The sequence below is a fragment of the Rousettus aegyptiacus genome, unplaced genomic scaffold (assembly GCF_014176215.1).
Source record: "Rousettus aegyptiacus isolate mRouAeg1 unplaced genomic scaffold, mRouAeg1.p scaffold_m13_p_6, whole genome shotgun sequence".
Lineage (NCBI taxonomy): Eukaryota > Metazoa > Chordata > Mammalia > Chiroptera > Pteropodidae > Rousettus > Rousettus aegyptiacus.
The window spans coordinates 49,158,676-49,280,822 of NW_023416309.1; the positions used below are offsets into that span (position 1 = coordinate 49,158,676).

The 122,147-nt window shown below is 37.6% G+C and overlaps 2 protein-coding genes and 2 pseudogenes across 11 annotated transcripts; 1 reads left to right on the forward strand and 3 right to left on the reverse strand.

The window, feature by feature from the left end:
• Window positions 1–33,912: 33,912 nt before the first annotated feature.
• Window positions 33,913–75,916, reverse strand: CCDC186 (coiled-coil domain containing 186). The gene is made up of 16 exons (XM_036222633.1): window positions 75,711–75,916; window positions 65,821–66,513; window positions 61,471–61,597; window positions 55,960–56,088; window positions 52,854–53,066; window positions 51,836–51,955; window positions 48,127–48,231; window positions 47,572–47,670; window positions 47,309–47,395; window positions 46,291–46,433; window positions 43,377–43,632; window positions 42,557–42,746; window positions 41,298–41,378; window positions 39,567–39,777; window positions 38,309–38,528; window positions 33,913–37,653 (listed from the first exon to the last, which is right to left on the reverse strand). The coding sequence occupies exons 2-16, from the start codon at window positions 66,477–66,479 to the stop codon at window positions 37,570–37,572; spliced, it is 2,724 nt and encodes a 907-aa protein (XP_036078526.1). The 5' UTR covers window positions 66,480–66,513; window positions 75,711–75,916; the 3' UTR covers window positions 33,913–37,569.
• LOC118604803 lies at window positions 68,689–68,809 on the reverse strand (annotated as a pseudogene).
• Window positions 75,917–80,049: 4,133 nt separating the features above from the next.
• On the forward strand, window positions 80,050–121,633 carry TDRD1 (tudor domain containing 1). Of its 10 annotated transcripts, none has more exons than XM_036223468.1 (26): window positions 80,050–80,073; window positions 84,362–84,692; window positions 86,668–86,726; window positions 92,652–92,796; window positions 93,472–93,507; window positions 94,304–94,409; window positions 95,518–95,581; window positions 96,422–96,526; window positions 96,752–96,931; window positions 97,439–97,582; window positions 98,112–98,283; window positions 99,359–99,445; window positions 101,283–101,450; window positions 101,573–101,680; window positions 102,382–102,552; window positions 103,121–103,363; window positions 103,752–103,889; window positions 106,573–106,683; window positions 107,426–107,596; window positions 109,259–109,534; window positions 110,091–110,210; window positions 111,893–112,009; window positions 116,275–116,442; window positions 117,107–117,334; window positions 117,924–117,970; window positions 118,050–121,633. In XM_036223468.1, the coding sequence occupies exons 2-26, from the start codon at window positions 84,368–84,370 to the stop codon at window positions 118,140–118,142; spliced, it is 3,582 nt and encodes a 1,193-aa protein (XP_036079361.1). In that variant the 5' UTR covers window positions 80,050–80,073; window positions 84,362–84,367; the 3' UTR covers window positions 118,143–121,633. The 10 variants fall into 10 exon arrangements, with proteins under 10 accessions (XP_036079361.1, XP_036079357.1, XP_036079356.1 ...); XM_036223464.1 differs by having other exon boundaries at window positions 80,070–80,158; XM_036223463.1 differs by lacking the exon at window positions 80,050–80,073 and adding an exon at window positions 80,082–80,191.
• On the reverse strand, window positions 86,973–87,094 carry LOC118604678 (annotated as a pseudogene).
• Window positions 121,634–122,147: the final 514 nt, after the last annotated feature.

Sequence of the window (122,147 nt, forward strand, 5' to 3'; positions counted from 1 at the left end):
GGCCTCAACACCGTCATCTACCCCAAAATGCCAGTAGCGCCAAGGCTGAGAAACTCTGCACTAGGGGATTGTCAGAAGGTCTCAAACATAGGCCATCCTGAAGATTATGGGGGCTCTTTATGTTATATTACATTTATACTAAATAAAAATGGACCTAGCGAACAATTTTTGGTTAGTCTTGAACCTTTTTTTCAACTGCCAGCGTGCCCTAGGGCTCATAGATTCCTGGCCCTCAGCTTGTTAGTTCCCATGGTAAGCTACCCCTCAGGTTTAGACGCACGCTCTTGCTAACTTATGTACTTGGCCTTCCTATGACCTGAATAAATGTCAAATCACTGAGGTTTTCCTTTGCAACCGAGTACATTTTAGTGGTGAGAGTTTGTATTATCAAACTTGGGCCCAAAGTAAGTTATGTTTGCATCATAAATCCTTGACAATGATTACAGTTTATGACCAAAAAGGCAAGTCACTTACTCTTGCTCTGCATCTCAGTTGCTCTACTGTGAAATAAAAAAAAAATCCGGGAGAAGCTCATTGCTGAGGCCCCTTCTACTTCTCCAGGGCTTTGATTCCTACCGGGACTATTGGTTGCTACCGCAATCCAGCAGTACAATGAAATCAGTCATGCACCATTTGTTGGCACCACAGGTATACATTGACTTGAGAACTCTTGCCTCCAATCACCCAAAAGGAAATTTTTAAAAGATAAGTAACAGATAAGCGAGACCACGTGAGCTGTCTAGCAAGAGTTTGACTTCCTCTAAATACTCCTTCTAGACGCCACTCATTTTTAGGTTTGGAGTTTTATTTCAGTTCAGAAGCAGAGCCATTTCCAGCCCATGTTTGTATCCCAGAAATTTATCTTCAGGTGGGTAGAGAAAGGGCAGGAGCATAGAAAGGCAAGAGCCCACCGACTTGCTGTACCAAACACTGCTGTGAAAACCTCATCTCGTGTTTTTTTTACCACTAATACAAACTAATAATTTTATTCAACAAGTACTTAATGTGAGTCAACTCCATTCTCAGCACCGTGCCAGAAACTTAGGTAGACACCAAAAAAGATTGAGATATGGCACCTTTCTTTTCAGAATCTGCCTTGACTGGAGAAAGACCCAGGCATCACCCCCAAATCATCAGTTAGCCATACAAAGCACAAACCGTCAGCATCTTGGAGGCTTGTTTTTCCGGAGCTGACGCCTGCATCTAATAGGCCCTTTGGAAACTTTTCGCTGATGAAGTGATGGAGCACCAAGCAGTGCTTCTCAAACTACCTGTGGCGAAGAACCACATTTTTTAAGTTTTCAGTGCACTAGAGACCAATGCATTGGTAAAACGCAAGAAAAATGTGCTTGCTGTCATAACAATGCCAAGTCGTCACACAAGTTTTTAAAGGCTTTATCTTAATTTCTGTGGCTATCTCGTTGTAGAGCGTTAAGCTAGCAAACACAAAACAAAAACAAAAACACGCCACAGACCAGCACAGACCGCACTTTGACAATAAGAGAAAAAGAAAAAAGAGGCTCCATCGTGCCTAATGTGATCTAAGGTGTGTGAAGCCACAATTCGCAGTGATGTCACCCACTAAGTCCTGGCTTGATGCAAGTAAGAAATTGACACAATCAGAATGACTGCTCATCCTCAAACCCAAGTTTTGGGTTGTTTGTTTGTTTGTTTGTTTGTGTTTCCTTAAATCCTCTTTCACGCGAATGTGTTTTCTGTTCAGGCAATGAATGACAGAAGAACCAAAGGGCAGAAAAGAAAGAAAGGCAGAGGTGGGCTTCTGGGGTGACTGATATCCACGCAGAAAGAAATGACAAAGAGGCATTCCCGCCCAGGCTCTCCCACACCTCAATTCATTTGGGCCACCTTGAAGTCACTCAGTTTATGAACTCAGTGTAACCACGCCACTGTGAGCTGAGATTTGTGCACTGTAGCTTCTCACGCCTCCCCGATTAGTCACTGGGCAGTACCCATCATATAACATCACGGTCAGGCCACTCTCCGAAGACATTCCAGCCACTGACCTACAACCTAATAGTTCTCTAATTAGTGTTTCTAGCTCACTGAAGCGTCCGCTTACAGTGATCAAAGACTCCTCTGCTCCCCTTCCATCTCACCCATGGCCTCTGCCAGCTGCAGTCACCATAAGATGGTCATGACTTTTCTTCCCTCTCAGTCTGGCCAACCGCAAACCAGTGACCTAAGGAGGACTCGCCGCCTCCCATCATCAGCCTGGGGGCATTCAGCTCTCTGCGGAAAGCATTTTATTTTAAGAACCAGAGCAAACTGTCATTGTAATAACTCTTCTAGAGCTCAGGATGAAACTTATCACGAAACAAAGAGCCTGCTGAAAAAGAACAGGTATAAGAAGTCAGTCTTCTTAACTTTATGGCCGGCCAGGTTTGGATTAGGCCATCTCTGGCCAACTGCTGAGGAAAAATGACTTGGGAAACGCCTCTGTCTCAGTACTTTTGTGGATGGTGCTGAATACTTTGCAGGACATGGTAACAGAAAAAACACTCCACAGAGGGAGCCATCATTGAAACCGTTCTCGTGCAAGGCTGCAAAAAAGAAATATTCGTCAGACTTAGGTCACTGGATGCAGTGTTTAGAGTGATCATGTCAGCATTGCATTTTTTTAATTACTCAAGAAGACAGGAAATTAATTTGACGCAGAAACAAAGTTATCCTACAAGGGACTAAACTTCGTGCTTCGTGACACTTTGGCATAAAACCCTGAGTAAACAATATTAAAGTTGAATGACATTATTTTGAGAAACCGTCACTGGAGTTGCTTCTCAGCTGCTCTTCCCACCTTCGCTCTCTTCCAACTTCAGTCTACCCTGCGTACGAAATCAATCTTCCTAAAATACTTCTCTCATATCCCTGTTTTGCTCATGAATCTATCGTGGCAGCCAATAATTTATCTCAAAGAGTCAGTGCCTTGTAGAGGAAAGGAATCCCAACCATTTCATCTCGTCTCCTTATTTGCAAAGTGGTGAAGTAAAGGTCCAGAAAAGGTGATTGACTCATGGTCACTCAGCTAGTGATAGTGATTGGCAGAAAGAAGAACTAGAGCTTCGAATGCAGGACATAGTTGTACTTTTTTTTTTTTTTTTTTTTTTTTTGCCTTAATTCCTCTGATAAACTTTCAAAGCACAATTCGACCCCACATTCCTGTAGAGCATTGTTTCTCAGCCCGAGTTCCCAGCTCCACTTCTCTGCTGTGCACAAACCTCCCCCTTTGCTTAGGCTGGACCTTCCGCCAGAAGGTCCCATCCCTCCCTCCCCATGCTCATCCCACAGCAATTGCCCGTGAAGCCCAGCCCAAGGACTCTTCGGCTGCTTTCCCAGCTCCTCTCATAATCGGCCATACTTCATGGTTTAGCACTCGGTCACATGCTGTTTTGTTCATTAAGTGTTTCTTGGGTCTTTTATTCTTGATTAGCATCATACAGTCATAAGAAATTCGTGGTGGAATGTATCTAGAAATCATTCACTTTGACTCCATACCTGTATTACATTTTTGACCAGCTCTTCCAAAACACCACCAAGAAAAAGAAAATTAGTATTTGTCTCTAAATCGCCTATTCCAAGTTAGACGACTCTTATTTGTCAGAAAGACCTTCCTTACACTGAGACGAAAATCTCCCTCCCACCAGTCTCTGTCAAAATTCATCCTATGTCTATTCTCCAGTGTGACACAAAATAAATTGAATCCTTCTTCTACGTAGCATCGTTTCAGATATTTAAAGACAATGTTTATGCATCCTCCCCTCTCTTGGCTCCTTCCCTTCCCCAGGAGTCTCACTTCCAGTCCAAATAATCCTGTTTATTCCATTCTGCTCACGATGCATGCTGCCCACCATGCTTTTAAATTATGGCCAAAAATATTTCAACACAACACCAGAAAATCATGCATCAGAAAATAGTCTGCTGAAGGCCAAATAGAGTGGCCCGATCGCCTCCCTTGTTCTAAGTACCATACCTCTATTAATGTGTCCTATAACTTCAATAGCTTTCTGAAGGGCATATCACACAATAAATCCACAATGAATTTGTTAAAACCAAGGTTTATAATCAGGGCACATCTTCCCTCTTTATTATATGTGCAAGTTAGATTTTAAGAATTTTGCAGAATGTTGCATTTATTCTTGTTAAAATAATCCCTTCCTTCTTTCATTGAACAAGTCATATTGAATATCTTAGCACCCTGTGAGAAACAAAGAAGAATCAGACATTAGTCTTTCATCGAAAAGTGCTATAGTAAGAAAGGCAAGACAGCCACATATAACTTAAGATAAACATTAATGTGATTTTAATGAATTTCAGTTATGAAACCATGGAAGTTCGGAGAAGTAGAAATTGCTTTCACCCAGAGAGAGAATAGAAATCTTTGTGAAGAAAAGGTAGGGTCTGAATATACTGAGGTAATGGGGAAGGAAATTGTGACTGAAACAGGTTAGACAATGATACAGAGAAAAGCGATTAAAAAAAAAAAAAAAAAAAAGCTCAGAGGTTAGGAGTAGAAACCATGTTTCATTAATACCTCTGATTCCAGACCAATGTCTTAAGGTTCTTCCTGGCTTTCCTCCATTCCACATTTACGCATCTCTCCCTCCACAGTGGGGATGCTGGCTCCCAAAATATTGACACATTTACTCATTCGTTTGGTTCTACAAGACGCATTACCACACCCATGTCATTACACAAACTTACTAAAAAGAGTTCAAGATTTGTTAGCAGTTCTTTTTCATTTTCTCCTGGACCGAGAGTATGTAGTCAAAGAGCTGTGTTTAAAAATTTCCGGAATTAGATCTCCCCTTCCCCCACCCCTATTCAGCATGGTGGTGTTTATTACTTTAAATACAGTCAGGTTCATTTGCTTCTATTTACATTCAGTTTCAGTTTTTTTCCTCTTATCTTTCTTGATTTGACTTTATTTTTCTAATATGTTAGTTAACATGTAGAACACTTGTGTGCTTGACCAGAGACACTTTATTTTATACTTCTTTAGTGCCTTATTACACCTCGCCAACTGGATCATTCATAATAGGCAGCTGCTGTTTGACTGACACATTGCTAAAGAAATAGATAGAGAGATAATAAGTTGTTTATGACAATCAGAGATACTCATTATTGATGGGGGTCTTACATTGGACCTCCAGAGATCCTGTAAATCAAGCCTTTGATGTCCAATAGTGGCAAAGTCTGATGTGTCCAAAAAGTCTCAAGTTCACCAAGGGCATATGCTCAGATGGCAGCCCTGGGGTGCCCCCAAAGAAGTACTCCGTGTGGAATGCCATTCGGTGGTACCCTGCTGAAACCTGTCCTGGGTGTTGTCTTTGATGCGGTAGTAGCTGTTGGAAGATTTTTATAAGCAGCACCTGCATAATAAACTACCTCAGATGATCGCTGCTTCTTCTGCTGTGGGCAAGGTTAGAGGAAAGAAGAAAAAGTTAACTTTCCTTGGAAGTTAAGACAGATCTGTGCATGCACTGCATTTCTTAGGTGCAAATAGGGCACCCATTTTTCAGAAACCTAGCAACTGAAATGCAGCCCCGTTGACCTCTCCATGGAGAAGAGATAAGAAAGTGATGAGTCATTAAATAAATCATTCTGAGCAAAGGGGTCTGGTTAACGTAGGGTCTGTTTGTTTCATTTTAAAATGATACTTATCAATCATTATAAAAGTAATCATTAAGAAATTATTCAAATAAATGACTAGAACATGCAAACACAGGGCCGTAAGACAAACAACTTGCTTGAGAGTTACCTAAGACTGCACTTAAAATTACAAAGCTCGTTTTACTCCCATGAAATTCAGCTGTAGTTCCATCCATTAAGTATGATTTTCCTCCTATCTTCTTCATAAGAAGGGAGGGAAATATGTACAAGTTCGTTGGTGGCATCTAGGAATATGCTTTGCCAAGCGCCTTATACCAGCACTGCCCCACGAGTTCCCAGGGGCGGACCAGTCCCGTAGCCTGGGGGCTCCTGTGACATGAACTCTCTGATAGTTCAGCTGGCACCCTGGCTTCTCCCTAAAGCCCTCAAACCACCTAATTGAAGAGGAAAGTGCAAGGAGGAAACTGGGTCGACTTCTCTCCTTCGAATGCCGAAAACACATTTCTGACCTCCTGGCGCAATAAGAGAGAAAACAGAACTCATCAACATCACCCAGTTTTGCCTAAACCTGATGCTATAAGACACGATATCCAATCTAGAGATACACTTGAGTCACAAGGAGATTAAATGCCTAACCCTAACTATTCCACGTTCTATTTCATTCTCTTATTCTGTATCTCCTTAAATAAAAGCCTTTGGAATATTCATTTATGTACAGAGCAAGATGCTAGATATAAATGTAATGAGACATTTGACATGTGTATCAGTTATAGATTGCCACATTATAAATCACCCGAAATTTAGTGGCTCGAGACAACCACCATTTTATTTGCTCAGGATTCTATTGGGGTGGGCTTCGCTAGTGGTTCTTCTGCGGGTCTTGTCTAGAATCACTCGTGCCACTGAAGCCACCTATCTGACAGGTCAACTGGAGCTGGGTGATCCATCATGGCCTCGCGTGCGTGCATGGAAGGTGGTGTCGGCTGTCAGCTGAGCCTCGTGTCTCTAACAAGCGAGCCTGCATTTCTCCATATGGAGCCAACATTCTGAAAGGGGAAGCGTTAATGCACATATATTTTTCAAGCTTCTTATGCCATGTTTGCTGATAAGTCATTGGCCAAAGCAAGTCACATGGCCAAACCCAGAGTCGCTGTAGGAGGGGACTCCTAGTGTTCATGAAGCACATTGCTATGGGGTCCTACCACACATGGTCTTGTAAGGAGCGAGGTTAGACCCATTACAATCAAAACCACAGTACAAGGCTTACTTGGGCTTCTCGAGGCTTCATGCCGGAACCCTTTCTCCACCCCATTCTCTCTGTTCTCACCAGTCTGGCTCCTTCTTCCCAATGAATGTACCATTCACATAAGGCTCTGACAGACCCAGGAGTCTAACAAAGTGACCTAGTCTCCTAGCCTCTGAGCCTAACACCTCATTCGTTCCTGGCCAGCAATCCCTTACTGTTTATTTGTTTTGTTTTTATTTTGTTTTAACTAGCTTAAAATATAAAAACTTAAAACATGTACCTGTTTAAAAAAATCTAAATACTTCATAAGAATATAATGGTTCTTCAACTTCAAAAAAAAAAAAAAAGGAATTTCTTCAACCCTATCTATAGAATCTTCTAGATTTTTCTTCTGAAGACATTCCTGCATTATCTGACCTCCCAAGTCCTTTTCATTTCTTACTCAAAACTTCAAAGCTACAGGAATTCTCTGGGTCTGCAAAAGCAGGCGAGGATCAAATGGGCGGCCGAGAGGGTGTTTTAAGGTGTTACGTGGGGAGAGTCCAGGTCTCTGCCACCTGGGGAAACACTTTCATCTCAAATTCCACTTAGGGATTTATTTTCCCCACCAAATAACGCAGAGTTAGCTCACTGCACTGGCACAAGATACGCACTCTATGAAGAGCTCAAACACTGCACCCAGAGCAGGCAGGCACAGGACAGAATGCCAAGAGCACACACACAGGCAGAGGCCGAGGGGACAGGCAGGCGGGCAGACAGGGCACCTACTTGGCGAGGAGACCGTACTTAAGAACAACTGTTAACATGGTCATTGATGGAAACTCAGACTAGTCATGACAGCCCTGGCTGTCAGACCAGCATAGGACCTGCAGAGACATGCAGCCGTGCCTGGACACAGGCCGAAGAGTCACCCGGACCAGAGCAAAACATGTACCGTTTTCTCGGCCATGCTAACCCGAGGGTTTTCCCCACCTTCCCTGTGCTCAGGAAATATTACTATAATTATCATCTACATCGGAAGGGCAGGTTATATATATAAACAGGAAGTGCATAAGCACTAATAAGTTATTCTTCAATTAATTGTAGTAATTTTCATCCGATCTTTTTTATTGTCCTCCTAAAGCCCCCAGATTAGAAAACTCGTGCAAGTATTGTTAAGAGGAAAACGTATGGGCTGTGCAGACACTTTCCAGCTATTGCTGTGAGCCAGAGCCGGCCGGGCCCTGGGGAACCTCACCCTTTGCTGAATTCTGCTTTCGTAGGCTTATTTCCGCCTTTTCTTGGGACACGGCGTACTTCCTCGTGAGGTCTCCACTCATCCTTTCTAGGAAGATCCCATTTCTCCTGAACTACAGAAGTTCAGAGTACCTTTCCCCCACCCCTTTTTGCTTCCATTCCACCTTCTCCTGTTCCCCAATCTCTTTTTGAAATAATGTTTATCATCATTCAGTTTGCCCCATAATCTCTTTTTTATTTTTCCTCTGGGTTCTGGGAGAATTTCTCAATCTCGTCCCCTCCTTCCCCGATTGCCATTTCTGTGGTACCCGAAGCCTCCGCTGGGGCCTCCCCTGCTCTCAGATGCCTGCTTCCTCCAGCTCGTTTTCACTGTTTCCCCAGCTCAGTGTTCTCTGGGGTCTTACTGAGAACACAAATCGGAACTTTTTTCGCACTGGGTTTGCTTCGCAGTCGATTCTGGATTCTGCGTATTGGCTGGAGGCCTCGGATGATGGGCTCCCTCCGGTAGACCTGTGAAGTCCTCCGTGTCTCGTGCGTTCTGTCTGAGCCGAGTTTCTCATAAACTCTCGGGAGCTGAGGTGCGATCTGCCAAAATGATGCGGCCACCTGTTTGAATTTTTCACACGAGGAAATTCCCTCTAGTTTCCCTTTGCTGGGTCAGAGGTCCTGCAGGTTTGGCGGAGAGCATGGTGGGGGGTGGGGCGAAAAGGAGGGGCAAGGCAGTGCCGCAGGGCTTCCTCTCCTGCCATTGTCTTCGGAGCAAGCAAACCCGGGTTCCCTAACTCTGCCTGGCACTGCTGTCCGCCCCACCGCCCCCCGCCCCCCCCCCCCCGCCCCCCGCCCCCATGCACGGCACTGGACAAAGCTGCTGCTCAGAGATTCTGGAGAATCTCAGCGTTTCTCTCCTTCCCTTGCCTGTCCGCACGGCCCCGCGTGCTGCGCACGCGCCTCTCTGGTCCTGACCCTCAGACTCAGTGGATACTGGTGAGGGTCTGAGCCCCTTTCATTTCCCAGACAAGCAGTTCCTTTATATATACGTGCAGTATGATGGGGGAAGTCATATCTACCAGAATTTCACTTAGAGAGAGAGAGAGCTGTGCTCGGGAGAAATAGTTTGACAAGCTGCTTCACAGAGCGGATGAGACTCCAAAAGCATAATCCTTTGCTAAAGGCAATTGTTTAACTGTGGACCATGAGACAGAGAGAGGAATTTGTTAGAAATGAGAGAGAGAGAGAGAGAGAGAGAGAGAGAGAGAGAGAGAGAGAGACAGAGAAGAAGGGGAAGTCATAGAGATGGCAAAAATCCATGCATGGTGCCGTATCACCAGCTTAGTGACCTTTACCTTTTCAGTTAAGGCAGAGTTTCTCAATGCCAACATTAGTGACATTTGGGACCAAATAACTCTGTCCTGGGGAGCTGCCCTACGTACTATGTCGTCCCAGGCCTCTACTGACTAGATGCCACTAGCAATTCTTATTCAGTTGTTCTAACCAAAAATGCCTCCGGATGCTGCCAAATGTCCCCTGGGAGGCAAAATTGCCCCGGTAGAGAACCACCGAGTTAAGACAACTGAACTCATGAAGCGATCGGTCTGAGTGAATTGTTTTGTGCAAAGCATTGACAGGTTTAAGTTTCTGTCCAGGCCGATAGGGGCCAAGCAGGGGCAGCATGAGGGACAGCGAACCCAGAGGCAGAAAGGATCGTGAGAATATAAGCCTCAGGAATGTGCAGATATGGTGAGTCTGGCTTTGATGTTTTACAGGCTGTGGTCTCTGGGGACAGGGAGTTTGCCTGAGTCTGCATCGTCGTCAGTCCTGGATCAGGTCCTGCCTTCCTTAAATCTGCTCCGGTCTGAGCCGTAGACACAGAAATTCCTCCGTGTTCCTGGCACGTGGCCGTCGGTCTCCCTTCGTTTCCAGCTCTAACTCAGGCTGCTCCCATTTCCTTACTGAGAATCTGGGAGAGAACTAGATGTCATCCCGCCCAGAAAGTTGTGCTGTTAACCAAGCCTCCGCACCAGTTTTGCGTCTCCTCCTGCCATTTATGTTGACACAAATGTCTGGCTCAGTGAGACGGGCATCACTGACAGCCATACTGTAGGACCTCGGGACAGTTTTTTCAGCTTCAAGTGAAGCGATGTCTTTTTGGTGGCTTCCTTCAAGATCGATTGTGTCCTGAAAACTCGTGTGGCCTACTGCTTGCCTTTTATGTGCGTGCGTGCATGTGCACGCGCGATCACACCCGCGTCTAAGGTGATCGATGCTTAACTCCTAGGGATGCAGGGCCTCTGTCTATGTCCTACCAGCCTCCGTGATATTCTCCCACGGGAGCATTCGAACTGGTTTGCTCTGAAGGGTGCCTCTGGCTTTTCTTCAGCAAGCGCCCCACTCAGAATTTTCTGAAATCACTTCCTTCTCTCCTCTTCTGCTGGATTTTTATTCTCTACCAGTTTCCTAAATCATAATGGTGGGTAACCTGTTAATTCAAATCAAATCAGCAAACACATGTCGAGGGGTTGGAATAGAATGATGAGGACATGAAAACCGTGGCTCCACCATTCATTGAGCAAATATACGTGCTCTCCAATAAATACTTTAGGGAGTTAATCAAACAGTAGAAGCCCACATTAAAGATTAAAAAACTGAGGTTCAGAGAGGTTAAGTAACTTGCCTATTGTCACAATGTCAGCGACTAATCTGACTGCAACCTTTTCTCTTTATAATATAAAATGACATAAAAGAGAAGAATATCAGTTATAATTTTGTGGTTTTTGGTCACGGCATACATTTATGAAAAACGAGTTTGCTTTAAAAAATAGGGTTGTTATTTTCAAAATTCTAGCCTTCAGCTAGATTCTTAAAGGTGGAATTTGGGGTCAAAGGTAATGAACATATTTTCAAGGTTCATGGTACATATTGCCAAGTCCTTTCTTTTAAAATCTGCCCTTTTGACAGGCGAAAATATGCTATCTTTTCATTTTATTGAACATTCTTTCTTTATCTCTAAGGTTAAACATTCTTTTGCATTTATTGGTAGGTTTCTGCACTTTTATTTGTGTCTTTTATCTATTTTTCTAGTGCACTTTAAAAAATATTTTATAAGTTTTGCTTGTAAAATAAGGATATTAACTATCGCAGTGTTAAAGTATTTTTGATAGTTTATCATTTGCCTTTTTTTGTTTAGTGTTTCTTTAAATACATAAGAATTTCTTTTATTTCATTTAAAAATCTCATTCTTTTTCATAATAATTTATTCTGATGTGGTACTTAGGAAGTGCTCAATTTTTAATTTTCTTCTGCTTTTACGACATTTTGTGTTTTACTTCTATGCTAATCCACCAGTAATATGTTTTAATATGTCAGGTGAGATTGTATTTTCGGTCTTCTACAAATAATCAATGAATGTTTCTGACACTTTTTGAATAATCCAGTTCTGCCCCCATTGGTTCCTTTATGATCTATTAAGTACTTAAATTAGTCTGCAGTCTCTCTAGGTTAACTGTTCAGTTCTGTCTATCCATTTACCAATTTTTATGCCCAGAGCATACTGTTTTAAAGTAGCTTTCTGATCTCTTTTAGTATTTAAGGCTCTTTCCTCTCCCCATTACCCCTTCCCAAAACCTTCTTAGCGCTGTTACATGTTTATTTTTCCAAATGAAGTTTAATCGTTATGTCATTTTTTAAAGAGAAGCAAACTCTCATTGTAATATCGATGACATTGGTTGGGTTAGTTACTTGTCATTCTCCCAGTCTGTTTCTGGGCCGTTTAGCTCCCTTTGTCTTTGCCTAGAATTCCCTCCCCTCCCCGCCTCACCTCATCTCCTGTGTAACTCTGGCACTGGATCAATCGCTCAGTTGTTCATCTGTCTGTCCCATGTCACCCTCTCCCCGCTGCCACCCTATTTAAACTGTGAATCGTATTCTGATCATCTGCCCAGCAGTCTTCCATCTAGCAAAAGGTGTTGAATGAAAGAAAAGGTAGAAATAGAGCCAGGTAGAGGTGAATGTAAAAAATGAGCTTCAGCCTTGATCTTGAAGAGGCCTCAGGAGACTTAGCTGGGCCTTCCTAGACTCTGAACATAATCTCCACAGTCTCTTCAAAAAGACTTTATCAAATTCATGCCTTGCTCTGACCTTCTGCGGAACTGCTGCAGCACAACCCACATGGAAGGGGTATTATGAGATAATTTCTGTTAAGGACCCAAGTCAAAGACTTATGGAACTGAATTTTAATTGTAGCAGCACAAAGTGTGAATAAACATTACCATGCTTTAATGCTCTAAATCTGTTAAATTCTTTGCTTCTCTACGAGTCAGAAGCCCAATAAACAACTCATACAGTGATCCAGTAACAACTTTGACTGACATTCCAGATACTCTGTATGAGTCATAGCCTATCTACAGAGTCCAACCACAGAAGTACTTTCTGACTAAAGCCTTAAACCTGAAAATGCAAAACTCTCAGGGTCGTGGAAAGCAGTTTGGAAAATAAGGATGTTTGTGGAGACATCTGGAGATGTCCGCAGGCAGCATCTTTCTATTCGGTGGGCATGAACACTGAGGTGGAGGCTCTATACTTGTTTTCATGTCTATCCTTATGCAGCTTCTAATTTTAAAGGTGTAGGGAAGGTCTTGCTCTTGATATAGAGTGACTTTCTCATTGGGAACGCTTTGGACTTGAAATGTAAAGGGAGCCATATTCCTCTCTAATTACACTCTCAACCAAAGATGCTTAATTTGTCGTGGGTAAACAATCACCACCCCTTCTAAATCTGCGCTCACACCCTGCATTACAAAATAAGTGGTAGGATGGTCCCTTGTACGTGTGTAGGCGTGTTAAATTTTCAAATCTGTACCAAGATTTTGTGAGCAGGCTACCCCATGCTCTGGCCCTATATATAGGCAGATGAGCAGGCCACTGCCTGAGTGGTAGGATTGAGAACGCAGTTTACATTTATCGCCTAAGCCCACACGCCCACATCCAACTGTCACAGAGCCTGAAATTCCTACCATTAGAGTTGCTACTTTTGGTCGAGGCAGAGGGCTTCAAGAAAACCCTTGCTCAAATATAAATATAATAGGCAAGAATTGTTCCATGACATTCAGTCGCAAGCAGGATCACATTTCGTTATTTTTCTATGGCGAATAAAAACGGGTCGGGTGGCTTATAAAGAATGGAACAGGGGAACGGAAATAGCAGCCTTACGGTGGTGGAACCTGGCAGACCTCACTCCCACCTGGGGACGAGGGCTGACACGGTCAGCGATGTCCTGCGGCTGTCATGTGCCCTGGCGTGATACGATGAGGAGGGCACTTCACCCTTATGGAAGTCTCCCCCAGATCCCATATCCCTGGCCTAATCATGAGGAGAAACACCTGTCGAACCTCTAAAAGACCGTCGAGGTCATGAGAACTGGGGAAGACTGAGAAACCATCATACACCAGAGGAGACTGGGGGGACGCGATGATTAAATGCAACGTGGTACCCTGGGCTGGATCCTGGGACAGAGAGAGGACATTTGTGGAAAAACGGGTGACAGTCAAATAAAGTCTGAAGTTTAGTTAATATAATGGACCAATGATGGTTTCTGAATTTTGACAAATGAACCATAGAAATATAACATGCTCACAACAGGGTAAATCAGGTGAGAGGTGGACATGAATTCTCTGATTTATCTAAAATTAGTCCACAATAAAGTTTTTTAGGGGTCAGGAAGAAGTCCAATATCCATTTTATTCTTCGGGGCTCCCACCCGCACTGTTGGGCTGCACAGGACCTGGGAACTTAGAAGTGTCCTAAACAAGTCTCTAAGTCTGGAGTCGATGCTCAGCTGGTTTGTCTTACGTCATCTTATGTACTATGGGTGCAGTTCGCCACCATCTGTCCCGTGCTGTGGTTCCGTCTGAAGTGAGCCTCACTTGCTCCATGAGCCCAGGCCAGCCTGGTCCAGGTGCTGACAAGTAGTTAATGCTGAGCACCACTCCCTGCATGTCAGGCTCAGTGCCAGCGGACATTTGCCTTGGGTATTAGGGACCTGCACATTGGTACTTGACCCTTCAATGGCCTCCAAGTGACCAGCCCTCATCCAAGGTGTTGCCTTTCATGAGGTAATGCGTGCAAGCTGGGGTGGGTCTGAACCATTTCAGAACCTCATCTCCTTCCATCTGGCCAGCCTTGGGGCTCCACACCCTTCAATTTCCCCTTCGACCGCAGAGCCCTTGTCATTCCAAGGGGTTGAGTCCTGACTCCTGCAGTAACCTAGACTGTTGGGGGGTGGGGGAGCATCGATTCTCTCCTGAGACAAGAGAAGTCCAGATATCCAGGACGCAGAACCTGGTTCTTCTCTTTGGAGTAGAAGGAAAAAAAAAATGTCTCTCATATTTTTCTGATGAGATTTCAGCTGAGAAAAAAAAATGGGCACAGAATTCTCGAGCTGGTTCTTTCATCGTGTTAAATGTTCAATATACGGCTTTGCACCACTAACACACTAAGGGTGACACAGTACATGGTAAAAGCAAGTATTGGCACCAGTCCCTGTACTGCCCTCTGCTCCCAAGAGGGAGACGGGAGAAGAATGAAAGGATGGAAGAATCCTTTCCAGAAATGGTCAGCCAGGAAACCTCGCTGGGGGTGTCAACGGGAATAGCCAATAGAGGCTAGTGCAAGTCCTTTACTATCTTGGGGGACTCCGAGGTGACCAGACTGCTTTGAGTCACATATATAGCCTTGTCGCGTATGTGAGAATTTTTTCTTGATATGAGTCTAGACTCTACCGCCCCTTGAAGTTTAATATTTGTCCCTTGGAGATATGCATGAGCTTGCTCTAACAGGTCAAGTCGTCAGAGAATCAGGAGGGCCTGTCATACCAATAGCAGAACTGGGGACAAGGAGACCCAGCCTAGAGGATTCAGTTACCATGGGTGTGGACCATCTCTTCGAACACCACTGACCATCGAGCTGAAGCCCCACGTGCTACTCCAGACAGAATGACTCTAACCCACAGTGCTGGGGAGCATAAGGCCCTTTCATTGGATATGGTCAGGTTTCCCAGGAGAGGTGGGGGAGATTCGCATGCAGATCTCTGGAAAAGGAGAAACATCCTGAGGATCAGAGGAGCCTGGTTAGGATTTGGAGGCATGCCGTCTAGGGTGGTGGCCATTACAGCAAACTTAGAGAGGACCTAGAATTTCATCCAGTATGAGAAACGGTCACAGGGCAAGCTACATTCTCTTTGCTCAGAGAGAAGGCAGTGGAGCATCACCCAAAACAGCTCTAGAACTGATTTCATGGATTGTTGCTGGCTGCATAGCCTCCTAGCTTCATTTTCCAGCCCTCCTGGAATTCTAGAAGTCATCTAATACACTTGGTAAATTCCTTTCTACTTTAAGGGAAAGACTTGGTTTCTGTTATTTACCATTAAGAAGCCTGATTGACACAGGTCAACTGCTTTTGTCCTAAATTTTCGTAGATAAATGTCACATGGAAATGATTCCCTTGAGCCTGGAAACAGTAAATTAAATGGATGTAATGGAATCAGGCTGCCATTTAGCAAAAGGGACTGAAAATGTGTTTTTGTTTCCTCCTTCCGTAACGCATACTAAATAGCCCCATCTTACATTACTTCTGCGCCTCAGAGACTCGAAAACCACCAGTAAGCACATGAGCCTTGTGAGTTAAATGTAACAGCCTTTGCTGGGTTTGGCCTGTGGTTTTCCTCTTATAATGAAATGCTAAGAACGGAGGAGGTGATGAGCCCTGCGGTGTGTTGCTGCTAATGTTTTCAACCAAGGCTGATGCTGTTTGATGTTTTTGGCTTCATCATTCCCGTCTCCAGTCCCATTTTGGAAATAAAGCAAGATCGAAGTCCAAAGAGAAGATCCTGAGCTACAAAATAGTCTCTTTGATCCAAGGTAAAAAGTTAAATTCCTAAGGTCTCTCTTCTTGCCATCTGAGTTTGCTTTTTTTTTCACGTGGCAATTCGTACGTCCCTGATGCTCTTCCTCAACTTCCCCCCACCCCACCGCCCACCCCCGTCCTGCCTTGGTACCGCAGGCTAGTTTCTGCCCCAGTTTATCTTGGTATTTGTTTTGTGGCTGTGGACGTCTTACCTCTTCTTGGCATGCCCCTGTGCAATGAAACTTCAGACTCAGGACTGAGCACTAGAAAGAAATCAAGGTGTCACCACTTTGCTCCTGGATACCCAAGGAGGGTGTGGCCCTATTACCCATCTTGCCCACAGGATGTAGAACCCAACAGAGAAGGGAAGTCCCAGAGCTGAGCTAGGAGACGTAATGTTATAGTCCTCATTCAGCTTTGAAGTCTCTGAATTCGAAACAGAGGTCAAGGGCGCACGAGGGTGTTATTTTACCCTCTGTAAACTAAGAGCATTCTTTAGCACAGGTTCAGAATCCCTAACAGCGAAAAATACCAACACTGCCTTCTTTGTGCAAGGAAATGTGTGGATTTTTCTGGTCTCTGTGTACTCTTGTGTGTGTGTGTGTGTGTGCGCGCGCGCGTGCAGGCACCTGTGTTTGTGTGTGGGTATGTTTGTGTAACTGGCCCTCATTTTTCAGAGAACCCAGGTTTGCCTCACGCTATCAGATATTCTGTCTTTAAGAATGAGAGAATCTGAATTTCCTTTTCAGTCTGAGTTGAGCACATGTGGCTAACCCAGTCTCAAACCCAACCCAGGGTGACCTCCAAGCTCTCCTGAAACTCCGGACCCTGAGCAGCCTTCTGTGATTGAGGAAGGAAGAGTCAGGGGGAAGTTGTTGAAGGCAGGAGATATTTTTGGTGAAGCTCCCTATAAGCTGTGTAGGAAGACAAATTAGCAGTCTTCTCCTGCTTAATGAAATTTTCTGTTGCATTCATCCAGCCAACTTGCCATTTTGCATCATTCGTAGATAATGGATCACACTGAATCAGCATCCAGCAGGGTAGGTGTGAAATCAGCGATGGTAGATAAATAAAATGAACATATGATTTGCAATATCGCTCTCGGCTCAAATTCCTAAGGAGGCATGATGTTTAGTAGCACCTTTGCAACTGCATCTTTTCATGGGGAACTTGGCCTCCACATCTTGAGTGTTATACAGAAAATGTGATATTCACACAGGCCCATGAGACACACTGTCCTAAGCTGCATATCCCGCCCCTGTAAGATAACGACTCACCTTTGTATAGCGTTTATACCCACAAAAGTCTCTTTTCTTACTTCATCTCAAGTCTAAAATTAAGAAAGAAAGGCAAGTTTTATTCCAGCTTAACCAATAACCAATATGGGCTGAGTCGTGTTCCCCAAAATTCATGTGTTGAAGCCCTAACTCCCATGACCTCCAAATATGACTGCATTTGGAGAGAGGGTCTTCAAAGAAGTAATTAGTTAAAACGAGGCCATCAGGATGATCCCAATTCAATATGACTGATGTCCTTATAAGAAGAGGATAATTAGGACAGTGAGGGGAAGAGAGACGGAGACGGAGATCCAGAGACTTCGGGGAGGAGCGTGCACAGAGAGTCGACCATGCGAGGACACCGCGAGAAGGCGGCCATATGCAGCCCGAAGAGCGAGACCTCAGAAAAAAAAAAATAAATAACAATCCAACCTGCCAACACCTTGACCTCAGACTTCTAGGCTCCCGAACCACCTGAGAAAATAAATTTCTGTTGTTTAAGCCACCCAGTCTGTGGTGTTTTGTTATGGCCGCTCTAGAAAACTAACACAGGCTCAAAGAGATTCACGCTCAGTAAGGGGTAGAGTGAACGTTAAATTGGGGCATTCTGCCCGAAAATTCTTTATCCAAAAAAAAAAAAAAAAAAATGTCCTTAGAGGAGAAAACCCCTGCCTCACAGCTGTTAATGCGTAATGGGTCTTCGATTCACTTACTACTTCATGGCTGTTTAGTTGCCCCAAGGGGTTATACACACAAGGACACAAATTATAATGTTCCTTTCATTTCAGGTGACTTTGGGTCCAATTAGTATTTACAGCAAAAGGGTCCTTTGATCCTAGGCAACAGTGGAAAATACTTCCGGGGAAAAGCTAAAATATCCCTCATTCTCTATCCTTATTTTTCCAATATTCACCTTTCCTCTTTGAGCCACAAGCAGAGAACGTTAATTTTCAAGAAAAATTAGACTTTTTCAGGTAGACCCAATTCCAATGAAAACAGCCGTTTGACACAGACTCGTTTCCTTTGGGGACAACTGAAGTGCGCTGCTCCCCCTCCTCCATCCAGGCCAGAAAGGACTGTTCACTCAGAGGTGGCCAGCTTTGTACTTTTATTGTTAATGTTGTCCCTGCCTCCCACGTCTCTCTGAGAGGCTTTGCATTCTACGACGGAACTGAAACTTCGGTGTGAGCAGTGTTTTTGCATTACGAGCCCATTTCCCCTTTTTCTTCCCTGCCTCGGGAGGGGACGCTCGCACAGTCCCAACTAGATCTGACCTCTGGTGAAACTTCTCAAAGCAGAGGGAACAAGAGCCCCTCAGTCATGAAGCCGGTTCTGGAACTGGCAGCCCAGAAGCCAAGTTCTATTCTGGGCAGAACACTCCCCCTGGTGAAAGGGCTAGAAAAGCATTTGTCACTGCTGAGGAGTGAGGGGGACAGGAGGAAGGGTGCTCCCGACTTTCCCTGCAGGCAGAGATCAGACACGACCTGGCTAAAATAGTAACTGCTGAAAGTGACAATGACATAATCCATGCGTGCCGCCACCACGGAGTGGTCACATTCCGGTTCTCCTTCCCTGTGCTGGCTAAGGACCGCCCCGAATGATGCTTTTGCTCCCTGTTCAGCTCCGAGACCAAAACCTAAGTGTTCTTCAGAATTTAGATTCCTGTTCATTTGCTTGAGTGCTATTTATTAACTGGATTCATTAAAAACATGCCTTCGCGTCTTCCTTATTACCATTATTGTAGTTTTCGGGATGATCATGAGATCCTTATCAATGCATGCACAGCTGGCAAACATTCCAAGCATGCCAAAAGAGGCCAGCCTCAACCCTGTGATCTTCAAGTCGAGTGGAGAAGTTGGCATCCCACCCGGACAGACGGTGACCTAGGGGCTTGGGAGAAATATGTGAATCTTAGCTGTGTGGGGCTGTCTGTAATGCGGCTCTTCCCTCCTCTTCTGGTGACCTTTGAAATAAAGGCATATTTAAGTCTGCTGATTCCCAGGCATCCTAAGTGAGGTATGGGGCCCCCGGGGTGGTGGGTGAGTCTGTCTACTTGTTCCCAATGCAGCACAATGGAGTCCTTTTCAGAAACAGAAAAGCATCCTTCGCTCAACCCTTGCAAGAAAGTTTGCAAACTCCTAGATGCGCCCCAGTATGATTACCAGAAGCATACCAAGTTACACAAGCGGATATTATCCTGCAGCACATGGAAAGGGCTCCTCGAGAAAAACTTTCCAAATATCAAATCAGAAACCATCTATAACAGGAGAGAAAGACCTGAGTGTGGTTTTCCTTTCTAGAGAGAAAACCCGTTGAGAAGAGCCGAGGTTTCCAGGGCAGGAAGCAGCGCTCAGCACCCGGGGATCGCGGGGGGGGGGGGGGGGTGGGGAGCCGGGGCTAGAGGCCGAAACAGGGGGTGGCGGGGGCACTGACGCGGGTGAAGCTGGGCTCTCGAAGCAGAAGGAAGGGGCCGAAGCTGCGAGGGGGCGGGGGGCTGTTCCCCGCTCGCTCTCCACCTCTACAGCACCTTGCGAAGCCCTGCCGAGACGCTTGGTCGAAGAGATGAGACGGCTCAGAAGGGAGGGCGCAGCTCCTCCCCTGCCGTTTAGTTCTCCGCAGCCTTGGCTCTCCGCCTCCGCGCCGCCCCTGGCCGTGGGCAGGCTCCGCTTGCGGCTTCCTTGATTCACAGATGGCTGCGGTGCCAATAACCCTTTATAGAAGGCAGGAGGAACTCGGCGCCCAGCTCCTGGCTTGCAGGGGCGTAGGGTTTCTTTAAAGAAGGAAATGATTGTATTGACTTAATTTGGAAGCCCCTGAATTTCATTTGCCCTTAATTTGAAAGCTGGGTTTTCTCTCCAACTTTCTTTCCAAAGCCAAGAAACAGATATCCTTTGCTGGAGAGCTCCACTCACAGAAGGAGCATATGGCCACTGTGGCAATCACTTGCAGACGGGCTGGATGGATAGAAGATGCTTTGCCAACATCCCAGCTAACTAACACCCAAGGCTAGTGGCTCATCAGTTAGGCAACATGCCCACATCAGAGATGGAGACACTGAGCAGATCTGGGACACGCAGAGGACTATTAACTGGCAGTGATAGTGACTTGGGCACAGGAAGGAGGGAAGGGTCCCACACTCTCTGCTGCCACCTCCAAACCCAGCTCTCTGTCATGGCAGTAAGATGCCTTTTCGGACTGTAAGGTCTTTGTTATATCTCTTGACATGGATCCTTTTCAGGCCACGCGCCCTGCTATCATCTCCGCTGACCCTGCCCCAATCTTCCGTCACCCAGCATCTGCCACCTGGGATCAGAAGGGGAGAAATGGATTCTTAAACCAAGGACCTCAGTTAGCTACCTTGATTTGTCTCCAGAAATTGGAACAATTAAGTAAATGGCTATAAATCATAGAGGAAAAATTTCGTTGCTGTTAGCAACTTATGTTAAATACAATAAACTTCTAAATCATAAAGCTTCATTTGGTGGTGACGTGACCTTGAAGCAACTGTTTCCAGGTGGGCATTTTCTGTCTGCTGACGTGCCTGCTTGATCAATCTCATCCTGAACTCTCTCCAGATACAGATGAGCCAGAGTTTAGAAATAAAAAGAGCGCCTTCCAGCTCAGACTCAGAACCTTACCGTTTCAAAAATGAAAAAATGAGACCCATCGAGTAAATCACTCAGGTTTCCTTCAAACGAGCCTCCCTGATTTTTAAGTGTTAAGAACTATGTTCAATAGCCAAAAAGAATGATCTCTGAGATGAAGAAGTTAAAGACCTTGATGACAGCAGAGTCGTGTGTCCCTCCTTAGAGCTAGTGGGGCGAGGGGGGGGGGGGGGGAAGTGGATCTGCCTTCTGTAAGGAAGAAAGATGGCATCACAATGCCTTAGGCTCATCCTCTCCAACAAGTGCCCTCAAGGCATCTGCAAGGACATTGCTTTTTCTTCCAAATGTCCAGCTCTAGGAGACTTGAAAATAAAATTTTCAAGGTCGGAAAGCTTCTGATATTTTCTCTTTAGGAGTTTGGGTGACAATGGACTCACACTCATGATATGCTAGCATATGCTAGAGCCTGCCATCCAGGGTCATGTAGTCGTCCTGGGGGCTGAGTATATGGAAAGACAAGGACTAAAACCCTAAATTACAGGAAAGGTCTCTTAGGATCCTGCAGATAGGGCACCCAGTGATGAGAAGGAAAAAAAATTGTACCCCTGTTCGCCTGTGAGAAATGGCTGGTTTTATAACATTCCTCTGCCACCTAGTGGCATTTAGAGCTAAACATAAGTCCTACATAACTTTCTAGGGGTTCCTATGTCAGGGAGGACTATCTGCAAGACTTTTATGAATCGTCTTTATTTTTTACTCAAACACATTTCAAAAAATTCCTTGAGTCTCATCAGAGAGAAGATCAAGGAGAAGCGACATTCAGTCTGCACTGGTCCACTTTACCATGGACATTGCCTGATCGTTTTTGGCAGGTGACAGCTTGTAGCATCACCCACAGCACAGAAACTACACACACACATCCTTGCTATCTTTACCACTGGTGACAAGGAGTTCCACAATAACTTCACGACTGTGCGTTTACCATTTGTCCTGCTTTGGGAATTCTTTTATCAAGATAAGGGCAAGTCTTAATTACATCCTGCCGTTCATGCGACTGCAGTCTTTTGCCTAGTGCCTATGACCTTGCACTGTTCTCAAGCCTGGAAGAGCCACGTTCAGTGGCGGTGTTCTGAAACTCTACCAGGACAATAGCTAACACAAATTCAGTGCTCACACCATGTGACAGGGTGCATAAGGAGCTCTTGACTCATCATCTCATTTGCATCTCACGACCATACTACAAGGAAAGCACCTACTCTCACCACCATTTTGCATATGAGGAACCCGAGCCATAAAAAGGACCAGTGATCAAACCCAGGCGGCCGATTCCACAGTGCACACTCTGACCATTTTGCCACCATTTCCACCAACTTTCTATCCCCGCTGTCGGACTCCTGGATGGTACAAAACTGTTACCCAATTTTTCAGGCCAACCAAATTGCTTGATTAATAATTTAAGCTCATCACCACACTTGAATAAAAGGTCTCTCGGCATAAAATAAAATTAAAAAAAAAAAAAAAACAGCCTTACTCTAGGAGGTGGTTATCATATTTGCATTGCAAACCATGTTATGTCAAGGGTTTCTTAGCACAAAAGCAGAGAGACCTGGAAGTGAATTCTACACGTGGAAAGGTCTGCAGCACATTCCAGGTGAGCAAACTTTTGTTAGGATTTCCCAGAAACATTCCGAGGGAAGAGCGTGTCAGTGGTCGCGTGTCAGAAGTAAAAGGAACCCAGATCCAAAATTAGACACTGTAATCAAATGAATTAGAAAACTTTCTTAATTGCTAAACATCTTTTATTTGACAAAACCGAACGAAATAAGTAAACACTGAAACTTAAAATTTTCAGCAAAAAATGACAGCATAAAAATAATAGTTCAATTTACGAATTCTCAAATGAGCATGGGATGATTTTTTAATGATTCGACATGAACAAAATCATTTAGTTTTGTGCCTTTCAGCTCTTAAAGCCACTTGGGGTTTTAAGGCTAAGTGTTGCATCCTCCGTTAGATGCTCTTGTTATCCCAAGTGCTTCTTAGGTCATTTTAAATTAGTTTTCATTTAGAGAAAACTGCATTCTGCTGAGGATGGAGTAAAGAGAATGGTCAAAATTAATAATAATCAGGGGAACATATACCAGAAAAACCTGTACTCATGTCAGTTGAGGTTGTATATATTTTTTTCAATTTTCCTTTTTAATTACTATGTGCAAAGCAGTAATTGGTGTCACCCATATGACTAATTCTGTAGACCCTACTTGACTATTTCTTCATATCTTCTATGCATCTTTCACAATATCAATTGGATTAGAATTAAAATGTCAATAAGTCAGAAACTGTACTTGGCCTTGAAATTCTTGAGTCTCTCTGGGTAACACTATTTTTTTTTTTTTTTTTTACAATATGTAATGGAATTTAAAATGATAAATTATACTCTTTTACCACCCCATGAATGTCGAAGCTCACAGAGCTTTCTCATTGGCTATTGGTAAGTCAATCAACAAAGTAGTTAATGCAAACGTCTTTTATATATCATTAGATCTTTAGCGAAATTTCTGCCAACAGAGCTTTTCAGTTCAAGATACCAAAATTTTTAAATACAAAAATGTATTTATAAGTAGAGATATATTTTAAAATAGAAGTTGAATCAGTCCCAAGACGAGGTTGTTTTCTGCTATAAATTGAAATGGGATGACAAAGTTCTGCTTACTTTCAGTGAAAATGTGGCCAAATATCAAAGGACAGCCCATAGCCAGGCCAGTTCGTGTTCCCTGAAGCCAATGTCTGCTCTCATGTTCTCCTAGTCAATAAATTGGCAAAGACCAAAAAGCTTTCTTAGACTCTGACACACTGGGAAGCAATGCATGCCACTTTTGTGTATTATAATAATCCAGGCATAGTATATTCTTGTTCACTGGCCTGCAGAGTAAATTGTATCTTGCGCTGCCCAAATTAATTCGAATTACCCAGGGGAAATGTGACCAGTACAGAGGTCTATTGTGATGTTGTTTATATGCTTGTGTTTCTTTCTCTTTGGCACTGTGGGATATGGTCTTGCAACTGCTTAGACAAATAGTTGTTAAGAGAATACTGAATAATTTATAACTCATTTCATTTATTCGATAAGTGGTGATTGTGCAATTTCCTCGTGCCTGGACCATGTTAGGGCAGAGAATCCTGGTGACTAGGAATCTGGTGTTCTGGTTAAGAGCATAAACTCTAACGTCAGATGGCCTGGATGTAAATTCTGACTCTGCCACTTAATAGCTAGGTGACCTCAAGCATGTGGTTTAGCCTTACTAGTTTGTTCATCTCTGAAATAGTTTTGTTGTTGTTGTTTGCAAGAATCAAATGAGTTAACATAAGTCATCTCGAACAGTACCTGATTTATAGTAAGCATCTGCCATCTTCATTAATACGGCTATAGATTAGCACCACTGGAGAAGAGGCATTGCCTTGGCCCTGGCTGAGTTATCAGAAGAGATAGATAATGGCAAAATTGTTCCTCGTTCACTGTTAGGGAGGCATTTGTTTTGCTAGTGTTGTCATATTCACTGATTTCATGAAAATTTACCTGTTCAAGGCCACGGTGAACACTACAGAAACTGTAATCTCACATGAGTCTCTTCGAGTCGCCCATGTGCCCGAGTGTAACATATCCATCGAACTGGCCGCAGCTTACTCAGCCTGATGATGGTAGACGTCTTCTCAAAATGACTTGTTCTATCTTACTCCACTCTGTACCATTTCTTTGAGACACAGTGCATGTGAACCACCTGAATTTCTCACAACAGGTCTCCATTTAACTCATTCACTCTCTGGAATTACCTGAATGCTCACCATTTCCTATAACGGTCCTTGAAAAAACTATGAGGTGAAAGGGTGCTCTGAGGCAGATCGTCAGAAGAGTTTAGATTTGCTAATCAGTCCTGGCTGAGTCTCTCACTGCACTCTAGGTCCTTGTGGCCCGGGCCCCAACCACTTCCTTGTCATCTTGTTTGTTGCCTTATTTACATCTTGTCTTCATTTTTCCTCATTCTCATGCCCAAGTACGTGCCACCTAAATTGTGGGAAAACACTGAGTGTTTAGAGCTTACGATTTCTCTGTACGCCCATTAGTGACTACAGGCAACTCAAGGAAGCACTACGCTTGGCGTAGGATGACGATTTGTTTGCCAACTAAATGAAAAAAAACAAATTCCTCTCTTTAAGAGAAAACATTTCAAAACAATTTCTCAAATTTCTGACGTTACTTGCTTTACGCCAACATTTTAATCTTTATTAAATGTGTTCGCTACTGATGTTCCCAACACCTAGAACAATGCCAAATGCATGCTCAGTAAATATTTGTTGAATAAATTGGAGAACAGTAGGCATGATCATAAACACAAGGTTGTTTGGAGAAGAGATGGGAAATTATATCAAGAGTCTCATTAAACTATATCCAGAGTAGAATGTATTTGTTCATTTACTTATATTTATTCATTTAATAGACACACTTAATGCTTAATATTTGCTAAGCACTATTATAAGTGATTTATACAGAGTAACTAATTTAGCTCATATTTCCCCTCTATAGGACTGACTAATCAGATGTTAGAAATTGAAATGAAGTTGGAAAAATAATAGGCGTGTAGATTTCTATGGGTATCAGAAATTTATAACTGATTATTTCATAGTAATCACAATATATCTCAGGCTGACACATTCTAGCAGGCCCCATGCTACATGCTTTATATAATAAACCCCTTTTATTCTCACAACAAACATATGTTGTAGATACAAAAACTGAGATTCAGAGAGGGTTGATATAGGTCCCATGTCCAAAGTCAAAATGTTAAGAATTCGAACGCAAATATATGTGATTTCAACGCTTTTGCATACTTGTTCCCTTATTTACTATCTGGCTCTTTTTTCCTCACTCCCCTCCCGATTGTGAGCTCTACCCATTGGCAGAGAAAGCCTGCTCTTTCGCTGGAGTATATCTGCATCTAGATCAATGTCAGGCCTCTGCTAAGCACTTGAGAAATATTTGTTCCATGAGCAAATAAATAAACGGGCTCCAGAGTCTTCGTGGTGGTACTGCGCTGCCTCGCTGGTACCAACAGTTCCTGCCAAAATAAGTTAGAACAATCTCCAGACTTACTTTCTTTCCTAATTTAACTATTTGTTAGCTAAAGCATATATCTGATGCTAGACACCTCCTTTAGACTTCAGGAACCAGTCATGTTGAAAGAACATGGGCTTTGAGAAGATGTACGAATGGCCAACGGGTATATGAACAAGTGCTCGACATCGACATCACTAATCACCGGTGAAATGAGAATCAAAACCAAGAGGAGCTACAGTCTCACCCCTGTTCGAATGGCTGTTAGTGAAAGGACAGAAAATAACAAGTGTTGGCAAGAATGTGAATGAAAGAGAAACTGTGCACTGTTGACGGGGATGTAAATTGGTACAGCCACTATGGAAAACAGTATGGAAGTTCCTCAGAATATTAAAAATAGAACTGTCGTAGATGGTACCTTGTGAACTGTGGCCTTTGGTTGAGGCAACTTCCATGGCAAACTCAGTATTCAAGTGTATTCCGTGTGATGTTCAAGGCCGTTCATAGCCAGACTGCTACTAGAGAACTTGCTACGAGTCTTACCATTGAGCCTTACCATGGGTTGCTGAACATGATAAAGGTTGGCAATGGCAAAAGAGACTCCATGCTTTTGTGCCAAGAATATCATCCAGATCAAATTCTAGCCAAATAGAATGACCAGTTGTTTCTTCTACACGTTTCTTGCTACGACCTCGGTGACACCTCTACACGAAGGCCCCTCTCAAATGCTGTGGTCTCTTCCAGCCAAATCTTGGCCTCTCCCACGCCCATCAGTGCTAACTGAGGATGCTGGTCTCTTCCCACCTTGTTACAGTACAGTACTTGTTTTATCTCCCGCAGTGCCTTCCATATAAACAGACAATCATGAGTTTGTCAAATAATAGAATGAGAAGAAATTTGAAAAAAAAATTTTTTAAACATCGAGTTCTTGAGGATCAAAGAGCAACCTCTGATCTTTGTGCCTTTTCGGAAGTTCGTATGACGTACTTCACTCTTGCCTTTGGTAGCAGTCTGGGTCCAGTCAGGAGACAGAAATAACGCAGGTTAAATTATTAACGGTGATAAAGGAGTATAAGAAATAGGGAATTTCCACACAGTACCTAAGGGCTGAGGGAGAACACCCAAGGATGCACAGACTCGGAAGGGGTTCAGACCTTGTAGGAGGAGTCGTGGGTCAGCCCACCGGGTAGCGGAGATGTTAGCTGCTTCAGCCAGGGCAGAGCTGTTTTGGATTTGTTGGGCAAGCAAACCAGCTACCCTCTGGAGTGCCTTCAGGCAATCAGCAACCAGTGGTGCGGATGTGTAGTGGCTATTTTGTGTGTGACTCTTTGGACCACAAGCAGCTGTGTGTATCCATGTGATGGCTTTGGTTTCCACGTCAAGAGGGTCATGGAAAGGTGATCACCAAATGGAGCCTGCAAGGTTACGGAGGGACGGCTGGGACAGGCTCCCCTGGATGTCCTCGCAAGCACAAGGCTGACATGTAGTCCCGGCTAGAAATTTCCAGAAGCCTCTTCCTTCTGTAACGTGCCTCTGTTGCCCTCTACTGAGGAAGCTTACTACCATGCTCACTTTAAAGGAGAAATGGTTAAAGAAATGCTCTTGTTTATCATGCAGCAGATATTAGAGAATGAATTGGGAGCCGAGAAGCAATAAATCAATAACCTACACACCTTCTGTCTTCAGAACTTCCTTAATTCACTTGGTCCCAAGGAACGGTAAGAGTGTTGGTATTAACTGTGTTTCGAGTACTGGCAGAGTCATCAGTGCCTGTGCGGCAGGGAAAGAGCTGATTAGGTGTGACCGCAAGAAATCGCTTCCTGTCACGGGCCTTTTTCCTCATCCTATAATGAGGGGTTGCAGTGGATCAGTGGTTTTCAAATACCAGGCCACAGCAAGGTGAGAAAAACAAATAGAGTGTTTCATAGAGCTAAACTCATTCTATTTACAAGTTGAACCCTTCGACCTTTTTTGTTTTTGTGTTAAAACGTCCTGTCTTTTATGAAATTATGGTGATAAATGATAATTCTTTTTGATCCTGTCTTAGCCAAATAAAAGTCAGCAAGCTCAGAATTTTATTTTGGAAATGTCACCTGAATGTCGGGTTCACTCTGGGGCGCCACATTCTCGCTCAAAGTGCTCTTTCTTCTCTGAGCTCCGCGCCTCGAAAGGGCCTGTTGGTCTTTGCTTCTCTTCATCCAACCCGAAAGCAGCCAAAAGAAAATCTAAACAAGGTGCCGGCTTCAGCCGCACAGGGAGCAAACTTGGATCCATCACAGATTAGCGTGGCTCCTGCACAACTCACAGATACACGAAGCAGCTCATGTTTTTAAGATATTTCACAAACTCTAGGACAACCCCTGAAACATTTTATAAAAAGGCATCACTCGTAAGCCAATAATGGAGATATACTCGAGTCATTCAAAATACTCCATCCAAAAGCGGGCAGAAAATTTAGAAAAGGATGGGAAAATTATCTTACATGCGTGTCTTGGTTAGCACAGTGGCGAGTCTTAGTGGCGGCAAGCAGAGCTTGAGTTGTATCAAGACACAAGTTATTTTAGTGAGGGACAGCGCTTCAGTTATCTATATTGCTTTGAAAGCATTGTAGACACTAAAACTTAAGAGAATGAGAACCAGCCATGCGACAGGGGCGACTCGTGCTCAGGTAGCAGCTAACCTGCCTGCCTTCCTTATCTTTTCGGCACACCACTGCTCGTGTACTAAACAAAGCGTGGCTGAAAACGCAGCACCGTTTGGACCTCCTCACCCAGGGCAGTTAGTATGCAATTCACGTCAACACCTCCCTTTTGCTTGTTAGTCAGATTCCAATCCCTCTCGTGCTTTTTCTCCCTTGCTTCTTCATCCCTACAAAGGGGTAAGCCACCCACAGGGTACTATCACCACAGAACCAGCCCCTCAGGACAGAAGCTGTGGGAGAATGTCAGACAAATATTAGTTTAAAAGCTCCAGCCATCTACACACGCCCCTTGCTGACACTTTGGCAGCTGCGCACAAGAGGGTGAGGCTGGGTTGAACAGGAGTGGTAAGTGCACAAGTCTCTTTTGTTCTTCCAGTGTATTTCTCCTCATAACACAGCTGCTGTACCCGCCAGTCCACCTTCAGAAACGGGGTTAGGATGCAGGTGTCTTCCAGGTAGCTGTCTGAAAGCAAACAAAGGTCAGAAACTAGAACTGAAGGATAGATCTTCTCAGGGGATGATGCTCAAACAAAGGTTGCTCCTTCTGAGCAAAACACATCGCCTTCTGCCTCTTTCCAAACTCAGCCTCTTTCAAGAGAATGAGAACATTGAACAATAGGATCTTTTCCAATAATGAATCCGTATATATACATACTATCTATCTCCACACAAACACCCCCTCCTTTTCATCCTGAATCTAATAATGTGAGGTCAGACATGTGATAGGATTCTTAGACTACAATTTAAAAAGTTAAATGTAGCAAAAACAGTACATACTTGTTGAAAAAAATTTTCAGAAACAGAATATAAAGTACACCACTCGTCAGGGAAAACTGTTGAGTCTGATATGTATCCCATTCACAACCTTTTCTTACATATACACATAGATGTACATGTAACAGTATTTCTGTCGTTTGTTGTAAAGGTTATTCTGCTAAAGCGACAATTTTTACAATACTCATATAAAGGCATTCTTCAACATTTTTGATAATAGTATGTTTAAATAGAAACTACCCCTTTATTTTTTAAAATTTTAGCTTATGTGTCCACATAACTCAGAGCTTTGCACCTTACAAAGTTCTTTTGCATGCATTATCCTATTTAGACCTCAGAACTGGCTCTGCAAGATAGATTTTATCATCCTCATTTTACAGATAAGAAAATCGAAACTCAAAGAGGTGAACTGATGCGTCCATAGTTTCAGAGTCGTTATTCTCTGACTGCCTTAGATGGCCATGGGCAAGAAGGGGGAGGCTCTCTTACAGTCACCTACAGGACAGCACAGAAAGGTATACCCACCCGCAGGTAATTCCAAAGTTTAAGGAACACTTACTCATTGCCCAGACTGTCAAGAAAATTATAATATCTTCTATCAACTAACCATGAGTCCCCTGCCAAATCTTTACTGAGATAAAGGATAAAAAATGACTGGTTTTATTTCTATTCTTCCCCGATTGCAGTTAGGAAGAGCTTTGTCAAATGACAATCAGAAAGAGAAAGAAAAGAGGAGCACTAAGTCTCCAGCTAAGGGGTTGTTAAATCACTCATATTCACAAACATCTTTTTTTTTCTTCTCACACATATTTTCTTTACCAGATTGTTGGTCTTTTTGTTTAAGGAATATTAGTGCAAAGAAAAAGACTTGTAAGTATGACTTGAACTCACTCGCTGAGGTAGTAGAACCTGTGACTTCAGGGAGGCAGCAGAAAGCATCCCCACACTTGGTTCAAATGCCATCCTGACAAACCCCTAGCAGGAAGGTTCTGGAAATGACTGTGCCTGATTCCTATCTCACGGGGTTGTCTGAGCCTCACTCAAAGCAGTTAATTCATATTTGCTCCCTGTCCCTGCGTTGATATGTTTACATTTTAAATTTGTGTCCCTACATTCCAAAAGGAAAACAAACAGTCTTAAACTACAAAAGCAATACAGTACACAGTGTCTGATTTCGACCAAAGAGGCTTCCTAAATGCTGCTTTGCTTTTTAAGTATATAAAACATTGGGTAAACTCCTAAAACACATAGTACCTCACAGGACAAACTGTGTCCGTATATGTAGCTACTTTTCTTATGCTGGAGAACAAGTGTCCAGAACACGCAAAGCGCCTTTTAACTTCACTGAGGGACGGATCGAGTACAGAGGAAGAGAGAAGCCTGGCCCTGGAACTACAATATCCATTACCGCAGACTTCACCTTTCCTTGAACTTGGTCCTTTCCCCTGCTCCTCCTCAACAAAACTGATAAAGTATCTGCTTCTCAGTTCCACAGCCTACAATTTTCTATGCCATGCATTTTATCTGTTAATGAGCATTTAAAACAAAGGTCAACCTAAAAAAAAAAAAAAATTCGGTATAATAAGTAAATATTTCCTATGACGAACTGGATTAAAAAAAAATCTTTTATTGTAAATTGAACTTTAAATTACAAAATACATGAATATACCCTTAGAAACTGGAACAGCCCTTTAACCACCTCACGAAACTCCCCGCACCCCCCTCACCCCATCCCCAACAACACACATTTACCGGAGGTTAACTTCATTCACCAGGAGTTGAGTGTTTAATTCTCCAAAACCCCATCCTTTAAAAAAACCACATACACACACACGTGTTAAACTGGTACATCTCTAGTTTGACTTAAAATTCCAAAAAGATACACAGTGACATCAGGAACCACCTCTTTAACAGCCTCGTTAACACCAGGCCTGCTTCCCCTGGCACCCGGCCCACAGCACAGGTGAGCCCACCTGAGATGCGGCACTCCCACCATCGAAATCCCAATTGGACAAATGTTGACAAGGAATCTTGCTGAACTTAGTCTCTTTTCCCTTTTGTCTCTTCCTCACTCGAATGACCCGGTAATAAAAGCCCATCTAAGCAGGATAATGAATTGAAGGTTGGTAACCCAGAGGTAACCAGACCAGCTCTGGGCAAGTGAAACGTCCTGATTGTTGTTTTGGGTGTGGGTCTATTGTGTGTTTCAGGGTAGGGGCATGGAAGGGTGGCCAGAGACAGAAGGAAAGATTGTCTTCTGCTCTATACCGAATTGCTGCAGAAATGGGTATGGCATCCGACAGGCAGGTAGAAGGTCGTCTTTGAAACCATCAGCAGCCTCTGTGCTCTACAGCTTGGGCTTTGACATTCAAGCTACTCACACTGACTACCTCAGCTGCAGAACACCACTGTGGGATGGCGAGATGGGATCACCTAATTTCTCATAAGGCACCTGGGACTCGAGCGTGTGGCACATTCCACCGCAAGGCTGGGCCTCCTGGCCTCTGCTGCAATGTTTTTGAAAGTTGGTGCCTTGGAGCCTGGAAAGCATTTAACCACATAAAAGTAAAGAAAAAAGGTGGAAATTCTTTCAGGAAAGCACACAAAGCCTCCCCCGCCCCGCCCCCACCCATGAACTTTGACTAGAGACTTAAGGACCCACTTAAGTTTGTGAAGAAGTGAGTTCTGAATTCTAATTAGGATACCAGGGACAGACTTCCCAGCCTGCTGGTCCAGCAGGGTCTCCCTCCAATCCCTCCACCCTCGCTCCAAACTAACACAGAAACCAAACACGAAATCCAGGAAGGGTAGTTCAGAGCCCAAAGCAGCACTCTCATTTAGCATAGACTCCTGCAGACCTGGTTTTTTGGAGAAATGGGACCTATGGGGGTGTGAGCAGAAAAGATGCTGAAAAGCGCTTCTCTTATGCAGTGGCAGAAACGCAGCTCCAGACCTACAGCAAGGGAAGCACGGTGCTGGGCATCGGGGACTCTCCCGCCAGAAGTGCCCGCCTGAGAAACAGGAGAGAGGAGGGCGGGTTTAGCGGGTATTTCTTGGAACAAGCAGAGTGGGGGGGTGTTGACATCACGTGCACGCGCACCACTTCCTGCCCTTGGGCCTTTAATTGGTTACTGAAAACAAAAACTACATAGCGAAATGGATGACGGGGAAAGCCATTTACATAGTTAATATATTTCCTAAGTTAATGTCACCGAAAGTTGACCATCAACAAGTTAATTTCAGTGGCTTCTAAACTTTCAACAGAACTATTTTTGCACTGGGTTAAGAGGTAGGGATTCCTCTCTTTAATATATCTTATGCCTGTTTTAGAGTATAGTTAGGGCAGACAGTCTGCCTGGCAAAAAAAAACAAAGCCTTTAGGCAATCGAAAAAAAAAAAAAAAGCTGAAAATTCCTCAGAATACTTCTTAAACGTGTTTGTCTTTTAAAACATGAGAATCGAGTCTCTTAACTGTAACTCAGGGATCAGCAGTACATCACGACAAGGGAAGAAACCTTTAGTCTTGTCACACTGTTCTCGGAGAATCAGCAAAACAGCATCAGCATTTGGTTAAATGGAGGCAGCTTTTCCAAGTTGCTGGTCCTGAGAAGTGTGTGCTCACTCTACACTCACTGACTGAAGCAGACTTTAAGAAAAAGAACAAACTGGGATTTAAGTTCTTTGGATACAACGGTCTTTCCAATCTTAAGACTGTAAGTCATATCAACCAGTTAAGAACCACAAGCCAACATCCCTTTCCCAAACTCACCCTCTTCCTGAATATATTTATTCCTTTCTCTTGCAAACAAATCCATAGGCTACCAAAAATGGACTGTTAAGAATGTTGGGAAATGCTTCCTCTAGTCTAGTAATTTTATCTTTATCCCAAGGTCCTGATTTCAGGGGAATCTTTCCAATAGTGAACTGGTTAAAATATGTGGCATAATTTAAGTGTACCAGAACTGTTACAGAAAAGGAAAACAACACGATGTGATTTGAAATATCCAGCACGCACATTCACTTCATTAAATTAATGCTATTTCAATATTTATTGAACACAGATCTTTATTAAAGCCAGATAATTTGGCCAAGTAAGTTCCATAGTTTTGTGAGAAATCTGAATAGTACTGGATCATCAAGTTCAATGAGAAATTTTCACATATCTATGTGAAAATCTGCCTTTTGTAAAAGGCTAAATTTTGCCATCAATAATTTAAACAAAAATTAAAAATACAGCCGAGCATTCAATTTAACCTGCTTACTACTGTTCATTGATTTCTAATTAAGGATAAGATAAAGATAAACATGAAAAGCAAAAATTTCTAGTCTGGTTTAAAAAAGAAATCCAAGCAGTATGAATCAGTCTTGCCAACAGTCTGGAGAATCAGTTTGTTTAGTAAGCGGGGTATGTAAATAAATAATCAAAGATGACATTAAAATACGACTTGGTAAACAGGCATTACCTATTTAATAAGTACAATATATACATAGGATTCTCTTGAAAAGCTTCATTTTATACAGAAACATATTTACAAAATGAACAGTGTAATCAAATTAAAGATTATATGTACAATGCACACACACACATATATATATATCTGTCTACATATATGAAGTTTGGAAGAGAAACAAGTTTCATCATTGTACTCAAAATGGACAGCCATATTGCATTTTAAAAAAGAATTCCATTCCAGAAGAAAAATACATCTTTAATATACAATTATATTTTTCATTTATTTTCCCGAAAATTCTTGGTGTATAAATACTTTTTCAATTATTTTCTCTTGTTCAGCTGTGAAAAATTTTCAGGTTTCTGGTGCCACCAACTGGTGTTAAAAATTAACAATCTTACTGTCAAAAAATAACTGTTCTGTTTTAAAATAAAAATATTATTGAAAAATAGGCTACTGGAGTCAACATTCATAAGGCAAATTAACCATATTGAATAACAACATGATTGATAAAAATATTTTTACAAGGGTAGCACACATAACATTGACAATATTAATGGTTTCTAATGCCTTTTTTTTTTCTTCTAAATTTTGGTCTAAATTGTTATGTAAAAATCTTTAGAAAATAATAAACTGCAAACCAAAGTTCAGAAATACACATTAGATTCATCTTTATGAACATCAAGTAAGCATTAATAATTTACTAAAATGGCAAAATTGAATGCCATTTTATGGTCTTTGGGTTTTTTTTTTCCTTTTTAAGGAATATTTAATCACCAAACTATAACACAAGGATGGAAATGTGCATAACTATCAAGAAAACAGCAATCTGCTCTCAGCACACCTCAGTAAGGACTCACTTCTCGAAACTTCATACCAGAGTGAGACCTCGAGGTTATCTGCTTTTACCAGTGGATTAACCCTCTTCCCACAAGGGGCTGGATGAGAGCTACAGAGGCCCAAAGAGATCCCCCTACTTCCCCCCATATGTTTTCACTAGACCACAGGCTCCATGGGAACAGAAACTGCTGTCTGACCTGTTCACCAATATAATCACCCAGAAAGGGCCTGGCAATGGTTGGTTTTCAACAAATGTGATTATTAAAAGAATAAATAACATACTGGTAGCCTGATAAAATTTAATTTCAAGATAAACTGCTTTAAATGATTATAAAGATAGAAAGTTAAAAAGAAAATACCAAAGTTCAAATTCATTATTCTGCCCAAACCCCCTATTTTCAGTTAAAACTTAACAGACTAAAGTGGTATGGGAAAAAAGGGAGTCACAGTAGGTATTCACTTTAAAATTGAAATCCTGTGAAGTGTGTACATGTATACACACACAAAATAATTTCCTGCTCAAAGAAACCAAAATAGTGCTAATTAACCAAAACAGCCTTTGATTTGTATAATTCATAATAAAAGAAATTTTTCCCAAATCTCAGGTTTATCCAGACCATTGTCCTTTTCCTGACACCCCATTCTTCTTTCAAGACCCTCTAAATCCTTCCAACAGGAGCTGTTTGTGAATCAGTATAGAGATAAGAGATCTGATACATGTATGTTTTTTATACATTATTTTGTTCAGATTTGATCCATATAAAAAAGGATGTAGTAGAAACTAAAGAACAAAATGAAAATAGAGCATTTTCTTCCAAAGTTTTCCATAGTTTCTTACATTTGGGGGGGGGGAAGTAATAAGTTGAAATATGGTTTATAGTAGCTTCTAAAAACTGTTTCAAAATTAAGTTTCTCCAAATGACTGGTGGCACAAATGTCAACATTGGAATGTTTCAATTTTGGATGTAATAAAAGTATATATTTTTTAAAAGTATATAGACATAGGACACTATGGAACTGATCACTATTTGTCTCCACTAACATGTTTGTGTTTTAAAAGAAAAAAAAATACTGTAGTGTATGAATCTATATCACAAAAGCAGCCATAAAAATTTAGGTATGTTGGCTATTCTAGTTTTTAGCAGTATCGAGAGTATGACTAAGAACAAATGGAAAAATAATTCAGATTGATTGCACTTACTCTCTTGTGTTTCTTTATTTTGATAAATTACTATTGGTAAAAAAAACAAGACACCTTATGGTAAGACTAGGACTTTCTATAGCTATTTTAAAAATAAAATGTTTTTAAACATATGTTTCCATTTTGAAGTAAAAAAATTTTGGTTTGGGATGACAATATATAACTCAATATACAGAAGAAATAAGATACTACATTGAATCATCTAATCCTTAGTAAATGATCTTTTTAAACGATGATTAAAAAAATGTTAAAACACATTAAAGGCGTATTGCCACCATGAGCCCAACTTTGAGAGCCACACGATTCTTTAAAGGCTTTTAACTCATTATCCTAAAGCTTAAGGGAAGAAAAAAGAACTCAAAAATCCAAAACAAAAATGAGGCTTGCTGCAATATCTATCTGCGTATGAGCCAAGGTATCCTATCCTAGAAATGACCTAAAAAAAAAATAAAATTTGAAAACCACACACAGAAATTTAAACAGGTGGGAAATTATAAGTGAGAAAAAATTCAATGACAAAGAAATACTGACATTATAGCAACATTTAAGTACACATTTTAAATATTGGAAAAAACCAATAGGATACATAAATTTGGCTCTAAAATTCCTTTGGTTACAGATTTAAAATTTTTGTTTTAAATAAATATACTGAAACACATCATATTCGAGGACTGTAAGTTCACCCCACTATAACATATATCAACAGTAACAAATGGGCGCTCAAATGAAATGGTTAATAGTGCCATATACCACATTCTCTTGGGAACTGGTTCTTCATAAATATCTTAAACATTTATCTTCACATTTGATGTTAATAAAACTTAAGTGTTTCAGTGTCAAAGAATTCATTATTCATCTGTTGTAATAACTACCCTATTTCACATTTTAAAATATAACTGAAGTCCACAGAAATTTTCTAAATGAGCATGTTATTTAGAATCATATTTTATGTAACTGAAGATTTAAAAACTCAACTATAAAGTCAAATATTTTGAATCTGAAAAAAATGTACCTAACACACTTAAAAAAATCTCATAGGAGCATACAATGCCTGATCAATGGTAGTTACCATAAGCTATCTTTCCTATCAGTCTCAATAAAATTAAAAGATTTAAGAATCATTGTCATCCCCTTAACACACAACCAAATGCTATACTGGAGTGTCAAAACAAAAACTTTTATTACATCTTTAGTTTTAAGTTGGAAAAACAGCGTATTACTGAATGAATACCTGGTCCTTTCACACATAATTTTTAAAAGACAGAATCAATTTTGATATGTATTTTAAAGGGAAGAAATATGGAGAAGGAGTGTTCAAAAGCCCTTGTAATGTTAAGCACTTCATATGACTATCAGCGAATTAAATCAGGTTGTTTTGGTTCAATGACAGGCTGTTACTATACAAAAACAAATTTCATTAAGTTTATACTCAAAGTATACATAGCAATGCACTCCTAATGTAAAAGGATATTTTTTATACCAATGAAACAAAACAAATTTTTTACTGGCTCACACATAAAGCAAAGAAACACTTCCGAAAATACTGGGCAGTGGCACCTGCTCCTTGTGTGGTTTTCGTCTCTCTGCTGATCAACAGTTTCGTGCTAGGTTTTCTTCGTCCTCTGTTCTAGTTCGTGCTGGTGTTTAATAAGACGTTCTATTTCTGTGCCAAGTGTTTGTAGATTTTCCTTGAACCATTGGAGAAGGATCAAAAAGAAAACAGAACTACTAAGTATAATAAGTAAAAAGATTCAGTTTGAACTACTTAATGGAAATTTTGAAGCTGAAAGAGTAATGATTAGTCTTAAATGCTATGGGAGATAAACAAGGCAGTCAGCTGTTTCAGTGGTCTGACACATTTCAGAGACATACTTAATCTTTTCCCTGAAGCTACAGCAAATTCTATTGCATAAAATTATTACTTGATTTAAAAAATATATTTTTAAAATCCATTACCATCAAGGTCCAAAAATAGCACAAATAGAATAGTTGGGTCAGACAACAGCTGCAAAAAATAAAATAAAGCTAGAAAATACTTTAGGAAGTAAATGCCTCAATCTTAAAAAAAGTCTCAGTAATCAATTTTAACAAATTATAATTTTAACAAATTGAATTTAAAAATTACAGTTTTTAACAAATTATCCAATAGCTAACCTGATTTTTTGTTATTTCTTTCTTTCATTGCTAGTTTCAAAAATTATACTTTTCTAAAAGAGAGAAACACAAAAAATTTATCTCTGGCTATCTTACATTTAGAAACAATCTATGTGCTAGATCAAACTATGACAGAGGCATCATTTTGCCATGTTTACTGGCCGGTAAGTGAATGAGAACAACAAATACCTTCAAAGTAATATTTTTTAGTAATGTATCCTCCAAAACGGCCTGTAATTTTCGGTTGATCTCCAAAGAGAGTTCCAATGTTAATCCACTATCAGCTGGATGGGATGTATATAGAGATGCCATGATGCCACCCCGTCTACTTAAATGGACTTTATTAAAATCAGATGCCTCTGAAGAAAGTGTGCCTGATTCTTCCCGTAAAATGTAACTCTGAATTATTCTGCAAAATAAAACAACACTATCAATTATGTACCTGCAGAATTAAAAACGTTAGAATTTACAAGTCAACTAATCATAAGCATAAAGATGATCAGCATGAATACCTATTAGGTTAATAACAGAACTTGCTATACTAAAAAATAAATGAAGTTTCCTCATTCAGATGTCTTCTTTAATGATCTCATTTTTGTTCTAACATGGATTTTAGATTAAAGATAAACACTGCTTTTCTATTTCTTTTCTTACTACTTTAGACTTAGAACTGTATTTTACTCTTTTTCTTTCAAAAGTCATGGGCAAGCTTTTTCCTAAGTCTAAAATTATTTCAAAATAAAAAAGTCATGAGTAAAGACCTGTGTGTGTGTGTGCGTGCGTGCGTGCGTGTGTGTACCTCTTAAATGAATACAGTATTTTTGAGGAATGTGGCACAAAGGCTCTGGAGCCTCAGAGCTGGGTTTGGATCTCTATCTCTCAGTCTGTCACTTACAGGATGAGTGGTGATTTTGGAACATTTAGTGATTTGACCTGAGTCCCAGTAACTTATCTGCCAAATTACAGAATTCATCCTCTCCCTGAACAGATGTAAGAAATCAATGAGATATTGTTAAGTCACAGGCATGCTGCCCTGTACTTAGCAGGTGCCCAATAAAATAACCCACAATGTCCTACTCAACAGGAAAGATAATCCACAACCTTATATATCTTTTAGAATCACAGTCATGAAAATAAAAAGAGAAGTTGAGCACTATCTTTTTAAGTCCAAAATTATTTTGGTATCTTAAAAAAATTAATGTCTACTGAACTCTATTTATCACCTCAAAGGAAAGATCTGCATTTTCTTTCATCTCTGTATTTCCAAACCTATAACTAATAATTGATCGTTAAAAGATTAAGAACTCAATTACTATAAGAATTATTTTTTGAAAGATGAGATCTTGATGTGGTTAACTTGAAAACAGTAACTTTTCCAGCTGAATAATGGTATTTCAAACACAGATAATGTTATAATAATAATAATAATAATAATAATAAAAAATACTTTGTTTTTTTCCTAATTTCTTCCACCAATTGTTTGATGTGATCCTCCATAAATTCTATCTTTTCATTTTTCCGGGCATGTGCTTTCTGCAGCCTCACTATTCTCTCAATCAACATGGCCTTGTCTACTTCTGGAAAGTTATCCACGGCTCCTGACGACCCAGTATTTTCTGGAGATCGATCTTCTGCACTGCTTCGAGCATTGATGGACCCTAACGACAAAATAAGGTTTAGACATTATACTAACTCTAGTGTCATCTCTAATCTCATATTATTTCTTCCGTTTTCATTTTCAAATATTCAGTCTAACAGAGTTGGGTACAGAACACATGCCACACAGGCCAAAGTTCTTATTTCTGAATATACTAGTAACCAGAAGTACAAATCTACTATGTCTTTCGGGAACAGGATGAGGAAGTACCAACAAGAAGAAACTTAAGAAAAAATCAGAAATAACAAGTCTGAAGTAAGACCAAAATTAAACCAAGAGAAAGACACATATAGAGAAGACAGAATATAGCCAGTTTGGTTAAGCGCAGGAGCTGGTTTTCCTAAGTTCAAATCCCACTCTTCCATATTCTAGCTGTGTGACTTTGGACAAGTTATTTAACTCTCTGTACCCTGGTTACTTCATCTCAAAATGGGAATAATGACATCGCTTACCTCAAAGGTATATTATCCTCATTTAAATGAGTTAATATATGTGAAGTGTTTAGAACAATGCATATACAGTAAGCACTAAGTAAATATTAGCTACTATTTTTATTAACAGCTGAAAACAACCTTTGATTCTCTTTAGCCTACAAAGATGTGGTTTTTTCCCCCCACTTTGTAGATTTAAGACGAGTAATATATCGAATCAAAAGTTATATACTAATAAATGGCAGAGCTGGAATTTAAATACCTACATGTAATTTCAAACCCATGTTTTTTTCTACTACGCAGTTTTCCCACTATTGTAACAGTTGAACATATTTTCTTGCTGAATATGCAACTCCTGGAAGGGAATGCAGCGCAGTGGCATGCAAGGACCCTAGAATCTAAGAGTTTAGTTGCTGTGGACTTGGGGCAAGTTATGGAAACACTCTGAATCTTAGTTTCCCCATCTGTAAAATGGACATTATCACACCTCACGTGACTGCTGCAGAGTAAATGATATGTTTCAAGCATTTAGTATAATTCCTAGCATTCTAAAAATGATAAATACATTGATAATTTGTTAATTATAATTTTCATGTTACCAATCATAATTTCATAGACGCTATTCATTTCTGCTTTAGACCATAGACATATTTACGAGAAAAACTAATAGATTAATAAATACATAAGTGTATATATATATATATATATATATATATCTGATATATAATGTAGCCATTTCATTAGTTCTCAGATGTTAAAAGTAAAAGAGGGATCATACTATATATAACACATCTCTCTATGTGGATGAATAGAAATCTGAATTTAAAAATCGAAGGGGAACTTATTGCACAGAATAAAGAAGAAGCAGGTAAGAAAAAAGGAGGCAGAGAAACAGACAACATGACAAACTTGTAACCCTGGGTAATAATCAGAACTTAAACATTTAACTGGAAATATTTTTTACAATATATTTATGTACAACTATCACTTTTTAAAATTCAAATGAAAGAAAAGCATATTAATATATTTTACAATAAAAAATGCTATTTCTCTTCATAGTCAATCATTAACTAACACTAGTCATTTTTACCTGATGAACTAGAACGACTTCCCATGCTGCTGACTTCTTTATCGTAGCTTCCGTTCTCAACCTGATCTAATTTTCTTCGTGCTACAGGGAAAAAAGTGAGTACCTGTGACAATTATCATGACCATTTGCCTCCACTACCTCTGATTTTAATTGCTAAAATCACTTAGGCCAAAATGGCAGAGAGAGCAAGGGGAATTTCATGAAGACATGCTTTAGACAGGAGGGCTGTAGGTATCATTTATAAAAAATGACAACTAGAAATGTGCAGGTCAAATACAAAATATGTAGAAACGACATTATGATAATTGATACTGGTAATCACTAAGGTGCACTGAGCATAACTTTTGGAGCCTTGTAGAAGAGTACCAGAAATTCACCCTCACCCCCAAATTCTCTTTAATTATATCTATAAAAACAAACTGAATTCTTATGGCAAATATCTGAATACATTTCTATAAAGAAAACGCTAAGTCTCCTTTACTATTATATTCGTCCTATTTTGACACAAATAAAGCAGAGGGGAATAGCAGAGAATAAGAAGTCAGAATGCAAATCTCATTCATCTTTGTGTCTAAGCACAGAGCACAGACTCCCAATAACTGTATGGATTTTTAAATCAAAGAGATCTGGGTTCCTGATCTGGTTGTTAATCATTATGTCTGGTTAATCTACAACTTTCTTGAGTCTCAGTTTCCTATAAAATAAAGAGTTAGGTCTCAACACTCTCTAAGTTAGAAGTCTACAAGTTGGGGTGCAGGTACCCTAGATGCTGCCATAGACACTGCACAAAACAATTCATAGATATGCGTAGGCAGAAAATATCAGAACTTCTAATTTATACTTATAAATCTGATCTTTTAAAATTTATATTTTCTTTTTTCTAATACACATAAAAGAGTAATACATGTTTAAAATTTATAAATAAATATAAGTTGGAGAACAAATACTTATGTACCTTTTACTAATAGAAGTATGTGATAGAAAACGTTTAGACGCTACTGCCCTGAAGTACTTTTCCAATTCTTACATTTTGTGGTTCTGTGAATGCTAAATGTCCTTTAGCATAAAAAATGCTACACACTATTCATGTAACTGCAAGAAGTTTAGCAATTTGGTTTGTGAATATTAATACACTAAAAAGAACATAAGGCTCTAATCAATGTGGTAGAACCTGATGTAAAATATATATCTCTCTATAAATTCTAATAATTAAAAGAAACAAAAAATATTCAAGGCCTGAGCATGGCAGAATTTCATACCTTGCTGAAGTTGCTTGGTAAGATCCTTGACACTAGAGGCATGCTTACGTCTTTGAGTTACTAAGTCATCTTTCAATTCTTCGACCTGGGTACTCAGTGCTTTAACTTCTGTTTGCTTATAGGTGAGCTCAGCTTGCAGAGCCTGGACTTCCTCTTTTCGCAATTCTTCCTCTTTCAACAATCTACTTTCCTGAATATTAAGCGAAATTTAAAAAAACATTAATTTTAATAGGTGACTGTATGTTTCCATTATTTCTCATGGTTTAAAGCATTCAAAATACAAGGTCCTGACAGAAGATCCTTCTATCACCACTCCTTACTAGGTTTTGTTTACTGAGCTCCTCAAATTCTTCCTGTAGTAATGCAGGGGGATACATTAAATACATCTGCCGTTCTCTACATGCAAAACAATATGTGACACAGGTCTCTGTATTTTTAGACCAAAGCCCCAAATTATTTTTATAAGTAGCTTGAAGTTGCTCTCATAACTTGTAAAATATTAAACAATTTTTAAACTAAAAAAATACAAAAATTTCAAGTATTTTTAAAATATATATAGTATTTCCAACTAAGAATGACAAAACTCTGGTTTTCTTATTTTCAAATGTGAAATACTTCTTCATAACTAGTTTAGGGAAAATTCTATTATAAATTACGTAAGTTGAAAGAAAAAATGAACAGTTCTCACAGCATTTGAAATGATAATAGTGCCAATAAAAAAGAGTTTAGATCAACTACCACTAGGTTAACGATATTAGGGAAATTTAATCTGTGCTTCTTGCTACGTTGCTTTAAATGTTAACTGCACATTTATACTTACCAAATTAATATTTGTCTGTTTCATTTGCTCACATTGGCTTTGTAACTGACTTTCACTACAGGAAAGTTTATCAAATTGTGACTGTAAAGAATTGGATTCAGACTGAAGTTGTGCATTCTTACTAGTGAGCTTTTCTGTAAATAGCAGTAGCTCAGATTCTCTTTTCCTACTGCCTTCGATGTCTTTTTGTAGATCATTAATCAAAGAATTAAGACTTTCCACATCTTCTTTCAAATTTTCAATTTCTTGTTTACCTCTAAAAAACAAAGTTTATATTTAAGAAAAAATTAAACCATTAAAAGACATTAAGTTAATGGTTTGGGAATTTTCATAGAATGAAATGCTCTATAAAGGTACTTTTATTCATTCATCTAAATATTTATGAATGACTAATACATACTGGGAACTAAGAGCTGAGAATATAAGTGAGCAGGACCAACAGTCAGAGCTTTTAGTCAAGTAGGAAAATTATATGAGGGTAATAAAACATTTTTGATGATAAAAGCACAGAGCGAGTCACCTAACCTAGTATGATGCTTGAACTAACAGTTAAAATAAAGGTGAGCAAACTTTTCGGGTGAAAGGCTCAGATAGTAAACAATTTAGGCCTCAGGGGGATATGGCCTTTTTCGTTTACCTCTGCCACTGCAGCGTGAAAGCAGCAACAGACTACACATAAAGGAAAGAGAGTGGCTATGTTTTCTGTGTTCCACAAAAAAAGGCAGTGGGCTGGATTTGGCTTGTAGGGCATAGTTTGCTAATTCTGACCAAAAGGAAAAGTAGGAGTGAACAAGAAAACAAAATATGTTCCAGATGGAGGAAATAATATGTGCTCAAGTTGAGAAGGGAACAAGAAAATGGCTTCTTGTTGGTCTTCACAAATAGGTGTCCAATATTGATGAAGATAAGGATAAGCACTCTATCCCTACCATTGAATACAGGGCGTGACATTTATAAGATGATCACTCAACATTAGTTAATCAACTACTGCTGGAACACAAGAGTGAAAAAGTAGAAGGCATAGAGAGAGAAGCAAGGGATGGGTCACTAATGACCTCCTCAGCTATGTTAAGGCTTCTGAACTCACCAAGCAATCTTGAAGGCAATGAGAAATCATTGAAAGGTTTTGAGATTGCCTTTTTAAAAAGCCTATGGTGCTAACCACAGCGTGGGAAACAGATTAAAAGTAAGCACAAACAAACAAAAACACCAGTTTAGAAGCTGTGGCAGTTTTCCAGACTAGAGTTAAAAATGGCTTGGATAATGGTAGCAGCAGCAGGAATATAAAAAGTGAGTGGACTTGAAAGACATGAAAAGTTAGCAGTAATAACACTTTGTGACTGGTTAGATGTATGAATATAAGGAGAGAAGAGCCAAGGTGGCCCCCAGGCTCCTGGTTGGAAAACCATGTGGATACTACACTCATCGCTCATCTCAGGAACATCAGAGACGCAGATTTGTGGGTGGGATAGATGAATCTGCTTTGGACTTATTAAAGTTTGATACCTGTTGTCTGAAGCTCAGCAAAAAGAGCTGAAGGTAATGACTTGAAGGTCCTGTGGCATACTGTAAGAACAGATAGCATCACCCAGGGTTATAATAAAATAAGAAAAGAGAGTTTTATGACAGAATGAGAAGGCTGCCAAGGAGACTGAGAAAAAAGAGTGGCCGGCAAGTGGGGGAGAACATCAGGAGAGCATGATGAAACGAAGCCAAAGGCATGTCAAGAAAGATAACAGGCTCAGTGGTATTAATGCTGAAAATTTAAGCAAGGCTTAGCCTGGAGAAGTGTCTACTAGAATAAGAAGGCATTAGCAGTTTTTAATGGAATGTTGGGGTAGAAACCAGAAAGAAGTGGAGAGAAATAGAACAAAGAAGTGAAAAAATGAGGGACAAGTATGGATGATTCTATAAAGATGTTTGGTTGTGAAGAAAAGGAGAAAGGTGGGAGAAGGTCATAGGAGTTTTGATGGTTTTAAGATATAATAATATTTAAATGTAGAAAGAAAAAAAGCCAGTAGAAAAAGAAGGGTAAGAGATAAAGCATAAAGAAGGAATAATTAACGAAGATCCTGAGAAGGCGGGAGAGCACTTCTTCCCGAATAATAGAAGAAAAAGAAAGAATGGTTGCAAATGCAGGCCAAGTTCACGGGACTTACAGCAAGAAGTTAAGAGAACTGTCAATTCATAGCTACGATTTTTTTTGCAAAGTAAGAGATAATTGCCTGCCAAGAGTAAATGGGGTGAGAAGAACAGAAGTGTGAAGAAAGCAGTAAGATTTGGAATAGATGCTAAGCAGATGGGAGAGAAGGCTCTGACTAAGGACATGTGGTAGGATTAGAGGTATACTCTTATTCCCATTTGAGGTTGCTAACCATGAATTGATAGCAGCATCGCTCTGGATGATGGTGAGGATTTCTTTAGTCTGAGTATCAGTGGGGTATGAAAAGTATTTGGATTCAACCTGAATCCATGCTCTTCTAAGTAATGTCATGAGCAGAATTTAGCTAAATGGTTTTATGAGAAGCCAAGAAATAATTTCAGCTCCTGACCTCAAGCAACATACATGCAAAGATATAATACATATCTACCTTTTAGAAGAAAAAGTAAGTACTGTGCAAAAATTAACAGAATTTGAAAGCCAAGGAATGGATAAGGAAACTAAAATCCATTCTGTCTTATAAACTTTTACTGCCAATGTTTAGGGAATATAAACTTTGATTTTTAGAAGCCATAATGGGAACTTTAAAGAAAATCCAAACAAGTTGTAATGAAGACAAGAAATTTAAATTTTTTAGCTAGTAACACTATAAAATTATTCCGTTTAATGAAATAATTGCATTTAAAAATAGAACCCTGAGTTAGAATTTAAAAACCTGTTGATTAGCATAAATAGAAGTTGCTCATTTTATACCTTTGATGCTGCTCCTGCATCTGATCCACGATTTTCACTTTGTCCAATAAATTCTGAATTTCAGCTTTTTGACGATTAATAATTTCCTTATATTTTGATAATTCATCTTCTGTTCTTAATCGTTCATCTTCTAGACATTTCACCTATTACATCATCATAACCAAGTTAAACTACAAACAATATGTACTTGTTCCTTAATAACTATTTCAGATAGTGGTTATATGCTAAGAATCTAAGCTTAATTCTGAAGCAGTCAGTATTAATGTGAAGAAAACATAATGAGAAGTTAACAGTTCTGGGTTTCAGTCTCTGATTTCTACCCATTTAGGCATGGAAATTTTAGTACGTCACTTAATTTTTGCTGAATCTCCATTTCCTCACCTGAAAAGAGAATATACCTTCCTATCTACCTCAAAGAACTGTCATGGAGAACAAATAGAAGGACACGTGAAAAAAACTTTAAAAATTATTAAGTGATTGCAAATTCAAGATGGTTACATAAAAGCCTGTTTCTAAATAAATGAATGATATTCGATAAGATGTTTTACAATCATATTAAGGGAAATACTATTCTTACAATAAAAGCAATAAACACTGGTAAGAATAGAAATTAAAACTGTATCCGAGACTATTAAATATACTCAGAAGAAATATAAAGTCTTTCTGTTATTTTCTTATACTCGCAGTTCTAAAATTAAACTAATCTTCCCAATTAATTTAACAATAAGTGACTTTGGATCAGTGGCCCAAGGATAAGTTATAGAATACAGCAAATGTGTAATAAAACGGGATTGTTTGGCAAATACTTCAAAGGGACTGGAGTGGGAGACATTTCATTTCAACAATAGTTAATTTTATTGCTAATAAACTGATATTATACTCATGAGTTCTTTTACTTTGGAAAGCAAATAGTAAATAATAAATAAATATCCTTTCCCCAACATTTCAAAAATCAGAATGAGTCCAAAATTAAAAATATTTATCTTTCCTCTTGAGTCATGATTAAAAATTTAATTACCTTTGTTCTCAGGGTCCGCAGCTCATCCATGCCCTCCTTAAATGTCCTCTTCAGATCTTCCAGTTCCTTTATTTTGGCATGATGCATCTTTTAAAAAGTTTAAAAGAAACCACAAATCGTTATGTACTAAACTATATCTCAAATTTACTGCCAGCTCCTCTCAAAAAGTCTTAAAAGTAGATGACAACAGATACTTGGCATTTCTTTCCTTTTGTATTTATGACACAATACATATTATCTAGGGTATACATAAAACTACTCACTTCTAGCTGGTCAGATTTTTCTTGCATTTGTTTTTCAAGTTCTCCTTTAGTGACTCTAAGCTTGGCATCAAGCTCATTTGATTTAATTTCTTCTGACTCCTAATAGAAAGGAAATGAAAAAGATATGAATTAATTCTTAAAGTTTTATACTTTGAAAAGTGATGAAGGCTTTGGCAATTAAGCTTATTAATTGAGAAATACAAAGCTTATTTATTTAAAAATGATGACTGCACCGAAATATTTAAAATGTCAATTTTGCATGAACAAGAATAGCATACTTAAGATACATAACACAATAGTGGTTTTCTTTTTAAGTTATACATTTCCTTGTACTCTTCATTCTTCTGACATTTGCTAGTGTTTTTATTTATTTGGTTAAAAACTTTCTAATAACTTCTCTACTTAACATAGGGAATAGCCTGTATTTTATTTAATTGTCCCACGAAATACATTACATACTTGAAATGTTACAGATAAAAAAAGGTAACAACAAAAAAAAAGAGTACTGATATTTGGCATAATTTGCTACCAATCTACTTGAAAAGTTAGGCATACCTGGTATGTTTTTATCATATCCTGACAATTTTTTCGTATCTGATCTGCTTCTTCCTTTGCTTGAGTTAACCTTGTTGTTGTCTCTTTGAGTTTATCTTTGGTTTCCTGCATTGACAAAAAGAAAGTGACACACTGGGGCACAATGATGTGATGAATGGTAAGAGCAGTGAGCAGAGGACAGAAAGTTCTTGTCTCAGCACTGCCACTGAGGGGCTGAATAAGTGAAACCCATTAAATAAAGTTAAGTTTGATAGGGTTTTTCAGCAAATCATGTGCATTTACTAACTAATCTGATATGACAAGAGCAAATACTAAACAGTTGTTTGCACACACACATAAGACAATTCTTTGGTTCATGGCCATGATATCTAGTCAAAAACTGCTTTTATAGATTCATACTGCAATTTGGTTTCTGTTCCTAACCACTCTAAAACAGCAATTCTTAAGGTTTACAGGGATTACTCTCTCAGCAAATTCAGTGACTTTCATTTTCTCATTCCTTATTCTTGACTTTGCTCCAGTTCTGACCTCTCCTAACCCTGAATACCCTTCCTGTTTCCATTACAAGACAGTATACTCCTGTTTTGTCCCTCTTTGTTGTTGCTTTGTCTCCTTGACTGGATTTCTACTTTCTGTGGTGATTTTCCAAGATACAGCCCTGTCCTATAGCTCTTTCTCCAAATTCCTTCAGTGTATCATCCAGTCCCATGGTTTTGGCTAATATGTGGATTTCAAATGAGAATCATCTCCTCCAAGTAGCTTCCCTTCAGAAAGGGGTAAATGCTGCTATCCTGCCTTCCCATCGATAGAATCCATGGCATCCCTAGATTATAACAACTGACACACTGGACTGTACGTGTTCTCTCTGACTGAGGATACAGCTACTCGGCAGCACCTAACTCAGTACTGAGCACATATTAATGCTTCAAATTGTATCTGCTGAATTAATAAAGGAATACGTAATATAAACCTTCTGCTCTAGTTAGTGAAATACTCATTTCACTTTTTTCTTGTTGTTCTTCCACTTGGAATGCCTTTCCCTTCATCCCTGAACCATTTAAACTCCTTCTATCCTTCACACACTGCTTCTTGTATGCCATTGTTATTGTATAAATATACCATTCAATTAAGCTCTGAATTATGTACTTTCAGCTGCTGGACTTTTAATAATAATTTGACTTATATTAAAACTCAGTATCACTTTTAAAATATAAACATTTGGAGACTTTTTCAAATAGTTTATTTTTTTAAATTAAATTTAGAATATTACTTCTACAAGAAGACAGAGGAACTTTGTTTTTTGTTTTTTTCCCCTCAAATTTTATATCATCAACTGAATCTGACACATAGTAGCTACTCACTTAATTCACTCAAAAATTAGCAACTGAGAGATTCCAAGATGCCAAAAATATTTATTAAATAATTGAATAAAAGAAAAGTAAGAATCACATTAAATGTGTTTTGGTCAAAGTATTAACTGTTTCATTCATTCAGTATTCACTGAGCACCTATTATGCACCAGGCATATAAGTAAAAATATGTTATATTGGATAGTGACAAGTACTAAGGAGCGAAAATAAAGACATGAGAAAGTTTACAGGGGTTGATGAAAATTCAGAAAGAGCAGCCTGGGAAAGTCCCATTGAGCAGGTGATAGATGGGTAAAGACTCTAAAGGACTGAGCAAGATTTGCTAAGAGACTGGATATGGCGACTAAGAAAACTCAAGAATAAATCTAAAGGTTTTGGCCTGAGCAACTAAGAGGATGGACTGCCTTTTGTTGAGATGGGAAAGCAAGGTGGGGAAGGGGCATGTTAGCCACTCACTTTTAAACTTGTTAAGTTTAAGATGCCAATGAGCCATCCAAGATGTCAGATGTCAAGTAGCCACTTTAATATATAAACGTGGAATTCTGAGTAAAAGTTACAAATCTAGGAGTCACTAGCATACAGTTTTCTACTGCTATGTTTTCATGTTTTTCAAGTTCACTAGTCTTGTCTTCTGGAGTGTCTGTTCATTCGATCAGTGTATTTTTTTGCCTCAGATGTTATATCGATTTGGCCTTTTTAAATATCTCCCATGTTTCTCCTTAACAATACTTATTACACTTTTATCTGTCTTCCCAAATATATGGCATGCAAATATATATACATACATATATATTAACTTTTTAATATCCTTATCCACTAATTCATCCATGTGATTTCGAGAAGAATTATAGAAAAGAACACAGAATATAGTTTTACTAAGTGAGATAATAGCAAAGCTAATTAAAAGTGAGCCCGGGTTTCTAATTAGTGAACCTTATGAGTAAATAACCATTTAAGAATGAGGCTATTGTTGACAAATGATAATCTGGGGGAAGAGCATAGTGAAGTAAGTGGTGGAGTCTTGCCAAAGGATTGAATCATAAAATATACCATCCCCTAGTCTCACATTAGATCTGCAGCATATTCCAGTCTAGTACTTCCTGCTGCACTAGACTGTGTCTTGACACCCAAGACTCCACTCTGAGGCAAAAATGTCTGGCAAGTACACAGCAAAGTCAAACCAAGTTCTATAAAGATCTGCCACCTCCACCAGCCATACCTATGCTCCAGTGAGATGATCTCATCCTACAGTTTTCTCAGATAATTTTTCTATACAAATATCCAAAGATTAACAATTCTACTGACTTTATAATTTTTTTCTCCCCTCTTTAATCCCCCCCAACTCCCACTTCTGCCCCTGACCGATGGATGTTGCTGTTTCCCTTTAAGAACTGGATCTCTGAAGGTCGGGTGTCTCCTCCCACAATCCCACGGCATGCACCCGGGGCCTGGCCCCCCAGAGCCTGGCATGCCCGGCATACTCGAGAGGCCTGGCACACCCAGGGGGCCTGGCGTACCGGGGTATGGTCCATGGCTCCACCTGGGGCGCAAACCCACAACCTTCTGTGTGTAAAGCAGACGTGGTAACCACTACACTATGGAGCCACCCAGTTCTATCGACTTCAGAATTATTTAGTGAGATAACTCATGATTATGGTTTCAAACAATATCATTAAGCCTATTTTTGAAAACTTGGAAATTACTGCCATAACTGTGCTCTTTTATCTGTCATATTTTAGAGCTGTTCTTTTATTTCACATTCTGTCATCTTCAGATTTTTATTACCTGTAATACAAGTTCAGTTAGTGCTTAAAATTATAGCATCAGGAATCAGCCTTTATCATCATTCTTCATTACAGTAAGTTTTTGGTAAAATGATATTCTTAAGTAGGCACAATACCAATGGATCATATTCATAATAAAAATTTAACTTATTCTTAAAATATTTATATTACCTTTGTACTTAAATAAGAATTTATATTTCTTGATCAGAAGACTCCTAGCATCAGTGGTATTTTAAAAATTTCCCAGAGTATACTTACCATTTTTATAACCTACAGATTCTCCTCTTCCTCTCAAATTTCTGACAATGTTTAATATGAAGTATAAGATACCAAAAAATGCTTAAAGAACAAAGTCAGTTTGGGTGATAAAATTTAACATTCTACTCAATTTAATATGTAAATCATATAAGAAAATATCTTTTCATAATCGCCAAATATTCAGGCCCATTCTATCATATAGGAGTCACTAAATTAAGTTTTATGGCTCATTAACTACTACTGCATTTGCTCTTAAAACCAATTCTAATAATTTTCCCATTGCATTATCGTACTCACCTTGTGTGAATCCATTTCTGCTTTTAATTTGTTTTGTGCCCATTTTACTTTAATGATGTGAGAGCTGATATCTTCCTTTAATTTGTCTATTTCTTTGATGAGTCTAGAAGTTTCACCTTCCTAAAATAATATCACGAGGTCACATTTTTCATTTAACAATCAACCAAATATTTGTGTATCTTTTATATTTTCTCAAAATAATTAATGCAATAACAGTATAATTCAGAAGCTGGCACGTTATGGACTATGAGCTATAAAACTGATTTAAGAGGCATATAATAAGAGCATAGTAAAATCTTATATCCAATTAACAGACATAACTAACATTTATTTTAACCAACTAGATATGTTGCAAGTAAAAACTATCTTTAAGATTCTTCTTAACCAGCTGGCTTTAAGGTAAAATACGAAATTAAACTGATTTTTGCCAGAATTCCTGAGAACAATGACAACATTCCTGAACTAAAAGATAATTAATAACAGTAATGTTCATCACCCAGAAATGCTAAAACACTGGAAAAATGACCACGTCATGAGGCTGCAACTTAATGCATGGGCTCTGAATAGCTCAATAATGGAATCTCCTTAGCATCTAAGAACATGTTTTTTTTCCCCAAAGAAATATAAATTCTATTCTATGATGAGTGTTACATTAAGATTCTGATTTACTTATTAAACTATGCACATTTTGATACTGCTAAGTATATATTTTGCCAAAATAAAGCCTTTTGAACACAAACTCATTTCTTCAACATACAGACTTAATAAAAACCTTTTTAAAAGCTCTATCAAGAAAAAGTTATCTCATAAACAACATTTGTCAATTTCTCATTTTTTTCCCCCAGCAAACATTTTTTGTAGACAAGTAACAAGATACTGGAATTACTAAAGCACACATATTCTAAGAAGGTAAACTAAACGACTTTGTGCTTAATAGAGGTTTACCCATGTTATGACTGATTAAACAAGAAAAAGCAAACAATAAATTTCAAATGAGGTACAATAGCACAAGTTCTACCTTTGTTTCGTAGAGCTGGTGCAACCGTCCTTTCTCCTGAGAAAGCTGCTTAATTTTGTTAGTGTTTTTCTCAGATTCTTTATTTGCATCTCTAAGTTTTCTCTCAAGTATCTCTTTCTCCTTTCGAAGGTCTAAAGATTCCTTCTCACCTCTTACATACTTCATTACCATTGCTTCTTTTTCTTGGCGAGCCTCTTCACATTTCTTGTTGGCCTTTGAAAAAATATCTAGGATTAATGAAAAATCTTTTTCAAATAAAAATAAAAATAAATATATTTTTCTGGGATATTTCCAATGTATTTTTGGGTTTTTGAACATTCCCAGAACCTGTGTCATTAAATTTTTAAAAAGAAAGGAAAAATTCATAATCATAGAGAAACAATGCAATAAGCAAATTATTATCACTAATATTTACTTTTACCTTTTCCTATTCCTTTTACTTTGGCTGATATGGTTGCTATTTTCTGTTTACTCCTCCAGATCCACTTTCCTACTATTTGCCATCCACCCTGTGCTCCAGAAAGATGACTATCGGAATCTGTATCAGTAAGTTTCCTTGCCTTCATACTTGTAGTTGAGTTCAACCAACAGGAGGCACTAGCCAAGAGATCAGGAGCACAGGCAGAGAGTGAGATCTGGCTCCTCCAGAGTGACCACAGGTTGGCCAAAGGCTACTGCTCCTGTCAGCTGTCCTCTTTATACAACTACCTTCTCAGAGTTGTGTTCCCTGTGCCCTCTCTATTCATTTAGCCCAAAGAGTGATAATGGCTCCCCCAGCAGCCCCAGGATCCTTCGTTTTCCCTTGCTAGGCAACCTAAGCCTTGCCCATACCTTTGTAAAGAGTCCTCTATTAAGTCATCCTCCAATCACTTTCGGTTCTCTGCCAGGACCCTTACTACATGGCTAACAATTTCTAAAATCTATAACCTTAGCTCCCTCGCAAAAAGTAACAATATGCTAACAAATAATCATTTGATTTCCTAAATATGAAAAGCTTTCTAAAGCATTTTGCACTTAGCTAGAAATACCGAATTAAATTAAGTGTGACATCTCTATAATCATTTAAATTCCTTATTTGTGTAAACTTGTACTCCACAGTCTGAAATTTTATACAATAAAAACTTCTCCACATAGCTTTTCATTTAAGTAAATTCATAGTTTGCAAATATGATAGAGCACATATTTATTTTAAAGAAGATGGAACCTTAAGCTTTAGGGATTTCAATCGCATCTAAAGATAAGCGCCAACTGATACTATAACTGAATTGAAGAAGGTACAATGTCAAGAGAATATAGGAAAAGTTCCTATGCTCTGATCAAAAGTGACTGAAGAGTTTCATGAAGTTCTGGTAAAGTTGATAAGCACATTTAATAAACACTCAAAATACTATACATATATGTATAAGAACTTTTTTAATCATCTGATTGGGATTTTTTTCACCTCCCACTGAAATAGCCTAATTTTCAAAAGAAATTAAGGAATAGGGATTTCAGAGATTTGACAGGGTACTGTGGACAAAAATTGAGAAAACTGTGCTGAAATTAGCTAACAGATTTTAGATGACTGAGTAACTGTACTTAGGAAAAGTCTATTAATGGTAATGTCAACTTTAAAAGCAGTCCTCTCACAATAACTTAATCCTGAGGTAATGTATTAGGTTTGAGAAATACAAAGAATAAGTCATGGTTTCTGTCCTGGAAGAACTCGCTACCTAGTAAGAGCAACATATAAACAAATGTTACAATACAATATAATTTCTAATGGATGAATGTGCAAAGATCTTTGAAAACACAAAAATAGTAACCTTCCCTAAGAAGAGCTGGCATGAAGGGTGAAAGATGGTATACTTAAAAACTATGTGCTATATATACCTGAGCTAGACAATGAAGTTTAAGTAGGATTCAACAGAATACGAGGAATTAGTCAAGGAAAGGAATTCAAAGTAGAGTGATTATCCTATGTGAATGCTTGAAAGTATAAAATAGCATGATATATTTAGAGGCTATCCAGTCATTCTGTAGGGTTTAAATCTGACCTGCTGATTAGAGTGAGGAGGAAGTAGTTATAAAACAAAGAGAGGTCGAGATTAGATTGAAAGGTAGAAGGGCTTCCCTTGTCATGCTAATGATCTGAGATTTTATCCTATAGGCAATGGGAAACCAAAGAAAGATCTATAAACCAGAAGCTTTTATTAAATATGTGTTTTAATAAGATAACTGGTGGCAGCATGGACGCTTCATTGAAGTTGAAAAACAAGAAGCAGAAAAAAAAATAAAACAGGAAAAAAGACAATTCTTATAGTTAAGGTAAAATAGATGAGCTTCTCGCCAACAGCAGGGAACGTGCCCCAGAATGTCCTATTACTCAAGAGTCATCCGTGATAAGTTGTAAAGGAATAAACTGGGGTGCTAAAAGTTTACATCTCCAGGTCCTACTCCAGATAATGGCAGCTGCCTACTTCATTATTGGGAATATTAAACAAGTTAACATGGTAACGCCTATTAAAACTTCTATAGAAAGTCAGTCCACTTATAAGCACAGATAAAGGAAGAGGAGCCAGTAAGTCTTCGAACTTGATCAGTTTCAGATGTTTATTTTTGACTTGGATGAAGATAACGCATGAATAAGATAATCAATGAGATTCGATAACCAGCTAAAATTATTAGGTATATGAAGTAGAGGGAAAAGTTTACAAAAGAAATATGTACAGTAAAATTCCAATCAAGTAGGGGGAAAAATACATGAAAATGTACACATAAGCATGTGTGACATATATATGCATATGTAGTAAGATACAAAACTAAAATATTGATAATTAGCAATTGGAAAAAGGAATGTGATGTAGAGGGATTGGGGTCAGGAAGGGAGAAGTATAGATACATGGACTTTCATTTTTTTATTCTATATATTTCCTTAATTTATTATATTATTTTTTTGTAGGTAGTACATATTTACATTTGGTTTAGTATTTTTAAAAAAGGTTAATTTTTATATAAATAAAAGTGTCTATTCCAAATACATCACTGATGTCCAAAATCAAAGAGAATTAGTTTACTTTAATAAAAAGAATCCTCGGAAAGTTAATGATGATGACTTGAAAAATACCTGTTCCATCCGCTGGGCCACCTCTTTGTGTAATTGCTGAATTGCATTTTTTGCTGCAGTGTCTTGAGCTATTAGTGTATCTTTGGAAGCTTTAACTTCTTTATTAAGTTCCTCTATTCTTGATTCTAACTGTAAAGAAAATTATTTCCAGATTATTTTTATAGCTATACCAAACAGAACACCTATACTTCAATTAAACAATGTTAAATAAACGTAAAGAATATTATGAATATACTTCAACCATAGAAATCAAAAGTAAATAATAGCAATGTTTCAGGTATCTCATTAGAATTAAGTTAGTATAAATCTAAAGCAGATTCTGATAAGATGGAGGGTTAAGTTCTAGAGTAATTACTAAGTAACTTAAAATAATACAGTAAAATATCATGAAAAAAAATCAGATGTTACATATTCAGTTAATGCAAAAGAAAAGCAGTAAAGGAGGAACAGCTGAACAAAACAGACAAGAAACATATTAAAAATGGTAGACATAAGTCCAACTATCAATAATAACACAATGAGAATAAACTAAATAATCATATCTAAAGGCAGAGACTGTCAGACTGGAATAAAAAACAAGATTCAACAGTATGCTTTCTACAGGAGATGCTTTAGATTTAAAGATATAAATAGACTGAAAGCAAAAGGATGGGAAAAAATATATCATGCAAATCATAAGAAAGTAGCAGTGGCTATACAGATATTAGACAAAATAGGTTAAAATAAAAAAATGTTACTAGAGATAAAAAGGGACATTTCATAATGATAAAAGGTCAATCCAGCAGAAAGATATGACAATTATAAAAATACATGCGCCTAGTAACATAGCACCAAAATACATGAAGTAAAAGCTGACTGAAATGAAGGAGGAAATGTATAATACAATAATAGTTGGATACTTCAATACCTCACTTCCAATAACAAATCTAGACAAAAGGTTAACAAGGAAATAGGAGATCTGAATAAAACTATGAAATAACTAAATCAAACACATCTACCTATACAACATTTCACCCAGCCAACAGCAGAATATAGTTTCATGAGGTGCACACAGAATATTCTCTGTGATAGAATAAGCTAGGTCATTTAAATTACTGAAATCATATACCTTTTCCAATCATAATGGAATAAAATTAGAACTCAATAACAGAAAAAGAAGTCTGAAAAATTCACAAATATATAAAAATTAACCAAAATAACGGGAGAAATCACAAGGGAAATTAGAAAATACTAGGTGACGAATGACAATAAAGACACAACGTAATAAAATACAGGAACATCTCATTTTCCCTCTGCAGAGCTCAGAGGGAAATTGATAGTTAAAACACCTATATGAAAAAATTAAAGATCTAAAAATCAATAACCTAAACTTCATCTTAAGATACTGGAAAAAGAAGAGCAAAAGAAACCTAAAGCCAATAGAAGAAATAATAATGATAAACTACACACGAATAAAAATTCAGGTCCAAAGAACAACACAGGTAAATTCCACCAAACATTTAAACATCATTCTTCACAAACTCTTCCCCTGAAAAAGAAGAAACCCTTCTCAACTCATTCTATTAGGTCAGTACTATCCTGATGCCAAAACCAGACAAAGACATCACAAGAAAGCAGCAGGACCACGATTTCTTATGAACATAGATGGAAAAATTATTGACAAACCAATCCTGCAATATATAAAAAGATTTCTGTACCATGACCGAAGAGATTTTATCCTTATAAGGTAAAGCTGGTTTAACATCCAAAAATCAATTAATTTAATATACCATATCAATAGAGCAAAAACCACATGACCATCTCAGTAGATGCATAAAAAGCATTTGATGAAATTCAACACTCTTTTGAATAAACACTCAACAAGTTACAAATAAAAAGGAACTTCTTCAACCTGATAAAGAGCATCGGTGAAAAACTCACAGCTACTATAGTATTTTAATGGTAGAAAACTGAATACTTTCTCTCTAAGCTTAGGAATAAGAATATCCACTCTTGCCACCTCTATTCGATATGGTATTGAAGGGCCCAGCCAGAGAAACCAGTTAGGAAATGAAATAAAAAGCACCCAGATCAGAAAGAAAAAAAGTAAAACTCTTTATTGGCAAGAAGATATGATCTTGTAAATAAAAAAATCCTAAGAAATTTACACAAAAAATTTTAAATAAACGAGTTTAGTAAAGTTACAAAACATAATAAAATCAATTGTTCCTGTACACTTATATTAACAATCTGAAAATGACATTAAGAAAACAATTATTTTATAATAGCATCAAAAAGAATTATCTAAGAATAAACTTAACAAAAGTACAAGATCTACACTTTTAAAACTACAAAATACTGTTGAAAGAAATTAAAGATCTAAATAAATGGAAAGAAAACCTAAGTTGGTAAATGGAAACACTTGTTATTTTTAAGATGGTAATACTCCCCAAATGAATCTATAGATTCAATACAATCTGTAACAAAAACCTAGTTGGTTTCACTGTAGAATGCAAGCTAATAATAAAATTCATATGTAAATGTAAGGAACTGAGACTAGCCAATCTTGAAAAACAAAATTTGAGGACTCACCCTTTCCAATTTCAAAACTTACTACAAAACAATAGGAATCAGGACAGTGTGGAACTGGCATAATGACAGACATACAGATCAACGAAACAGAATTGAGAGTCTAGAAATAAACATATATGTCAACGGATTTTCAAAAACAGTGCTAAGACCATTCAATGGAAGAAGAACAGTCTTTTCAACAAATGGTTCTGGGACAACTGGATAACCATATACAGAAGAATGAAATTGGAACCTTATATCATACTATACACAAAAATTAACTCAATTTGAGACTAAAATATAAAGTTAAATTATAAAACTCTTAGAGGAAAACATAGGGATAAAACTTCATGATCTTGGATTTGGCAATGGAGTCTTGCATATAACACCAATTGCACAAGCAATAAAAGAAAAAAATAGACAAATTAGATATCATCAAAATTTAAAACTGTGCTTCAAAGTACACTAACAAGAAAACACAATACACAGTCCACAGAATGATAGAAGATATTCACAAATCATATATCTGATAAAGGTTTACAATTAAGAATATAAAAATAACTATCACAACCCAACAACTAAAAAAATCTAATGGGCAATAGGACTTAAATAGATTTATCCAGAAATATCTATTTAAGATATACAAATGGCCAACAAGCATGGGAAAAGATGTTCAACTTCACTGGTCATTAAGAAAATGCAAATCAAAACCATGACATACCACTTCGCACCCATTAGGATGGCTATAATTAAGAAGACCAATAATAAAAAGTGTTGTATCAGGGTGTGGAGAAATTGGAACCCTCATACACTGCTGGTGGAAATATAAAGTGATGCAGCCACTTTAGCTCTTCAGAAAGTTAAAACAGAATTGTCATTTGACTCAACAATTCTACTCCTAGGTACGCTCCCACAGAAATGAAAGCGTAAGTCCACACAAAAACTTGTACATGAATGTTCATAGCAGCATTATTAATAGCCACATGGTGGAAACAACCCCAGTATCCATCAACTGATGAAAGAATAAACAAAATGCTGGCATATCTATACAATGGAATATTATCTGGACCTTAAAAGAAATGAAATACTGATGCATGCTACCAACAAAGATGAATCTTAAAAATACGCTAAATGCAAAAAAGCCTGACACAAAAAGGCCACATATTACATGATTTCATTTATAAAAAATGTTCAGAATAGGCAGAGACCGAAAGTACATAAGTTGTTCCCTAGGGCTGACGGGAAATGGGAAGTGACTAATAACAGGTTCAAGCTTTCTTTTTTCGGTGATAAAATACCCTAAAATTGTAATAAACCTTACACAACTAAATACCATTGAATTGGACATTTGACATGAGATGAATTATATGGTATATGAATATCTCAACAAAGCTGTAAAAAAAATCCCTAAATGTTAGCTTATAGTACATGTGTACTAATTTTCCTTATGACAAAATTATCTAGAGCAACACTGTCCAATTGGAATACAAGCCACATGGATAATTTAAATGTTCTGGTAGCCACATTTTAAAAGGCACAAATACACATGAAATGTTTTATTAAACCCAATATATTAAAAATACCACTTCAATACACAATCAGCATAAAAAGTGGAGCTGTTTTACTTTTTTTGGTAATAAGTCTTTGGAATTAAGTGTGCATTTTACACTTACAGCACCTTATAATTTGGATTAGACACCTTTCGAATGCTTAATATGGCTAGTGGCTGTCATATTAAATGGTGCGGATCCAGAGATAAAATTAAGGAAGAAAATCCTGCTATACTGGCTAGCAAAAGAAAGATGAATCCAATTTTCTCTTTTAAAAAGACATAACCACTGACGAGCCTGTGAAAAGAACAGCTCTTGGTCTCTCCCATCTATTCAGTTTGAAGTGTCTGATCACTAGCAGTGATCTGCCTACCAAAATATAGATTCAGCCTATTATTAAGGTTTCCTCACACGTTAAAATTCTAAGTTTGGTTTATATGTATGTGGTGGCCCTATAGCACAAAACAATCAGGAATATGTAAAATTTTACAAATAGTCACTTTCCAACTATGTAAAGGTTCATTAAGTATAAATATACCAAGGTACGAGCAGGCAAAACTTGGTTTAATTTTTTATTATAGTATTACTTACTGTTTACTGTTATTTTCATGATATAGCCTTCTGTGAAAGATATCAGTCTGAATATTCACCTTATTGATCCATGTATCACAGTAGGAGGGGAGGGGAAGAGAAAAGGCTAGGGAAGCCAGCTAGACAGATAATCTGAAAAAGGAGAGTCAGTCTCCCCAGTATAGTTCACAAAACACTATATTGGCATCATACTAAACTATAAGCTTAAAAATATTCTGACAGTTATAAATATTCTGATATGTTTGTTTCTGACTTTAATGGGTAAAAGGGTCTATTTTACTGCCAAATCAAATTTTATTTTCTTCTCGGATTGCTGTTATATACAGAATACATCACATATAACATACAAAAATGTAAATTTACATAAGAAAAATCAGGCTACAATTCCCACTTCGTAAGAGAATGCTTTATATACCAAGCAATCCTCTGCATTTAAAATACAATTTAACTTACAGAACTTCAACTTATACAAAAATTTTCAAGAATGTATTTATTTTATAAAATTAAAGCCTTTTTTTTTTAATTAAAAAAGATTTTTCATCACAGTTGACATACAATATTATAATAGTTTCAGGTGTACAACATGGTGATTAGACATTTATGTAACTTATGAAGTGATCACCCGGTAAGTCTAGTACCCAACTGATACCATACACAGTTATTACAGTATTAATGGCTACATTCTCTTTGCTGTATCTTACATCCCTAGAACTATTTTATAACTGGCAACTCTTAATCTCTTTACCTATTTCACCCAACTATCCAATCCCACTCCCATCTGGCAACCTGAAATACAGTTTTTAAAGACTGTCTTTTTTACCTGTTTAATTGTGTTCATATGCTGCTTTTCCGTTTCTGTTCTTTTTTTTAGTTCTTCTCTTAAATTGTCTTTTTCTGAACAAATGTCTAAGATGAGCTCCTGATGCTTTTTATTTTCTTTAATTAACCTAAATATACAAAGGGCAATATAAGTAAAACGATTTTAAAAAGAGATGTGGAATATGTTTGCAGATTAGATTATAGATACTTCTGATTAATAAATTAACATTCCTAAGTAATCCTTTTGTAATGATACCCTCTGCTTTGCAATACATTCTTGGGCCAGTCTAGGTATTAACTTTGAGAAATCTGTATATTTCAAATCAAGTGAAATACAATCAGGTAAACAAACCCCACTCTTTTATGTCTTTGGGCATCTCGATTATGTACTTCATCCCTTCAGCACTTGAATCCCTTCAGATCAGTTAGTAGTTCTCAACCAGAGGCAATTCTGCCCCTCTGGGCGTTTGTCTGGATACTTTTCTGGTTGCCACAAAAGGGGTGGGCGTTACTACTGGCTTCTTGTAGGTGCAGGCCAGGAATGCTACTAAACATCCTTCAAAGGATAGGACAGCACACCAAAAACTAAGAATGAGCTGCTCCCACATGCCAATAGTGCTGAGGTTAAGAAATCTTGCTTTAGATTTTAAGGATATTTTAATGATACTCTAATAGAGAAGAGTAGTCAATGCAAAATAAAAGTTTAACAGAAGTTTCATTTTCAGTACCCTAGAAAAATATAAATAAAACCTTAAAAATTACCTGCAAAGTATTTAGAACTATAAGACACCTAAGTAGGTTAACAGCTGATATTTTAAGATGAACAGCCATTACTTAACATTTATTGCACAATTACTATTTGCTAAGTTTAAGTGCATTATTTCACTTAACATTCAAGTCTATGAAATTATTATCTATGAATTATTGTTTTGTAAATAAAAAAACCTGAAGCCTAGAATTTGTTCTAGGTCATTCAGTTAGCGAGTGGATGAACTGAGATTTAGACCCAAGTCTGCTTCCATAGCACAGGTTTTTTTCATGTTCTACTTTGAAGATCTCTCATTCACTCAGCAAATGCTTCCTGGGTACCTAATGCTCTGTGTTAAGAGTACATCAGCAAACTGTCCCTGCGCATGTGGAGCTTACATTCTAAGGAAAAATATTAAAATAAACAACTAGATACATAATAAAATGTCAGGTAGTAAGTCCTGCAAATATCTGGGAAAGCAAGTTATTCAAACGTTTTTTGTCATAGTGGTTTAACTTTGACTACTTATGTGATTAAGGTGTATATTCAATATGCTGCAGAAATGCAAGAATTCTGGGTAGAGAACCTAAGTAAACAATTTTGGGAAGAAGAACAGCAAGCCCTCAAAATGTTACTATTATGTGCCAAACGCACATCCTATAGACAAGCTGTTCTTAATTAACAATTCTGGTTGGGACCTTGGACAATAATATTGCTATTAGAAAATAGGAGAATCAATGTATAAACAAAGACATTTGGAAACAGATGCATTCATGAAACTTAAGCTAAAGGAACTGAAAGGCAGTTATCTTCACAGAAAATTAAATGAAGGAGGAAAAATTAGTTGTTTCAGAGTTAACCTGGGTCAGGATGTACTTGAAATTTAAAATATTATGTGTATAACAGAAGATTAACTTAAATTTCAAATGACAGTAGCCAATATTTGTATAATGCCTGAATATGCACGAAACAATTCCATCAACTAAGCATTATCCCTCTCATTTGATAAAAAATCTTTGACTCGAGAGGTTGATTTGGCCAATGAAACAGAGCTTGCAAGTGGCAGTGGGAATCTTCCAACTCTGGGCTTCTGATCAGAACTGTGCTTACCTCAATTCACCATGCTTCCACTGTTCAGACAGAATGGAATAAAAAATAGGAATGAACGTATCTAAAAATATTAGTAATATAGTAGAAAATTAGTAACTTGTAACTAGTTCATTTCAGACAACATTAAAAATTCTCCAAAGCCAGACTAATTAGGCTTGGATTTTAACTTTGCCATTTACTAGCATGTGACCTTGAACAAACTGGTAAATCTCTGTGTTTCAGGTACTTCATCAGTTCATATCACACAGGGATGTTGTAAGGATTCTATGAGTTAATATATATAAAGTGCTGGCCATATAATTAACAGCACATAATTTTTTTGCTATTATTATTATTAAATGTACAACGTCTTACAATTTATGAGAGGCATGAAAGTGATTAAGAGTCTGGATCTAAGAAAAGTGGGAAAAGGCATCAGGGATAATCTCAAAGGGAAGGTCTAAAAGAATAGAGAGCAGGAAAATGAGAAAGTTACCCTAAAAAGCAAGAATGGCAGCAATACTGATGGTTCAAGTACAAAGTCAAATAATTTATTTACAATAGCAGCATTCCAGTAAGAATATGAGTAGGAATACCAATCATTACTTTTAGGGTAGTATTAAGAAGGCCTTAGTGTCTCAAGAGATATTTGTACACCCATTTTCACAGCAGCATTATTCACAATAGTCAAAAGGTGGAGGCCACCCAAATGCCCACTGATGAACAAATGGATAAACAAAATGTGGTATCCATCTACAATGGAATATTATTCAGCCTTGAAAAAGGAAGGAAATTCTGATATATGCTACAACATGGATAAACCTTGAGGACATCTGAAAGTGAAATAAGCCAGTCACAAAAAGGCAAATTACTGTATAATTTCATTTATATGAAGCAGCAAGAATAGTCAAACTTTTAGAAAACATAGTTAAACCCTGAACATGGGGATTGGGGAACCAATCCCCATACACTCGATAATCATGTACAACTTCTGAATCCCCTAAAACTTAACTGCTAATAGCCTACCACTGACTGGAAGCCTTACTGATAACAAAAGCAGTTATTAACATATTTTGTATGTTATTTGTATCATATCTTGTATTCTCACAATAAAGCTAAAGAAGAAATGTTAAGAAAATCATTAGGAAAAGATATTCACAGTACTATATGTATTTATTGAAAAAAATCCATATATAAGTGACCCACATAGTTCAAACTCGTGTTGTTCAAGGGTCAGCTGTAGAAGGGTGGTTGCTAGGGGTAGGAGGGAATAAGTAGTTGTTTAATGAGTACAGTTTCAGATTTGCAAGATGAAAAGGCTGTGGAAATCAGATGCACTACAATGGGAATATAACGCAGTTAACACTACTATATAATACACCTAAAAATGGTTAAGATGGTAAATTTTATATGTATTTCATCAAAATTTAAAATTAAAATTAAAAATGGGAAAAAAGAATTCTGGATGCAAAGAGATTAAAGTTTATTGGATAAACCAATAAAGATGAACTGGTTTTGGGAAGACTGATCCACTGAGCAAGATAATCTGGGAAAGTAAAGACGAGAAGCAAATTGATCACTAAAAGCCAACTACATATCAAGCAATATTTGGATTATGAATTTTTCCCTCCTCCTCTGGTATGTAGACTTCTTCTCCTTTCTCTACACACACATCCTACTCCGAATTTTATTTAAAGTATTGTTTTTTAAAAAGAGAATCAATCCGTATTTTAGCAAAGGCTAGTATGTTTTATTTTCCTCTCTTAGAGGTTATAAGAGTACCTAAACATATGCATCACTTGCGCATATAAACCTAGAATAAAAACACTGGGTAATATAATACTATTAGGAAAAGATCAAGTGAAATCAAACTAGTTAAAACAGAAATTCATGAATAAGAGAAGTTTAAAAATAACTATGTTCTTTATTTACTGAATGATAATCAACCAATTCTTCTGTTCTCTAAATTATAATTTTTTAAACCAATGCATTTATAAGACTACTAGGATTTTAAGACTACTTTTTTTGAATTTTATGACTTATTTCTTTTTGAATTTCTCATGGTTTTTACAATATTATACTTTATTCTTTTAAAATTAAAAAATTTGAGTTGTTTTTAGAAATATCTCTAGATCTTAATTTACACTATTTATAAAATATTCCTTTAGACTTAATATATTAAGACATGTAAAACAATGTTGAATCATATTAAAATATTGACTTTATATGTATACATATTTATAAATGCTAATGTTTGACACATAATATATATAAAACCACTGATGCATACCTAGTTCTAAAATGAAAAAAATACCATAATCTTAAAAAAAAGACATACTAAAAAACTGGACAAACTTGACATTTGTTCATTCAGTAAATACGTATTTTCTGATTAACTATAATGTGCATGGCTCTATTGTGAAATTTAAAGTGCACAAGATGATTATCTTCCATTAAAAAATGCCACTTTTAATCTCTGTGGAAAAAAATAACCCAAAAGAATAAAAAACTTACTTCCTTATGGTGTGTTCCTGCTGTAAATACTTATCTTGCACACACTTTTCAAACATAATTAATGCATGTTCTCCCTTATTCATTCCATTTGGTACTCGGTGTTCTGCAAAATCCGTCGATAAGAGCTCAGATTCTATTTCTTCCAACAAATCCTCTGATGCTGAAACATTCTTTATTTTTGAAATAAGTTTCTTGGTGCAGTCTGTATCATAGGGACTCTCGGAATACGTCTTTTGACTAGCTGCTTCTGTAAATGTAGATGACCTCAATTCCGCCAATATTTGAGTTACTGTCTGTTCTGTTTCATTTGTTTTCGAAACTTGCTTCGTAAAATCTCCACCAGGAAAATTAGCTATTTGTTCAGAATTTTCTGGGCATATGTCTGTTTTAGCACGGGAATCCTCACCTCCACCATGATCTGGAACATAATTTTGCTGTGCTTCGGTTTGACTACTGTGTTCAATAGGCTGACATAAAGTCTTATCAAAGTTTAATGACAACTGTTTAGACTCATTGTCCAAGCTACTGCTTTCATCAACAGAAAATGAGTTGCATGAATCTTCCTTTAATTCAGATGTCTTCCCAATATTTTTATCTGAGGAAATGGAGTCTATGTGCACTGTCTCTGACATGCTGAATGGCACCAATTCACTCTGCATTTCTTCCAAACTGTTCCTGATCTTCGTTTTACATCTAAGAAAGTCAAAACATCGAAATAAAAAATTTTTTTAAACCAAGATCATATATACTTGCACATATTCTATGATGTGGAATAATTAAGGACACAAATTTTATCACTAACAGTTCTTTCAAAAGCCATTCATTAAGGGAAAAAAAAAAAAAGGATAGGACAGCAGTCAAAGTGCACCACAACCAGGAGGGTTCTACAAATACTAGTAACTGCAAGGTTAGTGCCAAAGAATTGGTTAGCTAGAATTCCTTCGGCTCCATTAGAGGAAAATGACTTTCTTAAAAACCTAAAAAATAGTGGGGAAATCGAACAGCAGTGAAAACACCAGAAGAAAAATTATAAACTAAGATAATAAACAATGCAAACTAACGATGACATAAATTTACTGAGAAGGAAAACTAAACAATAACAAAACACGGCTACCTAGAGCCAGACGCCTAGAGCTGAGCTGAAAGAAGAGTGTAAAGGATCCCTCACAGAAATTCGTTTTTCATCCAGGCAGAAATCAAGGAAGTATCATGGAGATTTCCAAATATACTCATCAAGAATAAACAATGTTCAGTGCATCTCGAATGGAGGCCATATGCACTGCCTAGGTCATGAGAGCAACATTTACAAAACTAATTCAATAATGTTAGAATACATTCATAAGCTATTCATAACGGTTATTCTCTAGCTATTTTCTGAAACTAGTAAGTCAACTTCGAAAATTAACCTGAGATAAATAAACATTCCAGCAATCTTTTGTCAGATATCAACAAAGCCATGTACAGGGTATCAGTGGACCCCAATATTTTCGGCACCGAGGACCAGTGTTCCTATGAGAATCTAATGCCTGATGATCTGAGGCGGAGCTGAGGTGGTGATGCTAGCGCTAGGGAGAAGCTGCAAATACTGAACAAGCTTTGTTGCTTGCCCGCCACTCCCCTCCTGCTGTGCAGCCAGGTTCTTAACAGGCCACGCCCAGCTTGAGGTAGTCATTTAATGGAGTAGTCATATGAGGTTAGATAAAAATGTGGGCAGATCATAGTTTTGACAGAAACTAATAATTCCAAATGGAAGATGTACTTATGGAAAACAAAACCAAGACTAAATTTTTGAATAACAGAAAGATATACGTTCATGTCAGTCTGTGATGGAGGTGGTGGTCAGAGATGGTGAAAAAGGGTAAGAAGATGGTCAGGTAGACTCCTCAGAATGATACACAAAAATGAATTTTGTTAAGGACAATAAATCATAATGAACTTGTGTACACTTGATTAGCATATAGAGCTTCAAGTATACAGCAGGTTCTCAAATATTTGTTGAACTAAAACACAGAAATGACATGATAAAACCGGTATTTGAGGAACATTTTTCTAGGATTGCAGAAAACTGAGAGAATAATTCTAAGAAAGGAAAAAGACCATGTTGTTTGTCAAATACCTTGTCTTTTAGTTTAGACAGCCCTTTGAGGTATAAATTAATATAAGCATTGGCCTTAACACTATGAATAACTTAGCTGTAAATCTGCAAACAACCAAACAGAAATTATCGTAACTATCTTATCATATATATGCTATACCTCAGACAAAGCCCACAATAGTGTTAATGGCTTGGATTAGACAATACAAGTAAATGCAGTAAGTTAATAAAAGATCTCGCAAGTATGCTGTATTCTAAAATCTAGGAAAAAGTAAAATCATTCTCAAACAGAGGTATTATTCACCTACATCAGCTTCCCCAAAGTTAACTCACTTTTAAGATGTAATTTGTGAACACGTTGTTGTGTAATTTGAAATCATAATTTAGAAGTCAATTTCAAAACTAACCAAGGAAGTGGTTTTAAACGTCGTAACTAGTCCATGCTGTATTAACTGAAGTAGAACTCAAAGCTGACCAAAATCTGATGGAAAGCAAATAATCTGTTTAAAAGAGAGTAAGTCTATTAAGGTATTGTCACTCTCCAGCATACATAAAGTGAAAAGAAACTTTATCATTTGAGAACTTTATGAATCTTGTCTGTGTGCAATGCTTTGTCGAAGAAAAGCACTAAGCAAATATTGGGTATTACCCTCTCACTCAGATTTTTTTTTTTTTTTTTTTTTTTTTAGACAAGGCAAACCTTGGTTGACCTCACAGATTACAAGGACCTTGTCAGCTTACAATCACTTATTTTTTTTTTTTTTTATTTTTTACACCTACAGCACCTGGTCTTCCTAGGTGGTCTCCCATCCAAGTACTAACCAGGCCTGACCCTGCTTATTAGCTTCCAAGATCAGATGGGATTGGGCTTGTTCAGGGTGGCATGCCGTAGACCCTTTCATCCAGTTTTTATTCCCCAGGCTTCAGTCCTCAACTTTATTTTCCTTTCCACAATTCATACACTTTGATAACTTCAACTGATAACTTACAGTTGATGCCTGTTAATTATTTTCAGTACCATGTTCTTAAATTACAGATAACAATTTATACCCTTACCTTCACTCTATTTCTATAGCTATATCAAAATCTCCACCTAAATATAGGCATTTCCATTGAATGTTCCACCATAACCTCACACTCGAAATGGCTAAATCCAAAATCATAATTATAGCTCCTACAATTCCGTACCCCCAGCTAATCTTTTTAGTTCTGTCAACGGTATTACTTTCCTTAGTCATGACTCCCTTCATTTGTTCTCTTATTATTTTACCAACTTCATGTCTCCTACAATTATCCCCTCCTTTCTACTGTCACTGTCCCCTACCTGCGACCCAACCTAGGCCTTATCATTTCATGCCTGGAACACATGAATTGTTGGTTTCTCAATCCTGCAACTCCAAGTGAAGGAGCAAGGAGTTAATGAAAGAGCAAGTGATGTCAGATAGCCCTGGGGCGTCAATCAATCCGGAGAAGGGGTCAAAGAGTGCACTGCACTGGGTCTGCCAAAGGGGAACAAGAGCTGCCCTAGGAAGTGGGTCCTCAATGGCAGAAGAGGCCAGGAAAACATATTATCCCTAAAAAATCTACATGCACCATCTCCACAGAGCCCACCATCAAATGCGACTGGACGAACTAGAGGGGGGCCAGGGCTATCTCTTCCCTGATTCCCTGATTCTCACCCACTAAGCACCCCCCCCCCCCAGATTATTGTGAAAAACCAGTAGGTCCCACCATCATGGAGAACCACTGAACAGCACTTGAAAGAATGAGTGTAAGGGCAGTAGAGAATATATTTGTTAGATTTATCAATTATTACTGTTGCTTGAGATTTAAGAAGTTTGATTCAGTTCAGAATGAGGTGCCTTCTTGCAAGTACAGAAATCGTTTAAAAGAAATGTCACAAGGAAGGCTGTAACTGTGCTTGATGAGTATAAATGTGCTATATTTTTATTTACAAGAGGTAATTTTTGTACTTGCAATGAAGGAAAATTTGAAGGAAGATGTGACATTGGAATCAGTCCTTTAAATATAATTAGGCTCTGGATAAACTAAAGGGAAGGACATTTTGGATGGAAAATACTGTATTTGCTTTTGGATGAAAATGTTAATGTATAAGTGGCAGAATCTTGAATAGGCTATTCAGAGACTAGTAGAATATAGGGAAGTACTAGGATTTTAGGAATGTGTTGAGATAAGTCTGGAAAAGTAGTACAACTGGTTTACTGAGGAATCACAACTCAGGTGCATGTATGAGACTTTTTTCCCCTTAATGGGTCTCCTGTCATACTGTATAAAATGTCCCCATCTCCCCTCCGCTTCCCTCTGAAGCGTGATCCCTTAATAACGGCTTGGTTTGATGGCATAACTTTTCTGCCACTTGATTCTAGAGAAAACATTTCTGAAATTAAGACAGGTTTCAATCATTTAAAAATCGAAAGCAGCAAAAACAAATTTTTCTCTCTGAAGAAAGGTCAAAGCTGTTAGTTCCCAGTGGCTTAGACTGAGGAAGAGGTATAATCTGACTCTAAAGTATGTTCCTTCTCCTTTCTCTAGCTAATCCTTTTGGAGTTAGGGGTAGAAGACCGGCCATTGGGGGCGGGGAGGGGCAGACTTCTCATTGCCTGAACTTTTAAAGAGGGAAGAGATAGCCCTGGCCCCCCTCTAGTTCGTCCAGTCGCATTTGATGGTGGGCTCTGTGGAGATGGTGCATGTAGATTTTTTAGGGATAATATGTTTTCCTGGCCTCTTCTGCCATTGAGGACCCACTTCCTAGGGCAGCTCTTGTTCCCCTTTGGCAGACCCAGTGCAGTGCACTCTTTGACCCCTTCTCTGGATTGATTGACGCCCCAGGGCTATCTGACGTCACTTGCTCTTTCATTAACTCCTTGCTCCTTCACTTGGAGTTGCAGGAAAGAAAACAGGACTTAGTGGGTGAGAATCAGGTTGTTAAGAAGACTCATAATGTGCAAGACAGCACAGAGCAATAAAAATCTGTCTCACTCTGCTGAATATTCACTTAGGTAAAAAACAAACAAACAAACAAACAAACAAAAAACCTGATTTTATAATTACCTCAGCTTAGACTGTTTCACTATTATCCTCCCATAAATTAGGAAGGCTTACTTTAACCTCAAAAGGCAAGTCCTTTCTATACTCTTGTTCAGTAATATACCCATGAAAAGTCTTCATATAAATTGGCATCTGATAACCACTTAGTTTTCAAACTTAATTTTCTGATGCTTAAATGAATACTGACTGAATGCAAAAGGAAATGGAGAGGGGTTAATGAAGATGTATATATACACCTGTAACAAAGCCATCAGCAAAGACTGAAATAACTATATAAGAATAGGGGGGAAGAGGGGCCACAATGAGCTTATGTCCATGTAGGCCAATATGACTGCTGTCCAAGTTTTCTAGGGGAAAGGAGCTGGGGGAAGGAGATGCCATCAAAAGCTACTGAGGATAAAATAAGTCTAGTAACAGATTAAACAGGCAGGATGTAAAACTACACCCTTATTTACAAGACTGTTTTAATTAAGATCTTGTATAAATTGACATTCATACATAGTGTTTAAAATTATATATTATAATACATGCTGCTTTTTTGAGATAAAAATAACAGGTTACTTGACTTTTAGCAACTATAACTCATTAGGAGAAAATACTGTATTTAAAATTTAGCATAGTCACAAAATTCCTCTTAATTTAGCACTTTTTTTTTCTACAGTTGTTTCTGACACAGTACTACAGGACCAATTCGCACTTCAAAATTGTTTCAGTGGAGTGAGAACTGGTTTCGCTCTTACTGGAGCTCATCAGCTGCAGGCAACTGGTCAAGAAACATTGCTTGTTAGCCTTAAAGCCAATAATTATCCACCTTGGATTTTATTTCTTAATGTAAGTACTCACATTTCTACAAAATCATTTCCATACAAGAGCCACGTAAATGAAAACACTGTCTTTAACAGCTTTTAGCACTGTTTTCCCAGTAAATTAGCAGTATAAACAACAAAAACTTAAGCTTATTCAGTTAATTACAAATACAAATGAATCCAATGCACAGATATTTGGTAACAGGTTATCAAAAAAGTCTAATACAAAAGCACCAAGTCATAAATACATTTCCAAAGTAGATATTAATTCACCAAATATGTATTCAGCATGTATTATGTGCAGGCACTGTTTTATGTACTGGGAGCAGAGTAGTGAATAAAACAGTGTTCCTTTATGGAGTTTATATACTGGTATAGTGAACCAATACATAAAAACTATGTTAAATCTTTTACTCTCTGTTTCATTATTTTAATTTGAAGGTCTGTCAGTGTTCCATCAGAAGCTAAATATGATATACATGAGTGTTTTTTAAGTCCAACAGAAAAATCTGACTCAGTTCAAAAAATTATTTACAACTACAAATGTTTAAATCACAAACTGTACCATTTGAGTCTCAAACAATACCAGCTGTATACTTCAGTAATTTCCATTAAGCAAGAGCATTTCTGTTCTTCTATATAAGGGTTTACCATCCTTGAAAGGACAGGTACACTAAAAGGGTTTTTACATATTCCCCAAATAAACTTTGAAAGTAGCATAAACAGAAAAATAACTTATCTTTCTGACCAGTTCTAATAAGGTTCTGAAATGGCAATTATAGTCAGAAGCAAAAAATTAAATCAGAAAAACATCCATAGTGCAACATAATCCTATCATAATCCCCAAGCAAGTGATTTTTAATAGACATTAACTTTAAAATACAAACACCTTCCTGGATGAAGTTTTTAAAAATAGAATAAAATAAGAGAACAGAAAAGAACCTGTATAAGAAACATGAAAACTTTCACATGATGAAAATTATCTGACATTAAAGTTCATTCAAATTTGTTTTATTCAAATCAAATTCTACTTTTAAAAGATTAAAAACTCAGCTGGTTATTTCAAACAATTCTAGAGCAGTTCAATCAAAAGGAATATTTTGTAAAACAGTCGCATTCTTATTAAGTTTTTAGATAAAACTAAATTTTACTGTTTCCTTAACATGAAATATATCACTAGATTTTAAAAGCTGTCTTTAAAAGCTGCCTTTAGTCTATCAGTTTAAAATGTATGTTATATGAGGCCAAGGTCAATTATCCCGTAAGGGTTTATTCATCTTTGCACCTAAGACTCAGGGCAGAGTGAATTTTATGGTGCATTATATCATATGGACAAAAATGATGTTAAAAAGACAGACTCAGGGCAATGAATGCAGCAGGATCCTACTGTCCCCCCAAATAGTACCAAAGTCTGTAACAGAATAACAGGCAAAAAAAAATTATGGTCCATCAAGATTCCAGGAAAAAGAGGCTAAGTGGCCACATCATACATTACATTATCAAGTTATATGTCAATCAATCAGTTTAGTATCTTAGATCCATGCAATTTTATGTATCTCATTTTATAATAAGTGTTAAAGTAGAAAAGTATTAATATAGAAATCTTATTTCAAAGCTACATGTATAGAGTTCACCACTTGAATTTTAATGAGTCTGATAAATCAGGAAAAGTATTTTCAGTTAATTTGTTTCCAAATCTGAAATATTTTTAAAAGAAGAAATAAAATTGACCTGTAGTTTCCTTTCCAAAAGGGCTGATAACTTAAAAAAAAGAATTAAAGTTGTAAATTTGCCTTAAATTAAGGAATTGTCTGGTTAATGATTAAATTTTGAAACTATCTTTTGCTTGGGCTTGGTTAATTTAGTATGATGTAGTTTACCAAAGGACAAGTCTGAAATATCATAAGATGAGGGTTATTTGTAAATTTAAATTATCTATGCTTTCACTGTTGTCCTGAAATGAATACTAAATACAATATTCACAATACTGTAAGCTCAGTGACATGTTTATGAGAAATTCAAGAATCAGCTTTAGTTATTTAAAGCTAGAGATAACGCATAAAAGAAAAACCTAAATTTATTCAAAGAAAAAAAACTGAACTTCAGGTTAAGCGTTCTTTTATATGAAACTGTTGGATACATTTGGAAAACTAGTACAGACCACCAGGCACTCTTCAAAGGAAAAGATGATTTTTCTAAATCTGTAAATAAGGTTGCTTCGTCCTATCATCTCTCCCTGAACAGTGAGAATACTGCACTGTTTTATCCTCACTCAGTGATGTCAGCATGGAGCTGTAAATAGATGTTTTTAAATTAAATGTACTAAGCAATCATCAGCAGCTATGCTGCAATTGTATATCATCAAAGAACTCTTGAGTTTATGGGTGAAGAAATAAAAGGGTAAAGAGTGGTTACTGTGCTATACCACTCTTTTTGTTAGCAATAAATAAACTGAAATACCCATGACACTTTGAAATCTCCACTGTTTAAAGAAACCTTCGAGTTTATATGCAGGTATTCTAAATTAGACAAGGTCTTAAGAACAAAATCAATATAAACAAATCCATGCATTTCCAGGGAATAAACCAATATAAACATAAGCCAGGCATTTCCAGGTAGATTCTTCTGTAATTATACATGCTTGCCTAGTACTTTTAATTTTTTATACTGCAAGATTTGTGAACTATTCAATACCTTCATCTAATTTAAAATAACAGGAAAAGACCCTAAAGAAATGGGGGGGGGGAGGCCAATCAACAGTGTTTTCTGTTTGTGTAATGAATGATGAAGAATTGAAAAGTAGCTGTACAGAGAACATGTTCTTTATACACAAGCATAGGTGTTTCACTATCGATGTTTCTAGAAATTTAACCTTTTCCATAAGATCAACACCGCAAATATGGAGGTGTAGTTAGGAAGGCTACACCCACTAACATATCTAAATACTTAATTTTTTTTTTAATGACTACCAGCACACCTCTTGAAATACTGTTCCAGTGATTTACTGCATATTTTCCTTAAAAACTCTCAGCCTATCATTTTGGAAAAAATAAAAAAGCTGGGGATCAAGGGGTTCCCAACAAAATGCCTGGGACAGTACGGCGTATTTTTATCGTGCTGTCTGTCTAATTCCCACAGGTAAGAGGACAATCAAGTGAAAGAGGCAGTTTCTAATCCAGACATTATGACTCCAAATGCAGGCCTGTTTCCTCTAAACAAAATCAAGACACGAATAAGTTGTTAATAACAATACCACACCTGCACTGTTCCCCCGGATTGCTACTACAGGGTATGTATAAAGAACTTTACCTTTTACACGTTAGATAGAGACAAAATTGTGAAATATCATTCTTACCAACCGAAGTTTCAAGATTTATCAAATGCCTTGATGTCCTTGGGAAAAGGCAACATAAAAATCAAGAACATATCTATCTCATACCCACGATCCCAAAGACTAGTCTCTAAGTTACTTAAAATCACAGTAATGACAATGTTCGGAAGAGGGTAAAAAGTCGCCACAACAGTCGACATAAAAAACACATACAGACAACTTGTGCGGATGAAGAGAGAAACAGACGATCGCTGAGCAGGTGGGGCCGAGCGGCAGTTCGCACTGGGAGACCAGGCCCTCCGCCCAAATTCCGCCGCTCTCCAAGCACAGCTCCGCCGGCGCGGCCCTCACGACCCCCGTTCCACCCCTCTCGGCCGCCACCTCCCGTGGTAACCCGGAACCGAGAGAGGGAGGCAGGGAGGCAGGGAGAAAAGGGGATCGCGAACTCCGTCCCCCAGAGCCCGACCGATCCTATCAAACGGAGAGCCGCCCTGGGACTTGCGGGACGCAGCGCTGGGTGGGCTGCCCCGCCGCGCCGCGCCGCCACCAAGACTCCCTGGCCCGCCCCAGGCGACCCACGGGCACTCACCCACTTCTCCGAGCCTCAGGCCGCACCCCTAGCGAGGCCGCTGGGGCTTCGGCTCAGGGACCAACTTCTCCATAGCAAGGTGCGGCAGAACAGGAGATGCGGGCAGAGCGGTGGGGCACAGGGCCGACACCGCGCCCTCTCCGCCGAGGCTTCCCCAAACCCCCGCGGAGCTGACACATCAACAAAGATGGCGGCGACGGCCCCGCTACAGCTGAGGGGGCGGGACTTCCGAAAGGAGCCAATCAGCGTTGGGAAGCCGGTGTGACGCGACGCACCTTGGGGCAGTGTAACCTGTCTGCAGTGGGCAGGACCCGCGCAGCACCACCTTCTGCCCCCGTAGCGTCTAGCCTAGCACAGTCGCTGGGCACCCACGCCCGGGGCGAGCCGTCTCTACCGCAGAGAAGTCTTCGTAAGTCTTCTTACGCCCCTCCCTGACCTAAGTGACTTATTTTTTTCTGTAGGACGCGCTCCTTGGATATAATCCTCACCCTTTGGCCTTTCCTCGTATCAATCAGGTGCATAAAACAATGAGAGAATTCGAAATTATGACTTCCCAGCCCCTATACACAACCCTTGGACCTGACGTGGGCGGAGTCAGCAGGAGTAGCTTACCTTCCATTCTGAGAATTCATCACTAGGAGAGACTCAGGGTTTCCATAACATCGCATTCGTGTCCACAGTGTGTCACCTACCGTCATTGTTTAATAATAAACTGTTGGGGCGTTCGTCTCTGGCATCCAACTCTGAGCTTCTTGAACGCGGGGCGTGTCCTGTCCCAGCTGGGGTTTGACATACAGCAGCTGCTCGATACTAGCGACAAAAAGTGTGTGGGAGCGGGGAGGGAAGTGTATTGAATACAGTTGCCTAATTAGGTTCCAACAAGTCAGGTAAGCAGTTTCAGTCTGGAAGTTTTGCAAACCTACACTGTCTAGTGAAGTAATATGCTATTGGTTTAGGACTTAATATGCACAGCTCAAGAGTGAAAATAGTTAATTCTGATGAGTCGTCAGTGCAATTGTTTGTAAAGCAAAACATGCTATTCTGTTAAGCTTTGTGATTAACTGCTCGCAAAAAGAGACAGACAGAAATGGGGGGATGGCTTTTTTAAAAAGTTGTGTAACCCTCTTCCTTTTAATTTTTCAACAGGAAATGGCACCTCCCTCTTTAAATGAAGATACTGCATTAAAACACATTTGTAGTTAGTGTCTGTGACAGTAAAGAAATGGTTTGACTTTAAAACAGTAAATTGACCAAACATTCCTAGTGAGATATATTACTCCAAGGGGAAAAAATTGAAACTTTAATGTTTTTTCCGTATTCCTATTGTCATTAACAACATTCATATTCTTATTTCGGATATATATACATATATGTGCATATTAGTATAAACCATATAAGTAATTATGTCTTCCATCAACCAAAATTATCAGTAGCAGAAAAAGGAAATACAAATACAAACTCAAATAAGTAAAAACACTGCAATCCTGAACTTAGAAATATTTGTGTGAATTCATGAGGCATTTATTTTGGCCCTTAAAAAGAAAAAGTCTGTTCATTGTAAAGGCCAAGAATAATGACCAACCCAATGCACACTCCTATTCTCCAGATCATAATCTCTGAATATAATTTACCATGAAAAGTCACCTGGGCTCTTCTGGGAGACCAAGGGCTGATTCTAAGTCTGGGGCAAGAAATCTACAAGAAAGCCTTCGACATGTACTTTGTATCAGAAAACAAGAAAGCAAAAGATTCAGGAGGTTCTAGCAGGTCAAAGATAAGAAAATTTTAGCATTCAAAAGTAATAACAGCAATTGATTGAAATACATACTGTGTTAAAAATGAGTGTGCTGATTTTTAAAAACATCATTGGCCACCTTTTGACGATGCCAAGAAATCATCACATTCTGAAAATGTAAAATAATCAAGCATCCTGCCTTTCCTGTTACAAACTGAAAATCAGTCAATGTGGGAAAGTTCTTTATGGAATTCCAGATAATAAATGCAGAAGAAAAGATAGATCACTATTTTGCAAACCCTGATTATATAATGGATCTAGGTAATGCTAAGCAGTGAGTCTAGAATTACCAGATGAAAAGCTGATGGGAAACTTCATAGTGGATGGATGGGGCTGACAATATTCGAACTTGCTAGAATTTTAATGTCCACTAAAGAGAAACAACTAGATATTAAGTGTTTTCTGAGGCAGTAGAGGATCACACTACCACCTGTGTCGTAGTCTTGCCAGAAGAGATGCAATCAACAAAATCTAATATGAGGAAACTGCAGTTACTTCAATATACAAATTTCAAGAAAATGAAAAATCGAAAGAGAAATCTAAAAAGCAAAATAAATGAACAAACAAAGACATACAGAGAGCTGATGGTTGCCAGATGGGAGGGGGTTTGGGGAGCTGGGTGAAAAAAGGTGAAGGGATTAAGGAGTATAAATTGATAGTTACAAAATAGTCATGGGGATATAAAGTACAGCATTAGGGAATATACTCAATAAGGTTGTAAGAACTATGTATGGTGCCACGTGGGTATTAGACTTATCACAAGAATCACTCATAAGTCATATAAATGTCTAATCACTGCCGTACACCTGAAACTAATATTAAATGTCAAGTGTAATTGAAAAATTAAAAAACATTAAAAAAGAAATTAAAAAAATACATAATGCAAATACGGGATCTTATTTGGAGCCCGATTTGAACATACCAACTATTAAAAATAATTTAAGACTATCTGAAAATTTTAAGTTCTAATTTTAGGATATTAAAAAAATTTTAAAGGTGAGAAATTTTGCTGTTTTTTTTTCATAATCTTTTAAGGATACATACGTAAATATGTATGGATGAACACATACAATGTCTCAAAGAGCTCAAAAAGGGAAAACAAAAACAAAAACAAAAACCAGTGCCACATTGATGGGATTATGTCAAAGAATAATAACCAACTGAAAAGAGTTCCCAGGGGAGAAAGTTGAAACAATTTGGACAAGGAAATAGTCTTGGATTATAACCCAGTTATAAGTCAAAATAAATATCCATGAATCTATACTGATATATGGAGAGACAGACTGTTGAATATATTAATGGAAAAAAGACAAATCTCCGTGAAAATTCCAAATGATTTCTGTAAATACTCTCCCCTTAACGGAGTGGAAATGTAACTTCTCTCCTTTAGGTGTAGACTGCGCATAATGACTTTCTTCCGCGGTGTATAGTATGAAAAAGAAGGAGAAGCAAAATTCTGTAGTAGAGAAACCTCACAAACCTAACCAGGTGTTTCTGGAAACACGTTGTTATAAATCATGTTTATAGGACGTGTATTTGATATGATGCAATACAAAAGGCACTTGAGCCTCTGTAGTTGTCCCTTCAATAACCCAAAACTCCAGTTCTATGAGAAAAACATCAAATTCCAACAATGAGGTATCCTACAAAGTGCCTAACTAATATTCCTGGAAGTTGTCAAGGTTATCCAAACAGAAAGTCTGAAATACTGCTACAACCAAGAAGAGCCTAAGGAGACCTGACAACTAAATGTAATATAGTATCCTGAATAGAATCCTGTCTCAGAAAAAGGACAGTAAGTAAAAACAAAGGAAATTACATAAATTATGGAATTTGGTAATATATTAATATCAGTCCTGTAATTGTAACTATGTATCCTACTAATAAGTAGTGGGGTAACTGTCTATCATATCTATTTTGTAAATCTAAGATTGTTCTAAAAATATATATATTAAAAAGTAGATGGAACTTAAATTTGCTTCAAAACAATGTGCAGAGTGTGCGCTTGGGGATTCGGGGGGTGGGGGGTAAAAATGCAGACAAGATTGACCATAAATGCACTGGATGATGGGTACAAGGTGATACCAATTTTCTCCTAAATTTGCTTCAAAGGGCTACAGTTTTAAAGTTTTAAAACTATTTTCTTTCGTCAACACTAACACGTAGTGATAACCTCTTAGGGAAAAAAGTGATCACATGTGTTCAGTTTCCAAGACCTGGCAGAGGCAGCCGTTAATTTGAAAAATCTTATAAGATTTTAAATGGTTACAGCCACTCAAGTGACTTCTGAAGCGATAAGGTCTGCCTCTTTGAGCTCAAAATTTGCCCCTGGGATTACCAAACACATCTTCCTAGAAGAAGCTAGAACAATAGCTATATTAAGTTTCCGCGGAGGAATTTCGTGAGCCCACAGCCTTCGTATCACCCCGGGAGCAAGGACGTGGCACGGGGGCCAGACCGCAGCTCTCCTTCCCGCCACGTGGAGAGTGCGCGTGCGTCACGGAGCGCACGTGGGCGCGGACTGCGCGGGCGCGGACTGCGCAGGCGCGGCCTAGCTGGGCATTGGCGGTGAGCGGAGCGTCGGGAGGTGGCTGGGCTGCGGGGCTCTTTGAGGGCCCAGGAGGACGCCATCACGGCCAGGAATCAGAGACAGGTCGGGGTCAGCGGCCCTTTTGCCTCTTTCCAGGTCAGGGTTCCCAGGCGCATGGGGGAGTGAAAGGGACTGTGCGAGGGGCGTGGGGCTTTGGTCGTTGAGGGCTGGACGTTGGGCGCTGGACGTTGAGGGCGGGCGTTGAGGTCAGGCGTTGAGCGGGTACAGAGGGCCTGGATGGAGACAGAGAGTGGCAAGATGGAGACATTGGAGCCTTGACTGGTAAGGGCCTGTCTAGGGTTGGAGGTTTTGGTGTGGGAGGAGACCGCACTGCGGGAGGAGCGAGAAACACTGTTGGAATTGAGGGCCCTGCAGCAGGTTTAGAATGATTCTCCAAAATGTGAATGTCCACTTGCATCCCGTTAGAGGACCTTTTCCCCCCATTCTCTAAAAGAAACTCCGTTCGTAGATTCAGTGGCTTTGATTAACTCAAAGCCACTATGTAAACAATAATAATTGTTTTTTAGACATTTTCCTCTACCAGAAAGGAAGATGCACCACAGCTTTGGCTTAGATGTGGATAAACCAGCACTGATTTATTTAAAACAAGTGTTTATAGCATGTCCCTAATCTCTTTTCTTGGCACTCAGCTCCTGCTATAAATAAATATACTTGCCTCGTTATCCTCTGGCTCCCATATTGAGCCATCCTAGTATTGAATGTGAAGTTGCACGGCCTAGGGATCTGACCTATTTTAATCGCAGCTGTGTAAGGTACTGGGGGTGGGCGGGTAGGGGAGTGGAGGGGTGGCGGCGCGTGGTGGCGCATGGCGGCCGAGTGGTGTAAAACTAAAATACTAGAAATAATACTTTTTATAAGCACTTAGTAAGCGCAGCCACTGTGCTGTCATTACATACAGTCTCAAATTTAATCCTCATGATTAGGAGTTATAAAGAAGTTACTACTGATAGCCACATTTTACAGCCACTGAATCCTGGAAAGATGAAGCCAAGTAGGGATAAATGGAAATTCTTACAAGTATTCTTGTTTTATGTTGAAATTCAGCCGTAAAAGCCGTTCTGTATCCTGAATATGGTGGTTACATAAAATCGATATGTGCTAAAATTCATAGAACTGTAAGTCAAAAGAAAAGTCATTTTATAGAATTACACATTAAAAAAATTAAATTCCAATTGATTTAGTTGATTGCAAGTTTTATGTATAGTCACAGTAGTCCTAACTGCCTGCTCCAAAAGCTCCTGTCTAAATGGAAGTAGTGTTCAAAGTCAGGGATTGGGGATTCTTCTGCGTGGCCTTGCTGTTGATTCCAACATCTGGAATCCTGTGCTCAGGGGAGTCACTTCACTGTTAAGAGTTTCTGATGATTTAGAGAAAGTGCAGAGTTGTGAGGAGTCTGGAAGGTGAAGGACCTTGGAGACATGAGGACATGATAGCCAACTCATGTCCCCATGAGTTGGTGTGATCACAGGGCAGCAAAAAGAGTTGGTCAGTTGCGAAGATAACCATCTTATAGAGAAGAATGCAATTGGATTTCTAAAATGAGAAGAAAAAAAGCTTTTAGTTATAGAACAGATCTAGATGTCTATTTGTCCTTGACATTGTAATAAAAATTCCTGAATAGGGAGAGGCAAGTGAGATGTCTCACCATAGGTGGAAGCTTAAATCTTTATTTGCTGCTGAAACTTCTTAAAGTGGGTCTAAGACTGATTTTGTTCTTGTCGTTGTTGTTCTTAAAGTCAAATTATATTTAGTGATTTTTGGACTTTGGAAGAGTTGGTGTAAGACATGAAATTTTGCTATTAAATTTCAGCAAGCCTCATAGCAAGATGTAATTCTCCACCTAAGACTGCCAGATGTAGTTTTGATGCAGGACAAGGCAAATTCCCCTGAGTGTGGGGGAGACCAAGCCCTGCACTGAGAAGAGGGTTCTTGGGGAGAGTATAAGAAAATTCAAACACTACAAAGTCAAAGGGAAAGTTTATTAGAGAAGGGATAACACTCTGTAGACAGAGCATGGTATCTTCTTAGAAGCAGAGAGTGAGAGAGCCTAGGAGAGACTCAGCGACAGATAATAGAAGTAAAGGCACTGAGAGGGACCCCCCCAGTGTTTGGGAAGTTCAGTTTGTATACATTCTTTAATTCCTGTGAGTTACCATTTAAAGACTTTGTTTACCCTTTTTCCTTTGATATGGACATAGAGTGAGGAAGGGGAAGTGTATGTAGCTAAAAGGCCTGCTGGCAGTTCCCAGCCTTCAATCAGTAGATTTCCTATGGTTTTAGCCAGAGGGAATGAATGATTTTATTTTGTGGAGGGCGCCACTTAAAGACTCTTTTTCCTGTTTTTCTTTCATGGTGTGGGGAAATGTGTTGTTAGCAATCCCAGCTGAAATCTTCCTTTGTTCTGCAGGTTTCCTCAGGTCTGGCTGCAGAGCTGATCAGCACATTGCAGTCTTGAATATAGTTCGATTTAACATTTAACCTATTTCCCATTTGTCTGGAAAATGCTTGCCAGCGGTACTGTGCCTGCAGTGTTTACCCTGAGATAATTCTCGGATTACAGTTCTAAATTTACCCCCAAAGTTTGCCACGAAGTATCTCGCTTTTATTATTATTATTGCATCACTCTTGTATGTTGCTAGTTTTTGGAAACAAATGACATCATTCTATTTAAAGCATCTATTTTTAGTAGTGGCATTTCCATTTAAAAAATACAGTAATTCTCGATCACTGAAAATGTCAAATCCTAGAAAACACAGCATTCCTACGTGTGGATGTTAACGTCATTCTCAAAGAGTTAGCTGAAGATTCATTTGATGAATTTGATTTATGTATACATTTACGTTACATTAGAATTAGAAACAAATTCTGTTTAGAAATAACTCCAAGAACAGTTTTTATATTTTCACATTGAAAACCAGTCAGATTTGCTTCAACCTCAAAGAGCATGTTTATGCAAAATTAACGCTGGCAGTGAGCTGCACTTTTTTTTTTTTCCTAAACGGGAAATGGGTTAAATTCTCTTGCCTCCTCCCTACATTTGTTTCAAACAGTGAATTTCATTTTCCCTGTCCAAGTTGTCATGAAAACAGTGCAGTAGTGCTTTTATGGTTATATCTTATATGAATATATTTTGAATGTCTCATGGTACATAGCACCATGGTAGGTGCTGTAAGTAATCAGAGGGATTTTTGTTTGCTAATTTTTTATAAATAAGACTTGGTTCCTACACTCAATCAACAATCTAGAAGACATAATTGATTATAGGTAACTAGTACAGAGTAGTAAGGAGCTAATTGAGTATGGATTGATGGCCAACCTTAGTAAAGAGAAAGGATAGGTTATCCCAGGAGTTACATTGCTGCATATCGAGGTCCCACTGGTGTTTTGAGATGACTGTAGTTTTGTGGTTTAAATATTACTGTGACCCTTTACTTGGTTTAGAATTAAGAAATCACACATTAGAGAAAAGGGTGTAATTTAATATGCTAAAGGGTGTAATTTAATATACTTCTCCCGGGTAGACACTATTCTTTAAGGGGAAAACAAACCAGCATAATTTCTGGGTAGAGGGTTCTCAGAAGCACGTTGCAACAATGTGTTTACTTATTTTCACAGAAAAGTGGACACAGATAAGTCCTTAAAAGTATTAGATGCAAATTAAAAGTTATGGAAACTCAGCTGGAGATTATCAAAGCAGAGGATTTGGAAAAGAGAAATGGGTCAGCTGAAGAAAATTATGAAGGATGACTAGGAAGGAAAGCATTTACCAGGCAGATGAGAGCAAGGGCATTCTGGGTAGTGGGCTCAGCATATTCAAGGCCATGGTATGAAATAGGAGAGGGGGGAAGGATTCTGAGAGGCTGGAAAGGTAGATGATGACCCGATTTAAACAATAACCTCTGTCGTATTTCACCATTAAGTTGTAGGCTTTAGGTTGGAAATACATTTTTTTAAACCATGAAAATCCTTTTCAATTCCTGTTGTTTCAAAAGCTTTTAAAGTAAGGGATAATGTCCAACTCTGTTGACTTTTTTTGTGTCTCTTGAGTTAGTCTTGTTGAAGTCTTTTAAACTGGAGCTTGCCCTTAATGCATAGAAAGTTATTTTCTTGTGCTTGTAGATATCATAGTTACATCTGCTTAGGAATTGTTCATGAGAATTGTTAAATAAAAAGAAACTACCTGTGCCTGTAGTGCTTCTACTTTTGTAATTAAAAGTTGCCTTTTAAATATATTTTTTCCCTTAGACATCTATGAATGTTAAATTGCCGCTTCATAGAATGTCAAGAAATAACTTGGAGGCATCTACTTGTAAAATGACAGAGCCATTTAATTTTGAGAAAAATGAAAGCAAACTTCCACCACATGATTCTTTAAGAAGTCCTGGAGGACATCCTAACCACCCTAATTTCAGGTTGAAAAGCCCAGAGAATGGAAATAAAAAGAACAATTTTTTGCTTTGTGAGCAAACCAAACAGTATGTGGCTAGTCAGGAAGACAATTCAGTATCGTCAAACCCTAATTGCATCAGTGGAGAAGTGGTCAGATCCAAAGGGGATAGGAAGACATTGCCAACAGGTGAGTGAAAAACTACAGGTTCAGTACTACATTCTGATGGTTTCTTTACTTTCCACAAGTACACACACCACTGGGCTATTAACACAATAGCCAAATGGCAACCGTACAGTATTTGTATTTAAATATTAGTTTAGGAAGAAAAACCAGATACAGACTAGCTGCCTTTGGCTACATTAATCACAAAAAAGATTCCTGGGAAGGGAATATCTGCAGCTGAATTTTCCCTTCCACAGAGAGCTGTGCATACATGCTAGGAAAACAGAAAGGAAAACGAATTTTCTAAAGATTGGCCATCCTTTAAGTGCAGTAGTATGTAGGTTTTATGCATGTACAAGCTCACAAAGGTATATCTGAGACATTAACTTGTTTCATTTTACTTAAAAAAAAAAAAATCATTCCTTTAGCTCTGCTATTTAAGGAGGCCGGGCCCTGGTGGAATTTAGCCTCTTTGAACCTTTATGAGATGTGACCTTTTAATATTATGGTGATGTACTTCTTAGTGTGTGGCCCTTAGGCCTCTGGGGTTCCTAAAAAGATCAGAACTATTTCTCTAATAACATTAAACATGATCTGCCATTTTAGCTGCTGACTCTACCCTGATGGTGCGAGCAAAGGTGGGTAAACTGCTGGGGCTGTACTAGCTCAGCTTTAGGTGGGCATGCCATTGAGGTTTTCAGTGTCACATACTTATCGTTAGGACAAAATCAAAGCCAGGAATGCCAGTTTTACTTAAGAACATCCTTGATGAAGCAGTAAGAATTATTAACAAGTCTCTACCCCGTGTACATAGATTTTTCATGTTTTATGTGGGAATTGTTGCTAACTTGCACTACATACTGAAGTATGAAAACCACTTGTGAGATTGTTTTGAGTTTTGAGCTGAATGCAAAATTTTTTCCAAATATCAATTTCACTTGAAAAGTATGACAAACTATAATTACTCAATCCTAGTTATATCTGGCAGTCATTTTCTTGAAAATGAGCATTTGAGTCTGTCACTTTGCTGACAGTATTTTGTTGCCAAAGATAAAATTCAAGCTTTCAGGCAAAAAAACGAGAATTTTAGGAAACTTGTATCTGTCACTCTGGTTTTGACAGCTTCCCACAACTTAAAGGCATTTTTTGGTGAGATGCCTCATGATATTAACACTTTTTTTTTTGATACTGTATAATGAAATGTGTCAGCATTTGAAAGATCAGCCTAACTAAGTTTCTCAGTCTTTACAAACGACCAGTGCATGGTGTTCATAGTCATGCTTGGGCGAAATTCTATTCAGAGTGCAAGATCAGTGGGTTCTCAAGTGAGTGTGAAGAATTTATTGATACAGTTTTAGATTTCACATGGCAACTAACCCTTAAACTACCATTTGAGTTTCAGTGTGATAGTAAAGAAAAATATTCAGTTACTTAAGGAGGCCATTAAATACTTTTTGTAACCATCTTTCTTTAGATACTTTAATCAAAGCAACATAATCACAGCAGATTAATGCAAAAGCAGATATGCAAATCCAACTATTGTTTGCTTTGGAAAATACAAGTATTTTTCCCCAAAGTCTATATGTCAACATGTAATACACTTATTTTTAAATTAATTATTTTGAAAGTCTTAGTTGCTATTTCTAATACTGTTTTAATTTCTAATAATAGTAAATATTGATAGATATAAGCCATGTAAACAAAAGTTCCTCAAGGTCCTCAATAATTTCTAAGTGTAAATGAGTCATTCCGAGTCCAAAGGTCTGAGATTCACACTCTTAATGAATAGAGAAAAGTTCACAATGAGAGTAGTAGCCAAGGAAATTTCTCATTCTTTTCTTTTGGGAAAAGTAAGTGTTGCTCATAGTGTAGCTTTAAGGCTTTATTTGAATTTATGTGGTAGAGCTTTATTTGAATATTACCTAATTATGGTATTTTATATTTTCAGGAAGAAAGTTAATATTTGACCTTTATTAGGCTTTATGTTTTTCCTCTCCAGGAAACACAGTGTCACCATTAGGTGTCAGAAATAATTCACCACCCAAAGAAGTAAATAATGTAAGTTTGGGGTTTTTTTTCTATTCAGTGTTTTTGTTTGGATAAAAGATTCTAAACATTTTTCATAAGATATTAATAAAGAATTATTCAATATACAGGTATTTAAGGTCAAACTTCCTTGTCTTAACCTAGTACCTTTCTTTCTTTTTTTTGTTTTTTTTGTTTTTAGGCAAGTTAACCCTTGTTTGACCTCACAGATTGCAAGGACCTTGTCAGCTTACAATCTCTTTATTTTTTTATTTTTTACACCTACAGCACCTGATGATCTTTCTAGGTGGTCTCCCATCCCAGTACTAATCAGGCCCGACCCTGCTCAGCTTTTGAGATCAGATGGGATCAGGCTCGTTCAGGGTGGCATGGCCATAGACAACTAGTACCTTTCTTAAGAAAAAAAATCAACTTTTCTTTATTGGGTAATTGTAGATTGACATGCAGTTGGAATAAATGGTAGAGATTCTGCCTGGCCTTTACCTTGTTTCTGCCCATGGTCGCATACTGCACAACTGTTGTGTAACATCACACCTAGGATATTGACATTGACATGATATAGAACATTTCCTTTACTACACAGGTCCCTTATGTGCCTTTTTATGGCCATATCTGCTTACCTCCTGCCCCTCCCTCTTCCCCTTCATTAACCTCCTACACAACTAATCTAACGCATCCTTCTAAAACGTTGTCATTTCAAGGATGTTATATAAATGGAATCATTTTGGGATTGGATTTTTTTCACTCAGTGGAGTTATCTGGAGATTCATCTAGGTTAGGTTGCTGGATGTATCCGTAGTTTGAGTAGTAGTCCATGGCTTGTTCAACCATTGAGTACATTTGGATGTTACAGCTAAAACTGCTATTAACATTTGTGTGTTGGGTTTTATGTGAATATAAGTTGTTTTGTTAGTTTTTTGCTCTAGGATAAATGTCCAAGAGTGCCATTTCTGGATCATAGTAGTAGTTGCATATTTAGTTTTTTAAGAAGTTGCCAGTTCGTCTCGAGTGCCAATACCATTTTATATTCCCGCCAAGAATATATGAGTGATCCAGCTCCTCTGCATCCAGCAACCTCATCAGCGTTTACTGGGGTTAATATTTTTATTTTCCCCATTCCTACAGATGTGCGGTGATAGTTCATTGTGGTTTTAATTTGTATTTTCCTAATGGCTAATAATAAACATCTTTTCATGGCTCATTTGCCCTCTGTGTATCCTTGGTGAAATGTTTCTTCGTGTATTTATCCATTTCCTAATTTGGATTGTTTATTTTTTTACTGCTGAGTTTTGAAAGTTCTTTATATATGCCAGAGCCTTGTCCTTTGTCAAATATGTGATTTGCAGATATTTTCTCCCACATTGGCACTTGCCTTTTATTCTCCTACAGGATGTTTAGTAGAGCGAAGTTTTTAATTTTAATGAACTCCTGATCAATTCTCCCTTTAATGGATATATTTGGTGTCAAGTCTAAGAACTTGTTACTTTAGATCTAGAAAATTTCGAGGTTTCTTTTCCAAAACGTATTATAGTTTTATATTGAAGTTTGGTCCATTTTGAGTTAATTTTATCAGACTTAGGCTGAGGTCAAATTTTTTTTTTAATGCTGTCTTTTCCACTGAATTGCTTTTGCACTCTTGTCAGAAATTTGTGCAGCTCTATACTAGAATTTCTATTTTCTATTGATCTATGGATCTGTCCCTCCACCAACACCACGCAATACGGGAGCTATGTAAGAAGTTTTGAAATTGAGTAGAGTGATTTCTCTCTCTTTCAAAAATTGTTGTAGCTAGTCTAGTTTCTTTGCTTTCCAATAAACATTTTAGTGTAATCTTGTCTATGTCTACAAAAAAAAAAATCTTCCTGGGATTTTGATAGGAATCGCATTAAACCTATAATTGACATCTTTGGTGTGTGGAATCTTATAATCCTTGAACAGAATCTCTCCGTTTATTTAGATCTTTTATTTCTTTCGCTTGGTAGTTTTCAGCTTATAAATTTTGTGAATGTTTTGTTAGATTTATACTTAAGTATTTTTTTTATTTTTCAGTAATTGTAAATGCTGTTATATTTTTTATTTTCGTGTGTCCTCATGTTCATTGCTAATGTGTATATAAATATGGTTGATTTTGCATGTTCATCTTGTATCCTGTGACCTTGCTGAAGTTACTTATTAGTTCTAGGAATTTTTTTGTAGATTCCCTGGGAATTTGTACATAGACAATAATGTCATCTACAATTAGGGACTGTTTTATTTCTTTTCAGTGTATGTGCTTTTTATTTCCTCGTCTTGCCTTACCGCATTGGCTAGAACTTCTAGCACTATGTTGAATAAGAGATGTGAAGTGGATGTCTTGCTTTGTTTCTAGACTTAGAGGGTAAGCACTGAGTGTTTCACTATGAAGTAAAATGTTAACTGTAAGATTTTGTAGATCTTTATGAAGTCGATGAATTTTTCTCTTCTTGCTTTTCTGATTTTTAAAAATCATGAATAGATATTAAATTTCTAAAAATGCTTTCTTCATTAATATTGTAATTTTTCTTTTAGCCTATTGATTTGGTGGATTATACTGATTTGTTTTTAAAATACTTTGCATCCCTAGAATAAATCCCACTTGGTCATGGTGTGCAATTATTTTTATATTTTGCTAAATTATATTTGATACCGTTTTGGTAAGGATTTTTACATATTTTCATGCAAGATCTTTGTAATTTTTTCTTTTCTACTGTATTTGTATGGTTTGGATATTAAGGTAATACTAGCTTTCTAGAAAAGAGATTGTATAGGTGTTAATTTTTCTTTAAACATTTGGTGGTTTTCAGTGAAAACCATCTAGGCCTGGAGATTTCCATTTTAGGAGTTTTAAAATGGTTTATATTTAAGTTATCTTTTTCATATTGTGATAATGTGTGATTTTTGAGGAATTGGTTCATTTTGTCTACATTATAAAATTTGTGTGTATAGAGTTCAAAATAATCTGTTATATCTATGCCTTCACCAGCTATAATAATATATGCCCTGTTTTGTTTCTGTTACTGTTAATTTCTATTTTCTTCATTGTCAGATTTGCTAGACATATGTCAATTTTATTGATCTTTTCAAAGAACCAGGTCTTTGTTTCATTGGTTTTTCTCCAAGGTTTTGTTTTTAATTTTATTTTGCTTTTGTCTTTATTGTTTCCTTTCTTCTGCTTGCTTTGGGCCAGTTTTGTTCTTAACTTTTAGGTTCTTGAGATGGGAATTTAGATTATTGATATGACACTTTTCCTCTTTTCTAATATGTGAATATAGTGCTCTGAGTTTCCTTGTTGACAGTGTTTTAACTCTGTCTCACAAATTTTGATATGCTCTATTTTCATTTTCTTCTATTTCTGTGTATTTTTATTTTCTTTGAGATGTCCTCCTTTGACTCATGAGTTTTTTTAGAACCGTATTGTTTAGTTTACATATGTTTGGAATTTTAAACTTTTTCAATAGTTGCACTACGTATTAAATTATATGTATAAGAGTTATCATATCTGCTGGTGTCATGATTTTACCAGTTTGGGTAAAGTGTGAACGCCTTACTTTTCTTTACAACCATTTAGTCTCCCTCATTTATGTCTTTAATATCTTCTCTGAATAAATTTAGAACCATTTCAGACAGTGTTGTAATTTTTGCTTGAACTGTAAAACATAATTTATGAAACTCTCAAAAGAAAGTCTATCGTATGTATCTATGTTTTTATTTGTTTTCTTCCTCCCCTTTTGTTCTAACACTTTCCTTTATCATTTCCTTTCACATGCTTTTAGAATAGGTGACAAATTCCGTCAGTTTTATTTTTATTTAAGAATGTCTCGGTATTCTCTTCATTTTTGATATTCTCTTCATTTTTGAAAGATATTCTTCTCGGCTAAGTTTCTTAGTTACTAAACCGTTATTTTCTTTCAGCGCTTGAGAAGTGTCTTGCCACGTCCTTCTGGCCTCCATGGTATTTGATGAGAAATCTATTCTCTTTTGAATTGTTTTTTCCCTCTAGCTAAGATGTCATTTCCCTCTCTGCTTTTAGGCTTTTTTCGTTGTTATTAGCTTTAAGAAATTTGACTAAGATCTATCTTCATGTAGATTTCTTTGAGTTTCTTCTCTTTGGGGTTTACTCAGCTTTTTGAATTTTTAAATTTATATTTTCTGCCAAATTTTGGAAGTTTTAGCTGTTATTTGATTACTTCTTTAGCCCTGCCTTCTCTCTTCTCTCTTTCTGGGACTCTGATGATGTGGATGTTACATCTTTTGTTTTAGTCGTAAAGGTCCCTGGGACTCTGCTCATTCACCCCCAGCCCCACTCTGTTTTCTCTTGTCGTTCAGATTAGGCAGTTTCTATTATTTAATATTCAGGTTCGCTGATTCTTTCCTCTGCCCCCTCCATCTGATGTTGAGGCCACTCATTACATTTTTACTTTTTGTTATTATGCCTTTCAGTTTTAAAACTTTCGTTTTGTTCTTCCTTATATTTCCTGTTTCTTTTCTGAGGCTATTTTCATGTTTCACAATTGCTTGTTGAAGTATCGATGGCCGCTTTAAAATCTCCGTCAGAGAAGCTCAACATCTCTGTCATCTTGATGATGACATCTTTAGATTTTTTTTTTTTAATCGAGTTGTGATTTTCCTAGTTTCTGGTATGACAAGTTTTTTCCTGTTGAAACTGGGACATTTCTGGTATTATATTATGAAATGCGGTCATTTAAATTTTCTGTTTTGGCCAACTTCTTCTGACACTGCTCCATCTGGGGGGGGGGCGATGCCATTTGGGAGGAGTTGTCCAGGTTTCCCACGCAGCCTCTGTCGGCACCCGAGGGGGTGCTCTTCCGTGCTGCCGAGTGAGGGTGGGAGTCCCAGCTTCCCAGGAGGCCTCATATGGTACCTCCCTGGCTGAGTGGCGAGTGCCTCGTTACTGCTTCCCATGTACTCCTTTTTTTTTTTTTTTTTTTTTTTTTTTTAAGATGAGGCAACCCATGGTTGACCTCACAGATTGCAGGGACTTTGTCAGTTTACAATCCCTTATTTTCTATTTTTTACGCCTACAGCACTTGGTCTTCCTGTGTGGCCTCCCATCCAAGTACTAATCCTGCTTAGCTTCTGAGATCCGACGGGATTGGGCTTGTTGAGGGTGGCATGGCTGTAGACCCCGTGTACTCTTAACCGACATGGGTGGGGTGAGGTGGGGCGAGAGAGGCCAGTCCAGAGGGAAGATTGGAGATGGGAGGGTTTGGAGACACTCATTAAAATGGAATGGTGGTGAAAAAGTTCGGCTGTGTATGAGGTTTCCTCTTACATCATCTCAGTCCTGCTAGGGGTGGGGTTACTGCCAGGTGGAAGCCCAGGTTCCCCACGTGGTCTCCTGCAGGCCTGAAGTGCCGACTTTCTGCTCTGTTGGCCTTGTCTGATACCGTCCTCCTGGCGGGAGAGTGCGGGCGAAAGCTGAAGTCCGAGCTCCCCACTCCGCATCTGCTGATGGGAGTGAGGCCACAGTTTTTTCTGTGGTATTTGTTTGGCTAAATTAGTTGTTGATAAAAAGTTTTCTGTCTTGCTGGACTGCCCCTTTCCAGGTTTTGGCTAGAGAGCGCAAGATTTTTGTTGGGGCTTTTACTCTTGGTGCTTTTTGGTGTTTCTGGGTTTCTGGCTTCTCCAGCACCCTGCCTGGGATGTATGAGGCAGAAAGAGAACTCAAAGAACTCATCGCCATGTCCTTCTGCGGGTCTCAAGAGTCCTAGCCTGTCTGCTCCCTTCTTTCAGGGTTGGGTTATGTGTTTGTTTTGCATATAAATCTATAGTTTTTAGTTGTGCTTAGTGGGAGGAATAGGGAAAAGTATATCTGCTTTATTTTCCTAGAAGAGGAAATCCCAAATCTAGTATTTTAAAATACATCGTTTTAATATTGCTGTTCTCTTTTCTTAATAGAAGCCTAGCAATAATGTGTCTCCTGCAAAGTCAAAAAAAATACACAAGTTGGTTGAGAATTCCCTGTCCATAAATAATCCAGCGCTCTTCAACTCCTTAAGACCTCCTCTTCGGTCAACTACTTGCCATCTCTGTGGCCTGTTTGGTAAGGATGTCATGCTCAGACGTCAATAGATTATATTTCTACACATTTGAAAATATTTTTATTGTGGAAAATTTAAAACATATTAAGTATAAACAGAACAGTATATATAAACCGTGTATTCGCCTCTCAGTTTTAGCAGATATCAGCATACTGTCATTCGTTCGTCTGTACCTCCTCTTACTGCTTCTTTACTTGATTATTTTTATAGGTTTATTTATTTATTTATTTTTTTGAGATAAAACTTCCCATGCGTTGAAATGTACAAATTCACGCCACAGTCAAGATGTAGACTATGTCTGTCGTAGGACGTTTCCTCCCGTCCTCCCCAGGCCCCAGGCCCCCTTCGAGGCAGCCACTGGTACTGTCGTTTTTCCACCATGAATCAATTTTTCCAGTTACAGAATTTCATATAAATGGAGTAATACAGTGTGGATTCTTTTGTATGAAGCTTTTTCATTTAGGATAATAATTTTGGATTCGTCCATGTTGTGGCATGTATACTAATTATTTTTTGTTTGTCGCTGAGTGGTGTTCCACTGTATGATTATACCACAATTTATTTATCTGTTCGTTTGTTGAACATTTCACTGTGTCCAGCTTTGGACTATTATGACTAGAGCTCTCTCTATTTTTTACACCAGTCTTTGTGTGGACATATGTTTTCATTTCTCCTAGGTACATACCTAGGAATAGAATTGCTGAGTCAAAAGGGTAGGTATATGTTTAACTTTATAAGAAACAGCCAAACCGTTTTCGAAAGTAGTTGTCTCGTTTTACTTTCCCAGTGGTGATGAGGTTTGGTTGCTCACATCTTTGTCAACATTAGGAATTTTCAGTCTTTTTAATTTTAGGCCTTCTCGTGGGTGTGTACTGGTATCTCATTGTGGTGTTAATTTGCATTTCTCTCACAATCAGTGATCTTGAGCTGTTTTTCATGTGTTTCCTGGCTATTTAGATATTTAGCACCTTTGTTTTTTGTTTCTTTTTAAGTGGAGGCATTCGAGACCGGCCTTGTTTTGTTGTTATTTTTTTTTTGTTGTTCACTTGTTTTTAGATTATTTGTCTCTGCCTAAATACTCGTAGGCTTTTAAAAATACTTTATTTCAAACGCTTCCTGGGTTTTCCTAGGTGTGATTCTGTTCGTTGGTTTTTGTTTTATATTTTTTTAATGGCACAAGGTAAGCCACGTCAAAGTCTGCTTGCACAGATCTGTGTTCACTGCTACAAGTTACCTATTTCCTTTCGTTGTTCCTTTGCTGACATGGGTTCTGGGCTCTACTTCAGGAAAGTCAGTTATGTTTCCAGTCTGGCCTCCCTCTCGTTTTCATCTTTGCACTCTCTCTGCATTTTGAGAAGAGCCTTAAAGGTTCAATCTTACACCTAATCATAAACAGTATAATCTTCTTGAGGAGATTGATAGAATGGTGTTTGATACGTATCGTCTTAAAAAATATTTGGCTTCGGGCAACAGATATTTAAAATAAAACAATGGTGATGTGTTCTGTAGGGTCGCTGAGGTGTTCCCAGTGTAAGCAGACGTACTACTGCTCCATAGCATGCCAAAGAGGGGACTGGTCAGCACACAGCATCGTGTGCAAACCTGTGCAGCAAAAGTAAGTGTGATTTTTTTCATCCATTAGAGAATATAGCATTTCGGAGTAGTATAAGGATCAAATCAGTTAAGAAAGCTTTAACTGTATAGAGGTTGTTACTTTTTACTTATTGTGGTATAACAAAGTGTACAAATCTGAAGTGAAGAACTTTACAGTTTTCACAAATATAATTTTATTAGTACGTTTTAATGAAGAGGAAATTTAGGGAATTTCATGAAAAACCAGTCAGCTTTCTGCTTTTGTAAATGTGCTTGCTTTCTGCAGATAGCCTTGTTGCATGCAAGAGCTCCCTGGCACTTTGCTTGACTTATAAATGCAACTGTTTGTACCCCAGCAGGTCCCCACTCTCTGTGACAATTTGTGTTTACTGGTTACCCATAGCAACTCCTGCCCTTCTCTATGTTACTACTTGAAATCAGTGTAGCAACTCCTGCTATATGTAATAGTTTTTGTTCAAACTAACCAGATTATGCAAAATTTTCCTATAAAGGGAATGTAATAACTGAGCCCACTGGCCAGATCTTCAGAGCACTAGCTTGTCTGAGACCGTGCGTAATAAATTTGAATTCTCCTTCTCTCTGAGTTGCTGTTTGATATTTCATTGGACTGGGTTTTGGAGCTTTTGGGATTTTTCCACAACATTGAGTTAGATCCGTAAGTGAGTTTGTTTTTATAATGACTATAGCTTTAGAAGGCCTTACTTTTAAGCATGTATACTTTACTCAGTTTTAACAAGGGGATCTCTCACAGTGCTTCTTGAATTGTGATTTTGAAATACATAAATCTTACTTGCATGGTATTTGCTAATTTACAAAACAATTTCACATATATAACCTCGTTTGACCCTCAAAACTTTGTTTAGGTGATGTAGGGATTATCTCCAGATAAGAAAACTGAGGCTTGGAGATTGTGGCTGTCTCCCTGTGCACAGGGTGGACCATTGCATAGACAGCATTGAGTTGTTTTGTTTTGTTACTGCTGTGATTCTGTCTAGAAGAAGCTGTTTTGCTCTTTCTGGATTTTGTTGATTGAGACTTTAACATAATTGTGGCCCCTACTCTTAATTGGCTCTGTACTGTAAATATTATAATCAGTTGCTTTATTTCAGTTTCCACAAACTTGAAGATAATAAATCACCTTTTGAAACAAAGAACATGGAAGTGAAAAATGAGGTATGGCTTATTTCTCCCTTTCACTAGTGTTTGTTTAAGAATAAGTTTCCTGCTGAATAAATCTGCACACCTTAGTGGTTGACTTGATGGCTATTGGAGGTCATTGAGAATTGTTTATGCCCAGCCTTTTTCCCAAAAGGGCTTGCCATGGTTGTGTCTCAGCGTAAAATCACTTGGATTACTGAGAGAGTCCCTTTGTAGTTCCTGCAGGCACACGTTCCCTAGCTTTGTGCACTGCATTCTCAGAGGGCACAGTTATCTCAGGAGCTTTTTTTTCTATTAATATCTTTCTTCTATTTAGATAACTATATGTGCTAAATCATTGGGAATCTGAAAAATATCGGTTGTATTTAACTCATTTATAGTTTTTAGCTTTCTCTGGCTGATACTTGAAAAAAAAATTGGTACATGTCTTAGTGGGGTTCCTGGGAGTTTTGTTCTGTGCAGGGTGGGGTTAGATATTGTTCTAAGACAGGATGGCTCTTTCCTCAGTCCTTATCGACAAACCCCAAGGTTAAGAGGCCAGAAAGGCAGTCTCCTGCCAGAGGCCACTGCGCTGAAATGTTAATAAACTCTAAATTCTCAGACCTTGTTGAAAAAGTATTTATATGTAAACGCAACATTATCTTCACTGTCACAACATGATTCTTGGGTGATCCCAGTGTTGTGTACCCTGCCTGTGGACCATGGGTTTTAGGGACTTTTGAAGGTGTGCACAATTTTTCTGTTATTCAGACTTAAGAATCAGGCTAATTTGGCCTTGATTCCAGCAAATAATGGTCATAGTATCATTGAAATGTGCTTATATATAACTCACTTATGGTTTTTTTTTCAAAACAGGGTGACTGTTCACTTGGAGTTACTAAAGAAATAACCGTTTGTGCTGATAAAACAATGTTTTCTGATTTGAGACCTCTACAACTCAGGAAAACCATGGAAATAAAGGTATTTATTGTTTAATCTCCACAGAGATCCAGAGAAGTATAGATTTTAATTTCCTTGTTTCCTATTTTGGTAAAAATAGGTAGCTACAAAATATAATCTGATGAATGTTCATAAAGATTGCAAAACCTGTCTACAACATTTATTGTATCCTACTTATAAAGCTTTAAGAAATTCACGTTTGCGTGTGTTCCCAGTGAATTATTACATCTTTTTTATCTTTGAAAGGGTACAGTTACTGAATTCAAACACCCAAGTGACTTTTATGTGCAGTTATACTCTTCAGAAGTTATAGAATACATGAACCAACTCTCTGCGAGCTTAAAGGAAATATATGCAAATGCGCAGGAGGAAGATTATGTTCCTGTTAAGGGGGAAGTTTGTGTTGCCAAGTACAGTGTGGACCAGGTAATCTCTATTGAAATGAATTATTTACTAGGATGTTTTAATTTACTTTGGTCATATCGACTTGACACCGGAGCTTTAATGACACATTAGATGCCTTAAAAGCCAGACTGCGGTTGCACTCCTGTTTCTCTTCCTGAGTCAGTATTCCAGGCTCTGCTTGATTACTTCCTCCCTGTCCCAGCCCTCTCCAGCTCTGTTTATAGGTGCCTCAATTGCTACACTCATTGCTAGTCTTAAAGCTCGTGTTTATTTATGTAGCTGAGACATTAGTGTTTCACAGTGTCTACTTGGCTAGAATAGCTTGGTAATAGTTGCATATAGTAAAGTGGCCTAATTAGACAGTTTTAGGGATTTCTTAGCAAGATTCTTAGAATATTATGTTAACTTATTGAATGCCTCAGAACCTTACCCTTTTCTTTGCACATTCCATAGGTTGGTTGAGAGTTTTTAAACCTAAGATTGTGAAAAGCTGTTTTGAAGCAGAGTGCTGTGTTATTTCGTTTTCAGACCTGGAACAGAGTAATTATACAAGACGTTGATGTGCTGCAGAAGAAAGCACAAGTCTTATATATTGATTACGGAAATGAAGAAATAATTCCAGTAAACAGAATTCACCAACTAACTAGAAACATTGACTTGTTCCCGCCTTGTGTAAGTCTCTTTTACTTTCTAAATCTCTAGTAGTGTCTCAAAGGAGCTGGGTTGCTTGTTTAGTCTGCCATGGTTATTATTAAAAAATACCTATTGGCATATTTTTCTACATAGGTAAACACTCATTGGTTTTCTTGGCTAGGTACTGCCTCAGGTGAGAAACTGTTGGTATTTTTAGGTGCATCTTATCAATCTGCTCTTTAAAAACAACCATTTCTATAGTTATTACATTATTTGGAAGTGACATGAATTTATCTGTCATTGAGGGGTAATTATTATCTTTTCATCAACTTCTCAAGCTTCAGGTCCCAAAAGTCAAAGCATTATGGATAGAGTTGCCCAGAGAGAAAAATAATTATGCAGAAAATTATCTAAAATTAAAATTTTAAAAATTGTTTATTTGGTTAGTACTTGAATATTTGATAAATTTTCTGCATGACGCACATCATCTTTTAAACATCATCACATGATTAGAAAAAGTCATTTTCAAATACTAATTTCTTTTAGTAATTCGCACAAAATCTTTTAGGCCATAAAGTGCTTTGTGGCCAGTGTTATCCCAGCAGAGGGGAATTGGAGCAATGATTGTATCAAAACTATTAAATCACTGCTAATGGAGCAATACTGCTTTATAAAGATTGTCGACATCTTAAAAGAGGAAGTGGTTACCTTTGCCGTTGATGTTATGCTGCCAAATTCAGGTAAGATCTGAGTCTTTCTAAATGGAATGCTTAAGATATTAGTCTCTATCTGTTACTCAGAGAAGAAATCAAAACATGATCTGAGGCCAGGTAAGCTCTGCTCTGGGGCCATTCAGACTGTGACTGGAAACGTGGCCTTGGTCCTGCTCTTGGAATTGGCACTTTGTCAAAGACATGGCACAAATTCATAGAATTGGATGGATGAAAGGCTAGATCTAGACTTAGTGTGAGGATAGGTATATAATCTTTTTAATATATGGCCATGGTAATATCTAATCCTGATTTCTACTCCTTTATTGAGAAATTCAGGGGTTTTTGTATGAATTCATTCATTATCCTCATCATTGCTTATTCTTTGAACCGCCCTCATAGAACTGTATTTCGTTAGTACTGAGACCATAAGTACATAGTATTCAACTTGTGGAAATGTAAACACTTCAGAATCCTGTTCTTCCATTCTGGCTTTATATCAGTTTGAAAAGCGATTTTTTACACTTTGCTTAAAATTGCCTTTCAGTTCCCAAGGTATCACCCCTCTACTTTTAGAGGCCCAGTGTCACTCAGTGACTCAGTAGAAAATGCAGTTAGTCCTATTGCGAAATGAAATACAAAATCTGTATGTTTTGTTTTATTGCTATGTGTGTTTCATGTATGACTTCAGCTTTTGTATGTTATTCAGAGAACTTGCTATTCATGTCAGTGCTGGCTAACCATTATTTCAGCCATACTTTATAGCTGAGAAAAAGTAGTCTTGTCTTTTGAATTCATTTTTTCTCTCCAGTGGTGGTCGTTCTAAGCTTGCCAGTGAGGTAGTACTGAATTTTTCAAGTTAATTAGAATTTTGAAGTGAAATATTTTTATTAAATTTGTTAAGGAATGACGGAATTTTGCTGCAATTTTTAAAGCTGAGGATTACTAAACGATATTTTGCACATAGAAACTAAACTGGTAAGAAATATGCCAACGAATTAATAGCTATAATCTCTAAATCATGTGATAATGACTCATTTGTATTTATGCATTTACTACTTGGTATAATATCTCAGTGTAGATTTATTTTTTTAATCACTTTTAGGAAAACTCTTAGACCATGTGCTTGTAGAAATGGGATATGGCTTAATACCCAAGGGACCAAATTCTAAGAAGCAAAGTGAAGATCAATGTGAGTATACAGATTAATACTGAACAATAAAATTACTTCAGTTATCGAAGAATATCTTCTCTACTAAACAGGAAAAGCACAGCTATCACACGGCCCAATTAATAGTGATGCTGCATTCTATGAACTTTAGATAAGAGAGATGATGCTTTTCATTTACTGATATATTATTTCTAATCTCAGTTGTCCCTGCCTATTTTTCTTCCCTGTCTTCCAGATTAATCCTTGACATGATAATTATCAGAGACTACAAGTAGTAAATATCAACACTTTGGGCTGAGGGATTTTTAGCTAACATTTCCTTAGTTTAATTTGTTTTTCTTCCTTACTTCGGTATTCCAGCAATAATAAACAGGGCCATTACATTCCGTTCTAGTTGGATGGTGTTTCCTCTTAAATTTTACTTTTAATCGTGTGTGTCCTTTTCACTTATTCTAATGAGAGCCAAAAAATTTGCCATTAGCATTTTATTTTCTCATTGCCTACTCTTATGTGTTGTTTCTCATAGTCTGCTCTCTCCTTTATGAGTTAAAGTCGTGTGCTGCTTAACGATGGGGATATGTTCTCAGAAATATGTCGTTAGACAATTTCGTCATCGTGCAAACATTGTAGAGTGTACTTACACAAACGTAGGTAGGCCTTCTACTGTAATTGTGTGTGCTATACTGGCAACTCAGTAGGTTTGTTTACACCAGGATCACCACAAACACTGAGTAATGTGTTGTGCTAGGGTGTTATGTTGCCGTGAAGTCACTAGGTTATAGGAATTTTTCAGCTTCATTATAATCTTATGGGACCACTGTCGTATATGCGGTCTATCCTTGACTGAAACACTGCGGTACGTGACTGTACTTTAGGTGTAGACATACCTCATTGTCTCTGCTCATTCATCCAGAAGGGATTGCCAGATTAGTGGAGCATGATTAAAAGCATCCTGTTACATAAATAAACTTGACTCATCTTTACGTCTACCTTCTTACCTCCCCTCTCTTGCTAATTGTTTGACAAGTCTTTATTGATTTTTCTTCCTAAGTGTACTTTGCATATGTCTTTTTTCCTTCCCCTATTATTATTATTTTTGTTTAAGTTCAGGAATCCTTATCCTTCATAGACAATTGCAACAACCTTCTGATTTTATCTTTTGTCTCCTGTCTATATTCTTACGCTATTGCCTAGATGAGATCCCTAAAAACACAAATCTTGGTGTGACAACTCTGCTGAAAAGCTTACAGTATTTTTTGCCATTTAGAGGAGAAAAACCAAACCCTTCCTGGTCTACAGTAGTCACGGTTGAAACTGGAAGTGTTGATGGCATCTCAAAGAGGATGTGGAGTGAGGAAAAATAGTGAGGGGCCTACTACATCGAGTGAGAAACTGATGGGAGAGGTGGTAGGAGAATGGGGACAGTGTTGCCAGAGCAACAGAAGGGTAAATGTCCTAGGAGGGAGTCATCAGTCCCAGCAGATGCTGCGCAGGTTGCCTGTGGAAGGAGCAGAAATCCACCGAGCCGTGTTTGCTTCAGGGCGGCTCTGTGGAGCTGTGCAGTGCAGACGCAGAGAGGAGACCCTAGCAGCAGTGTGGCGGCGGAAGTGCAGGGGACAGTGGGAGCACCTGGGGAGGGCACCCAACCTGGGCTTGGGGGGAAGCCTTTCAAGGTGACACCACGCTGAGCAGGACATAATTGGGTAGCTAAGGAATTGGAAGTGCATTTGCAGTGCAGTGGGGTAACGGCATATATTAAGGCCTAGAGGTGTGAAAGAACATGGTCGGGTCTGAAAAACTGAAAAATGGTGTTAATGAAACCAAATCAAAATGAGTTTTTCTTCTGTTTTCTGATAAGGTGATCCTGAAGATGCTGGAAAAATGACAGCTGAAAACAAAATTGTTGTAGACAGAAGTGACTTAATCCCAAAAGTGTTAACTTTGAATATAGGTGATGAGTTTTGTGGTGTGGTTTCCCACATTCAGACTCCAGAAGACTTCTTTTGTCAAAAACTGCAGAATGGACGTAAGTCAATTTTCTTGATTTACGCTATCAAGAAAACATACTTCAAGAGACTCAACATGCAAAAATGAAGATAATGTGTAGATTTGTATTTTTTTTGTTTAAGATGTGATCTATATCTACAGATAAGCTCGCTGAACTTCAGGCATCCCTTAGCGAGTACTGTGGTCGAGTGTCTCCACGCTCGGATTTTTATCCAACCATTGGTGACATCTGTTGTGCTCAGTTCTCAGGTAAAGAAAGAGTATTATTTTTTGTTTGTTTGTTTGTTTAACTTATGATTAAGTAAAAACAGATAAAACAATCTCCAGTTTGCACTGGATGGCTGCATTTGGAACTTGCGTATTAAAGTGCACAGTTATGTTTTTACATCTGTCCAGTTAAACTGAATCAAAGTGCCTTTGAGTGTGAATGGTTGGTAAAAGAGGTGCTGTTTATGGTTTTATCAGCCCGGTGATTTTTGGTAATTGGCGCATATATTTCTGTTTGCATCAGAATATGAATGTGGAACCTCCCGTGGCCTCACTAGTTTTCTTTGGAATAGCGAGAGGGCAGGGAAGCACAGAGCTGTCATGGCACAGCCTCTGTAGCTGCACCGGCCTGGCCTTCGATAACTGGGTTCTGTGGTTCTCGGCCGAAGGGAGGTTGGTTTAGTGGCCTCACAGAAGAGAAGATACAAGTAGGTCTCCAGTAAAATGATTGCTTGGTTAGTGGAGTCTGGTTGACTCATACTGCCAGGTGTTCATTCTGAAGTTATCCCTGCGTGATGCCTTAGGAGTTGAAGGCTTCTGTTAAGCAGAACATTCCTTGATCAATAAAGCTTGATAGTATATGAAAATAAAATTTACAAATGACCATTTCTAAATTTGGGAGGAAAAAGTTTTGTTTATATTTACGTTGGAAAATCATTTGAGACTGAGTCTCCTTTTTTCAGAGGATGATCAGTGGTACCGTGCCTCCGTTTTGGCTTATGCTTCTGAAGAATCTGTACTGGTTGGATATGTAGATTATGGAAACTTTGAAATCCTTAGTTTGAAAAGACTGTGTTCCATAACTCCAAAGTTGTTGGAATTGCCAATGCAAGCTATAAAGTGTGTGCTGGCAGGTATGACATTTTTATGATCCCCAAATTCTTAAAACATTAAAACTTAAAATAGAAGCATTAGAATTAAAAGTAAACTACTGGTAAGAAAAAGGAATAGGTTTAGACATGACCTATTTTAGTGCAAAAATAATCCTTAATAGAACATTTAGGAAATACTTTATGAAATAAAATTTAGGATACCTGTGGTTATAAAATTGAGTATTTTTTGCTGTTGATGGAGCCTGCATTATAAATATCATAAAAGCCTATTAACTACATAAGTATTATAAAACCTCACTTCCCAGGCAACCAGATATCTGCTTTCTGTATTTATAGATTTTCTTTTCTGAACATTTCCTATCAATGGAACTATGGTTTTTTTTACATAGAAACATAGCTTCTTATAGGCCTTTTCTTAGTGATCTTGTCTTAGTTTTAAGTTTAGAAAATCCTTCTGTTCAGATGGAGCTTTGTGGTTCCAGTGTTCATTGTAGGTAACTCAAATTTAACATTGTGGAAGTTAGGAGCTGAATTTCTAAATACTTGCTGTAAGGAATATTTTAACATTCTTTTAAAAATTCTTTGTTAGGAGTAAAGCCATCATTAGGAATTTGGACTCCAGAAGCTGTTTGTCTGATGAAAAAAATTGTACAGAACAAAATTATCACGGTAAAAGTGACGGACAAGTTGGAAAACAGTTCCCTGGTGGAGCTTGTAGATAAATCTGTGACCCCTAGCGTCAGAGTTACTCAAGTCCTCATAGACGCAGGCTTCGCGGTTGGGGAAAAGGGGATCGTGACAGATAAATCGAGTGACACGAAAGAAGCCAGTGGTAAGTAAAATTTCAGCCAGAAAAGTTGGGGTTCAGATAGTTTTGCGAATGTGTGGATTCCTATATTTACAAAAAAAATCAATGTTGAGTACCTTTCATCTTTTTAAATCAAGCATTTATCTAAATACATTTAAGAGTATATTTGAGAACTGAAAATTTGTTGAAAGTTTTATGAATCACTGGCAGCTGAATATCATTCAGAAATGTGAATTATAAATTTAATGAGGGTAGTAATGGTTGATTGTAATACTGATAAATTTTCCTATAAAGCCACTAAGAAGTCATTGAAAATTCAGTTCTTCTTCTTCCAAAGCAGATTCCTCAGCAACCCCACCTCCCATCCCCTTTTTGGCCATTCGTTTTGCAAAATGTTCATTTATTTCCACAGTTCCCTTGGGTGCAGAAGCAAAACTAAATCCACCGGTGTGGACATGGGTTGGACTTGCTATTGACCAAACAGTAGATGTTGTGGTCTGTATGATATATAGTCCTGGAGAATTTTATTGTCATGTGCTTAAAGAGGATGGTAAGTTGACTCGAATTTATACTTTTTTTTACAAATACATTGGTGTAGATGAGTTTACTGAGTGATAAAAAGTATTCTCTTTCCAAGGGCCTAGTGGGTTTTTCTGCTTCCAAGAAGGATGTGCTTATGCGTAGTTGTTTTTCATTTCATTTTAAGTCTTTATTTCTGTATCCAACAGTCTCTCTCTGTATTTAAACCAGTTTAGATTTTACAAATGTCTCCTAAGTTCATTTTTTGACAGTTAAATTGTGATGTCATTGAAGTATAACGTACATATAAATAAGTGCTCAAATAAGAGTGTAGCGAAACATATTGTCACAAAGTTAAAACACTTGTATAACCAACATCTAGGTCAAGAAATAAAACATCTGTAATGCAGAAGTTTCTTTCCTGTCTCCTCCTGTCCTTATCCCCTTTCTCTTTCTAAGGTAAATACTATCCTGTCTCCTAATAGAATAGATTATTTTTTTCTGGTTTTGAACTTTACATAAATAGAATGGTAAAATTGTACTCTTCTGTACCTTGCTGCTTTTTTCCACTCATTTGTGAGACTGGACTATCATTTTCACATGTAACTTCAGTTTGAATTTTTTTGCTGCATAGTGTTCCGGTGTATGAATATACCGCCATTTACTGCGCTGCTTCTAGTTTTGAGCTATAAAATGATGTTGGTATTAACATTCAAACAAATTTAGTTCACATGCGCATGCATTTCCATTGATTGTATCTCAGAATTAAATTTCTCGTTTCTTAGAGAGTATGTGTATTTTCAGCTTTGATCAATGAATGCCAGTTTGCAAAATGATTATGACAGTTGTCAATTTCAGTGTTCTAGTTGCTCTGCATTCTCACACTGTTTTCTGTATTTTTCATTTGAGCCATTCTGGTGAGCCTTATTGGTTTTAACATTTCCGAATCTTATATTTTCCATCCATCAAATGAGAATGCCAGACTAGATAACTAAGCCCCTATATGGCTCCTAATTTGTGAGATTTGTTATCTATTCAGAATCTTCTGGTAGATAGGCTACTATTTCATATAGGATAAAATTTTAAAGATTTAAAGTTACTTTTTTTTTTCATAGGTGATTATATGAGCATATGGTACAAAATTTAAAAATTATAAAAGAGTATGAAGTGGAAAGTAACTTTTCCTTCCTCTTCTCAATTTTCTAAATATCTTTTCAGAAGTACATATTCTATACATAAGTGCTTGTATAAAGGTATACATTCCTTTTTATGTATGCATTATTATAAATAAATTTTACAGTTTGTGTTTTTCTCCCATTCTATTTTGAGTATCAGTTCACATAATATTTTCTCTTATTTTTAATATACCTTCTATTTTGGAATAATTTTAGATTTACAGAAATGTTGCAGAGATGGTACAGAGAAGTTCTGTCTGCCTCTCACCGCACTTCCTCTATAGTTAACATCTTACATGATTGTGGTACCTTCACTACAGCTAAGAGACCGACATGGATACCTTGCTATGAACTAAACCCCAGACTCTATTTGGGTTTCACTAGATGTCCTTTTCCATTTCCACTAATGTCCTTTTCTACTTCTGCTAAAGTCCTTTTTCTCTTCCAGGATCCAATCCAGTGTTGAGCGTTGATGTTTAGTCACCTTTTTTTTTCATGGGTACCTGGTATTTCACTATGCACATTTATTCTAGTTTAATTAACCTAGCCGCGGATGACTAAAGGATTGGTATTTCCAGGCTTTTATTACTAAAACACTCTTTGTACTCTGTGATTTTATTCTGAGAGTGTATCCATGGAATGAATTTCTAAAATCGTAATTAAGCCCGAGGGTATGTATGCTTGTGCTTTCGAGAGGTCGGCTGAGCTAACTCCAACCAACAATGTGCGAGTGCCTTCGCCCATCTCATTTCCTGTGGTGTGTCCTTAAACTTTCTTATTTTGACTTGTCCGAAAGGTGACAATTCTAATTCATTATAATTTAATTTCCATTTCTGTGAATGTCCCTAAGCCATATATTTAAAAGACATTTGTTTTCCCTTTTCTTCTTTAGTGTTTAGATTCCTTTACTTGGCATTTTAAAGCTCTCCATGGTCTGTCTTTTGAAGCCTGTCTTTGGAGTTTGTCTTGAGTGGTTCACCTTCCCACGTCTCTGTTTTGCCAGACTGTGTTTTTGACTGCTTAATTCTCTGAATCTGTACTTTACCTTAGAGACATTTCTTCCTTCTGGAATATCCTCTCCTTTTCTATCAAATGTATTGTATTCCAGATTTCTCTGTGAAACCTTTAGCACACAGAGCTCATCTCTGCATTTCCTCAGCAGACATTGTCTGTGCCATCCATTCAGTAATTACTATATATATTTCTTCAGGACAGCTTGTGTGTAACTTTCCTTTCACTACCAACTTGTACACTGGCCCTTGTCCATATGCAAAGCTCATGCTCTAGGATACTGATAATAATGCCATAGTCATGTCGCTGTGTCAGTAAATCGTTGGTATGGGGTTTATTGAGAGTATTAACTAAATAATGAGTTATTTGCCCAATTTTTAATAAGAAGAGGAAAGCATTTGGTGTACTTAATGATTGTTTAGAGATGTACTTGAAATTTTATGATTAAAACCTTTTCCTCCTTTAAAGACAAATCTATATTCTGCATGTTTTTTTCCAATAAGTGTTATATGTGTATTGTATTTTCAGCTTTACAGAAACTCAATGATTTGAATAAATCACTAGCAGAATATTGTCAGCAGAAGTTGTCTAAAGATTTTAAGGCAGAAATAGGGCAACCTTGTTGTGCTTTTTTTGCAGGTAAGTTGAAGTCGGTGCAGTCTTGACTTTACTAGAACCATTTGTTTCTTGATATTCAACCCATATTTTTAAATCTGTTTTCTTCCCAATGTTTAAACAAATATTTTTAACAATTGAGATTGATTGAATGTTTAATGCTTTTTATTCTCTCTCTGTAACAAGGAAGCTCCAAATGATAATTTTGTGCCTAAACTTTGTTAAATGCTTTCCAGAATTTCTGATAATGTTAAAATAAGTTAGATAATGGAATACCTGTTCACTGCAGATCCATTGTTTCTTCTGGTCACCCTGTGTATATTTACTTTGAAAATAAATTTGATGGAACACTTTAATTTCAATACAAGACTTTTTCTACTATTTATTTTTTATATGATTTTACCAAGAAGCAAGTATCAAGTAAAACAATCTGTCATTATTGGTAAGAGCATTATAAGTCTTCCAGAATGACAAGCATGTTCAAGTTTATTGTCTTACCTTCACATTCTGTTTATTTAAGGATAGGTGATAAATGAAATCTTTATATCAGATGTGAAAGTATGGTGCTGTAAAAATTTTGGAGATATTCTAAAAATTGATTTTGAATATTCTCCTTTTAGGGATTTCCAAATAAAACACTAAAGCATTATCTGGGGAAGAGAGCAAATTTATTAGCTGCTTGACAAATTATGTCTTTTTCAAGATAAAACGTCCAGTGTTAATAGAAGGGAAATACTCCATGTTATCAACTTTGTGTTAAATCTAGGTGATGGCAGTTGGTATCGTGCTGTAGTCAAGGAAATTGTCCCAAATGGAAACGTTAGAGTACATTTCGTGGATTATGGAAACATTGAAGAAGTTACTGCAGATGAACTCCAAATGCTCCCAACAAAATTTTTAAAACTTCCGTTTCAAGGGGTACAGTGTTGGTTAGTAGGTATGGTGCAGAATAAGAAATCTTAACTGTCTTAACTATTTTCTTAACTATCTGTAATTTTAATACTTTGTGTAAGTTCAAAGATCTTGCTTTATAATATAAAATTTAGAAATGTATTTTTTAAGTTCCTGTCCAGAATGTCCTGTTGATGTCAAAGTAGGGAGATAGCTGCTTTTCCATACTTATGACAGGGGCAAAATTGATGCTTTCTCTTGAAGGCATTTTGCAGGATTCCTTAAGAGCTTCAAGTATTTCTACCTTTTGTCTGTGTGTCATAGCAATTTTACTTTTAGTAATTTATCCCGAAGAAATAACCTTGGCATTTCACAAAGTTTACCTACAAGGAAATTCATTACACTGCTGTTTATAATAGCAAATCAACCTAATTAAACAAGACTAGAGGATTGGTTAAATGATACTGCTCCATATAATGGATAATGGTAGTAACCTTTTTCTTAAGGTTGTGGTGAGGATTAAATGAGTGTTCAGAATAGCGCTTGGCACTCATAAAGTTCTATTTAACTGTTTGCTGCTGTTACGCGGTCATTAGAGTGACATTAAGTATGTGTTATTGACAAGAATTGTTCATGATTTCTGTGAAGAAAGCAAATTATAAAAGAGATGCAGGATAGCACTGTAATTGAGAGGACAGACCCTGGAACCAACTCTGCTCCATTCCAGCTATGAGATCTTAGGCACATTGTTTTAACTCTGCTTCCACTTTCTCATCTGGCAAATAACAGTATCTTCCTTAAGTCACTAGGAATAAAAGATTAAAATACGAAAAGCAGTTAGTGCTAGCATTATACCAATAATAGCTATTATTATTACTATAAAAATTTATAAAAGAAATATGAGTATATATATGCATGCGTGTGCTTCCATATGTATGTAAAAATCGTGGAAGGTTAGAGAGCAAAATGAAAGTAGTGTCTTGTCTGGAAACATAGGCACTTTTCATTTTTTCTTTTGCTTATCTGTTTTTGCTTATTTTACCCTATGTATGTTTTGGGTCATCGTTTTTAATTACCGTGTTTTATGTCAGTGCTTCTTGAAATGAGGCCCGCAAACTAGCAGCAGCAACATGAGAACTTGTTAAAAATGTACATTCTCGTTTCCTAGACAAGACCTACCACTAAATTGAAAATCTGTTTTAACGAGCCCTATAGGTAATTTAGATGCACACTCAAGTTCGAGAATCACTGTGATGAAGACAAGGGTATAAGCCAAAATTATGCCAGAAAAATAATTTTTGGTTTAAAACATTTTGAAATTATTATTAGAAAACTGTCCACAAAGGTGAAATTGTATGGTGGATGTCTTCCATCAGCAAAACTGTTAACTCATCATTGTGTATGTAACAACATAATGGTGGCTTCTAATAGAAATAATCCTATTTTTTGCCTATTGGAAAAATGCCAGGCGAAGATACATTAGTGCAAGAAGTAGGATATTTGCAAGTGCATTGTTAACTCAGGCCTGGAGGATGGAGAAATAAAACTGAGTATTGGGAGGAAAAAACCCAAAAAACTCAGCTTTGCTGACCTGGATAGTATGGTTGGCGAGGACACAGCCCTAGATACTATTGAAGCAAAAATGCAGCTTGGGTCCAGAATTCTTTTTGATGCTGGTTTTTGTTTGTTTGTTTGTTTGTTTTGCCAGATATACAGCCTAGAAACAAACATTGGACTAAAGAAGCCATAGCGAGATTTCAGACGTGCGTTGCAGGGATAAAACTCCAAGCCCGAGTGGTTGAAGTCACTGAAAATGGAGTGGGAATCGAACTCACCGATCTTTCCACCTCTTATCCCAGAATAATTAGTGATGTTCTGATTGATGAACATCTGGTTTTAAAAACTAATTCACCACAGAAGGACTTGCTAAAAAGCAGGCCTGTCAATAAACATGATCTTCAGAGTGATGGCCCGGGGTGTCAAGGTAACATTTTTTAAGCATTTATTCGTTATTTAAGTTTACGTTATCCTTCGCTTTTATAGGTTATGAAAATTGTTCTATCCCAAATGACAGTTTTCCTGTAGAAATATGCTTTGCGGAAATAGGTTAATAGCAAGCTATTAAAGTTCATTTCATATTAATTTTTTGGAACATGGTTTTACTGAACACCGTACTCATTTTAATGTACTTATACATCATACAGCTATGTATCCCTTAACATTCAAAGAAATTTTAAGAATTATGTTAAATATACTACGGAAGTGGGATGTACTGCAGGAATACAGTACCACCACGCTCCAGGGAGCAGCAGAGGAGTGCAGAAGTTCAAGGGTTCCCACTGTAGATCAGACTCTGTGTAATGCCCACGAAATCCTTCAAATTGAGTAGATTGTTTTGTGAAAATACAAATGTTCATTTTGGGAATTTGGGAATGTTACTAACCAGAAGTTGACGAAGAATTGAGTAAATACATATATTCACTCACAAAATACTAAATTGGATTTATTTTATGGGAGGCCTATGTTTTGTTCATTTTCAGCTAACTCTTCAGCCGTGCAGTGGAGGACAATAGAATTGCCAGTTAATAAAACTGTACAAGCACGCATATTGGAAATCATAAACCCAAACTTGTTCTATGCTCTACCAAATGAGATGCCTGGTAAGAAACTAAAATTTGAGACCTACTTATGCTGATCTTTTAAACTATATGATGAAAGGGCTTATCTGAACTCAGAAAGTGAGGAGGAGGAGAAAAGGAGGGTGATGATTTTGTTTTAAAATTTTATGAATTGATCATAACGCTTAATGTGAATTTACTTATAAAAACACAAATGTGAATGAACATGAAGGAATGCCCTGTGTTCAGCATCTGCCCCATCTAATCTTTATAATCTATAGCTTTTTATAACTAAATGGTGTCCTTAATTACTGTAATTTTTTCTTTAAAAATATATTCTACCTATATTGAATTGTATTTACTGAATTAACCTACAGCCATCTAAGAGAATTTAGATGTGTATATATATCTGTTTCAGATATATTGAGAGATACATATTGTAATTAGTCTGTAGTTATAGTGTTACTGTATCTTTAGAAACTTAGAGAAATGTTTTACACTGGACATCATGAAGAAGAGTAGCATATAAGTATTTCTAATTTTCCTTTTTTTGTTTCATGGAAGTTTGCAATTCAGACTTCTCTTCAATGTATTTGAGTTTATTCTTGTGTAGAAGGTGAGTTAATACAAGTTGGGTGGTGGCTATTCAAAAGAGTTTGCAGGTACTTTAAGGCTGAAAAAATGAACTTTGTTTCAAATTGTCAAACCTAGAATTGTGGTTAAGCCGGTAATTGCTCTTAAATTTATCTACAATATTAAAAATCAGCAGTCCCCAATTTTTTTGGCACCAGGAACCGGTGCTTCTCTGAGAATCTAAAGCCTGGTGATCTGAGATGGAGCTGAGGCAGTGATTCTAGTGCTAGGGAGCAGCTGCAAATACAGACGAAGCTTCGCAGGCTCGCCGCCCACTCCTGCTATTGCGGCCCGGTTCCTAACAGGCCACAGACTGGTACCAGCCCGTGGCCTGGAGTTTGGGAATCCCTGTTAGAAGTATCATCCTAAATCTATATAGTAGAAAGCTGGGGTTTAAAATTATTTGCTCTTGATGACAATATATGATATGATCAATTGGAAGTACTTCATTTTATTAAGTACAGGCACACCTCAGATAATAATGCAGGTTCAGTTGCAGACCACTACATTAAAGCGAATATTGCAATAAAGCAAGTCACATGAACTTTTTGTTTCCCAGTGCATATAAAAGTTATGTTTATACTATACTGTAGTCTTTTAGGTATGCCATAGCATTATTTCTAAAAAGAGCATACATAACTGAAAAGTACTTTCTTGCTAGAATATGCAAACCATCATCAGCATCAGCGAGTTCTAATCTTTTTGGTGGCGGAGGATCTTTTCCTTCAGTTTATGAAAAGCGTAATATGTGAAGTGCAATAAAAAATGAGGTAAACCTGTATAACACGCTCATCGAAAAGTACACAAAACAATTGTAAAACTGCAGCTTAGTAAGTTGTCATAGAGTGAACACATTAGTGTAACAACCTCAGTCAAGAACTTAGGCCCCTGGAGCTTCTTTCGTGGGCATTTCCGTATTGCATCCCTTCAGCACAAGGGTAACCGATAGTGGTTTTATTTATTTTTTAAATATAATGTATATTTTAATACCTGCAGGGTTTTTTGAGTGGTTACAGTTGACATTCTTTTGTATACTGTACTTAAATAGAATTGAAAAATTTTCACAAAAGATTACTTTTTATATATTTTAGAAGATCAGGAAAAACTGTGTATGTTGACAGCCAAATTATTAGAACATTGCAATGCTCAGGAGAGTCAGTCATCCTACAGACCAAGAGCTGGAGATGCATGCTGTGCCAAATACACAAGTAAGATTCTTTTATGGAAAATATTAAAGGGGAAATACTGTGTTCTCTTTTACATGAGATTATATGGGTCTTGTTATTTTTGATGCATGCATATTCCATTTGGTTAGATAGAAAAGAAAGACAATATCATGGGTTTAATTCCCATATTGGGATCATTCAGCTTTTCTATTCCATAACCATAGATTATATCAAAGCAAGGAAATAGGTAGAAATGTACAAATCTGTTACTACTTCTAGATAACCAACTCTAGATAATGACACACTATGTGGTGGGTCAGTAATGTTATATTTATATATGGAAAGATTGCAATTTATAGAACTCAGTGAATGTACTAAAAAAGAGAGTAAAATGCCTGAGGGAGTCAGACTCATACTGGGTGTACTTTAACCATTCTGCTGTTGAATATTTCATTTTAACAAATTTATTTTGTTAATATAACAATATTTGGGGGCAGAAATTGGGTAACTGTAAATAACTTTAGCACGAATTTTCAGGACTAGAATTCTGGAGTCAAAGGACATAAATTGTTTTGTAAGTTCCAAAAGCCTGTTTGCTCTCTGGACATCTTAAAGAAATGTCTGTATGTGCCAGAGGTTTGTGAGGGGGCAGATGTCATCATCCCCTTGCTAACAGTGAGTTTAAAATGCGTTTGGTGAGTCACCCAAATAGTGTTCGCTGTTAAATTTAGATTTATGGTTTCAAAATGTATTATGCTTAGTTTTATTTTTCTTTCGTGACAGCTGGATCTATCCTTTCTTCCCCATAGTAATACGTCATATAATTTTTTATTAGGTTAAGTATTCCATATTACTTTATTAGGATTGCAGAAACACTATTCACAGCCTAGCCATGTAGTATGCACCCATCTCTCGATTTATGCATTTCTTTTTTTTACGTGAGGTTTTTGTATGTGGTAACCATTCCCCGTTTACATGGACTTTTTATATGCAGTTTCATTTTACATTTTTTTTCATTTCCATTATTCTTTCTAAAAAACAATAGCTTAACTCAGCAATGTACAAAGAACTACTACTTACTAACACACAATTATTCATGATCTTCCCTTTCTTTGGATGGCAAATAAAAAAGCCTGGGTGGCTACTGATGTTTTTTGGGACTGGTTTGACAAAGGTTTTGCTGTAGAAGCTGAAAATTATATGAAGGGAAAATGTCTTCATTTTAAAATACTTTCAGGTAATGCATCTGGTCATCCACACAATTTAGAACATCTAAATTAAAGTTGTATGTTTGCCACCAAATACAACTTCCTTCATCCAACCTTTAGATCAAGGCATTATTTCCATCTTTAAGATTAATTATATTAAATAGAGTTTTCATGGTATTTTTAATATACTTGAAGATAATCACAGTTACAGAAGCTTGGAATACACAATTTTAAGTTGTAGCAAGAATATTGCTTTAGCTTTAGCTTTGAGTGATACAAAGCTGTCAACTGTAAATGTTTGCTAGAAAAGTAGTATGGTCAGAAGGTGCTGTACCAGGGAATATGGTTCCAACAACTGAGGAAGGATTAACTGGCGTTATTAATTTATTATTAAATAAATTTCAAGAAGAAGGCTCTGACTATTTGAATGTAGGTGATATTAATGAATTCCTGGTTGATTACGAATTAGCTGATAATGAGTTAATTTATTTAATATTTGAAGCCCATCCTGCTGATGAATATGGCAGTGACCTTGAACCAGTTTCATTCACTGCAGAAAATATTTACAGAGATCTTCATTTGGCCACAAAACTGGAAACTGCACTTCTAGATATTAGTGCAAACATCAGTATCTAGAATTGCAAGCCTTAAAATTTCAAAAAAAATTTTTTAGATGTTGCAGTGAATATTGAAGAATTTATGAAAACTTAGCAAAAGGGATTGGAAAAAGGTCATCCAAAAACATAAACGTAAATAATGGAACCAAAGTCGTAGTTCCAGATATTTCAAGCAGTGAAGATAGTGACTTTGTGCCAAATAAAAAGAGAAGTTTGATTGCTTTAGATTTACAGTACAGACGCCAACAGCAAATAAAATTTATTTTGTTTTTTCTGAATTTTCGTTAGCATTTCCTTTTTTTGTGAAAATATATGAAATATTTTTATGACTTATATTCACCTATTTCTTTAGTGTATTTCTTTTTTCATACTACTGGACTCTTTTTGTATGCAGTTTTCTTCAGAGTAAAAAGACACGTGGAACAGATCATCTGCATAGATCGAGGGACAGGTGTAATGCAATTGTATTTCTCTCTTGAAGCCTTTGTTGTTGTTGCTGGTGCTCTGTGTACTTTCGCTGATCCTCTCCAGTTCCCTGTGTTAGTGTGAATTCTCTCAGTGAACCCTTCACGTTCTTTGTCAACTTCTGCCACGTTGGAGGCATCTCCAGCCTTCTGACCCACTCTCGCCCGGACCGCTCGTCCTCCGGAACTGAGCTGTCATCCTGGGGTTTTTCCTTCACCAGCAGGCCGGGGATTGTTTCAGCACCTCCCCTCTTTGTTTCTTGGATTTCTCTCCCACCTTATTAGGAGGATTTCTCCCTTCCTCACCTCACCTCGTTTGCTGGATCCCTTACTTTTGGTTTACTCCAGTATTTGAGTGTATCACCTTCCAGAACCTGAGAAAAGGCACATGAGTGTGAATTTTCTGTTACCTCCTATATTTGAAAAAGCCTTTATTCTATCCTAATAGTAAATGGATAGCTTGCCTTGATACAGAAGTCTAGGCTAGAAATCATGTTTTCCCTTAAAATTTCGAAGGCAATGCTTCTATTTATTCTCTTCTAGCTTTTGGCATTGCTGGTGAAGATATAGATGTCGTTGAGATTCTCCAAACTTTGTACATATATATTTTTTCTTTCTGGACCTTTTGGTAATCTCTCCATGTTTTGAATTTTGTGATGCGATTTAGTATTGGTTTTCTTTTCAACATGGTACTGGACCCTTAATTCATGTACTTCAATTTTGAATAATTTTTCTGAATTTTTTATTCCCTTTCATATTCTGTTCTTTACTCGCTTTCATATTCGAATTTTAATGTTGGACTTGAATTCTTATGCGTAATTTCCTCTCTTCTTTTCTGTTTTTCATCTTTCCTGTTTTTTTAAAGAGATTTTCTCAATTTTATCTTTTAGCTTTTCTTATTTCATTTTTGATAACACGGTTTTAGTTTTAGTGTGTTTTTTGTTATCAGGTGTGTTTTTTATACTGTCTTGTTCTTGTTTCAGGGATGGAAGGTCATTAAGATGTTAGTATCGTTCTTTTAATTTTCATGGTCTTCATCCTCCTCTGTTTCCTTGAGTTCCTATTTGTTTGGTCTTTCATGTTAGCAACTTTCTTCAAATATCTGATGAGCCTTTGCTGTTCATTTATTTAAGAAGGGACACTAGGAAGTTAATTAGAAGTGTTTTTGTGCATGGACAGAGCTTGTCTACTATTGGCCTTCACTACGGGGTGCTCTGACTCTGCCATCTCACTGAGGACTCATGTTGGTATCTTGATGTGCTCTTGCTTGGGATGGTTGTCCCCTGGCTGGAGTGCAGAGCTTGCCTGAATGCATTCTTTGTAAACTTCCTCTGTTCTGTTTCACGTTCCCCAGTCCATAGTCGATCGGGTCTGTCCTCTCTGAAGAAGAATCCTCTCGCCCTCTGCCAGTGGTTTGGACCGGTTGCCTGGAAAGGGGGAAGAACATCCTAAGCTTTATGAAAACATGTGAACGTTAAACTGATTATTCTCTTTAGCAGCTTGAACAAAATAAGTTGTTATGTGTAAATGCATTAATAAACTAAAGTCTATTCACATGTCTTTGGGAAGTAACTGCTTCCTCTACCCAGTCCTCATTTCACCTTCATCTTTACTCCTACTTTTGTATGAGTAGCACCAATTATTGAACCTTGGTTGCTTGGGGATTTGAGATGCAAACTGAGATGCTTCTTGGCTTCCCTGAGGCCAGCTTTGGTTGGGCTCTGCTGAATGATTTCCATCCATGCATCTGTTTTCCAGCTTCTAATATTCCATTGATGTCTCTTGTTCTCCAGCTTTGTGGTGTTATGCCATTATCATTTAATCCTATAATTTTCCTTTTATTTTAGTAGGGTTTGGGAAAAGTAGAGGGTTTGGGAAAAGTATTTAATCTGATGTCTTGGCTTGAGATCAGGTACCTTGTGAATTTCTAAGTGATAAAAATGTAACTGTGAATAACCATCTTAAGAGAAGGAGGGGGTCATTGAGTATAACTTCTTGAGATTCCATTATATTTTCAGATGATGATTTCTGGTACCGTGCCATTGTTCTGGGGACATCAGACGCTGAGGTGAAAGTGCTCTACGCAGACTATGGGAATATCGAAACTCTCCCCCTGTGCAGAGTGCGGCCGATCTCTGCCAGCCACCTAGAACTTCCTGTCCAAATTATTAAATGTTCATTCGAAGGTACACAATTAAGTCTCTTTCCAATTTGGGTGTCTCTGTTTTTTATTATTTTTTCTATTTTATAGCTCTGAGTCAAATGGGTATTCCCGGTAACTAACTGCCCAGGTTTCTAAATATCAAGCAGAGTTTACAAAGGAATCTTATGTCTTTTATTCTTCCTTTTATTCTCAAAAAAAAATTATATTCTATTGGTATATCTTTGTTTTATAGACATTTGGATGACGCCATTTTTTGGCTGCTTTACTATGTGTACTATTAATATGCATATATTCAGCTCTCGAGTTGGAATTTGAATAAAGTGAACTAAAATGTTCAAGTAGCTTTTTGTTTTTACTCTCAATATCTTTACTCAGAGGTCTCAGTGGATAACAACACACTGATTACCTCAGTCTTTTTAGTTTTGACTCATGAATTGGAAAATTATCTTTATTATTGTCACCTTTTCCCATTAGAATATATGTCCATGAAGGCAGCCATTTGCCTGTTCTGTGCCCCTTATTCTTAGATTACTGCTTGACACATGATAGGGATCGATGAATGTTAAGTTTAATTTTTTTAAATGCAGTAGCAGTAGTCATCAAAATATAGCTAAAATCAGTGGACCTTTTTCTTATTCTCGATACTTTAAAGATTAACTCTAGTATTCACTCTCCCCCACCCCCAGGACTAATGGAATTGAATGGAAGCTGTTCTCAATTAATAATAGAGCTACTAAAAAATTTCATGTTGAATCAGAACGTAATGCTTTCTGTAAAAGGAGTCGTCAAGAATGTCCATACAGTGTCAGTTGAGAAATGTTCTGGGAATGGTGCTGTCAGTATAGCTGATAAGCTGGTGATGTATGGTCTGGCAAAAAACATCACGTCTAAAAAGCAGACAACTTCATATAAAGGTATTTTTTTCCACTTTGATAACTAACGTAAGTGTAATCGGGAACAGATGTAGTCAGTGTAGTTGACCTGATCCTTCCTTACTGCCATGGCCATCCCATGGCCGTATTCCCTTCATCCTCCTCCTCTATAAATCCGGTGGCAGGGCTCCAGTTCCTTTGGCCACCGCAGAGGAGCCGCCCAGGTGCGGATGGAAGCAGGCCTCCCAGTCCGGATCGTCCTTAGGCCAGGCGCAGCAGCACTGTCGCTAGAATCGATGCCGACATTCACAGTTACTTCCAGCTTGCTTTTGGTCTTGATCAAAGTGAGAACTCATTTTTGAGATTGGATCTTACGCGTGTTTCCTAAGGTGATGATTTGGCAGGCCTGCCCTCAACCAAAAAAAAAAGAGATTCGATAGGCAGAAGACCTGAAACCTTGGAGATGAGGGCATTAATTCAGTAAAACCCAGGATACAGTAGCAGATAACATGAAAGCCCAAATGAAAAGTTAATTGATCAAGGCCTTTGTGGTTGGAACCCGTGCCCGAGAGCCAGGAATTTTGTTTTTCATATCGTATGTTACCTAATAGCTTTTCGTGTTTGCTTTTAGAAAAGATGTACAGGATGAATTGCTGCTGCGTGGAGTTACAGAAACAAGTGGGTAAAATTTCCTTTAACTGAAATTATCTTCCTAACGTTTTGAGAAGTTAAATAATACTATTTTTTTCACCCATAGGTTGAGAAACATGAGCAGATTCTTCTCTTCCTCTTAAATAATCCAACCAATCAAAATAAATTTATTGAAATGAAAAAATTGTTAAAAAGTTAAGTAAGTTAAATTTGATATTTTGCTACTTCTGTAACCGCCAAGAGGACATCTCCAGTCCTGTTGCCAGGGTAGAGCTAACGGAGTGAAACATATCCTCGTGAGGCTGTTATTTATTTTGTGACCTAATCGTCTGAGGTCTGGCTCTGATGTTTTGCTGCCTTCCTAAGTTTGATTCGATACTCTTCCTTGACACTGCTGATGGAACTGTGCCCAGGGGTGGTCCCACTGCAACCACCTGTCCTTACTGTTGTTTTTGAGATTACTCATGTTGTTATGTGGAGGAACTTGTAAAAATTGTTGTGAGGTAGAGCTTGGCCTGAAATTCTTTGTGTCTAGATGGACGATTAACTCTCACTTGTGCTCATTGCTGTAAAAATGTTAAGCGTTTTTTGTGAAGAGGTCCTATGGAGCTAAGAATAGAAAACAGGCTTCACTGTCAGTATATTTCAAAATAAAACGTAGTCTCTTCTTTTGGCTGTGATGATTGTAGTGGTAAAAAACGATATGGGGGAGTTTAAACAATAGTTCCCCTGTCGTTGTCTGGAATCCTTTGTTCTAAAATGGCCCTCAGAAATTACTTTATGATCAATAGCCAGTTAAAACGTCTGATCTAAATGAAGTCGTCCTTATCACTTTGAGTTGATATAATTCCAGCTGAAAGCAAGGGATCTTTGATGTAGTACGTGCACTCTTATTGGCTAAAGTGCAGTTTATATCAGACTGTTTATAAATAGCACGTACTGGTCTCTGTGGGCAAGGCAACTCTCAAGTGGGTACCTGTTGGGTCCAAACATTCTCCATGTAGTAATGCACGGTTGTTTTGTTTCTGTTTCTAAGAAAGCACAGCTAAGTCGAAGCTGAATGTCATTAATGCAAGATTAACAGTTTTGATTCTCATTTATTTCCTTAACAAGTTTTGGGTTATTTTTAAGAAATGCTGACCTGCAGTTACCCCCTTTCAGTCTTTTCTCCATAATTGTTTTAAGACTGACTGCTGTTTTGTGTATTTGACTTTAAAATCTTAAATTTAATTGTAATTTTAATTTCATAGCTTAAGGAACATGCAATGGCATGAACTTCTGGGATTTACTCCTCGCACCAAATCATCTTGTTTTTAATCAAGTTGATTACCTTGTGTGTGGTTTTCTTTTTATCTGTGTAATAGGCTTTTTTCCATAAAGATGCTGAGAGTACTTACATGAAACCTATTTTCTGTTATTTCTAAATAGATTGAAGACATTACTTAAAAAAAAAAACACTTGATTTAAAGCATAGTAGTTGAACTGGCTTTTCCTTTATTGTGGGACCAAATCCATATTTTGTCTACATTTGAATACAGTGTATACCTTACATGTGGGTAGTGCCTTATTTTAAAAGCATTTTACGTCTAGTCACATAGCTCGTCTTCACAATACCCTTGAAAAGAAAGTAAGACCCCATTTGATAGATGATGAAGCTGAGGCTCAGAGAGGTTAAACGGCTGCACAAAATCATACACACAGACTGGAAGTTATTCTTAGGACTTAAAGCTGGGTTCTCTCTACTGCCCCCTGCTGCTTACCTGTGTGCTATGCTACAATATCTTTTCAGATTAGATCACTTCTGAAGGGCGTGCAATTTAGGTGTTATATTATTGGAAAAAATTACATACATGGTTACTTAAGCATTCTTCCTTCACTGTAGTGAAAATATAGTTGAATATTTAGTACTTTAAGTTATTCTTCCTAGAGATAATGTTTTCAATTTAAGTGTTTCATCGTCTGGAGAAATTCGTTTTGTTAGTATTTTAATTGTAAAATTGCTATACTAGGAGTGATGTGATGATGAGAACATAAAACTCTGTAATCTCAAAAGTGATAAATATGTACTTCAGCATACAAATTAATAGAAAATGCTTTTTACGTTTGAAGGAGAGTACAAACAGCTATATTTTATATTTGTAAAGAGGGGTACAAACAGCTATACTTAACGTATAGCACTGTTACGGTGGTGGTGAATTTTTTTTTACCTGGAAGATATGACTTAAATGTGTAATCTCAGTTAAAGTGACTATTTGGTTTGCTTTTACCTAAGATAGAAATGAAGAACCATGGTGACTGAGTTTTTATATAAGGCATAATGGGAGTTGATTTTTGTCTTTCAGAAGCAGTCTCTTGGAGAAACACTTATGAGACCGGAAACAGCGAGGGCTAGACTTAGGAGAGTAAGGCCAGCATCTTGTGTTTTTGTTTACTGGAACCTTTTCTTTGTCTGCATTTTCTCTAATGACCTCCATTTTTGTTCGCTTAACACTCTTCTGTTAGATTGGGTAGTTTTATTTTTTTCCTCTTAAGTTCTTCCTTCCAAATAAATAAGTCTCGCATGAAAGATTCATACCAATTCATGCGAATGTTGGGAAGGGATACTTAGGGGCTTTCTACTGTATATAAAACTTTTTAGTACTTAAAGGTGCGAAAGGAGAGATGACTCCGTGTCAATACTGGATAAATCTAGTTGATGGATACACGAGTTTTATTACATTCCGGACTTTTCTGTATGTTTGAAATAATACAGTGTGTTCACTCTCCCTGTCATCATCTGCCTCTTGCACATAATAAATGTTCTTTGGTTTATTGTTGCTTCGGTCTCTGCCTTTCTTTTCCCATCCACTCTGCGGGCATCAGCTTCTTTCTCTCCGTCATGAGTTGGATCACTTCTCCTTTGGACTCTGGGCACGAAGTCTGTCCTTGGGCTCGGCCACGCCAGATGGGGAAGGAACTTTCTCTTACTGGCCCTACATCCATACCCTTCTAGATTAGTAGCCACTTAGATTTTTAGTACAGATATAAGTAGCCATTTTCTAAAACACAGACATAGTTAACAGTTTAAGTTCAAAATCTAAAGAGGGAGTATGTATTTTTCTCGAAGCTCATAATCTTAAATTCTCCTAAACTCCCATTTACAGAATGATGGGCCAGCTGCCTTTCCTGCCAGTCTCTGAGTGTCTATTTGGGAATTTTGTCATCATTTAAGTATCATCCTATGACAACCTAAGAAGATGCTGTCACCAACTCAAAGAAGAAATTTAAAAGGCTTTATTTTTGCTTTTGCTGATAATATGTGTCAGCTAATCTGTTAGATTAAGTGGAATTTTTCCTCTTGTAGAGAATTGTTCAAACATTGATGCGCTTCTGTTACATGAAAACTGATACTGCCTTGACCAAAAAAATCCTTTTATTTCGCAGCCAGATTCCTTTTGAATTCTTGCCGCCAGCATTTTGCTAACTTCCCTTTTCTGTTTATGCTAGGAGCACCGGGTGCTCAGTCTGTTCCTACTCTACTCAGTTCTGGCCATAATGAAAATGCAAAAATGAAAACCATGGACTCACAAAGTAGATCTTTTTTTATGGAAACTTAGGGTAGCAAGTCAGAGAACACATAAAAAATCTAAGTCACAGTTTATTAGATTCTCAGGTTTTATCAGATGGTATTGGAAATTTGAATACAGTTTTAATTAAATGGAATTTAACATTATTTGGTGGTTCAGCTATTTGCCTTGTTCCTCAAAAGAGACTAATATTATCTGTAAAATTAGTCTCATAAAGATAAATTTAGGTTAAGTGTCTCCTGGGTTAATTTGACATATTAGCATATCAGACCACCAGGTCTTATTTCTGAGTAGGTTTAAGATGCTTCCTTTTTTAATCAACATTAATTCATTCAGTAAATATTTAATGAACGCCAGCTTTGTGTGTGACGTGGTGGTAGGTGCTATGTTTATCGTTCAGTAGGGCCATGTATGGCTCATCACCTGCCAGTCGCCGTCTTCACTTTCCCTCAAAATATTTAGCTCATTCATAGATATCTAAGTATACAAGCCGAGACCACATAGATAAAACAGTTCATTCCCTGGCGGAGGCCATGTAAGTATTGAGACAAATCAGGTCCATTTCGTCAGGGGAGAGAAACAGTAAACGAGTTGATGGGGGAAAAAGATATTCTATATGTCTTTCGGTAGAATTATTT

Excerpts from the sequence above, each read along its gene's own strand:
- TDRD1 (XM_036223468.1), top strand. The coding sequence starts at position 84,368 with ATGAATGTTAAATTGCCGCTTCATAGAATGTCAAGAAATAACTTGGAG. Across the intron at positions 101,681-102,381 it reads CTGTTGTGCTCAGTTCTCAG|AGGATGATCAGTGGTACCGT; the intron begins GTAAAGAAAGAG and ends TCCTTTTTTCAG. Across the intron at positions 117,335-117,923 it reads GCAGACAACTTCATATAAAG|AAAAGATGTACAGGATGAAT; the intron begins GTATTTTTTTCC and ends GTTTGCTTTTAG.
- CCDC186 (XM_036222633.1), bottom strand. The coding sequence starts at position 66,479 with ATGCAGAGTGAATTGGTGCCATTCAGCATGTCAGAGACAGTGCACATA. Across the intron at positions 47,671-48,126 it reads ATATGATAAAAACATACCAG|GAGTCAGAAGAAATTAAATC; the intron begins GTATGCCTAACT and ends CCTTTCTATTAG. Across the intron at positions 47,396-47,571 it reads AAAAATCTGACCAGCTAGAA|ATGCATCATGCCAAAATAAA; the intron begins GTGAGTAGTTTT and ends ACTTTTTAAAAG.